We start from the raw sequence: 111382 nt of genomic DNA on the forward strand, positions 1-111382 counted from the left end.
CTTCAACACACCGGTGGGCTAAAGCAGTGAACTAATTGTCCTTTGTCAACGTGACACTTTTTTACTGATTGGCCGTGTCGGGTGGTGGAGGGTTACGACACATTTATAAATAACGCGATCTAAACCCAAAAACGTTGATTATGAGTGTGTAATATTGTACACGGATACTATACCTCTTATAACGCCGTTTTGCCAGGGTGATGAGATGTTAACTACCTCGCCTGGTATACAGGAGATCGTGGGTTCCATCCCGACCCTTTATATTCGGAGTTTCCATGTTCTCCCCGTGGTCACGTGGATTTTTTCCGGATCCGCAGGTTTTTCCCTCCACATATAGAAACATGCGTGTAGGGTATGTTATGGTTGCTATAAATATCTTCATGATAAGCCGCTTCGTTGAACTATAATTTGTGGCCAGGTTGCTTCTGAAAAATAGCTATATCTCAGTGGACCTTACCTGGTTAAATAAAACAGTTTTAATTATCAATCGTGACTTACATTAATTATTTCTGCCTTAATGTACACACCGTTACATTTTGACAAAGCGCACACAACGCACCTTTAGGGAAGCCATATATTTTATTTCAAATCATAGCTGCATTCGGCACCTACACAGGATAGTATGATAGTCAATTCATTTGTGAAAGAAAAAATTGCATGCAGACCAGATGTGTTAGAAGAAATGGCCAAACCCACAGTTTACCCAACGCCAAGTAACCAGTCGATGGACTTAACATTTGTGTAACCATGTGTAAGGACATTGCGTGGCCCAGTGGGCTTGGGGGATGGTCGTGGTGACGGGAGAAGGGTCACACGAGGTGACTTGTGCATAGCAACCGAACAAGGCTGGGAGCGGTCGAGAGGAGGGGCGTGGCCGAGGGGGGGGGGCACGCGGATAGGGATATACGGAAAAGGCGGAGAGGGGTTCGGGGCTGTTTGGGAAGTCGGGGTCCGGATCGTCGTCGCGGGGATCGTCATCGACATCGTTGTCATCGTCATCCTCTGCATCAACACCGGCGCGGACGACTACTCCGACGTCTTGCTATGTAGTTCACCAGCTATATAGAACGTCATGTAGCAGCTACGTCTCATCTGTTATGTCCGCCAGTGATACTGAATAAATACAACTGTTGGACGTCTCAGGGTGCTACATTACACATGTATAATGCTGAGTTGACAGAGGCGGGGGATTTAATCAACCTGCCACATTGCTGCCACTGCTGCGCAGGGAGATCGACGAATTAAACCATTGTCGTCTGGATTTTAAGTCCAGTGCGCTAACCATTACACAATGCTTTAGTCACATAAGCTAGAATAAATGATGTTGCCTCGCTAGACCACCTTTGTCCCGTGATTTATCTTAATTAGAACAAAGACATTTCTGAAACTGCACTGCATTCAATTTGTAATGCGAGCGTAAATGGGCTCGCTGGATGTGACGTGACAAGTGGGAGGAGTTAGGGTCACGTGGGGGAGAGGATTTAAGGACAGGAACCGGAAGGGTTCGAGGAGAGAGTCAAAGTAAAGACAGGGGAAGGCCACGCAGGGCAGGCGGAGGAAAGTGGCGCGACCGCCACGAGCTGGAGACTCGGCACCGTCGGCCAGCGGTGTCCGGGCACAGAGGCAACAGAGGACCAGCAGCGGGGCTGCATATCGGGCAGCAGCGGGGCTGCATATCGGGCAGCAGCGGGGCTGCATATCGGGCAGCAGTGGAGCTGCATATCGGGCAGCAGTGAGGCTGCATAACGAGTGGCAGTGGGACTGCATGGTGGAGCAGCGACGGGGCTGCAGGAGCAACGGGCAGCGGTGTGGCTGCCAAGCGGGAGGCAGAGGAGACACTGAGCGAGGACGCCATGTGGGCAAGGTTGTACGAACCGAGTAAAGGGCAACGGAGACAGACACGGTGCAAGAGTCCTTTTATTACAAATTCTACGGTGGCTACACCAGTGGTTCCTCACCTCTACACCTGTGGTCCTCCCCTTTAAAGCTCAAACAATATTAGTATTAATGATTTTGGGACTTAATCCTCCACGAGGCAGTTTGCACCAGGGACCTCTTGGCAAGCCTGTACATCTCAATGTCCTGTGAGTGCAACCCAGATTAAAACACTCGCACATTACACATGCGCAATATTACCATGTAATGGTTTGTTGGGTAATAAATGAAAAAAATACTCAGATTGTTCACTACTATGTTGTAAAATGATCATTTATATTTAATGTCAGAGTAGAAGACAATGAAAAATAAATTTTAACTAACTTATGGGATTAAATCAAACTTTAATTATAAGACAGTAGTCACAAGGTTAATGTTTCTTATCCGTTCCATAAAGGCTGTTAACCGAATTAACTGTTAATTGAATATGGAAATTACATGTTAAACGCATCAATTCGTTCCAAGACGATTGGAAGTTGATGTTAATAATTTCTTGCTTTTTTAAAGGATTACTTTCCTTCACTTTTCGTTTTGCGAATTAACTTTAGGGGTCATTGCAATCACTATTAATTCACTTATAAGTTGTAAAAACAAGTAAAAATCACTGGGTGTGCAAGGAAGCTGTTTACACCGCCATAACAGAAAACAATGTAAATAAAGCCAGTCGAGGTCTAAACGCTTATAAATGGGCATCGTTAATTGACTAAGGCATGCTCAGCCCATGTACGAGCGCTCAGATTGGCTGGAATTGGCACCCGCGTGCATCACGTAAATAAACTGTTAAGGAAAATGTTTACGTTAGTCGAAACCTATGGGAGGCGAAACGTTAACAAAAAAAACGTTAACCAATGTCATTGTTAACCGAGGAACTACTCTATGAACATCTGTAAAACAGTGTATGTATACTTTATGTAGTAGACGTTTTAATGTAAAAAAAAATATTATACTGCTTTATATTTGATTGAATATCATTATTAATCACAATGAATTGAACTTTGGATTGGATGTTCCTGCAAACTGGGCATTGCATTTTCAGCTTTGGAACTTGGCCTCGTGGCAATTTCGGAGATTTGCAACAAGATCTGTACAGATCCAAGTCATAAGAAGGTGTTGCATTTTTCACAACATTACATGTGTAGTGTGGTTAAATACGTGGCGCACACTGTAAGCCAAGGGCAACCGAGGACAAACAGGTTCGCGTGTGCAACATTAGGTTGCATGAGCAAACCGCCACCTAATTTAGAAGGAAAGCTGGTGCAAACCAGGTCAGCCCGGAGTTGCACGCTGACCCTGGAGGTGTTGCCAGGGAGATGTGCAATAAGGGGTGATTAATGGCCTGACAGGCGCCAGCCTGTCTGGCCCTAAAGAGACACAAGGGAGGAGCCGGTTAATTGGGAAGGGGATATAAGGACGGGCGTGAGAGCGGAGGAGAGTTCGTATTGCTGGGGACCAAAGGAGAAGACATCTGGCCGCTCAAGCCGGGAACGGACCTCAACCCTCACGAGTCACCGGGCAGGTGATGGTTGATCCCCCCGCCCAGGATGGACGAGTGAGTGGGTGCTGTGTGAGAAGCTGTGTGCAAGTCTCTGTGTGAGCGCCGATGTGTGCAAGCCTCTGTGTGAGCGTCGGTGTGTGCAAGCCTCTGTGTGAGGGCTGTTGTGTGCGGAGCCTTGAGTGCGAAGCTGCTGAGAGCGAGAGCTGCCGTATGCAGGTTAGCGAGGTGTAACGTAGATAGGGGAATTTGGTTAACAGAAGTGACCATATAGACAGAGATAGGAGTGCCTACAACTGGTACAAAAATAGGTTAATAAAGTGTAAGCAGGTGACCTGTTACCACGTGTCCGTCTTGAGTGATTCTACAAGACACTACACATGCAAAGACTGTAAAAGGACTTAGTTTTGTTTTACACTATGGTGAGTTGCGCATGCGCAACCCTAATTTATATGGGTATGGAGATAGATTGATAGTGAATGTGGAATCTAAGGTGGGAGGAAAGACAGAGTTGGGCCAGTAAAACTCAAAATGCTGCAAGAGAGATGTGAAGGAACGGAAAAGCATCCGGCTTGATGAACTCGCCTTCCTTGTCAAGGAAGTGATGGGGATTGAACTCGTGTGAATTTTCCCAGTCGTTTGCATATAGAACAGACATCAGGTTTATTATGACATGGATGCCCTTGGGAAAAAAATACCGTCGGAACTACACATCTTTACCTGTCGCGTGTATAACCGCAAGTGGTAAAATGTTACCAAAGCGTTGTATCTCATGAATAACGGCGTCCACATAATTCAAGCTGCGTTTGTCCTCCATACGTGGCAGTCGATCCGATCCCAGAACTCTGTCAATCTCCTCATGACATCGAGCTTGAATGTCAGGGTGCATCACCATGAAGAGGAGGCCCCAGCGTAAAGTGGTTGACGAAAATGTCTGATACTACATGGATGAGATTCTTCCCTGAAAAGCTGCTGTGGGAATTGTCCTCCAGATATATCTGAGCCAGATAGGAGTCAAGCAGGTCTCGAGAGTTGTGTTGATCTCTTGTGGCACGGTGCTCAGATACTAAATCTTGGATCAACTGATTAGTCTTTTCTTGAATATGGAATATTTTCTGCCATGGCCCAGGCAACTTTAGCAGAAATGGAATACATTACACAGTATTACCAGCGGCTCTGCTTGTAACTGCACGAGATGCTCAAGGAGGTGTGTAAGCTTTTGAAACTGCTCATTGTTATAATCATATCGGATCCCATTCAGGAGGGAGAAATTATGTTTCCCACTGCACTGTTTATATTACATTTAGGGTCAAACGCTGAGGTTTCGTGTTTGAAAGTCTCTATTAGGTACCTCGCTTCTATCAATATTTTGTCGACTATTGCCTTTCTGAAGCCAAAATTGCGAATGTTGACAAAGCAAATCTGCGCTGCTGCTTCCATGCGTCTCCATAAGGTGCTAATGTAATAGCAATGTTGTCACTGAGTTTAGTAAAAAAGAGAGTGATTGGTCGGTCAGCATACTCAGGACCTCGATTCACCAGGACCTCTTAGACTGCCTCTTAGCCACTCACCAATACAACAGGCGTACTCCCCAACATTATGGTATACGCTTCTCCATATGTTTGGGCCAATTCTTGCACGGCAATGTGGGCTATCTTGGAAATAAAGGCAGTGATGTTCCTCAGCAGCGATAATGGCTTAGGACCAGGAGGGAAGCCCACTGGGCAGATTGTTGCCCCCACCACTTGCAGGGCAGCCCATACAGTTAGAAAACCATACAGATTACGGCCAGGCTGATTAGCACTTGCCTCGCTATCAAGGATCTCCATTCTGTGGAAATTGCGACATTATCAGCCAGCTGCCCCATCTGTGTTGCAGGGCAGGCAGCAGAGTGAACACACAGCTCAATCAGTAGCGTGCACGAAAAGTTGTCTGCACACACAGACACACACGCATATACTGTTTTGTGCAGATACTACACTAAGCAGAATCACCTGAATATGGTAACGTTTTATCTGCCTAATTCCACCAGCGTTATCAAAAAGTGTTTGAGAACGACATTCAGATAGATAAATTTAACTTTAAATGAGCTGATATGTTTAAATAAAGTACTGCTTTGAAGCATATTGTGAAAAGTTTTTTATTTATTCAATAGTCATAACTTTTCTAACAATGTTATAACTTTTCTAACACTTACACAGGGTAATACAGTACGTGTAATGACCGAAATTAAGAGACACTCACCCCAAGCCAATGTGCAGCTAAACTGTAATTCAAAAAGTAAGCCAAGGCCTCCTATTGGCAGAAAGAGGCCTCCACGAAGATTGGTCGGGAGGCAGGGTTTGAAGAGATTGGAGGAAGGATTTAAACAGGAAAAGCTGCAAACATTGAGGGAAAGTTTGAGAAAAGGGTCTCAATAAAAGGGGATGTTTGAGGGAAGGGACGAGCTTCAAGAGCAAGAACAAAGCCCGGGCCTATAATAAAGAGGCTCCCAGTACACAGTCGTCGGTGTCATTTAAACTGGTGTCAAAAGTGGTGTTAGAATGTTGTGCCCAAGCCACAAGAATTCTACTAATAAGGAGACCACTCTACAGAACTTCCCGGGCAAGGAGGCCACGAAGACTAACCTCAAGGTTACGGGAGAGGCAATGATGGCATTGGTTGAGCAGGAGCTACAGCAACTACAGCAGTCAAAGAGCTTGCCTGCTCAGATGCCGCTGGTGACTGGTGACTAAAAGCGGCTGGAGAGGCGGATCGACCGCCTCACTGACGAAGTCTCCCAGCTAATAATGCAGTTCACTGGGAGACAGGAGATACCAGGAGTGACGGTCATGATGACGGGAGAGCCGGCGGGCGGAGCCATCAGGCCGACAGCTGCGGAGACTGGGGAGCAGGGAGCGTCTGAAGTGACAACCAAAACACCATCACCAGGGACGGGCCCGGTGGCGAGAGAGAGAGTGGCCAACCGACCTTGCTGGCTGGGGCCGGTGAAGGAGTTTGTGGTGGGCAGCAATTGGGGCGCTTTCATCCGCCAATTTGAGGCCACGTATCAAGCCCTGGACTGGTCTGAGACTGAAGCGCTGAAGGCCTTGCTGACGGCCTTAAATGATGAGGCCCTCACCATTTTCAAGGCGATACCAACAGAGTGGAGGACCACACTCCAAACAGCCTGTCGCGAGATGGCGGAGGCCTTCAACCCGCCATTAAATGCAAAGGAAGACATTTCAATAGCGCAGGCAGGAGGAAGCCGAGTCGCCCCTCTACCGCAGTGCCCTGATGCAGCTTAGCTAAGCAGCATATCCTCGCTTGGACGAGGCACCACAGTGGTGCTCCCTATAGTGGAGAGGAGGCATAGATCTCCTTGTGGGTGGCTCGGTGTCTCCTGGCTCAAGAGGAGATGAGCTGATGGACCTGGGTAGTGGCTCAGGTGGAGGAGAGCCCCGACCCTATCGGCTGCACCTCCTGCCAGGACTGCTGGGTGAGGAGTGCCGTCAGTGGGGTCAGAATCGCTGCAGTTGCCATTGAAGGTGGCAGGGGTCCACGAGAGGAGGTGGTGGCAGCGGTTCGCGGGTGGACCAGGCCCAGCAGGGCGATACCGCAATGACAGCGGGAATGGGAGCCAAGGGGGGAGACCGCGACTCCACAGCAGGGCCCATCTATCACCTGCCATCGCTGCGGTTGGCTTAGTAACATCTCATGGGGATGCAGAAACGACCCACTACCGGGAGCGTCGAAAACGTCCACTTGCCCATCGGCGGCCATGGCTCAACAACATTAGACATGTCGCGAAACCCCAGACACCCGGCTAGCTAACCCACCTCATTGATCTAGGGACTCACCGCCACTCACCACCTCCATCGCCACCCCAAATGTAATAGCTAATTCGACGACTGTCAGGGAAAATGAAGTCGTGAAATCCCCTAAAGAATGTCGGGATGTGCTCCTCCACCGGTAGCTCAGCGGGTCGTCGCTGCAGCCACGTGAATCTTGGTGGTGATAGGTTCAGTGGGAAGAGTGGAGGTCCACTCTTACAATCGTTTGTGTTCTGTAGATCCTCCGTTAACGTTACGGGTATGTATATGTTCTTTCCTTTTTTTCTCCCTTTCTGTTTGTGATAATACAGTATATTTTTTGGGTATGCTCCACGTTATTAGACCTTTGCTACTGTACCTCATGAGTTGCAGAGAGTACAGCGCAGCCAGCGATGCGCAGATGCACTGTTGTAGTGCATAGCAGTGCTCGCCTTATGAACCTAATTAGTTCCTGATACCCGTTCGTAAGTAGAATGGTTCATAACACAACAATGCACTGGCCATAGGGTCAGTGTTATGAAATGTCTTCCGGTTCAACAAAAAGGGAAGCATTGTTAACTCACAATTAAGAAGAAATATTGTACATTTGCATGTGTAAAGAAGCTCCTTAGCAGGTTAAATTTTCAAGAGGATAATCTTTATTTTACATTAACGTATTCACAGAGGTGAGAGTACGGCTATCTCAACTCGCAACGGTTATGATTATCTGTAGCCCCAGTATTTTCCATTAGATGAACTCGAACAGTCTTGCTCAATGTTTTCTATCTTGTAGATCTCGAACAGTTGGCTCCGATGGTTTCCACAATTTAGATCTTGAGTAGTCGGTCCCGATGTCGTCCACCTCCCGTCATCTCCAAGCAAGCGCCCCGAGCGTGGGTCTCGCTCCTCTTATACTTGCTCGGCCCCTGTCCCTTTCTAGCCTTGGTCTGCCCACAGTTTGTAACATTGTGACAGTACCTTCCGGCCACCTGTCTTTATGCATCTCCACTCGCCCTTCCAGTTGTTTTCAGCCATCTTCACTCACCATACTCGAACCTTGCCCTGTACAGTACCCTACACATGTGTCGTGACTAACACAGGGATGATAAGACTTGGAGGCACTTATTTATTAACAAGCATCATCGGGGTTAACACTCTTGTAGTGAGTCCAACTGAGTCGCAGACGTTATCTTGGGAGCAACACTATTTATTTCGCATTAACACGTAACACAACACAATCTACACTCGGGTCTCGAATACCCATCTAACCACCCTACGGCTTAACTAGACATGGTTCGCTATCCCGGTTTGGACCACAAGCTGGGTCCCGGGCCGCGTGGCTAGAGGCTTCTCCCTGACGTGGATCTTCCAGCACCAACACTTGAAGAACCCCGAGCTTCTCACGGAGCTCCAACTATATACTCCCGGGCTAGGCTGGTTCTGCCCCTAGCCCGCCCACCTTCCAGGCTTCTCAAGCTCCTTCTCGAATGTTCCCGAGAGCTCTTCGGGACCATGTGACCGCCCCTGGGCCCCCGTCCACCGGTGGCCCCCCTCCAGTATCGTCCGGTCGTGTGACAACAGATCAGCCAGAGTATCATGCCCCAGAGTAACCCTGACTGGCTGACGCGTGCTCTCTCACTGGTCGCGGTGCCTCCGCACTAAGCAGCGCTCACCCAACCACCGCGAGTGCTAGTACTGCAGCCCGCAACCCGGGCTGCCCACAATGACAACATTACCGGCCGTGACTTCGCAAGTGACAAGTACAGTCACTACACTCTTAATAATTAGTCCGTCCATTGTCGGCTACGCTATTCAGTCAGGACAGTTGCCTGACTAGCCGTGCCCCAAGATGGTGAAGACGGAGACGACGACGAGAAGAATGGTGAAGACGATGAGAAGAACGGTGACGAAGGACTTCAGCAGCATAACAGGGAACCCACTTCAACAACAACCCCGAGATCCCCTCCAGGGGCCCCTGTTATACTGTCAGCGTGGCCTCGCTCCGCCCCCGGCCACGCCCCCTGTATGGAACCTACTATCGGGTTCTTGGTGTGCCCCTTCTGTGACCTTTCCCCTACATCCCTCTCTCGTATATATCCTGGCCTGCTGACGTCAGGACTGCCATACGCCATGGATCCCCTTTTCTACCAGCAGCCAGTGCTATGCCACTACACATGTGTAGTGTAGTAGAACGACACTACTGTGTTGGCTCGTTATGGGGGCTGTAGGCGGGTGTCACGGAGGTTGTGTCAGGCCGTAACACTCTGTGTAAACCCAACAGGACACGTGACTGGATAAAGGGGGGCCAGGGGCCTCAGAGGGTCATGTGGTTGGGGGTTTGGGCCTTCCCGAAGGATTGGGAAGGGGGGCGTAGCCTGGGGAGAAGCCGGCCACGCCGGAGTGGTTATAAGCGGGGTGTAGACGTAGAGCTGGGCTGTTCTGCTGGGTCAACTCTGGGAATGAGGCCGCCATCCACGATCCTCGGTCTCCGGTCTCAGCTAGTGGACCAGACAGCGTGTTGAGCTGTCCTGGTCCATTAATGTAGTATCCCCATGTGTTAGCTAAGTTAGGAACGGTGGCTACCGCCCTATGTCATTATCCTGTTAATGTTAAGTGTTACCAGTTGTGTTAGCTAATAAATAGTGTTGCCTCCAAGGTTCCAGTGTGCGCCTGAATTTAACGCACTACACATGTAATACTGTGAAAAAAACTGTATCTATATATATGAAAGGGAAATTTGTGGATATGTGTGTGTCTGTTCGAAATGTTTAGCATACTTCCCAACATGCTACAAACTTGAAATTTGGCATGTGGGTATTTTCCATACTGTACACAATGTAAAACGTATAAAAATAGACTTTTGTATTGGGGGGGGGGGGGGGGGAGGGAATGACCGTGAGGTGTGTGGCATCAACCCGCAACACACCTGAGTTAAGCGGTTTGCAATGCTTACCCCTACCATATGGCTCTTCGCACGCCGTAGTTCTAGAGCTGTTAACAGCGTGCCGGGAGATTTTAGGTGGCGCTTCGCTCCTGGCCGATGAAGCCATTGGCTTCTCAGAGTTTCAATACATATCCGTGCGAAGAACGGGTACAACTGTTATCTTAAATATAAAACAGAAAATACATCTGTTTGTGTGAAGCAGCAAAAACTTTCGAACGCTGATCTCTGACGTCATGAAATTTGCACAGCTTATGCTGTCTGGAATTACTAAGTGAACGCGACTATTTTCAGCTCGCCACGTCATTGCCTTCCCGAGTTGCCAAAATCGACCTTATGTATATGTAATAAAGGTCGTGCAAGCGACTTCTGGAATCCGGTCTTTATTTGTCTTTCGTTCACAACACTCCCATCTTACTCCTTCAGGCTGCTGACAGACAGCGTGAGAGGGAGAGAGAGAGAGAGACACGCGCGGCCACGTGGCAGCCTGGACCCCGCTCCAGCGTGGCCTCACCCTCCGTTCGTTCCAGATCTGACCACGTGTTGTTCGTCTCCACCCTTTTAAATACCTGGGTCACGTGGTACCTTTCCACCAATCCTGGTTAACCTCTATGGAATCTTCTAGACTCCATCGTACGCTCCCAGGACCACGCCCCTGACTCGTCCCCCCATTGGCTGTGGCTAAAGCCAGCAGAACCAATCCTCTACTTACAGATGTCACCTTCCCATTACGTCAGGGCCACGCCCCTAGGCTTCTCCCCATTGGCTATGGGCCAGGACCGGCAGAGCCAATCATCGTAACGAGGTGTGATCCATCAGCAACCCGGGTATATCCTCACATTACATATAAGTGGGTGAAGGTTGAATTTACTTGAATGAAAAACATCCGATTTAGTAAAATTGATTTGTTTTGGATTTTTTCTTTCTTGCAAGCATACATTTTTTCAGGGTTTTTCAGTGAAATATAAGGGAATATTAAATTAATCCATAACAAAAATCCAAGTCCCGGGCGAAGCCGGGTAAAAAAAGCTAGTCATAAATAAAACACAAACTAAAGGAACATAAATATTTTAAACGCTTTTATTTTCACTTACTTTGAGGCCTGATGCTGGCTTGCTTGTAGGAAGTGGGAGAATGAGTCACTAAAATTGCACGAACAAATAGAAACAGACAAAATAGGTGTTACAAAATGTAACGTATCGACTTCAGACACGGACTGGAGGAGGGCTTCTCATTTATTTCTTGTTGACATACAGTTACGACTTTTAATGGCACGGTCACTAAAATGTATCTCTGACTGGCTATATAGCTGGCTGACTATACAGCAACATGGCAATATCTGACTATACAGCTGGTAGACTATATAGTGACTTATAACGATGTTCACTAAATAGTGAGACAGCTACACAGCGCCGACAATGGCAACGAGGAGACAGCAGCGACGACGATGACAATGAGGAGACAGCAGCAACGACGATGATGAAGATGACGAGGAGGACCCCGAATTCCTCACATGCCTGGAACCCCATTCCACTCTCCCTTATATCCCCTGAGCGTGGCCATACTCCGCCCCTGGCCACGCCCCTCTTCGCGAAGTCTCTCGCGGCTTCTGGGAGCTTCCCGATAGACCCCTTCTTTGACCCTTGGTCCAGTTCTTCTCCCTCTTGTGGTCACTCCCACGTACTTAAGCTGTGCTGTTATACCACCCGCGATTAGTCCGTACAGCCACCAGTCAGCGCACTTACGCTACACGTGATACTATGAAAAAAACTGTATTGTAAATAAAACACAAAATAAAGTAACATAAATATAAAAAAAACTGTTTTATTTTCATTTACCTTGAGTCCTGATACCTTGAGTCGCTATAATTGTGTAGAGGTGTTAGACACTCTATTCGGTAACCTGCGGGGCCACTATGTGTTAGAGGGGCAATGCAGTGTTACCGCTCTGGGACCAACGGCCGGGGTCAGTGAGAGGTGAGAGCGGATCGTAAACACGGATTCCCGCGAGACCAACGGCCAGGGGTCAGATGAAGTAAAAGGGAATTGAAAACGCGGATTGTAAAGAACCAATCAGAGGGTCCCACGAGGGATCGTGGGATTGGATAAGGACCGTTACAAACGGGTATAAAAGGGCGAGTGTGGGGAGCGCCCGCCAGTTCTCACACGAAGACAGAAGCCCGGCTGAAGAAGCTAGGACCCTGGACCAAGCCTTCCAGCTCTTGTAAGAGCTAAGGCTCAGTGTTCCAGTGGTCAAGGGGAGAATACGTCCTGGCAGGCAGGACCCTGGCTCCCCAGCCTTCCAGCTCTTGTAAGAGCTAAGGCTCTGCGCGACCAGTGGTCAAGGGACCTACCGAGCCAGCGGTGGGTCAAGCTAGCCTCCCCTAGGTCCCAGCCGGAGGATGCTAGGGTAGCGGATAGACTGGGAATAGATCCCGCCAGTTCGGAGGCTGTACCTCCCTAGGCTAGCAGTCAGAGCCGTGTGAAGGTCCCGCTAGGTACGGAGGCTGTACCTCCTCAGGCTACGGGTGAGGGAACCATATATCCCTCTGTGTGTGTATAGGGACTGTGTCGGAAGAAAGACAATAAACCAGTGTGTGCCTTAAGAAGTGTATTCATCTGTTATTACAACACTACAATTGCACACACAAATACAGATACACACCCCAATGACAACGATCCCCTGTATGGCCTTTCCAGGCTACTGGGGCAAGTGCTGTTAGCGGGCAGCGCCAATGAAGGCTGGCATAGCACACGAGGGGGTGATTGTCCAGCGCCACGCCCGGCTGCCTTTGTCTCTCCAGTGGCGATGTTTACACACCGCACCGGGTGTTCATTTAGGGCTGAGTCGACATAGGTAGTCTCAGGACCCGTTAAAATAATCTTCAGTGGTGTTGGCCATGAGCAAGAAGCAAACAAGGATCGACGCTTTTGTAGCGCAGACTGCTAACCGCTACACTACCGCTCCCCATACACTCACTTTCACACACACGCACAATGTGCGAGTGTGCACGCACACACTCCCAGCGCGAGGCTGACTCGTTACATCTTGAGGATCGCTCCACTGATCAAAACAGTTCCACAGTTCAGTTTGCAAGTGCGAGTTCTAGTTTTAAGTCAATGCTCTTATTTTATATTTTACTAGCGGTAAGTACCCGGCGTTGCCTGGGCAAAAAAGACAGACACACACATGAAGTGTCAAACGCCCGCTGACAGGAGGTCACGGGGCAGACCCAGGTGCCACGGGTCGACTGACTGAGATGACCAAGATGACTGGCTGATGCACCACCTGTGCCCCCTACTGTACCAACTTGCTGTGCTTTAGCCACCCGGCGCTCCGTTCGTTGTTGTGAGCGTCGCTCCTCCGCCCTCCCTTGTTGTTGTAGGGCGACTGCCTCCAACTGCCCAGTAGCATCCTTCACGAGCCTCTTCCACAGAGGCCGATCTTGACCGCTGGTACCAGTCATCGGCAAGTCCATTCAGCTCCACGTCCCCCTGTAGCACATCACTCCATCTCTTCTCTTGCCCGTGCCGCGCCCTTTTAGCCCCCTCGATATGGCCGAACAAAAGCTGTTTAGGCATGCGGTGGTTGGGCATGCTGGCTACATGACCCATCCAACGCAGCCTTGCCTGCCGGAGGAGCTTACCGATGGGACTTTGCCCAGATCTTTCAAGGATTTGTGAGCTCCTCACACATTCCAACCTGGTTAAACCCAGGATGGATCGTAGGCAGGCCAGCCTAAATGTTTCTAACCGGCGAAGATGCTCCATTAGGGGGGACCACGTTTCGCAAGCGTAGAGAAGAGAGGGAATGACTGTGGCCGAGAAGACCTGAGGCTTCGTGCAGAGCGACTGACCAGGTAGCTTCTACACAGCGTTACGCAACCGATGAAAATATATTGCCGCTCGACTGATTTGGAGTGAGACCTCTGCTGTTAAACTGGAGCCGGTCATAAGCACACTGCCCAGGTATGGGAAACTCTCCACTCTCTCCACAACTGCCCCATCACCGATTGGGAGTTGTGGGGGTGGAGTGTCCGATGGTACAAAATACCCAGGCAGGTGCTTCGTTTTGGTGCGGCTGATGGTAAGGCCCCACCTCTTAGTGGCACGCTCCAGTCTCAGCAGCAGCGTCTCCAACTCCTCCTCTTAATGAGCAGCTGTTACCAAATCATTGGCATACATAACGTGGTTAACCAATAGGGCGCCATCCCTTGATCGCACCCGGGCATCGATCAGCCTCCCATTGTATCTGTACCAAATGGAAATTCCCCCGGTACAGCTATTGAAGGCTTCACGAACTACGTGGTCAAAATAGATGTTAAATAATGTGGGAGCTAGAGGACATCCCTGTCGCACCCCAAGGTGTACAGGGAAAGTCTCTGACTCCCGGCCACGTAGTTTTACCCGGGCCCGCTCACCATCATGAAGGTCCTTAATGATCGTGAGCAGAGGGTCAGGGACTCCGAAAGCACGAAGAACAACCCAGAGCCCTGGCCTACTGATGGTGTCATAAGCCTTGACGAGGTCAATAAAGCAGAGATGTAGGTCTTGTTGGAAGTCGCTACACTTCTGCTGTAGCAGACGGACAGAAAATATGGCATTTGTGCAGGACCGCCCTTTCCTGTAACCGCTTTGGGGCTCCGCAAGCCTCTCCTCAGCGTGCCTAGCAAGGCAATGTTGAATAATCCTTGCCAGGACCTTTCCCGGCACACTGAGGAGTGAAATGCCCCTGTAGTTGTTACAGTCTGTGTAGTCCCCCTTCTTAAAGAGGGGGACCACCTTCTTAAAGAGGGGGACCACCAAGGCATCCTTGCAATCCTGCGGAACCCGTCCAGTGGTCCAGACTGTTGTTATTATGTCATATAGGGCAGTCTGTGCACAAACGCCACCCTCCCTCAGCATTTCGCTTGGGAGATCATCTCTGCCCGGTGCCTTTCCTGGTCTCAGACTCCGGATCGCCTTCAGCACTTCCTCAACAGATGGCACCTCAGCCAGCCACTCACAGGGGGTGACTTCTTCCAATATTTGAGGCACCGCAGCCTCAGCAGGGTCATCCCCACACACACAGACATTGACCCACACACACAAAGACATCGACTTACACACACATATGGACTCACACGGACATCGACTTTAGATACACACACATGGAGTTACACACGCAAATCGATGTACACACATACAGCGACTCACACACACACATACGTTGAATCTCGCACACACATCAACCTAAGCACACATATGGACTTTCACACACACATCGACTAAGAGACACACATGGACTTACACACACACATGGACCCACGCACACACATCAACTTACACACACACATGGACTCACACACACACATACATGGACCCACACACATTTTGGCCTACACACATACACAAATGGACGCACACACACAGACATGGACTTTAGATACACACACATGGAGTTACACACACATATGGACTCACACACACATACACATCGATGTACACACACACATCGACTGACACACATAGACACACAGTAACTTACACAGTCACATGGAGACATGCACACACATCAACTAACACACAAACATCGACTAACACACACACATCGACGTACACACACAGACATCTGGCGTTGCCCGGGAAAAAAAGACACAGACACACATCGACTTACACACACACATGGACCTTAACGCACACACATTAGGACTCAAACACACACACATCGACTGACACACACACATCGATTTACACAGCAATCCCTGATGATGCCACAGCTAGAGCAATTTTCTCTCATTTGCGAGCCTTAGCGAGGTGCAGTTAGAAAACAAAGGTCTTCTCAGTACTGGCAGGTGCATCAAGGAATAAAAAGGCTCGATTTGTAGTCTCAATGTCTTCCAAGATTTTCGTGGAGGCTTCTATTTGTGCATCCATCAGCTTTGGTAAAATTTCCTAAATACATTTTAGAAGCTGTAAAGCATAATAGCATATTTAACATAGGATCTCTTGAGCAAGGGCATGCAGGTTGTCCCTGTAGGGTGTTGGTAGTCCCATAGACGTGAGGTATTTTCCAGCAATGGAGTGCAGTTTGTCGTGAAGGAGGATGAGGGCCTGTTTGAAGATGACATGAGAAAAGTTGACGTCGAGGTTTGTATTTTGTCATTGAGCTCCATGGAGGATGTCCTCACTCATGCCCTCTTTGTATTTTTGCCAGTCCCATGGGGTTAGATGGCTGGTTCGTAAGTACAGGTGTTTCTTCAGTAGAGGACTGCCTGTAATATTGTTGCACCCATATATACGACTGGGTGGACACAATGGGGCTAAACTTACCCCACTTGTTACCACTGCTCGCTAGGAGATAGAAACTAATCAGGAGTTGTGAATTGCAAATCAAGTGTGTTAACCATTACACCATATAGAAGATGACAACCACAAAGAAATGCAACACATGGTTCTACATTTGTCTTTATTGTTAATATCGTATATGTGAAAAACAGGCAAATGGCTTATAATCATTGTTTACAATGTTACCAGTAATGAAAGAAAAGCGGTTTTAAAGTATAGTCTTATATACAGTGATAATCAGTGACAATTTAGAAAAACTGGCATTTCAAAATAATTCATTAGTATCATGCTGCAGAGATGACAACTCGTCAGGCCATTGGCCAAAGGGCCTCCCAATCTTTCAGGTATTGATAGCTAGTCACTGCTGGCTCAAAGCTGCCTGAGGAGCTGTGCATGTAGCCAATTTGATTGCCATTAAAGCAGAACTACAATATTTAATTCATATCTAAGTCATCCATGTTCACATGATATAATGAAAACACATTTTAAGACAGTTCCAGTTTCATTTATTTTGTGTAGCACTGTGAACAATTCGGCTCTTAAGTCGGGTGCAACCGCAACAAACTAAGTATGAACATAGAACATCTTAAAGCGACGACGTGCAACAGAAACATCCTGGATAAACCAGCAAATCTTCCAGAAAAAAAAACGTATTACAACGCTGTGTGCAAAAATCCCAGTGTGATACAAGTCAAACAATTGGAATAATAGTAATTTCATTCATTCAAAATAACGTTTTTGGGTTAGATCGCGTTATTTATAAATGTGTCGTAAGCCTCCACCACCCGACACGGCCAATCAGCAAAAAAGTGTCACGCTGGTAATTACATCCAGCATCATCGGGCAATTCGACAGAATGGTGAAGCCTTCACTTGGTCGCGAAAGCCTACGTGTTAAACTCATTCATTCAAGTTACGTATTTTTGGCGACATTTTTGGCAACTTTAAAATGTTAAAATCGTGATATCTGGTGACTTTGAGGTTTATCTTTGTTAGATCTGACAAAACTGGGTAAATTTGCCCTTGTTTTTCAGTCAAAAAGTAAAAGAGTATGCCTGCAATTGCTTGCTTACACCTCTACACTTGAGGGAGCTCCAGAGGGTATTTGGCCTACTCTTCCATGTGCTAAAAAAGGTGGGCCTAGTCACAGTTCACCCAAACACGCGTTACTAGCTGATCAACTTTATTGTCGTATAACCATTAATAATGCTGAGTGGACAGAGGCTGCACTACTTCCACTGCTGTGCCATGATATCAAATTGAACCATTGTTCTCTGGATTGCAAGTCCAGTGTGCTAATCATTACAAAATGCTTGAGTCATACAAGCCATGATCATTTCTGATACCTCACCCGAGGCCAGCTTTGTGCCATGATGTATCCTTATTGAGTACCAAGGAATTACTCGAACCTGCACTGCATGAAAAATGTACGGTGGCTGCACAAGTGGGTCCTCACCTCTAAACTAGTGGTCCTCAAATTTAAACATCAAACAATATTTATTTTAATGCCACCAAACTTGAACATAACCACTGTCAGCTTCGCAGGTGAGCAGTTGAATGATGACAGAATAATGGTTATGTTGTTCAATTCAGAGCTCACAATAGTAAGGTTACTTTAATCAGACGTGGATTCATATTTTTTGTATTATTGTATCATTAAAAGTGTGAGTACTGTGAGGTAATGTCTATGCTGATATATGGATATAGGGAGTGTAATGAATTTACGTAAGTATGTTGACAGAGACATTACTCCAGGAGCCGAGAGACTGGGATCAAACCTAAAATTAATATTAAAAACTACGACAGTTTAAGTATCCTTTATACTGTATAGTAGATGTATTAAAGTCTTAACATACGTATATTTATTGAAGCAAAGGATTATACTGCATATCATTAAATTTAAATTGACTGTTCCTGCAACTGGACATTACAATATTTAACTATGGACCTTGGTCTAATGAAAATTTCTAGGATTTGCAAAAAAAATACGTATAAAGCCAAGACAAAAGGTGTTTAGTTTTACACATGAAGACGTCTATAGGTCATAGTCTTGTCTTAGCTACGGTGAGTTGCGTATGCGTAGTCCTAATTTATAGGGGTGCGGCGATAGAGTGGTACTGAATTTGGCAGCTAAAGTGGGAGGAGAGACGGAGTTGGGCCAATAAAATTCAAAGTGCTGCAAGAGAGATGTGAAGAAAATGAAAAGCTCCATCTTGGCTAAACTTTCCCCCAAACAGACACGGGGACCAGCAGAGAATGGCAGGAAAGCATCCGACTGGATACACTGGCCATCTTTATCAAGGAAGTGATCAGGGTTAAACTTATTTGGTGTTTTCCAGTGGATGTCATCGTGAAGAACAGACATGAGGTTTACCATTACATGGGTTCCCTTTGGAAACAAGTAGTCGTGGAACTGCACATCTTTAGATGTAGCGTGCAAAACTCCAAGTGGAACAACGTTACCAAAGCGCTGGATCTCATGGATCACAGCATCCAAGTAGGGCAGGCTGCGTCTGTCCTTCATACATGGCAGTCGCTCGGATCCCACAACTCTGTCAATCTCCTCATGACATCGGGCTTGAATGTCGGGGTTCATCATCATGAAGAGGAGGCCCCAGCGTATTGTGTTGGAGGTCGTCTCCAGGCCAGCGATGAAAAGTTCTATCAATACCTGAATGAGGTTCTGGTCAGTAAAGCTGCTGTTGGGATTATCCTTCTCCTGATCCATCTGAGCTAGATATGAGTCAATCAGGTCCCTGGGGTTGTGTTGATCTCTTGTGGCACGGTGCTCAGATACTATATCATTGAGGAAGCATTGCAACTTTGTGCGAAAATGGAATACTTTCTGCCATGGCCCAGGCAACTTTAGCAAAAATGGGAATACATTACACAGTATTACCAGCGGCTCTGCTTGTAACTGCACGAGATTGTCAACTATGTGCGTAAGCTTTTGGAACTGCTCATCATTATAATCATATCGGATCCCATTCAGGAGGGAGCAAATTATGTTGCCCACAGCATTGTTTAAATTCAAGTGAGGGTCAAACGCTGAGGTTTCCTGTTTGAAAGTTTCTATTAGGTACGTGGCTTCTATCAATATTTTGTCAGCTATTGTTGCCTTTCCAAAGCCGAAATTGCGCAATGTTGACAAAGCAAATCTGCGCTGCTGCTTCCATGCGTCTCCATAGGGTGCTAATGCGATACCAATGTTGTTAGTGAGTTTAGTAAAAATGGGAGTTATTGGTCGGTCAGCAAACTCATGACCTCGATTCACCAGGACCTCTTTGACTGCCTGGTAGCCGCTCACCAACACAACAGGCGTACTCCCCAACATTATGGTACAGACTTCTCCATATTTTTTGGCCAATTCTTGCATGCCAATGTGGGGATTCTTGCAACTAAATGCAGTGATGTTCCCCAGCAACGGTAATGGTTTAGGACCAGGAGGGAAGCCCACTGGGCAGATTGTTGACCCCACTACTTGCAGGGCAGCCCGTACGGTTAGGAACACCATACAGATCAGGGCCAGGCTGATCAGCACTTGACTTGTTACCAAGGATTTCCATTCTGGCGAAGTTGCGACATCATCAGCCAGCTGCCCCATCTTGTCGTTCTGTGTTGTAGAGCAGTCAGCAGAGTGAACGCACAGCTCAAGTAGTAGAGTGCACTTAAAGTTGTCTGCACACACAGACACACATGCATAGCCTATTCATGAGGACACTACACTAAGCAGAATTACCTTTATATGGCAACGGTTTACTCGCCTAATTCTTCCAGCGTATTCAGACAAGTAGTAATTGGGGAATCCATTTAGATAGATATCATAACGTTAATTGAGCTGACATTGTTAATTAAAGTGTAGCTTGGAAGCATTATTTTTTTAAAGCAGTTGCTATATTCGATAATAAACTATACTATTTATAACAGTTAGTATTAAGCTTCAGTCAACAATGCTATTCTGATTTAGGCTAGTATATAAAAATGTTAATGCATTCATTTGTAATGGTTAATATGCAGGCAGACCTCACTCGAATCCGTAGGATGTTGATTCGTTATCGCGCTCTGCGTCCTGGAAAAAAAATATTGTTTTTACAAAAAATTAAATCAACATAAAGTGCTTACGAGTGAGAAAATGTACCTTCCCCCATTCCTCACTCGTACTCCCCCCCCCCCACAACAAATCAAACTATTTGTGGTCACGATTATATATGTTACAAATAAAAAATTTCCCCAACGTTATTACAGTTTATTTAGCCAGATGAGAACTCACGAGACCAGGATAGAGTCTCAGACTCCACCTAAAAGAATCCTCACCACATAAATGTAACTGAGGGCATCACTAAGACCCTAATTGGAAGCGGAGGAGCTCCAACCTCGTCTTAGCATTATTATTATTATTAGCTCTATTACCAATACCCCAATGAAGCCCTCATATTGCTTATATTAAAGAAATAAAAATGTCGGGAACGCATCTCCATATACACAATAGTAGAATGAACCCTTTTAGCGCTTCAGGAATGCCTCTTGAGTGTTAAACGAGGTCTGCCGATGATAAAAAAAAATCTCATTGGGTGTTCCTATGAAGTCATGACACTGATTTAAAGTAACTCAGAGATTCAGACATCTTAGATTATTAGTCAGAATTTCTAGAGATATTTTCCTGATCTTTGACGTAGTTTCAAATTCAATATTGTACCTGGTAAATATGGTTGTGATGGCTCTTCAGCCTACCAGTCGACTAAAACAACAATATTTGGTGCATTAAATGTTTATCCATGTAGCCGGCCTCTCCTGTCTACTGCCATGACAATATTAAAGAAATAACACTGTCGGGAACGAATCTCCATATATACAATAGTATAATGTATAATGAATATACAATTGTATAATCAACCTCCACCGTCGGCAATGTGGTGTTGCAGGGATTTTTGCTGCTGCATTAGCATCATTGCTGCATTGGCACTTGTGGACCGCCCATGCTCCTGGTTCTGTTGATAGCTGCATTGGCATTGTTGCTGCGCATTAGTGCACCGCCCATATTTCCGGTCCTGTTGATGCACTTGGGCTATGCCCATCCACAAACTCTTATAAACAGCTTGCCTTTAGAGGCTGACTCCTTTGCCTATGACGACCGCTTGTGTTGCGATGGAACCGTCGTGATATGTTTATTCACTTTATTTTTTTATTTATTGTAATTTTTTCTGTCTACGTGACTTTACCGAAAGAACCATAGAACATAGAATATAATGAACCCTATTTCAATTAGCTCTCACTGCCTATACGGTCAGTATTATAAAATGTGCTACGGCTCAACAAAAAATGTAAGCATTGTTAAACTCATAAACAAAAATAAATATTTACATTTGCATGTAATACTGTAATAAATAGTGTATAGTATATAAAACGTGAAATAACATGAAAAGAAAACAAACTCCGTTTTATTTTCACTTACCTTCAGTCGCGATCCTGGCTTGCTTGTCAGAAGGGACTTAATAAGTCACTACTTGCACACACACACAACAACGACAACGACCACCCGTATAACCTTAACAGACTCTTGGCGCAAGTGCTGTTAGCCAGTACCTATGAAGGCCGACACGACACATGAGGGGGTGGATGGCCAACACCGCACCCTGCTGCCTTTGTCTCCCTAGTGGCGTTGTTTACACATTGCACCAGGTACTCATTTAAGGTTGACTCGACCTCAGGGAGGCCCTGGACCGGTTCAGATAATCCTCACTGGTATTGGTCATGAGTGGGAATCGAACTCAGGTCGCTTGGTTCGTGCTCTAACCATTGCACGTCGATTATATTTTCTTTTTTAAACATATCTAATGAAAACCTGTTCGTAAGTGCGGATGCTCGTAAGTGGGGCATTCGTAAGTCAATTACTAATTGTATATGCACTAATTAACCTCAAATTTACCAAAACACAGCTATTAACTTTCCTACATATCATTAAATTAACGTGACTAAATAGATCTCCACCAAAAATGGCAAATTACATAATAGATGCTTAAAAACACACCCTGTATCTAGATCGACCAGCCCACATGCCACACAACACTGCTCAATCCCCGAGTAGATGGAGTTGATCAAAAATGTGAAATTCGAAATTCGTGATATTCAAAATGATAACAATCAAAAAACGTTAAATTCTTGTCAACATCAGAAATGGTAAAAATAAATGTTTAACTCATCCCGAAAATGTATCACATGTACACAAAAACCCTTGTAGCATCAGTGAGCTTGTGTACCGCTGTTCGCATTTAACCTCGATGATAATAAGTGGCCAGTTCGCTGTTGTGCGCCTCACTAACGTGACTTGACTCGACAATATCACCACTACGAGTTGACCACCCACTGCGCAGCTGCATTACATTTGACTGAATTTTCATTCCCGATTGGGAAAACTGTTTTTGGGTAACTTCTGGCCTGCAAGAGGTCGACAAAAGGTTCCGAGAAAGTAATTTATTTCCCATATAAATCACTTTGAACATAGCTTTAATCATACATTTTCTTAAACATACACACAAATATTTCCTTTTAGAATTACATGTAACTTGGATAGTTCTTACGTTTGAACATGGGCGATGCACGAGCATGACGAGGGGTAGAGTGATATTGACCAGTAGCTGCATTCGATAATTAGAAAATGTTTTACTAAGTTCGCCTACACACATACAATGTGTGAGAATTGGTACTACCGCTTTGAAAGAGATGCCGAATGCGTCTGGAGAGGTCCGTAAAAATGTCATTGTGTTATACATGTTTGTGTGGTGTGACCATCGTACAGTATATTCGTTCCACTTGTTTTAACATAGCACCATTTCCACCACACGTGTGTTAGGTTGAGTCGACATGGAGGCTGTCTGGCACAATTTATTGATACGAGGTAAGTTGCACGTGGAAAAATGCATGGGTGCTACAATTGTGACGCAATACAATAACAGCCAATCTACAAGCATATTGCAAATATGCGGAACATAAACACATGAACTGATAATTGCGTACTAACATTCATCAGGATCTGTTTAAAGTCACAATTTGCATGCATATTCCTGCGTCAATACCTCATCACTGCTCATGCATCTGATGTCTCCGCTTCTCGACAACGCCTCTCACGTCTGCCAGATCCAGCAACTTCTGCGCACCACAGTCCCAATAATTTGAAGGCACGTCCTCAAACTGTGAACATGGAGTAACAGACCACCCATTTTTATCTCCAGCAGCAGTACTCATGGTAAGTCAAATATTGACATTCCTCACATTCAGAGTGTGTGTCTGCTACCGTGATGCGGCTGACTGGTATGTGTGTATGTTATTAGCATTCTGGTGAGTGGTGGTACAGTGGAAAGTGCATTTCACCATGAATTTGGCAAACAGACTTTGATTCCCAGGCACGACTAAAATCAGCAGCAGATAATATCAGAACTCGGAATGGGTCTCTTCAGCCTCAAATGAACACACTGTAAAATGTGCAATCATCAGCACTCTAGAGACAAAGGCGGCCGAACATGTTGCTGGCAACATCACCTCCTCGTGAGCCATGCTGGCCTTAATAGTAACTTGCTAATAGCGATTATTCATACGCCTATTTAGAAACTAGCCCTCAGAAACACGTGTTTCATTAACATTTCATCAGGCTCCATAGTCTTCAATGCAGTCTCCAACCTTTATTAATTATATCTCTCCTGGCCTATATGTTTTTTTACAGCAGTGTTATTGACGAGTGTGTTGGACATATTCTATAGGTAATGATTAAGCATTCACATGAGCAGATATCCCAGGTATGTACATACAGTTATCCGATTTTGGGTAACGTGCAAACTCAACCAAAACTACTTTTAGGATTAAATAAATTATGATTTAATTGGGAGGGAGGTGTATGGATGGAAGGGGATGGACGGCCACGTCCGAAGGGCTTGCGTTCTGCTTGCTATATTTGTAGTGCTGATCTTTACGCGGACAACTTCTTCCTTTTCTGTTGTCACTTTATTTTTTTTATCAAACTCAGCACATTTTACCACCATTCTCCGCTCGCTTGCCGCGCTCCGCCGGCCTCGCTCGCTCCGTTCCTCCCTCTCTCTCTCCGTCTCTCCCGACTTTCCTCTCTGCTTCTCCGTCCCACTCCAGCCGTCGTTCTCTCTCTCTCTCTCGGCTTCTCCGTCCCACTACGACTGTCTCTCTCGTTCCCGTTCTACTGCTAGCCTATCCGTCCTCTCATCACCTCTTCTTCCCCTGCTCCATCGCTACCCTATTCTACCTCTCATATCTTCCTCGTCTCTGTCTCTACTGATACCCTATACTTCTTCTTCTACTCCGCTGCTACCCTATACTTCTTCTTCTACTCCACTGCTACCCTTTACTTCTTCTTCTACTCCACTGCTACTCTATACTTCTTCTCGTATCTTCTTTTTCTGCTCCGACCATCTCCGTCCAGCTCCCAGCACAACTCCCCGTCTCACTCGAACACTCCCGTATTTATCCCTGTCCCTATTAATTTCCAATGAATTAACTGGCGTCCCTCCAACGCCCCGCACCCCCGGCCCCCGCCACCACCTGTCCCCATTCCCAGACTTAAAGGCGCCACCTTGCCCCTGACAACAACTGGCCAATCACTGCCATGCATCCATAATTGCCTAACGGCCCGTCTCCGTCTCACCCGTTGTCCCCCAGCAACACCAGCATGTCCCGATACGACCCCACTGTTCCCAACCCGCACGTGTTTATAATTACCCCCCTTGGCGCGTGTTAAACCACTCCATATTTATAATAGTTTGTGTTGTTAAGCTTTGTTTGTAACCTTTTTATCACTGGCCCTTCCCTTCTTCTTAGGTTTTTTTTTTCGGTAAAGTCACGTAGAAAGTAAAATAAAATAAAAACAAAAATCACGACGTTTCGGAGGCAACACAAGTCTCCGTCATCAGGTGGGACCGTCACAGCCAGATTAGCTGTATCAAGTGAGGCAATGATTCAAGATGTAATCCCTTAAAAGCGAGTTGAGGGGGGAGGGAGAGGGAGGGGGGGAGCTCATCAGACTATGGTAGCCAATGAAAGGAACGTATCGGGAGGGAGGGGGGGCGAGGCCAAAAGGGTGGGTGATGGACGTGGAAGCGCTTGTGCGCAAGCGGCCAATTACTGCACACGCCAACACAATGGAGCGATTGTGCGCAAGCGGCCAGCCACTGCACCCGCCAACACAATGGGCAGAGAGGAGGAGGGGAGGTCTAATACACATGATAGACAAAAGAACGAAAATGATGATGGGTACAAACTTAGGGGGAGCTCATCAGACTATGGTAGCCAATGACCACATTAATTAAAAAAAAAATTTTACTAATAAATATACCCTGCTAAAAAAATTGTCATAGAACAATAAAAATGTGGCTTGTAAACCAAATGTTACATATATATTAAATGTCAATACTGTTGTAATAAACGACTTCCACGACGACTCTGGACTGGTGTCTTTATTTAATAGAATGTCTGCACAGTTACGCGCTCTCTCTCTCTGGGTAGTTCTCTCACTCCCTCGTCCGCTGCTGCGGTACGTCTCCCTCTCTCTCTCCGTCCACGACGCTGGCTGGCGGCGTGCCTGGAGAAGAGACGGCTTCGCTGGAGGTTCGCCACGTGGTCGTTGGCGAGGAGAGGTAGAGTGGCGATGCAGTCCGGACCCGAGGCTTCCCACACCGACCACGAGTCCTCTCCTGCCTCCATTTATGTCCCCTGGCGCTCTCTCATTACATCACCCCCCCCCCCCCCCCGTGATGAATAAACCTAGCCGTCCCGGCTAAGAATGAATTTGGACAGACGAGTAATAGAGAGACGCAATAAAAGACCCCACGGCAACGACAAGGATGTGTAAAAATACAAAGCAACATGAACTGTACGAGCCGGCATTAAAATGCAAATAACAAAGCGAAGACAAATGGGAACATCAGCAAAATCGAGGCGTTTTAGAACGGGTCCGCGACGCCAGACCCTCCGCGGTAGCCATATCTCGCTTCGCGTCGATTATCGCAGATCACTTCAATCGGGATTACCACGGTAATTCCGATTGTAGGCATGCATTTAAATAATGTATTATTTGATGATTTGCTTCCACACAGCACTAAGATGGTAGCTACCTGAACGGTTAAAGTTATTTTGATTTCTTTCAATTTCGATAGATTCTCTAATTCGTCTTGGCCAGTAGTAGCTAGTTTAGCACAAAACTTCAACGTTATCGAAATCAATTGAGTGTCCTTGTTGGCACGCGTGTTCTGCTACTGCTGACAGTTGAATTTGGGAGAATGTAACATTCATCTGATGTTCTTTTAGTCTCATGCTAATCATTCGCCGTTTGCCCAACATTACATTTACCACACGTGCAGTTAATCCTGTACACACCTTCTGTTGATAGCTTCGGTAATACATCTTTTGTACCAGATATTAGGCTCAAAAGAAAGCTGTCTCTGGTGTGGACCAATCAGTTTCTAAGACAATGCATATATGATCAGAGTATGTTTTTTGTTTGCATTCTGACCACAAGTATTGTGTTTAATGCAAACATGATTCCTTGTATAATGGTTCGACAGAGGCGCACACACTCGTGTGGAAGCAACACTTATTTATTTAACACAACTCCAACACAACTGCAACACACCCAACACATAAGGTGGTGCCCACCTTCCTAATCTCGCTAACACTCGGGTACTACTTGGCGTGGCCAAGCTAGGAAGGCTTCTGCTTGGCCACGATGACTGGAGGCTTCTTTCTTCAGATTGTTCATGAGGCGTCTTCATCCCAGGCACGAACAGCCGAGCTCTCTGTGCTGAGCCGGCTTATAAGCGCCTCGGCGTGGCCGGCCACACCCTGGCCACGCTCCCCTTATCGGACCCTCGAGAAGGCTCCACTCCCCGACCACGTGACCCCCAGGGCCCCTGGCCCCCACCTGGATCCGGTCACGTGTCCAGCCAGGGTCACTCAGAGTGCCACGGCCTGACACGACCCCCGTGGCACTCGTCAACAGCCTCCATACCGACCAGGCTGTGACGTCACGCATACAGACCAAACATAGCAGTGATGTCATGTGTGTACAGACCCAAGATAGCAGGCACGTCATGTGTGTGCTGACCCGACACGGTAGTGACGTCATATGTCACTCCACTTGTAAAAGGTTTCAATTTGGTGTTTTAACATCTTTACACCTGTTTTGTTGCCATAAAAAAGGGGAAAACTTATTCACATATTTTGGTACTTGCAAAGGAGGTCCCATAATGTACGGTATTTTGATAGTTTTAATTACTTGGGCAGTTTCAATGCTCTTGTTATTTGATTTGGTTTTGGTATTCAATGCCCTGTTGATTTGTGCATAATTGTAACCGTTCATTTGCAGCACTTCTTTAACATGTTGAATTTCACTTCTCAGACTGTCACCATCTGACACTTTCTTAGCTCGATGAATGAGCGTCTTGATAAGAGCAGATTTCTGTGCGGGGTAATGGCGTGACTGCATTAAGATAGGCGTCAGTATGCGTTTTCTTTCAGTAAACACTGTGTGTTATTTTTCCATTTCGACCCTGTCCGAGCAGAATATCCAGAAATGGTAGAGTTTTATCAGCTTCCACTTACATGGTGAACTGGATGGATGGGTTTTGCGAGTTGAGATGATTTAGAAATGCGTTCAGTGTATCTTTGCCGTGCAGCCAGACCACAAATGTGTCATCCACATATCTAAACCAAGCAGATGGTTTTAGTGTGCTTGAAGCAATTGCTTTTGTTTCAAAATCTTCTATGTACAAATTCGCTATCACAGGATACAAAGGAGAGCCCATTGCTGCTCCTTTTGTTTATAGAAGTCACCTTGCCACAAGCAGTAGGTGTTCTTTAGACAGTGTTCAGCTCGTCTTGGGATATCTTTGGCTAAACCGTTGTTCGTTAGCAGTGTCGAGTAATTTAATTGACTCGTTGACCGGAACCCTCGTGAACAGAGAGGTCACATCAAAACATACGAGAATATCATTAGGATTATGCTTAATATCTTTAATCATATTTACGAGTTTCGATTTAAAGCTTTCGTGACTGCAGGGATTCATCTTCTTGGTTCTTTCGGTAAAGTCACGTAGAAGGGAAGTAATAAAATAATAAAAATAAAACATAATAAAATCAAATAATTCGCACGACGTTTCGGCTACAACGCAAGCAGCCGTCTTCAGGTGAAGAATGAGACTGCCAAGCTAGGAGCTTATATATGAGCTGAGTTGGAGGTGGAAGAAGAAGAGAGCCTTAACAAAAGAATGTGCATATCAAGAGGAATTTAGCATATTCATGGCAAATGCGTAGGAGGTGGGCGGGGGGGGTTTCAAAGTCATATTATGCCCATGCATTATGCAGGATCAGCAGTCACGAAAGCTTTAAATCGAAATTTAACCGCCTCTACTGGGAGGGTTTCCACATAACTTTGAGATCCTTCAACAAGCTCCGGGATAAGAAGGCTCAGCTAATCGAGTCTCTCACCTTTCTGAAGAGATGCCGCGACTCTAAGGTAATACCAAACGCATTTACACTAACATCTGCTGCTGTAACTTCTTCTAATGCGAAACGAATTCTGTCTAGTACTAGCTTATCAGAGAAAAGCAGACTTTCGCGCACCGAACTAGATCAGTTAGACTAGACACTCTACAAATCACACTTATCTTTGAGTGCAACAATGTCCACATCGGATTGGGAACATGTAGATAAAATGGCTGCCTCTTCGGCTGTCGCTATGTCGACTAAATGTAAGAACAACTTGATTTCCAAATTCAACCGCCTCTCAAACAAGAAACCGGACCCACACATTGAAAAGCTAGATGTTAACAAAGTCGTAATTAATCGCAGTAACAGTTCTATCTCTGAAGGTCTGAAATCCGTTCTAGCTAAAGGACTAAACTTTGCAGTCACACCTAGACACATACCAGTTAATGATATCATTGCTAGAGTAGATGTATCTCTCAAGGGCCTGAGTCACATCGCTGCAGACGTAGCAAGATCTGAAATCTCTGCAACCCTCAAAAACGCTAAGATGCCAGCTAGTAACATCAGTAAAGATGAGCGTTTTGAATTAGCTCAATTAAAAAAGAGGGATGACATTGTCATCCTCTCAGCCGACAAAGGCAATGCCACTGTCATCATGGACAAAACAGAATACAACACCAATATCCAAGAACTACTCAACGATGGCAGCTATACAAAAATAAAAAGAGACCCCACCAACAGCCTCGTCACCAAAACCAACAAAATCATTTCTGCTTCAACCGCATTAATTGATCAGACCAAACAGTTCTCGTTGAAACCTTCTGCAGCCAGGCCACCAAGATTGTACGGCTTGCCAAAGATACATAAAGAAGATACACCTCTTCGTCCCATTGTCTCTACTATCAACTCCCCCACTTACAAACTGGCTCGTTTTTTGTCTGAAATCCTACGGCCTTTCACTGGAAAAACCACCTCTGCGGTACAAAACTCTACTGACCTGGTATCGACAATCAAGGGGATTTCCCTGTCCCCAGACGACCTGCTTGTCAGTTTTGATGTGGTTTCCTTGTTCACCAAGGTTCCTGTGCCTGACACCATCGCAATCATTGAAGACTTGGTTCATCAAGGACTGAATACTGGGGTACCCCCCCTGGTGAGACACTGCTTAACCAATACATACTTCACCTGGAATGGAACCTTCTACAAGCAAACTGAGGGCACCCCAATGGGCTCCCCCCTATCTCCGGTTGTAGCCAACATTTTCATGGAGAAATTTGAGACTGACGCCATCCAGACTGCCACTCTACACCCGACCTGATGGAAGAGGTACGTAGATGACACTTTTGTCATCTGGCCACATGGCCGGCCTGCTCTAGACCAATTTCTCGACCACATCAATTCCATACACCCAGCCATCAGATTCACCATGGAAGTCGAAAAAGATGGCAAGCTACCCTTTTTGGATGTCCTAATTAAAAGGAGACCTGATGGTTCAATGAGCCATTCTGTCTACAGGAAAGTCACCCATACGGATGCCTACCTAAAACCGGATTCCCACCACCATCCATCCCAGAAGAACTCCCTCATCAAGACTCTATACCATAGAGCCCAATATATCTCCGACCAGGAACACATTGCCAGTGAACTCAAACAAGTACGCCAAGCTCTTAAGGCTAATGGTTACTCCGACTACACAATCCGCAAGGCCATCACTCCAACCGTCAAGAAGGATCCTGCTGAGGAGCCTTTCAAAACCATCATCTTACCCTACATTGCTGGGGTCACAAAAAAAATCTCCAAAATCCTGATTAAACACAAGATTCAGGTACGATTCAACACAGTACATAAAATCCGTGATCTGGTTCCGTCTGTAAAAGACGTGGTTCCAGACATACAGTACCCTGGCGTCTACAAACTAAGTTGCCTCTGTGGTAGCAGTTACATTGCAGAAACCAAACGACATGTCTCGGACCGCATCCGTGAACATAAAGCAGACCTGAAACACGGTAGGTCAAACACCTCAGCCGTGGCAGATCACTGTTACAATTCAGTGGGCTCACATGACATTTACTTCTCCAAGACAGAGGTTCTCTGCAAGCCATCTGGCTACCATGAGAGATTCGTTCATGAGGCGATCCACATATACAAACACAGAGACAATTTCATCCGAGAAGATGGATTCTGGCTCAGCAATCATTGGAAGGACGTAATAAACCACTTCGGATCTTAACTGATTGTTGTTCACGTTTATGATGACTTTCAGACCGCAGTCCACTCACTGGCATTAACTGTGTATCTTGTGTTCTCCACAGGGAATGCATTATTTGCTCTGCTGCGGATCTCCTGCCACCGTTTTCCCATTCACATGTTTCATTGCTTCTACATACTATTAACATGCCCTCCCTTTGTTAATGCTACCCCCCTCCCTTTGGTGCTGCTGATCCTGCACAATGCATGGGCATAATATGACTTTGAAACCCCCCTGCCCACCTCCTACGCATTTCCCATGAATATGCTAAATCCCTCTTGATATGCACATTCTTTTGTTAAGGCTCTCTTCTTCTTCCACCTCCAACTCAGCTTATATATAAGCTCCTAGCTTGGCAGTATCTCATTCTTCACCTGAAGACGGCTGCTTGCGTTGTAGCCGAAACGTCGTGAGAATTATTTGATTTTATTATGTTTTATTTTTATTATTTTATTACTTCCCTTCTACGTGACTTTACCGAAAGAACCAAGAAGACATATTTACGAGATGTTCAGAGTTTTGATGAACGAATAGGTCCTACCGATGTAGGGCTGTATTTGTTTTGTTATGTATTGTGCTAATTTGTTCGTGGCAAAGCCTATTGTACTAACTATGGGTCTTAATGGGACATCAGGTTTGTGATTTTTTGGTAGCCTATAAAGCCTTGGTTGTTTTGATGCCCTTGATTTGATCATGTATTGCTCTTCTTTTCGAATTGATGACTTGACAATGATTGCCGTTGTTTTACGTTCCAAGGTGCTGGTTGGGTCTCGTTTAATTTTAAGGTAGGTACCTTCATCGAGTAAATCTTTAATTTTATTATCATAGTCCTCATGGGGCATCACAACAGTTGATCGGCCCTTATCAGCAGCAAGAATTTGTATATCTTTTATTGCTCTCAATTCTCTTAAGGCTTTTGCTTCACTGAAGTGAATTTTTTTTGTTTTTGGCTCTTTGCTGTTCTCAATAATTTTGGCAACCTCGTGCCTAGTCACCTCAGCTTGATTATGAGAGAGATGTCTAACTGCTGATTCCACTTCAGCAATGATCTCATCGCCAGTAATTACAACTAGCTTCATAAGGCGACAGCCAGATTTGTGGAGAAGTCCACCTATTTCGTTCCTTAAATAGACGCGTAGATGTGTTGACCACTCTTCTGCGCTCTTGCACAATGCGGGGGGGGGGGGGGGGATTACTGAGGCAACGTACATTATGCATGTGCATTATGCGAGCCCTTTGAACGTGTCCTTCCTGTCTATTGTGTTTATTAAAATAGCCGTACAAACGATAATCCCTGTTGAAGTACGCGGCCTTTTGTCGGCATGCATTTACATAATGTATAATTTGATGATTCGCTTCCACGCAGCACTAAGACGGTAGCTATCTGATAAAGCTAGTTGTAATTATTGGCGAAACGTCGTACTCAGTTTGTAAATGTTGTGGCTTGGCAATCCAACACACCAGTGTGCTGTACTAGTGACGAATTGGCATATTCTGTTTACGTGACAACCCTTACTAGTTGGTGGTGGCGGGTTTTAACGACATAATTATTTATTTACGCGATCTAACCCAAAAACCTCTATTATGGATTATGTAGGTATGTTGAACTTCTTTCGCACCGTATGTAACCAACCGTGCACGGATGTTTGTAAAAAGCCCATGCCCTTGGGTCCAGGTTGTTGAGGGTAAACACCATCTGAGCCTGTTGCTTAACCTGGCCTTGTGTTGGCGAGGGCCTTGTTTGCCGCCACCCCAAAAAACCGTGTCGACCGGGGGGAGGAGGGCTGGCTGTCTGATAGTGCATGGTCTAGTTCTTTGTGGACTTTTCACCTGATGTTTACGTCCGTTGGCTCTTTGGATATGTCAGCCAGTTGTGGGGCGACTGCATCTGGGTTTACTTGTAAATCATTAAATAGTTTATCAATTGTGCTGTTTGAGTTGGCAGACTATCTAAAATTTGATAACTGTGTATACGCATACCTGACAATTGAATTAATGCAAACTGGCGTAGTGGTCAGCATATATACCAGTTTAATTCCGTGTTCATTATTATCTTCTATTTAGTTTCTCCTATACAGAACACTGCTGCTATGTTTAGTCATAGGCATATTTGCATATTTACGTGATTGATTAAACCATGCAAGAGCTCAATGAGGTTAAAAATACCACGAATGGAAGGGAAATACCGATTTAAACAGGTGCAAGATAATTGCTAAAACGCAATAAAATAGAAAACATTATGCATTCAAATCATAATGTGTTCAACTTATATTATCATTATGATGTCCAGACATCATTACTGACCAATTTGAATGATCCGCGGTGTAGGTTTGTCGTTTGTGAGTGTGCGGTGTGTGGAGAATAGTGTCAGGTGAGCAGTAAGCATCTGGTGAGTGTCAGGGTCTGGCGAGTGGTGAATGTCATGTGAGTGGTGAGTGCTGGGTGAGCATGAGCTTTAAGTGTCAGTTGAGTGGTGAGTGTAAGACCGAGGCATCCACTAACACGAGCAATGCAGGTTTAAAAATATAAAGTCTAAATCACTGGATGCATATGAAAACACATAAGCATGGGTATTTGGAAGCCTCTGACACTGCATTAATCAATTATTAAACTCTTCTGTCCTACCACTTGAGGTGTGCATTCACTATGAGGCCTGCCGAACAATAAAGGAGAAATATGGGGTTGCTAAATAATGCTTTTGCTAATTTCACTAGAATGGTATTTACACTATTTTTTGATTCCAAATGGTAATAATAATAATAATTCAAATTATAACGAGCGCACATTTGCAGACGTAGTGGCCGCAACTCAGAGGCGCGGAGCCAAGCTCAGAGTCACTCGAAAGCATGATTGTAGAGGTGAGTTTTTAAGTCTCTCTTGAAGGAGGCGATTGAGGTGATGCTGCGAATGTGCAAAGGGATATCGTTCCAGACTGTTGGGGCTGCCACCGAGAAGCGGCACATAGACATGACCATCCTGGTACCAATGTAAGGATACACCTGATATTTGTCCTGTAATGCAACATCAAAACGAGTTCAACCCTTATCACTTCCTTGATAAGGGTGGCCAGTTTATGAAGAGATGCTTTTCTGACATTATCTGCTGGTCCCTGTGTCTGTTTTATGGGAAAGTTGAGCACTTTGAGGTTTACTGGCCCAACTCCGTCTCTCCACCCACCTTAGTGCCCCAATTCAGTACCACTCTTTCTCCGCACCCATATAAATTAGAGCTGCGCAGCTCACTCAAGTGTAAAACAAGACTCTGACCCATAGCAGTGTTCACGTGGAAATCATGTTGTGTAACATAAAACATTATATGTTGTCTTGGGTTTGTGCAGGCCTTGTAAATCATGTAAATTGCCATTAGACCAAGGCAGTGGCGGCTCCTGCAAAATCTCTCAGGGGGGGCAAATGTCTGGATGATTGATAAGGATAAGGTCCACCCATGCAATGGATAAATTAACAGCTTAAGCATGTAAAGGCAGCTTCACTTCTTTAATATTAATGAAAAATAAAGTGACTCTTACAATACATCTTGTTTGTTTCTATACTCACTATTAAAACAAACCACTCAAGTTTATTTTATTAAAGATTCCACTAGGTAGCGACAAATTATATTGTTGGATGAAACGTGCTTACGTATGATGACGTAAGCACGTATGATGACGTAAGCACGTTAGGGCGAGCCCTCCCGGAAGCCATAGAGAATGCATTGCAGCGCCCCCGTTCGAAAAAAAACATCTTTGAATGTAAGTCTATGGGACCACTCTGGGCGATTCTCAGCTGGAGGGAAATCGCCCAAAAAGAGGCGGTACTCCACAGAACGTAGCATGACGCTGATTGGACTATATCCAGAGGCACAGTGACGGCTAGCGTGACTCTGTGGTTGAATGACATTGGTGGTGCGTCGCCCAATCGCCCTAATGAAGAAACCGGCCCTGGACCAAGGTCCAAATAAGAAATTAGCAGGAATGACCAATCCAAATGTAAATGCATCGTGATTACATGAATAAAAATGTTAAATTGTTCGTTAATGTAATCTAAAAGTATCATTATCAGGTGCAATAAATCTGCTCAGGCATGTAGACCTTCCTAAACTGTCATCTCTCGCGCTCATGTAATGTAAAAAAAAAACTACCGAGTACATGCGCACAAGCTGATTTTGTCACTTCATCACCTCTGTGGATGTCCACATAGATGGTTCCATTCCATAGCTGACCATCATATCTTATAACGACATATCCTGCCCAAGCGCACTTACATTTTGAAACAAGAAACTCAACACGTTCATCAATAGCACTGCTTTAAAATGAAAACATATATATGTAATAAAAGACGATGTTTCAGGCAATGACCCATCTTCATAGCACATAATCAATCCAAAGATGGAGTAGATTGGAGACTTTTTATTTTATTTTGCACCAATGCCCACGTAGTATCTCCTAAACAGGACCCTGCGGGGTGGGCTGGTAGGAATAATACTTAGTACCGGTACAGGGATATCGACTGGGTATAGAGGAGTTAAAGAAAAAAATACTGTATTCTAGTGTTTAAAGTTTCGCCGTGAGGCGCCGGAAGCGACGGCCATCTTGTTTATTTCACAGATCGCAGGGGGAGCGGGCGGCCATCTTGTCAGACAGGGTCATGCCAAGTGTTTGCAGTAGGGGGCGATGTTGATACACGGACGGACGGACAGACGGACGATATAATCTATTGGTGGTCTGGTCCACTTCGTTCCTACCAGTATAATGTTAAAACATATTAACAGTCATGAATGTCCTTAACTGGTGTATGTTTTCTGAGTCATGTATTACTTTTGCTGTCTCCCAATGTAACTTTAATTCCCAACATAATAAAGGTAATAATGTATTTACTAACCATTTATAGCCCTTCATCATTTCACTGCTGGATGAAAGCCTACCTAAATGGCTTCGGTTATGGTTGTTGCTTGACCATATTTCACCACTTTGGTCAGGACATGTTGGTAGAGTAACCCATTACCATTTTAAACATCACTCGCTACGAATAAAAATCATGTTATGGATCAGCTGGGGGATTGATCAGTGTGTATGTGGGCTGATATGGTGTCTCTTGTAGAGATACGGATACTATCCAGATCAGTTTTGAATAAAGTGTTCCCATCACATGACTCACTCATGTTCTCACTTCATAACGTTTTCCAGTCATCTCGACCAGCCATGTGGTATGGGAGGAGACAAGAACACAGTGCAACTTAACATCAATCATCCCCAGTTGCTTTTTAACAGATTGTTATTTCGTTACGATCATGGCAGGAGACAGGACGGGCCAGCTATGTGTACAAATGTAGTGTAATAGCGCCGTCTGTTGTCCAGCAACGGCAACTGCGGTGGAAGATCAGTACACACGCCGATGAGCAGGGCGCATGAATTAGGGCAAAGGTCATAGAAGACCCCATCTGGAAGCCCCTGGAACCCGCTAGTGGCGCGGCCTGGCTCCGCCCTGGCCGCGCCAGTTAGCATAAAAGCAGCGGAGTGCGGGAGCTCGTGACTACCGGTTCTTGGGAAGTGGACTCGTCTCGTCATCGCTGTCGTCTTCGCCACCTTCGTCGCTGCCGTCTTCGCTAAATATTGCGTTGGCGGATCTTTGTTGGCGGTCTCGGTCGGCGCTGTCGGACTTACACGGTCAGGGTTATGATAAGGCTAGGCTAGACGACTTGGAAGAACGTGAGGGCGAACCTGTGAACCTGAAGGTGTTGAATAAAGAAGGTGCCTCCTCAAGAACCTTGTCTCCCGCTCCGCTGACACCACACATACATTTAACGCACCCAATATTAGTGTTTCAGTCCACTGGTAGGCTGAACAGCCATCACAACCGTATTTGCCAGATATGATATTGCATTGCAAACTACGTCAAACATCAGGACAAGATCTCTAGAAATTTCGAATAATAATCCAAGATGCCTGAATCTCTGAGTCACTTTAAATAGGTGCCATGACCTCATAGCAACACCAAATGAAATTTAAACTATACAGGCAGACCGCGATTTGCGCTCAAGTTGCATTCTTAAAGTGAGCTCTAATTGAATCAGCGCTGAAAGGGTTCATTCTACCATTGTAAATATGTAGATATGTTCCTGACAGAAATATTTGTTTCAAATGAGGGCTTCATTGGGGTATTGGTAATAACGCTAAAAATACAGATGTTAAACATTTCACTAAACGAATTAGAATGTCAGTGCCCTGAGACTCTATCCTGGTCTCGTAAGTTTTCATCTGGCTAAACGAACTGTAATAACATTGGTAAAAAACACTTTAAAAAAAATGTATCGTGACCACGAATCGGGGGGGGGGGGGGTCAAATATAATTCGATTACGTCACTCTCATTAGCTGAACGAAGAATGGGCGAAGGTATGTTTTCTCACATGTAAGCGCTTTATGTTTTTATTTTTATTTTTTTAAATAAATCAATCAATCTCCAGGAAAAAGAGCGCTGTAATGAATCAGCTGAGGAACATCACTGCCTTTAGTTGCAAGAATCCGCAGATTGCCATGCAAGAATTGGCCAAAAAAATAAGAAGTGTGTACTATAATGTTGGGGAGTACGCCTGTTGTATTGGTGAGCGGCTACCAGGCGGTCAAAGAAGTGCTGGTGAATCGAGGTCATCAATTTGCTGACCGACCAATAACTCCCCCTTTTACTAAACTCACTCACAAAGTTGGTATTTCATTAGCACCCTACGCAAACACATGGAAGCAGCAGCGCAGCTTTGCTTTGCCAACATTGTGTCATTTTGGCTTCGGGAAGGCAACAATAGCTGACAAAATCTTGACGGAAGCAAGGTACCAAATGGAGACTTTCAGACCGGAAACATCAGCGTTTGATCCTCACTTTAATTGAAACAAGGCAGTGGGCGACGTCATTTGCTCGCTCCTGAATAGGATCCGTTGTGATTATAGCGATGAGTGTTTCAGACCTCTCAAACACCTCCTGGTGCATGCAGGTCATGCAATTACAAACCGGACCACTGGCAACATTGTGCGATGTATTCCCATTTCTGCTAAAGTTTTCTTGAGCCATGGCACAAAGTAATCCATATTCACGCAAAGGCTAAACACGTGATCGACGATATAGTATCTGAGCACCATGCCACAAGAGAGCAATACAACTCTAGAGGCCTGATTGACTCCTATCTGGCTCAGATAGCTATGGAGGACAATCCCTATAGCATATTTTTAGAGAACACTCACCCTAATAGTGTCAGAGCTTTTCACTGATGAAATGGGGACCACGTCCACCACTTCATGCTGGGACCTCCTTTTCATGCTGATGCACCCTGACATTCAAACCCGATGTTATGAGATTGAGAGAGTTGTGGAATCAGAGCAACCGCCAAGTATGGAAGACAGACGCGGCTTGCCTTATGTGGACGCCATGATCCATGAGATACAACGCTTTGGTAACATTTGCCCACATGGGATCATACACACTAGAAGATGTGCAGTTCCGACAGTACTTTTTTCCATGTAATAATAAACCTAACGTCTGCTCTGTATGATGAAAACCACTGGGAAAATTCACCAATAATTCCACCCTTGAAATGTAATGAACGTCTCACCTTCACTTAAAACATAACTTCGATTCGGCGTTGGTAGCAGTCATTAGGCGGTCGTAAATACAAGTTTTGGTCGTTACTGTGGAGGTCTTACTGTGGAGGTCTTAAGGTCGGTCGGAAAAGCGGGGGGGTCACAAGTCGAGCCGTCGTTGAGTCGGGGTCACCTGTAATGACGTTATCCCGAGCAACTGCGGCCATGCCCACGGCATTGCGATTTCACACCCGTATGTCGTCATTGTAATTTTATTAAATTTTCTCTTACGAACTGACAAATGTTATCGACATCTGTCGCATTCAGTCTCCAAGTAGTTGTTTGCTGATTGGATCAATAGGCTTGTCAGCAAAGTAGTGCACCATTACGTTTTTGTGTATTTTTATGCTCACCAACACCGTGGATAAAAGTCCTTTGTTATTGCGAGATGCAAGCCACCCACTTTGATTCAGCACGTCAAATTGTATTCAATTCCGGGATGAAAACTATTAATTTCCTACTTTAGACTGCGAATAAAAGTGTGTGCATTGAAAAACTTGTTTTGTTTTTACCAATTGTTTTTATTATGACTTTGTGGTGGGTGGGTAGGTGGGTGTGGTGGTGGGGGTGTCTTGGGAGTGGGTGCTGCGTGTTGCACTCGTCCCTTCCCTTCTTCAATGCAGTCCATGGACCTTTTCACCCGAGCCATCGTTGCACGCCCTTTGATCTCGTCGTCTCTCCTCCTCCTGCTGCTGCTCGCACGTTTTTCTGGCCTCGCGTCAGCTAAGGGGCCGTCCATAAATGACGTCACGCACCTAGGGGGAGGGGGATCAGACATTTGTGACGATGTGTGACGATGGGGGGGGGGTTGAGAAATGTGACGTCACGTGGAAATGCGCAACTTTAAATAAATATAGACAACACGTTCTACTTAATAAAATACTTTTTAATAAATGTTTTCTCCTACAACATCAGAGTGCAGCGCCACATTCAATATGCACTACAGTGACAATAGTTTAAAGCGATTTGAAGCATGTTTTTAAAAAATTGGGGGGGGGGGGGCAGAGCTTTGTGACGTTATTTGAGGGGGGGTGGTCTGGCTTTTTGTGACGCCGTGTGACGAAGGGGGGGGGGTCAAAAATCGTTCAAAATCGCGTGACGTCATTTATGGACGGCCCCTAAGGCTTTGCCATCGTGCGGGGCTCGCGAGAGCGAGACGGGGAACTGTAAAGCCTCTCGCTCTCTCCCGTCGCGGAGGAAGCGATAACGTGAGCACTGCACAGGTAAGCGATACTTGTGTTTATACAAAAAAATAAAAAGTAAGTTCCGCTGTTGCAAATGTTAACGGTACTAAAACACTGACACGTCGAGCCCAGCTGCTGGCTTGTAACATGCAACCAACGGCACAAGCGTGGTACAGCCCCCTCTTGCCCATAACATAGTCAATTCATCTCAGGATTAAGCGCACATTCTCTGCATTCATCCAGAAAGATGTTACAGTCCATGTATCGGTTGTGCGTTGGTTGTGCGGTCGTGGTGGACTAACGCCGTGGTTAGCGCGCTGCGCTTCTACGATGGGGCCTGCCTGCAAGTTAATGAGCCGGTGTAATTATCGTGTACAAGTTTACACGGTGGGTGGGGGGGTCAACGACGTTGGCAGTTTCGATTTAAAGCTTTCGTGACTGCAGGGATTCATCTTCTTGGTTCTTTCGGTAAAGTCACGTAGAAGGGAAATAATAAAATAATAAAAATAAAACGTCGTGAGAATTCTTTTATTATGTTTTATTTTTATTACTTCATTATTTCCCTTCTACGTGACTTTACCGAAAGAACCAAGAAGATGACGTTGGCAGTGTGTGCGCGCGTGGACATTGGAGCCTTGCGGAGGCAGGGAGATGGGTTCACGCAGGGGACCGAGAAGAGAAGTCACAGAGACGTGCCAAACTGAATCGAATACACGGACAGAGAGAGAGAAACTTGCAGTCGTCAGGAGACCTTGAAACAAGCGCAGCGTGGAGACGGACGAGACAGGGAGATTAAACGAGCCGCAAATACTGCGCAGTGACAGAGATATACAACAGCATGGATAGATTCCCATACGCGGAGACAACACGGTCTGCTACGTACGGTGCGGAATGAGTTTCTGCCGTCGAGAACAAAGGATAAGATGCAGTAAATACAGGCAGCCAGAGAGACAAGAACGAGAAAACGTGCATGCACAGAGAGACATGGTGAGGCTTAGAAGCGGACACGTATACAGGTCACAAGAGAGAGTGACAGAGATGTGGACCAACTCGGGAAGAGAGAGAGAGAGTCGCAGAGAGGGACAGGAAGAGAGACCCGCCATTCAAAGTTTAAACAACGGACGCGTTTGTTTTATCCACCCCTCCGCACTGCCTCTGTTAAAAAAAATAAACAAATGTATTATCGATCTTGATTTGAAGTTTTCGTGACTGCAGAAATCCATACTCTTTTTGGTTCGTTCGGTAAAGTCGCGTAGGTACAATATAAATAAATCACGACGATTCGGGCGCAACACAAGCGTCCATCATTTAAAACAGTCTGCCTCAGCAGCAGACCATGCTTTCCCACCTGATGATGGACGCTTGTGTTGCGCCCGGAACGTCGTGATTTATTTGATATTATACCTACGCGACTTTACCGAAAGAACCAAAGAGTTTGTATTATGGGTGCCTCTGTTCACCCAACGACGCCAGGGGGAGCCGTGGCTACGCACGCCCGTAATCCAGCCCTGTGGAGGGCGAGGATTGGTGGATCGCACAAATGTTGCGAAACCCACTTCCAGTGAGCGAACCGAGGTCACCCTAACCCCTGTGGGTCACCGGGAAAAGGCAGTGCAGCAATTTGACGAATCTCCGTCGGTTTCCATCTGTCCGGGGATAGTGTTTGCTCCCTCGCGCCATGTGGGGTTTCTCCGGGTGCTCCGGTTTCCTTCCCTCGCGTATAATTGTTTTCTTTGCTGAAAACATCTTAAGATTAAAAAAAAAATACCCAATGTAGCAGGACCCTCCATGAAAAAGTACGACTTAGTGTGGCTTCCTGAAGAAATAAGTAACTCGTATAAATAGATGCACCAGTTAGCCAATCCGCAGGTCACGTCTGGTGGGGTACAGTGTGGGTACTGCCACTTCTCTCAGGCCAGCATGATAAGTAGACCAAAATATCGCCAAGAGATACCCTTTTCACAACAATGGCGTGAGCAAGCAATTGGATATACAGTACCTTTTAACCTTTAATGTTTGTGAAATTGCCAACACGTTGACTTTGGGATCCGCATGCATTTTGCCAACATTTTCAGGAAAGGGATATGTTGTCACCAACACATGAATCGAAAGTGTCCTGTATGCGACAACGAGGACCATTAAACCCCGGACTGCGGCACTGATCCTGACAACCCCTGTGCCTGTCTTGCCAAATTTTCCCACGCCATTACTAAACAAAGGAGAGCCTCCGTCAGAGGGAGCTCAAGAGAGCTTCTCTTCCACGCCGGTCAGACGTCTTTTGGAAGAGGTAGGAATAACTAGACACTATAACTCGCGCACGCGACCTTTTGACTGTGGTGTAAATATGTTTACTGCTGGGTAAACAAAGAGGGGGGGGGGGAGTTAATAAACGTGGCTATTGTTTCAACTGCCGTGTCCGGCCATTTCAATTAGAATCGAGCAGGGCCGCCCTCTGGTTTGCAAAGCCACTTGTGCTAACGATTGCAAACACGGAAGCATCCTGCCACGCAAGAGCCATTGTTTAAGATAATCAAAACTTTTCATTTTGCCAGGGAAGACCCACTCAGTTGTATAGCTGTTTTTCACAAGCGACCTGACCACAAATGATATCTCAACGAAGTGACTTATTGTTTGGAAATTTAAAGCAGCCAAATACTGTCCGATAAACGCATGTTTCTAAATGTGGAGGGAAAAAAAACAGAAGAACCTGGAGAAAAATCCACACGATCACGGGGAGAGAGACATTCAAACTCCCAAATATACAGGCGTCAGGGTCGGGATCAAACCCACGACCTCCTGCATACCAGGCAAGGTAGTTAACATCTCGCTGAAAGTAAGTATACCGCGACACGGTGGCGAGATGTTATGTTCCACACTGCCTCCTGTTCCTCTACCTTGCTTTCAAAGCACAACTCACGAATTGGGCCCTGGGGAAGACATTTGTGAGGAAGATGTAGGATATGAATAAAGTACTCTACAGTGGCACACATCCAGGGTGTGAAAAACATGAAAAAACGATTAAACCCGCAATTATCAAAACTCGAGAATATATTTGCGATTTTGTCTTAATTGTACACTAGAGCATTGTTGTGTACTCTATTGGCATTGAGCTCCTGAACATGTTGCCATACACACGAATATATTTAATACTGGTAGGAAACTCCTGGTTACACCAGCCCACAGGGGATTATTGTGTCCGTCTGTCCGTCGTGCAGGGAGGGGCTGGGTGGGGAGGGAGGGGCTGGGTGGGGTGGCTGTTTAAAGTGCAATTAGATGAAAAAAACATTCCTGCGGAGGGAGCTGGTAGGAACGTTGCGTTGCTCGGTCAATGGCCAGGGTCAACGGCTGCGTGGTGTATTCCGCAAATATGCCCGACTGTGAGGGCTGGCACAAGCCGGCGTGAGTAGGTTAAACATTGAATTTTATAAGGGCACCACGGGGTGACCAGCCCCTCCCCACCCAGCCCCACCCTCCCCACCCAGGCCCTCCCCACCCTCCCCACCCAGCCCCTCCCCACCCTCCCCTCCCCACCCAGCCCCTCCCTCCCCACCCAGCCCCTCCCTACACGACGGACGGACGGACACAATAATCCCCTATGGGCTGGTGGAACCAGTGGGTTCCTACCAGTTTAACCTGCTTCGTAAATTGGGTTACATTAGGTGATTGAGCTTTGGTTGGCCTTGCAAGCCTGCAGAGGACCAAAGACTTGCACACAACGGCTATCATGCCCACAACAACAACTTGCTGCAGATAACAAGCCATATATGTGCGTGTGTGGACTCTACCCAGTGAAGCAATAGTGTACTCATAAACAGAATGTGCGATACAGTTCAGTTCTAATAGATTTGTGTGTCAGATTGTGTGAGTAAAATGAGTGTCGTACACCATCCTCCACCAAATACAGCGAATTAGTAAATCTGTCATGCAAACTAACGTGCCAATTTTTTGCTGCTTCAGTCATAAATTGGCACGTTTGTTTGCTGCTTTAAATACCAAAGCCAAGGCCAACAGACGAAACAACAATCTCCGAAAAGTTCACATTCAATATGGGGAGCACATCCATCCACTCTACGCACCACCACCTTAGCACTTTGTTTATCTGTGGCTGAATATGCATGCTTCACCCACAGTAAACATGTCGACACCGCCCTAAATTATATGTGCAGAATCGTAACAGTTTGCCTGAGAGCCATCACTGTGTTTCCTGCCTATATGCACTATCCGGCATTGCGCCCCTAACATCAGGAGGAGAGTAGCAGCAGGTGACCACGACCGGCAAGTCCTAGAGTGAGACACCCGCCATCCGCTACATGGCCATCAGCCAGTACACCGTCGTCTCTCATCGAGGAACAACTTCTTGTGCTCCACTGTACCACTGACCACATCTGCCAGAACTTCCCTCTGAAAAAAATAATGGGAAAAATCAAGCGACAAAGGAGCTCGCATCTGGCTCCAATTGCAAATTGCTCACATGGCGAAGCCTAAACAGACTGAGAGTGGGTTTCGGCAGATGCAACTCTCATGGAATCATGGATGTGCTTGTCAGGAGAAGCAAATCATGGATCATCTTCTGAGATGCCCTGCAGCATCACAATGATGTTGGTTGTAACTATAAGAAAAAAGTGATATTAAATTATTAAATGTTTTCGATTTCTCTCCAAAATATTGGTGCGCTGAAGCATTAATACATTGGCACCTGTGTTAACATGACAGCTTTATTGTTTGTATTGGGTGGAGTAGGGTGTATGACATGGATTTTACATGCACAATCTGACCCAAACATCAATAATGAATCATAACATTGGTAAGGAAAGCTTATGTGTTATATTTACAATTCAATTAATATTGTTGTACGTTATTGTTTACCCCATTATTGATTAATCTATATTGAGTCCAAATGTGTAGCCTTTTTATTAAGTTCTGACGTTTCCTGTAGTTAATTGTCATTAGATGTTACAGCTACCATTTCAGCATATCTGATGATGATGAATGGATATTAAATATATTCTTATACTCACGTTTCATGCATCAAATTGCACGTGTAAAATAATAGTTTATGCAAATTATGTTACATTTAGGCTAATGGTTTGAACAAAACAAAAAATTTGAACAAATATAAAACATCACAAGCGACAGGGCACAAGTTTGACAAAATTGTTTTATTGAACCAATTCCCAACTCTGCAACACTTTCTGTCAACTAACTTTCAAAATAAGGGCCTCCTTATGCCGTTAAGCTCATGAGGGTTACTTGACCATACTTCAGTGCTGGTCATCGCAGGTTGGTGAAGACAGGGAGCATAGACATTGGAGTATAATATAGTACACCAATTACTTTTTGCTGCGCTGCCCTCTGCAGACAACCTAGCCTTGCATCAGCCTATAAGATAATGTTATATGCTGATGGTGATCACCCATCCAAACACTCTCCAGACTTAAACCTGTTATGATTCCAAGATCTGACGAAATCAGACACATTCCGGTTGATTTATGTCAGTTAAAATTGACAACCAGGCTTAAACTGTGAAAATCTCTCACCTGATAATTGTTTTTTTACCCTTTTATCTGGCAACAAAACTGACACCTATTTTACAAGGAGTCATGTTTGCATTGACCACAATACCTGCGGTCGGAATGCAAACAAAAAACACAACTCTGATAATGTATGCACTGTCCTTTAAATTGATTGGTCCACACCCGAGACAGTTTTTCTTAGAGCCTAGTCTCACATTGTGTTGGACCAGATGAAGCCAAAAGGCGCACAACTCAAAGCCAATGCACCATCAGAGTATGAGAGCTCGGGGTAAGCATTTACACTCTCACCTGCTTATATCATGGGTGGCTGCCTGGATTTAAACCCAGGATCTTAGATATGTGCCATCATCTTCAGAGTGGATGTTAAAGATTCCCCGACATTCAAAACGAGTAGGCAATTGTATGCCAGCCTCATGGTCCAACATATAATAATTGGGGCACCACTCCACCTTAATCTGTGACCTTTCAGTGAATTCTTTGTTTGTTTTCCCCCACAACTTGGCTGTGAGTTTTGCAACAAAAAATTCCGTGCCAAAATCATTGCCTTGGTCATAAGTGCTGCTGCTGATTAGGATGTCCATGAGATAAATGTACAGTATTGCCTCGTTATTCACGAACTTACTGCCCGCGATTTTGGCTGTCCGCGAATCACATCTGGAACTCGATACGACTGCATCGAGAGAGAGCAGGAAAGCAAGTGACGAGAAAAAGTGACGAGAGAGAAAGTGATGAAAGATAAACTGATGAGAGATGAAGTGACGAGAGATAAAGCTATGAGATGAAGAGATGTGTTATTATGATAATGTTCATATATTTAATAGATTATTTATGTATTTTTTTAAGGTAATCCATTAAAAAGCATTTCGTAGGCCAATATCATTATCCGCAAAAAATAGATTTTCACGCAAATCTCCAGAACGTATATCCCTCGAGAATAACGAGGGCAATTCTGCATACACTTGTGGTGTGTGTGCCTGCGTGTGAGTCAGACGTTGCAGGCTTTATAGGATGGCGCTTTCCTCGTTGCCGTCGAGCAGCTGGTTGGTGACGTTCCGGGACCCGCGGGAAATATGGGACCTGCACCCGACATTGCTCATCAATGAGGTCACCGTCTTTTTGGTGGCGGCAGCGAGCGCTGTGCATGCAATCCGCAAGGGCGGGCGGTGAGGTTTGCGCACTCAACTCCGGAATAATTGATAAGAATAATGTAATTTGTAACATGCATCATATTTCACAGTCGTAGATGACCGGAGCCCGGTGAAACTGGTGGGCCTTTAAGTGTGTCTTCAAAGCAAGTGTAGATTAAATCTTGAAAATGTTTATCCATTGAGGTTATCATGAAGGCAATATGTTCTTTTGTGAATGGAGATGTTGGTACGTTGTTCTTATCCAATTAAGTTATTTGCGAGTAATTGTTCAGGTTTGCAACAATCAGACCGTGATGCCAACACACATGGCCTATTGTTTTTCAAATCTGGGTTGGAACAAGCCGGAACACCGTAGTGGGATTGAAAAGTTTCACTCGACTGCATTCCAGAAGAAACGAGGAACAAGTGTGGCGGCAAAACCATATGTTATTCTGAAGGGTGTGCTTCTGTGTGCGTGTGAAGGTGGCGGTACATGTGGGTGGGTATAATTCTGCATGGCCTCATCGTCGAGTCCATCAGCTACCTCCTGCCAAACATCGACAACTTCTGGCATGCGCAGAGTTCCACAATGCTCCTAGGTATCTCGTACAGTCCGCAACGTAAAGCCAGCAGCATCAACCTCCACAACCCACATCCCATCGTTGGACCAACAATAGGCTAATGATGGTCCAACAGTTCCAACCACATGGCAACGTTGGGCCAACATTGGCCCAATAGCATGTTTATGGCAATACCGCCTCTGTCTTCTAACACTCTCAGTATATATGGTGTAATACAAGGTGATCCATATGAAGATACTCCACTGATGTCTAATAACCCTATTGCTCACGGAATAATTTCTCATTTCAGGCAGTCTTTGACTTACGAACACTCGACTTACGAACATCGGCACTTACGAACGAGCTTCCATAAGATTTTTTTTTTAACCATCTGACTAGCGAACTCACACTTGCGAACCTAACCATGGAACTATTTTGTTTGCATGCATATGTGTGTATGTGCGTGAAAGTGATTGTGTGTTTATGAAAGTGAGTGTGATATGGACACAGTCCCATCGGCGAGCTCCTCCTGCAGGCATAGCCTGCATTGGCTGGGGCATGTAGCCCGCATGCCCAGTCACTGCATGTCAAAACAACTCTTTTTTTACTGAATAGAGGGGGATAAACGGGCATAGCACAGGCTAGAGAAGAGGATATGGAGCTGAGTGGACCTGCCGATAACTCGTATGAGCGATGTCAAGATCGGCTTCTGTGGAGGAGGCTCATGAAGGCTCCTGGCAGGTTTGAGGCAGTTGCCCTCCAACAACAGCAGAGGGCGGAGGAGCCTCCTGCCAGCAAGCCTTCGACACTTCACGTGGCCTCGATTCGCGCATTGCCTGGCACAAACATTGGAGACGTCACTGCCACTTTGTGGCGAATGACGGTTGTTGTTTTGCGCATATGCGTGCGTGTGTGTGCGTGCGTGCGCATGCCCGTGTGTGGTTAGCAGTAGTACAATGTTTGGCGTCCTGTGCTACGAACCCGTTAATCTGAGTAAATCTTTGCTCACGACCAATACTAGTAACGATTCACTGAATGGGTCCTGAGCCTCCCCTAGGTCGACTCAGCCTCAAATGAGTACATTATGCGGTGTGTAAACATTGCCACTAAACATCGAGTCTAGGCGGCTGGACGTGGTGCTGGCCACCCACCCCCCTCGTGTGCCGTGCCGGCCTTCATAGGTGCTCGCTAACAGCACTTGCCCCAAGGTTATATGGGGAATCGTTGTTGTGTGTGCATGCGTGCACATACCCCCGTGTGTGCGTGTACAATTGTGGGGACTCATTTACACCCCCTTCTAACAAGTAAGCCAGCCAGCATCAGGACTCAAGGTAAGTGAAAATAAAACGTGTTTTTTTCATGTTACTTTATTTTGGTTTATTTAATAGACAATATCACAGCATTACATATAAATGTTCAATAAGTATTCTTATTTATGAGTTTAACAATGCTTCCGTTTTTTGTTGAACTGTAACACATTTTATAACACTGACCGTATTGGCATTTCAATACAGGACATTTTTGATTTCCGACTTGCGAAAGATTCGACTTATGGACGGCTGTCAGGAACAGAACCCGTTCATAAGTTGAGAACTGGCTGTACATTTTTCCATAATGCTGCTAAGCTGGCTTGGAAATAGGGATTATTGACATAAGTCACTACCACAAGAGTACACCTATCCATAATAATTATATTATTTTTAAAGAAACAAATTTCAGACATTCTGTGTCATGTATTTATAACGTATAGGCTTGATTACTGTAACACATTAATAGTCTCCCAACTAATACAGAATATAGCCGCCAGATTTCTTTTTTACTAATAATGACCAGTGGGAGCACATTTCTCCTGCGTTCAGAGATTATACTGGTTGCCGGTCTACTTGCGGATCATATTTAATATCCTGCTTTTAACAGGTATAAAATAAAATAAATTACGACGTTTTGGGCGCAACACAAGCGTCAATCATCAGGCGTATACCTACGTGACTTTACCGAAATAACCAAAGAGCATGGATTCCTGCAGTCAGGAAATCTTCAAATCAAGATATAAGGTCCTGTTTATCACTCTGATCTTTTGGAGAGATATGTAGCTACCAGATGTCTTAGTTCCAGTGCACAGAGTCTTGTGGCTTAGGAGGGCGCTCATTCCGTTGTCTGGCTCCTAGGTGGTGGAACGACCTCCCCATTGACATAAGGGAAGATGGTAGTCTGTGCACATTTAAACGGTTGCTGAAGACTCATCTCTTCAGTCTGTCACAAATCCCTATGGGTTGATCTGTCTCTCAGCTTGACACCACTATATGACGGGTCAGTTTATGGGGCCTGTTTACTCGCTTGCGGAGTTGGTTGATAATCAGTTTTCTTTTGCGTTGTGTAATATACATTTTTATTGGTGTAATTTTATATACTTTTTAATGTGTTAAGTGGTCTGTGAACATTGTTTTATTGTGAAGGGTGCTATACTAAATAATGTTTGATTGATTGTTCCCCTTATAACTATAAGCCTAAGAACATGTTTAAATGTATTTTTTATAAGGATGGATATTCATGTTCATAGACATTTTCCCAACTTTTGAGGGGTATATTTTTCTGTTAGCTTTCTCCACTAAATGCTGTCTTGAGCCATCTCTAAACGCACTGAACTGTCCTGCATATCCTGGATCATGACTCAACTGATTTCTAGGCATTTGCCCTGGTGATTCCATATTTATCACCTTTATTCTGATGTAGTTTTCTTATCGTCTCACTCGTTGTCCTAGCATTCCGAGTTGACTTAATTTCAGCTTGTATGACCTGAGATAAGACAAGGCACTATAATGAGAGACTACAATTATTGTGGGATTTGTCTTCCAATAATATACTAGTTGCCCTTTTGATATACCTTGTGTCAGAGAAAGACCCTGGGACATTGTCGGAATCTATTTATGAATTCCCATAAATCTTTTTTTACGCACATTCAAGACATATGTTTTGATATGTTACATAGAATATATTCCGCATGGCAGTCAAACATTTCTTATATATTTCGACATGGGGTAATCTAAACAAAGTGAAAAATGAATTCGTGACTAATAGACTGCCAATTATCCTCAATTGGTGACCAAACAACTTACTAGGCTCGAGAATCCAGTTTAATTTCAGGTAGATCTAGTTCCATCCATTGGTTTTGGTGGTGCCAGCTCAGTGCCCTGACACATTATTAGCCCTTTGAACCACATTGTATAATAACTTGTTTGCGTTTTCTGTACTTTGTATTACATTTTGCAGTGTGCGTTTAACTGGAACTTAAAGTGGAATTCTGTGTGTGTTACGTGTTTTTATGCTTTGTTTGCAGGCCAGAGACTCCCAATGCACATCATAGTGCTCTACCCGATGATGATTTACCATGCGTACGTAGCCGTCAATCACATGGGTCTCCCGTGGTGGGCCGAGCCGTTCGCCGTGGCACTGGGAAATTTGCTCATAGACATACCCTTCGACATCATGGGTCAGTTTTTTTTCATACCAATCGTACTAACGGTGTCATACAAACCCATCGTGAATGCAAAAAAATGTGTTCCCCTAAATCATCTACTTCCCAACAATCCTTGTCTTCTAACCACGATCCCCTTCATACCCCCCGGCTAAACACTGATGTGAATTATACACATAAAACAGTGTATGTGAAAATCTAACTGTGTGTAAATGTTATATTCGGACTAAAAAAAATGTACGAGTCAGACAGTACAAGCGAGACAGAACATCATACGCAGAAATTTTTACTGGTAGGAACCTCCTGGTTACACCAGCCCACAGGGGATTATTGTGTCCGTCTGTCGTGCATCCAAAAATGGGAGGGGTGGGGCTGGGTGGAGTGGGGAAGGTGAGGAGGGTGGGGAGGGGCTGGGTGGGGAGTGGAGGGTGGGGCTGGGTGGGGGATGGGAGGGGTGGGGCCGGGTGGGGAGGGGAGGGGCTGGTCACCCCGTGGTGCCCTTATAAAACTCAACGTTTAACCTACTCACGCCGGCTTGTGCCCGCCCTCACAGTCGGCCATATTTGCGGAATACACCACGCCGCCGTTGACCCTGGCCATTGACCGAGCAACCCAACGTTCCTACCAGCTCCCTCCGCAGGAATGTGTTACTCTGAATCATAACAGACCATCACATTGTGGGGTAGTGATATGTTTGATGCCTATCAACAATTGTCCTAGGTTGGTTGATTGGGTCATTCGTGGGGTGAGACACGGGGTGATTCTCTCGAGTGGTTAACCTGCCCGGGTGAGTTACTGTATTGGTGAGCCACTGGGTGATTTCTGTCAGTGATTTACTTGTCCGGTCGATTCACTCTCTCCAAATGCAGGCATCAAGATGCTGTGGTGGACATGGCATGATACAGACCCCAATATATTTGACCGCCATTACTGGGTTCCGTGGACATCCTACATATTCCACATGACATTCTCCTTCAACTTCACGATGCTCACCAATGCCTCAAGGTATACACACACCCACATGATTGCACACACATTTACACATCATTATCGATATATTATTCTATTGTGCATATGCTCTTGCTCTATGTAACCCCATCACCCGCAGTGCATTCTGGCTCTATGTACCCACCTCACCCACCATACTCTCTGGCTCTGTGTACCCCCATCACCCAGCAAACTCTCTGGCTCTGTGTACCCACATCATCCCACTATACTCTCTGGCTCTGTGTACCCACATCATCCCACTATACTCTCTGGCTCTGTGCACCCCCATTAACCACCGTACTCTCTGGCTCTGTGTACCCCCATCACCCACTATACTCTCTGACTCTGTGTACCCCCATCACCCACCATACACTGGCTCTGTGTACCCCCATCACCCAGCATACTCTCTGGATCCGTGTACCCCCATCACCCAGCATACTCTCTGACTCTGTGTACCCCCATCACCCACCATACTCTCTGGCTCTGTGCACCCCCATCACCCACCATACTCTCTGGCTCTGTGTACCCCATCACCCACCATACTCTCTGGCTCTGTGCACCCCCATCACCCACCATACTCTCTGGCTCTGTGCACCCCCATCACCCACCATACTCTCTGGCTCTGTGTACCCCATCACCCACCATACTCTCTGGCTCTGTGTACCCCCATCACCCAGCAAACTCTCTGGCTCTGTGTACCCCCATCACCCACCATACTCTCTGGCTCTGTGCACCCCCATCACCCAGCAAACTCTCTGGCTCTGTGCACCCCCATCACCCACCATACTCTCTGGCTCTGTGTACCCCCATCACCCAGCAAACTCTCTGGCTCTGTGCACCCCCATCACCCAGCAAACTCTCTGGCTCTGTGTTACCCCCATCACCCACTAAACTCTCTGGCTCTGTGTACCCCCATCACCCAGCATACTCTCTTGCTCTGTGTACCCCCATCAGTGTGCCCCAATCACCCACACATACTCTGCCTTGCAGTTCAGTGTTATTTTGGAAATTTTTGATTCAGCTCATATTCGCCTATGCCAAAACTGTTGCTGATCTGATCCCTCCCCACCTCGTCACCTCTTCATTCCCCTAGGTGGCTGCTCACGGGCAGCTCCTCAAGAGACAAGGTTGGAGGTAGTTTTATCGCCGAGGTGCTGACGGTGCTCATCCCTGGTTTCCTGTCCTTCCCCGTGGCGGTGGCCACGCAGTTCACGTTGCTCTACCACGTACTGCACGACATCCTTGAGATCCACACAGAGAACCTGGTCTTCACTCTCATAGGTTTGTGAACACGGCCGGATTTGCAGAGGGGATGATTGGGCCCCCAATATATATATATATACAGGCAGTCCCCGGGTTATGGAAGGGTTTGGTTCCCGAGAACGATCTGCAACCCGAATTTCGGAAACTGAACAATTTCCCCCCAGAATCGAAATAAAATCCCATAGCCGGAGACAGTTGTGCCTCCCCTACGCGGCTACTAGGTTCGTTTTCTCTCAGTACCCTATCTCGCTGTCATTCGTTTTCTATCGCTACCTGTACAGTATCATTGTGCATACACTCTGCACCTCCTATGATTCTTTCATTTAATCGAATATCTACCCTAACACTACCCATAATTAAAATAATCGAACATATACCATATCCAATTGTTTATGAATATCACGAAATATTTTTATATTCATTGTTAACAGAAAGCAGTCACTACCGAATGTTCGTTTACCGTGCATTAGGCTAGGCTTAGACTTCTCTGATGGCTGTTGGCTGACACCATAAGGTCTCGACGTAATTGTGTTAAATAAAGTACGGGGCCGTCCATAAATGACGTCACGCACCTAGGGGGGCGGAGGGGGGTCAGACATTTGTGATGATGTGTGACGAGGGGGGGAGGGGGGAGTTTGAGAAATGTGACGTCACGTGAAAATGCACAACTTTAAATAAATATAGAATTGTTATAACGACACTAATTTTGATACATTTTCATTATTAACTATTTGCTTATTTAAATTTACTAAGGTCACCTTTTATTTATTCCATGAAGGAGCATTTTGTTTCTCCATGGGAGAATGGAGAAACATACATTTTGTAATTTTTGTTCAATGATTGCTATTAAACATTTAGATTCTAATGATTCTACCAGGGCTTTTCATTATGTGGAATGAATATGTGATTGTTATAATTGTACTCCCCATTTTACTTCGTTCTACTACAAAGTTTCAACTATTTGTTTAATAGTTACAATTACTTTAAATATTTTATAATTATAAGATAATTTCAATATAATATTCTGAACATCTGCAGTTTTAGTTAGACGTTGAATATTTTCAAGTGAATATTATGCTAAATTTCACCTTTCCAACACCTTTTAATACGTGTTTTCTCCTACAATAGAGTGCAGCGCCACATTAAATATGCACTACAATGACAATAGTTTAAAGTGATTTGAAGCATGTTTTATCTTCAAAATGGAAATATGGTTTTGGGGGGGGAGGGCAGAGCTTTGTGACGTCATATTTGAGGGGGGTCTGATTTTTTGTGACGTCGTGTGACGAGGGGGGGAGGGGGAGTAAAAAATCGGCCAAAATAGCGTGACGTCATTTATGGACGGCCCCTACGTACAGTAAATAAACTTCAAATGAAGAAAACTATAAATATAAACATTGGGAAAAAGATAGTTCTAAGCATAGAAAACGTGCAATTAAGTAATGCTACAAAAGGAAAATAATTACGTAACGCTACAAAAATTTCCATTTATCTTAATCCTTATGAAGCTCGGCTTCTGTGAAGGCGGCATTTTGACGGAGCGAGGCATAAGGTGGGGGGCTTACACCTCGCGGGAAAGGCGGGGCTTACACCTCGTATTTATCCGCAACCTCACCGCGCTGTACATTTTGCGCTTACGTAACCAACACAAGCATTTCCACGTATTGCATTTTTTTTACATAATTTATGGGAGCATTTCCATAAAGTCGGATTTCCGTAAGTCGGGTCTTCCGCAACCCGGGGACGTACTGTATATATGTTAAAATGCAAACCTGTAGTGCTGGAGCATAATTAAACAAACTAAATCCACCAGCCACAGCCTCCGAATCATCAAAAAAATAAAGCAATGACGTGTTAAAAACGATGTATTTTTAGGTAAAACACCTATTTACATGAGGGTTTCTCAAAAATGGATGTCATAGGAAGTGACATCACACCTGAGTTCACTTCCATGTTTTACTTGCCAAAAGTGCCACCACGTGACGTAGTTTTAGCGATTATTAAAATATTTAAAAGATCAATTACAATTATGATTTTACTGATGGTACTTCATGATAGAAAGTCAAACGCAATTATACATGTTTAAAGTTATCAAAATCACTAAATGTAGTCATGAACAATGTGATTTATTAAAGCTTTAAGTCAAGATTTAAACTATAATTAATAAATAAAAATATCCAAATATGAAGAAATATGCCAGCAAATCTGATCTATGAGAAAAATAAAGCTGAAAATTCATCCATCATGTGTATAAATTAGTTTTTGTTCATGCAGATACACTTAAAAAAATGTAGAGACGTTGGTGTATATATGCATCTATGTATGCATATGCTAATGAGTATGGGTGTAATAGAGTTGATTAATCAATTAATATAGATTTTTTTAAGCGCCCGATGCATACATTGAATTGTATGTGTAACAATTTCTATGTTACAAATTATGTTGACAAACTTTACGTGACCCTATCAGTCGCTAGAGGCTGATACTTTCGACAAATTAAAAAAAATACATGTTCTTGAATTGCAAACATGAATCATGACACTGTATCCAATTTAGGTGAATTAGCACATCCAGAGAGGATTATAGCAAAGGAGATGGAGTGATGAGATTGGCTCAAGTGCAGGTGGCGCGTGGATTGTTGTATCACAGTACCGTGAAGGATAGCAGCAACTTGGGGGAAGGCTTTATCCAGTCGTGGCTAAATCGTGGCTGATGATGTTTATGAGTGTGTGTTTACCCATGGGAAATGGAAACACAGTGTCAGCCCATTGCGTAAAAAAATCCTGCAACTTGAGTTAAATTCTGACTCATGGATGACAATAGTAGCAAGAGAGATTTTAACCGGTCCTAGGCCTCCCATAGATTTACTTAACTTTGAATAAGAATCTGTTGCAATGTATTAACATCAGCACTGGGCAGGCCAGGGTCGCCAGGCATGGATTTGGCCACATAACCCGTTTGTGTGATATTCACCAAAACCTTGCACTTCGTTGATTTGAGTATTTGCACCAAATTTATTGAGGTATAGTTCGCAGCCAATTGCGCCCCTGTGAGTTGATCATTCGCGGTTGGTGACGAGATTCCTGTATGCATCGTAACTGTACTGATCATGATGCCGCTGCTGCGGAAGAACACACGTGCCGGTCTTGCCTCCATCATGTCTCCCAAGTGGCTCATTGCGGGTCCCAGGTCACTTTCCCAGCGTCCAGTGAGACGGGGAGCTTCAGCCGTCCACGATTTACGTAGTGGTAGGAGTGTTACACTGTGTACATACATTTTTTTATTTCATGATTTGACTGTACCAGTTATTTCTAGATTGCAAGGGTCCATACTCTTTGGTTTCTTCGGTAAAGTCACGTACAGCATTTTTGCTGTGACGGTTCCACCTGAAGACGGAAGCTTGTGTTGCCTCCAAAACGTCGTGATTTAATTTATTTTCCTTTTTGTTACCTATATGACTTTACGGAAAAAACCAAAGAGTATGTACAAGTTATATTTCACACTCTAAAAAATGTTAATATTTTACATACAGATTCTTCCTGTTTCACGCTTGGGTTAATGTAGTGTCAGATAAAACAAGAGAAGGGGGTGTCGTATTTCGAATCGTGAACCGAACTCCAGTTTTCTCCTTTGCCTTTGACTTTACGGGTCCCGGATTTGCTGATTGTGGCTATTTTCAAGAACGTAACACCCGCGATGGGCAAGGATTTGGTGTACCAGTCCTAATTGGTGCTTGCTAACAGTATATCAAGCTAAACAAGGTATCTTTGCCATTTGTATGCCTACTACCCACTTTAATTATTCCATTTTGCGATTCACTTCAATTATGTGCACTAGGTGTCGCTGCCCCTATGTGTGTCTGTGTGCAGCTGTCTCCATGCTGATGGTAAGGGTCACTTGCTGACCGTGTTTGTGTAGCCTTTTACACGCTGATGTTGTGGGTCACTCACTAACCCTGTGTGTGAGTGTAGTGAATTATGTGCTTATTGTGTATCACCCACCACTAATCCCCTATGTGTAGAGATCTACTTTCTGACGGTAATGGTCACTCACTCATTCTATGTGGGTGTGTAGCAAATTTATGCTATTATTTATTTTCATGACTTTTTTACCTTTACTCAATGTTTTGACTCCGATGTTTTTATGGCTTGTTGTTGTAACTTGCTGACCCACCCCTACTGGATATATGTGAAAACGAGCTTCATAGCTCATCGGATTCCTCCAGTCTAAAGATTACGATATGTATGTTGAACTTCTTTCGCACCGTATGGAGCCAACCATGATAATCAGAGTTGCGCTGATGACGTGAGTCACTTACTTTTCCTGTGTGTAGCCTTCTTCGCGCTAATGGTGTGGGTCACTCACTGACCCCCGTGTGTGTGCGTGTCTGCCTGCCTGCCTGCAGCCATCTACGTGTTCATGGTGTGGATTGGTGAACGTCACGCAGACAGGGGGGCAGGGAGCAGAGCCGAGAGAGGGAATGGTGGGACCTGGCTGTTGGGCTGGCTGTCGCACGAGACTGCATGGGCCATGCTATTGCACTTCATTGTTTACACCTTGATGGTGCGATCCGTGAGCTCACACGCAAAATTCCACCTCCGATTTAAAGCTTTCGTGACTGCAGGGATTCATCTTCTTGGTTCTTTCGGTAAAGTCACGTAGAATGGAAATAATAAAATAATAAAAATAAAACATAATAAAATAATTCTCACGACGTTTCGGCCACAACGCAAGCAGCCGTCCTCAGGTGAGAGAAGACAGAGTCTGAACGTCACGCAGACAGGGGGGCAGGAAGCAGAGCCGAGAGAGGGAATGGTGGGACCTGAATTCAGACTCTGTCTTCTCGACAGACCTGTTCTTCACCTGAGGACGGCTGCTTGCGTTGTGGCCGAAACGTCGTGAGAATTATTTTATTACGTTTTATTTTTATTATTTTATTATTTCCATTCTACGTGACTTTACCGAAAGAACCAAGAAGAAAAATTCCACCTACCACCACAACCACAACGTATCCACTGCAGCGTGAAGGCCTCCGAAAGGCGTTGCTGCCTCTTAACGGTCCTGCGGTGTAACATCGCACCTGCACACGAGCTGATTTCATCTTTCCATCTCTGCAGCAGACGTTCCCTTCAGGCGTGTTCTCTCCTCTTCGCCTGTCACGCCATAGTTATTCTCACCCACCGGTCATCATCCCTTATCGTACCTTTACCTGTCCTGCCAAAGCCCACTTAATTTGTATTGACAGCCTGTGTGCATTCTCCAATCCATTTTCCTCTTTTCGACTCCCAAGCATGCGTCTCTCCACACTTCTTTGCATGTTTTTTCGTTATTGTTCCATATTCTTTGTTAGTGCCAACATTGCATAGTAGCGAGTAGTACAATGGCACGTTGCTTCACATGTATCAAGTTCAACTTGCCAAAAGCACCCTAACCTGCTCCCATCAGCCTATTTCATCATTTAGATTTCAGTCCACTTTCAATAACTGCCCGAGGTATAAACATTCTGCTGTGTTTTTCTTCTGTGCTCCTCCAAAAGACATAGTACGTGATTTGTTGCACGTACATTTCCGTTTTGATTTTATTCATCTTGAGTCCAACTTTGCATCCTTTAGGAACTTCTTCAAACATTGCCTGCAGTTCATTCCCATTGAACGTGTATAACGATTATGCCAACAGCAAATGTGGGATGGTTAATATTTAACCATCTTTTCCATGTTCTCGTGGTTGCGTGAATATTTCTCCGGTTTTCCCTCCACATTTAGAAACATGCGTTTAGAGCATTTGGCTGCTATACATTTCCACATGATAAGCCACTTCATTGAGCTATCATTTGGGGCCAGGATGCTTCTGAAAAAGAGCAATATAGCTCAATGGGCCGACCTGGTAAAATAAAAAGAGTTTAGTACTAATAGTTTTAACCAATTCATATTTATGCATTCATTTCTCGGACAGGAAAGTGCAGGTTGGGTAAGCGGGTATATGCTAAAGGCCTCACGTGGGATATTTGTGTTGTAGGCATACTTCGCGACTCCTCAAACGCAGCTGTCAATCGGGCTGCACGAGCCGCTGGGCCCATGCGATGCACCGGACGTCGTGGTCATGTCGCCGCTGGGACAGGCGCTCAGCAAGCGTGCCTACCTGTGCACCAGTGACTACGACGAGGACTACTTGAGGTGCAGACGACGCAGCCACACGGTGGAAGTTTGTGGGGTTTCCTACTCGCTAAAGGTTTCTACCGGTGGTTATTGCTTGGATTACAGATTGCATCCGTGAAGTTTGTCGGCCTTCCCGCCCCCCCCCCCTATTCATCACGGATAATTATATTAAATCAGCACATCTACTGCCTACTGATTCAGTACTGGGCCTACTACTGTTTGTGCACTGCTGTGTATTTAAAGATTCCATGAGAAGCAGCATACAAATTTGTCACTGTTGAAGGGAGGAAACCGCAGATTCAAAAATACTATGATTTTTGTATGAATTGCTGTTGGTGCCTCTTAAGTGTGACATGGCCTAGCAGGTAGCACATTCATCGTTTGTTTCATATATTCATGGTTCCAATTCAGTGGCTGCCCTGATTATTACTGCGGATGTAATAAGGATTATAACACACACAATTCAATGCACATAATGAGTGTAATAATATCAATCACTGAAATCATTGCATTGTTACACCCCTACTAATTGTATCTCTGCAATGTAGTGGCTGTCTGTTATTTGTTTATCTAATTCACATCGATGTATTCACAGTATGGATTGTAACTGGCTGCTCAAGTCACATAATCTGACCCGGCAGAGTGTGACAGCTCTCCCTGACAGCAATGGAATTACTCACTGGTAAGTGCAATCACAAACATAGTGATGCCCTCTTTATTCTTCTAGATTGTTTAGGGAAAGTGTTGTTCGGGAGCAACTACTAAGACCATCACAGCACACAAGCCAGTAGTGTGGGCAGGACCTCGCCTAGCCACCTTTGTCTCCCTGATGCTCATGTTTACAGATGACTGCGAGGTTTAAACTCGGTGTGGGCCTCTTGTAAGTCAACTGGCTCCGGAAGTAAGTACTTGCTCTGGTGGATATCAGCAAAGGGAAATCTAATAACCCATTTTCCTGGGGCACATTTGAGCCAAGGCAGAACCAAACTGTGATTCGCTATTCATATTCTTTGGGTCTTTCGGTAAAACCACGTAGATAGAAAAGAAAATCTAAATCACGACGTTTCGATCGCAACACAAGCAATCGTCTTCAGGTGAAAAAAAAAGATTTTAATCCGACTCGGGGCAAGCAGCAGATTTTATACATGTTGTGATACATTGTGTCAGTACACTTGCACCTACCACCGCATTGTCTACATGCGTCACGACTCGTTCATTGTGGGCGATATCAGCAGCACACCTTGGGTTCTGCAGTGGAAGAATAATAAAATGATATAAAACTATTTTTTTTTATTAAAGTATAAACGATTTTTTATTTTAGCAGGTAAGGCCCGCTTGAGCTATATAGCTCTTTTTCAGAAACGACCCGGCCACAAATGATAGCTCAACGAAGTGGTTTGTCACGTGGAAATGTATAGCAGTTAAGTGCTCAAAACGCGTGTTTCTAAATATGGAGGGAAAAACCAGAGGACCCGGAGAAAAATCCACGCGACCACAGGGAGAACGTGCAAACTTCAAATATACAGGCATCAGGGTCAGAATCAAACCCACGACCTGTAATATCCATAATGGAGGTTTTTGGGTTAGATCGCGTAAATATAAATGTGTCATTCAACACACCACCACAATACACGGCCAATTAGTAAGGTTTGTCACGTAAAGAAAACATGCCAATTCGTTACTAGTACAGCACACCGGTGTGTAAATCCACAACATCTACAATTCGAATATGACATTTCGCCAGTATTTACAACCAGCATCTTCAGGCGACATCCAGAGTTATGGAGAAATCCTCCTGTTTCGGTCTTAAATAGAGACATAAATGCGATGTCGTCAATTGTGTGAGAAGCCCCAGCGAAGACATCAGCTTTATCTGCTTGATTCGGAGTTTCTCCAATTTCCTTGTTTGAAGAAAAGTATCCTCCACATAGAGGTTAGTTTAACACGTAGGTTTTCGTGACCAATATCCATAATAGAGGTTTTTGGGTGAGATTGCGTAAATACTAGGCAAGGTAGTTAACATTTCGCCACCGTGACGCCCTAAACACAATGTGTTGCCTCCTGAGCTACACCGGGGCTGGCTCCGCATGGCCCTGGTGTGGCTCGTGTTTGTACATTGGAAAAGCGGTAAAAGATGTTTGGTAGAACCCGGTAGACCATCAACTTCTCTTTTGTGCCATGCCAGCCTTGTAAGATGCTTCTCTAGAGGTTGCCCGTGTTACTGCGTGAAGGGGAAAGTAAAGCTGCCGCTGGATGGTGAAGAGCTGTGGAGAAATGTGAGCTGGAAACAACTACGTCTCGGGCAGCGCTTCAGATAACTATGACACTGGGTCATTTACTCGCGAGCGATATATTAATTACGCATGACATTCGCGACTCGTGTGGTGTGGAGAGACACCCATCCTGCAGTGGATTGACAAAAAGGGTATACATGTGCATGCACTCATTATTTGTTTAGCGCATTATGTCGTTATGAAGAGCACTGCTAACAGGTACGATCCGTGTGTGTGTCATGCATCTTGAGCGATAGTGCAGTAGTTGGCACACTGCTCTATGAACCCGGTGACCCGAGTTATTTTCCCGCTCACGACCAACATCAGTGGTAAATATCTGAATCGGTCTTGGGCCTCCTCTAGATCGACTCAGCCTTAAATGAGTACCCTGGTGTTGTTGTGTGGTGCTGGCCCACACTATCCCTTCGTATACGCTCTACCGGTTTAATAGGTGCTCTCTTACAGCCCTTGCCTCAACAGTCTGTTAAGAGCTACGTGGGTGATCTTTGTCTTTTGTGCAATGTATGCAGGTACGCTGTGTGTGGGAAGCCATACCCTAACTCGTACGAGTACATTCACGCCGTGGGGATGCTGTGTGCCGTGGGGCTCGCGTTTTTCCACACGGCATTAACACCACGCCCGCAGCCTGGGCGATTGGCTAAACGCAAGAGCAACTAGTGGAGCACACAAAAAAACATGCGTACACAATTACAAATATATACACACACACACATGCAATTACTAACACGTACACTTGCTGCTGTGTTATTTACATGCGACTCGACGCGTTCATTACATACGACGTTGGTGGCACAGCTCAAGTTCTGCAATGGAAAATAATTTGGTGGATTCAGGGTCCAAATTTGCCAAATATGGCATGGCGTAGTAGTAGCACATTGCAAGCACGGAGCATTAGCAACACGCGCATATGCACAATTAAGAACATATGCACACAATTATTCACGTCCACACACATACACAATTCCCAACATGCACAAAGACAAAGATTCTCCATATACCCTTAACATACTTTTGGGGCAAGTTCTGCTAGTAGTAGCAGATTACACGCACGCAACATTAGCAACACACGCATATGCACAATTACGAGCATATGCACACAATTATTAACGTGCACACACATACACAATTACCAAAAAAGACAAAGATTCTCCATATACCCTTAACATACTTTTGGGGCAAGTTCTGCTAGTAGTAGCAGATTGCACGCACGCAACATTAGCAACACACGCATATGCACAATTACGAGCATATGCACACAATTATTAACGTGCACACACATACACAATTACTAAGAAAGACAAAGATTCTCCATATACCCTTAACATATTTTCGGGGCAAGTTCTGCTAGTGAGCACCTATGAAGACCAGCAAGGTAGACGAGGGGGTGGGTGTCTAACACCACGCCCGACCGCCTTTGTCTCCCCAGTGTCGATGTTTACAGACCGCACCAGGTACTCATTTGAGGCGACAGAAGGGGAGGTCCAGGATCGGTTCACATAATCGTCACTGGTGTTAGCCGTGAGCAGGAATCGAACTCGGGTCATCGGGTTCTTAGAGCAATACACTAACCGCTACACTTCCACTCCCCACAATTACACACACACACAATTACCAACACACACAAAACACACAAGAACATCTGATAAAGCATGGATGGACAGATATATACACATGCAAACAAATATTTGCAAGAACTCGCCCATAAGCTGGTTGGTGATTAAATCTTGATTTGAAGCTTTCGTGACTGCAGGAATCCATACTCTTTGGTTCTTTCGGTAAAGTCACGTATTTTATACCTACGTGACTTTACCGAAAGAACCAAAGAGTGATTCATAGCGTTCAAAGTGTCATGTAATTGTTTCTATTGACTTGAGGCAGCAGACCCACATGGCTTAATAGTGTTTAACAAGTGGGCACCTGCCTTTGCTAAAGTACAGGTTCGGCAGCTTCTAATATCAGCCATATATTTTCATATTAAATACACATGAATTAACAAATTTTTTTTATTTCGTAAAATGTTTGTGATGTTAGCAGCATTACTGTCATAATAAAAAAAAATTACTGTGAATCGGATTGTGATACAGAGTCGTGACAATTCATCAAATCCCGTAGGGGGGGGGGATGTTACGCCCGCACTGAATATAATCTAATAATAAGACCTTAAAGTTTTCACTGATGCACCGTTGTGATCTGATGACTTATAGCAAAATAGATAAGCAGACAATGTCTCCTTCATTTCCGCACCTCAGATTAGCACGGTTGGCTACGTACGATACAAAATAAGTTCAACATACATATCTCTCTCCACATGAAATAAAAAAAAATATCTTAAAACACAGCCCGTCCACCCAACGGCCTTCTGGGTGCATCCAATTTCAGCGGCATTGATGCAGTGCAAGCACATTCTGGACTTCTAGGTTGCGTTGTTGGATCATTCGACATTTTGTCGTGGTGAGCATGAGAGTGACATACCTGAGCAATGAGGACTTGTTGCAATTTGAAGACGAGCACTGTTCAGGCAGTGGCTAACGCACTGCTGCTCTGAGCGCAACGACCAAAAGTTCAATTCATCTGTACGGTACAGTTTTTAACATGCACGTGTGTTTGCTCTGCAAATTGCGCTTTTCTCTTACACGCATGTCACACCATTTATTAAATAAAACGACACCGAATGTCAGTACAATTAAGAATGCATTTTTACATTTTATTGGTTAGACACAAAGCACAAAATAGTTGAGCACCTCCGTGTTTATGTGATTGTCTGAAGCCATACAGAGTATCCTTAACCAGAGGTGGGACAAAGTCATTGTTATGCAAGTCCAAGTCGAGTCGCAAGTCATCAAATTCATGACTCGAGTCTGACTCGAGTCCAAGTCACATGACTCGAGTCCACATCTCATAGGTGGGACAAAGTCATTGTTATGCAAGTCCAAGTCGAGTCGCAAGTCATCAAATTCATGACTCGAGTCTGACTCGAGTCCAAGTCACATGACTCGAGTCCACACCTCTGTCCTGAACTCTCTGCTTAAACGATGTATTACGTTAGTAGCGCTACACACAGTAATGGCACTAGGCATAAATAAAGTAAATGATAAGTACTCTCTGGTTCTTTCGGTAAAGTCACGTAGATAGAAAAAATAATAAAAGGAAACACGACGTTTCGGTCGCAACACAAGCATCCGTCTTCAGGTGAGAAAATGATCTGAAGTCGTAGCTTTATATAGGCACGGGAAGGGGGGGGGGGAGGAGTTTTGTCGAGTCGTGGCTGTAGGAGATCACGGGGGAGAGGGGGTAGTTTGTGGCGTGCAGGGAAGGGTGGGGGCTGGCTTCCCCTAACGCTAAACGGATCTTGTTTAAGGCCAGCCTAGCCCTAATCTCGGAAAGAATAAAGCAGCTCTGATTTGAACTTGATAATACTTACAATCACATTTAGCATTAACAGACAAAATGTCCACATCTAATTGGGACCATGTGGATAACATGGCTGTTTCTTCTACTGCTTCAATGTCAACCAAAAGCAGAGTCAACCTGATTGCCAAATTCAACCACCTGTCAAAAGAGAAACCCGAACCACACTTGGAAAAGTTAGATGTTAACAAGATTGTTATCAATCACTGTAACAGCCCAATTTATGACAGCCTAAAATCGGTACTAGCCAAGGGGTTGAATTTCGCAGTCACCCCCAAACACATCTCAGTGGATGACATCATTGCCCAGGTCGACGTAGCCCTCAAAGGTCTGAGACACATCTCGGCAGACATTGCAAGATCTGAAATCGCTGCTATCCTCAAGAATGCTAAGAAACCCATTAGCAACATTAGCAAGGACGAACGTTTTGAACTCGCTCAATTAAAAAAGAGAGATGATATTGTCATCCTCTCAGCCGACAAGGGGAATGCCACTGTCATCATGGATAAAACCACATACAACAAGAAAATCCAAGACCTCAATAATGGCTGCTATACCAAAAATAACAGAGACCCTACCAATAATTCTAGATTTGAAGTTTTCGTGACTGCAAGGATCCATACTATTTGGGTTTTTTCGGTAAAGTCACGTATGTGAAAAGAAAACAGTAATTTTGCTGTAACGGTTCCACCTGAAGATGGAAGCTTGTGTTGCCTCCGAAACGTCGTGATTTAATTTATTTGTTTTCTTTTAACCTACGTGACTTTACTGAAAAAAACAAAGAGTATGGACCCTACCAATAGCTTGGCTACAAAAACCAACACAATCATCAATAATTCGACTTCCCTAATCGAACGCACCAGACAGCTCTCTCAAAAACCTTCAGCTGCTAGACCACCCAGATTTTAACTTCATCAGTTGCATAAAAAAACATTATCCAGGCAAGGTGTTTCTGATAGGAAATAACATGTATAATTAATCAGCCTATGGGACTTGGCATTGCTTTAAAAACGCAACTGTGCTTTAAACAATGCAAATAATCCTTTGAGACAGAGTTTAGTGGTCTGAATGAGCTCTTAATAAAAAAAATATTAATTCACAGCCCTCTGAAATACCACTGCTGGATAAATAACTCAAAATGCCATGTCAGTCCATGGGGGCTGTTTGATCATACTTCACGATGGGTTGACATATCCCTCGTCACTGATGTTACCTTTGACCAGGATACAAACCAAAGCCACTAGGTTCATAATACTGATAGGAACCTCCTGGTTACACCAGCCCACAGTGGATTATTGTGTCCGTCCGTCGTGCAGGGAGGGGCCTGGGTGGGGAGGGAGGGGCTGGGTGGGGAGGGGAGGGGCTGAGTGGGGAGGGTGGGGCTGGGTGGGGAGGGGCTGGGTGGGGAGAGTGGGGAGGGTTGGGTGGAGAGGGTGGGGCTGGGTGGGGGGTGGGAGGGGTGGGGCTGGGTGGGGAGGGCCTGGTCACCCCGCGGTGCCCTTATAAAACTCAACGTTTAACCTACTCACGCCGGCTTGTGCCCACCCTCACAGTCGGGCATATTTGCGGAATACACCACGCCGCCATTGAGCCTGGCCATTGACCGAGCAACCCAACGTTCCTACCAGCTCCCTCCGCATCAATGTGTTATAGTGCATGAACCACTACGCCACTGCTTCCCGTTAATGAGCTCTTGTAAATAAAGGTTATCTCATGAGTGGATATGAGACATTTTGTTTAAGAAGGCCTGCACCACAATTGAGTGAGTGTTCAAATCCTCGTGTGACTGGCTTTAGATGGGAGTTATCGAGTGATCATGCATACTGGCATCGCGGTAACATCATCACCCTCCTACTTTCGAATCACCCTGTGGTGATATCACGAGTGCTAGGCCAGAGCTCCTAAAAGTAACTTTAAAGTATTTTTTTGTCATACGAAGCGTCTTACTTTTTAGTCTGTCACAGCCTAGATGCGCAGTCGTAGCTACTCGATAATAAACGCCTGCGTTCTGGATCACGCAGTCCTCTTTAAAAACCTGCGTCGTCGTCGATATAATGAACGCCACGTGCATGCTGAATTAAGCTTTAAAAAAATCTGCAGCGTGCTGCTTTATAAGGTGAGTGTCGCTATATACCACCCTGTACCGTTTGCATGCTGGATTAAGGTTGGCGAGTTCAATGGCTTGTTAGTGTTAGTGTAACCTTTCATGTGCACGCTGGGCTAAGGTTTGTGAGCTCCATCGAGTATGACGTGGTCGTTCGTGTTATTCTAAAATTCCATATGCATGCTCTGTCAATGATGGTGGGTCATCTATATGTGTACGTGGTTGTGAATGTTGTAAGCCTGCGTGTGCATGCTGAGCAAGCCTCGTTCCTTCAACCACTGCATTTCCCACGCGTCTTGGAACATGAGTTACTGATGAAGACATTGTCCCCACCCCACCTTCCCCGCCAACCGGCGAGCTCGCTTCAGTCACCGCAACCGAGCCACGAGGTGAGGTTCATCACCTTGTCCAGGCGCCGAGAACTTGTCCACATGCGGAACACCTGCTGGCCCTTGATGAAGAACGTGAGATCTGCGGGGTGATTTGCACAGCCAGTGGTTAGATTCATGCCAGCTGTCGAGGCATCGCCTCGATATCCTCATCATAGGGGTGGATGCAATGCGAGGTCGCCAGCTAGCTCAGGGGACTTGTAGCACGAGACACTGAGTGGCACTACTGAGATTCTGGGTTTGAAATCCAGATAATTAAGGTAATCATAAAAGGCAAATGTGCAGCCATACAATACGTGCTCACACCACTTCTCGCGGAATGGCCTTCACGAAAAAGAGCCCCCTCCATTGGGTGTATTTGGCCTACTCTTCCACGCTGGTCAGACCTCTTGGAAGAGATAGGAGCAGGGGCGGTTTCTTCATTAGGGCGATTGGGCGACGCACCACCAATGTCATTCAACCACAGAGCTATGCTAGCCGTTACTGTGCCTCTTGATATAGTCCAATCAGCGTCATGTCACGTTTTGTGGAGTACCGCCTCTTTTTGGGCGATTTCACTCCGGCTGAGAATCGCCCCGAGTGGTCCCATAGACTTACATTCAAAGATGTTTTTTTATCGAACGGGGGGCGCTGTAATGCATTCTCTATGGCTTCCGGGAGGGCTCGCACTAACGTGCTTACGTCATCATACGTAAGCACGTTTCATCCAACAATATTATTTGTCGCCACCTAGTGGAATCTTTAATAAAAGAAACTTGAGTGGATTGTATTAAAAGTGAGTATAGAAACAAACAAGATGTATTGTAAGAGTCACTTTATTTTTCATTAATATTAAAGAAGTGAAGTTGCCTTTACATGCTTAAGCTGTTAATTTATCCTTTGCATGGGTGGACCTTATCCTTATAAATCATCCAGACATTTGCCCCCCCCTGAGAGATTTTGCAGGAGCCGCCACTGGATAGGAGTACCCAAAATGCACGCCACCACACGCAAGCTGCCGATCGACTGTGGCATCCCCATTGAATCTGTTGGGTGGACAAAGGCGTGGGGGATGTAAAGAAAGCTGCCCATTCTTTCAACTGCCACGCTGAGATTTCTAATCGAACCAGCGACCCCTGGCCTGTAAGTCCGATTAGCTCACCGTAACAACACGACAGCATCCTCCGACTCATATGATATGAAATAGCAGATGCAAGAAACAATAAAAAGGTATCATCCCCTCGGTTTTCTCTCGGCAGTAAGCCTGCAAATATATATATACCATCACCCACGCACTCCGCCACGATTCGTTCAATGAATTGTCTTGTTTCATTGTCATGGTTAAAATAAATTATTGTTTTCCTTGTTTGGAGAGAATCATCATGCAGTTGTCACAATTCTGGCAACTGCCTGATGATGCTGATTATAACTACCAGCGAAACCTTGAACCTAATTGTTCAATGTTGTGGATTGCTCTCCAACGTACTGGTGTGCTGAAGCAGTAATAACGCTGTATGGAAATTAACAGATACGTGCTTATTATTAGTTTGATGGTCATCGTTCTATTCACTGTTGTGACTTAATGCTTTAAGTTACTGTAATCGTATTACAAGAACTGGTAGTTGTAACTCTTATTTCTGTAAGTGCTGTTTTCAGCTTTTAATACTATTGTTGTGTTTGGCATAAATAATGTATTGTTTGCTCATTCCCACATTAAAATGGTCCTGTAACTGCCACCACTGCTGATGGTCGTGGCCTATGGTTGTCTTGTAACAGAGCTGGTTGGCTCAATGGGCCCGATCACCAGCTAAATAGAGTCTGAGTCTCTGAGATTCTATTTAACTCTATGACTCACTATGCAACTCTATGAGTCGGTATGTAACTCTATGGCTCTCTATGTAGCTATAGATCTCTGTGTAACTCTGTGGCTCTTTATGTAATGCTATATATATCTATGTAATGCTAGATCTCTATGTATCTCGATGCATCTCTATGTAACTCTATGGAAGTCAATGCACCTCCATACAACTCTATAGATCTGTATGTAAATCCTGCGGGCAAGGGAGTAGCTAAGCAAGCCCCTCTAATGCGATCTGATATCGCTGGAAACATCAGAGGGGAGTAAACTGCTTCTGGGCGTGTCGCGATATTTTGTTCGGTACCGTTTTTAGAGACTGCAGCGTCCAGGTCTGGTGGGATCCCCGGCCAGTCTTCATGCAGCTCCCTTGGAAACCCATCGTCCATGCGTTTGGTCACCTCGTTGTAGCTACACAAACGTAATGGGAATGAATATTTTTGTTTTACGTAGCGCCTATACACTACGGAGTCTGGGAGCGCTTTACATAAAATCTCGTTACAAAAAAGTACAACAATAATTGTAATGCCATGGCTCCTGATCCATTGTCGGATCACTTTTAAAGATGGACCCTGACCATCTTTCAAGATCCTGCATGGACTCCACTCTGCCTATTTCTCCCCCTAATCCGACGCTACTGTGATCCACGCACTCTCTGCTCCAGCAGCCCAAGGCGTTCTGTCAAAGTCCCAGGAAACTTTTGCTCAAAATCTAAAGGATGCCCAAAGCTTGGAGAAAATAAACCCGAGCAAAAAATAACTATTTTCAAAACATTTTGCTCTGACAGTAATATCCCGTCGATTCCCGTACTGAAAATGAAATACTTGTGAAGGCAAACGCATGTTTGGATGCATTATTTAATCTAAGCATATGAATGGTTTTTCATTACTTGTTACACCAATGATATGGAAAATATATTAACTGGACAGTTTATTTTATTTTTTGGAATAGTGCATTTCACACGTAACAAAAACTCAAAACATTTGTTGAATATAATACTGCCCTAACAAGGATAAATGTGCATACACCGCAGTGGCCCAGAGAGCAATCTAAGTGCACTCGTCCGCCCGCTAACCTCCAGTACTGCTGCCCTGTGAACAGGAGCGTGTGATCCCGTCCTGGCACCGCGGCGTCGACTTTCAAAGTCCCCGGTGGCAGCCCCAGGGAACGTAGATCCCGTGGGGACCCGGTGTCCATCTCGAAGCCCCTCATCGCCCACACGCGCTCACCTGGAGAGGAGACAATAGAGTTTCAGCGAAGGGGATCCAGCAGAGATGTGACGTAATGATTCACTCCTTCCACGGTTATATGCCTTGTCATGATTCGAAGTGACAATTATGTTGGCACCTTCGATTAGCACGATTGGCTTCTCAAACTCAAGTGGTAATCATCTGTGAAATCGATCGTGTTATTGGGGTAAGCAGATTATCGAGTGTAAGCTTGTGTGGGTATGTTTGTATGCATGTACGTATGGACGTGTGTGTGGGAAGTTAACTTATATGTGAATCTGTATCTAAAACGTAACCCTGAATGCACGCAATCTTGCTGCCATTCTTAAGTTAGGCAGGTTAGAGCCCAGCTAAGTTAGTGGATCGGAGACTACCTTGGAGTGCCAGGTGTTATAGGCTTGAGCTGCCAGTTGGCCAGGAGATGTCAGTACAACAATATACTTTATTTTTTAAGCTATCTGTATAGAGCTTTAAATGCTTTCCTCGCTTGTGTGTTTTTTTTTCTGGGTGCTCAGGTTTTCTGCCACATGAACCCACTCAGTGATGGCAGTGGCCAAACATCTCAATGTGGAACCTTCCTAAAAGAAAAAAAAGAGTTGAGACTAAGTGAGGCTTCCCTGATTAAATGAATGGCATTGATATTATTATTGTAAGTATACTCTCTGGTTCTTTCGGTAAAGTCACGTAGATAGAACAAATAATAAAAGAACACGACGTTTTTTCGCAACACAAGCGTCCGTCATCAGGTGAGAAAAAATGATCTGCTGTTGTGGCTTTATATAGGCACGGGAGGGGGGGGTTGTAGAGTCGTGGCTGCAGGAGTTCACGGGTGAGAGGGGGAGGATTTGTGGCGTGCAGGGACGGGCGGGGGCTGGATAAATTAGCATGTCCATGAGCTTGAGTCATGGCTGTAGGAGTTCACGGGGGGAGAGGAGGGAGGCTTTATTGTAATGATGTATGGCTCTTTTGGTCCATGTGTTCCGACAGGTCCATATCGCATGAGTTGACCTGAAGCCTCATTTGGCTTCTCCTTTCACATCCCAGTCACATATTTAGAAACACGTGCAATACCCGGCTTTATCCGCCAGGTGACACTCCACTCATTGTGATTGACAAAGTCATTTTTTTGTGCCAAGGTTATTTAAAATATAAGTCAAAGGTCATAGGTCACACATAACTCTCATCAATTTCATAGGTCTGTGGTGTCAATCAGCCAGAATGAGCCCTTACTCGACTGACTCTAGGAGTTATTACTGTTCATCATACAGTAAGATACAGTATGATAAGAAATGTTATGATATTTTCATCTCCTAAATTTGTAATTGTGTTTAAAAAAAAGTAATCATCTCGTTGTGGGGTATCGATCTACTTCCAGTACAAATCAAGATTTCTAAAAACGTCTTCATCTATAGTTCATGCAACATAAGCCTACCACAGGTCACCTCATTGTTGTCACTTTACAACAGGGGTGAGGAACGTCCGGCCCGCGGGCCGTATAAGGCCCGCGAAATCATTTTATCTGGCCCTGCCAAGGCAACTGCAGGCGGGACTCGAAATTCAAACCTGGAAAAGCAGTTGCGAGTAGCAACATCATCAATACCTGCTAACATCACACGCCTCACCATAGAGAAGCAGTTCCAGCCATCACATTAGGGGTGAGTTCATTAAATGTTTGACCAAATATAACAGGCTAATTTTTAAGTTGATAATTTTGTAAGGCCCGCGAATGATGTTATAAATATCCAAATGGCCCTTGGCAGAAAAAAGGTTCCCCGCCCCTGCTTTACAATCTATAATGCTTGGAACGCACATGCAGTCAAAAAACGGATGACGTCATATAAACACTATGCCGGTAATTTATCTAAAAACTTTCACGCACTCATTTAATTTGGACGAACAACATATTTCGACCTTTATTGCGGTGATATTTATTGTTATTTCATCGAATGTCAGGAAATATATATAGATATACATCAATGCAATAAATAAAGAATATACTGCAAAACGGTCGATATGATTATCATTGACTTCATATATTACAATCTGTGTACGCATGTTGAACATCTTTTGCATTGTACGTAGCCAACCGTCCTAATCGCAGGTCGAGCTCCAACTCTTCTCGGATTCGGAGGCCCAGTGGAGCTGTTGCATGAGCAACCAACAGTGATACTCCGCTAAGGAGGGCGAACTTTGGTGGGCTAAAAGAAGCAGGGACTACTCCAGCAACCCACCTAGTGCGGGCCCTGATCTATTGTAGTATCGCCATATTACGGCGACCCTTACTCGACTCTGCATGACGGAAATTGCTCCTCAAGGGCTGCGATTGAATGAAAAGGCTGACAGACAAAGAGTCCTTGCGCATGTCAGCACGTGTGGGCATCGTGCGTCCGTGCATGACTTACCCGAGAAGAACACGAGCGTGTGGTTCCGTGCGTTCGCGTACAAAGCGTCGATGTGATGTGGTGCTCCGGGCCAATGGGACGACACCAGACCAGGGAGTCCCGCTCCCGTCAGGGAGCTCGACACTCGCCAGAAATACCTGCGGGAGACGCACACAGTGTGTGGATGAAACATAGAGGGAGTGTGTGTGAGAGTGCGCATAACGTATGGGCGTAGAGCTGACCACACCACCTCCTTATAGGTGATATACTACACAATTGTTACGTAATTAGCTTTTCTCCCTGGTTAAGTGTCGAATGTGCGATTGTCATGAATTTCGTCAAGGAGCGTAAACCATCATAAAAACCCCGCTCATCCTCGCCAAGGACTTTTGGCTAACCATTTAACAAAGACATTGCATTGCACGCTTTCAGATGCATTTCTGCGGCCGTCTGAAATGCTCTTCCTTCTGAACATATTAGGAAGCCACTGGAGCTATGCACTTTTAAATCTAAATTGAAAACTAATTTGAGAGAGAGAGTATGGTATTCTTCACCTGAAGACGGCTGCTTGCGTTGTAGCCGAAACGTCGTGAGAATTATTTTATTGTTTTATTTTTATTATTTTATTACTTCCCTTCTACGTGACTTTACCGAAAGAACCAAGAAGAAGAGTATGGTATGTTCAGTGACCAACCAAATTACTGGTGGATGAACCCTAGACTTTAACCCTGTATCTTGGCAGGGCTGACTCAGTACTCTGGCCCACTCAGCCACCGAGCTACCTGTTTAACAAGTAGGCTTTCGCGACCAGTATTATTCATAATGAAGGTTTTTGGGTTAGAACGCGTTATTTATAAATGGGTTGCAACCCTCCACGTTATGTGGTAAGTGTTATATTGGACAGACGGGACGTAACATTAGCGTAAGACAAAAAATAACACCAAAGGAACATTACATTCTCCCAAACACAGCTGTCAGCGGTGGCAGAGCATGCTTGCCAACAAGGACATTCAATTGATTTTTGATAACGTTGAAGTGTTATGCGGAACTAATTATTACTGGCCAAGATTAGTTAGAGAATCAATTGAAATTGAGAAGAATTCAAATAATTATAATCGCTGTGATAGCTATAGACTCAGCGCGGGTCTGGAAGCGTATTATTAAGTAATACACGACACATATTGCATTTCCTTATAGGTGAGTCACATGCTAAGTGGCTGATTACTGATCTATTACATAATTGCATACACCCCCGCCTCTGATCTCGAATCCTGATGGGGTCCAACAATGATGACGTCATCCTGCACTATTTAAGACCGGAAGCAGGTGGATGGCGTCACTATTCTGGCAAATCGCCCGAAGATGCTGGATGTAATTTCCAGTGAAACGTCGTCCAACTCAAATTGTAAATGTTGTGGATCCACTCTTCAACACACCGTCGGGTGGTGGAGGGTTGCGACACATTTTATAAATAACGCGATCTCACCCAAAAACCTTTATTATGGACCCAGCTACCTCCGTCAACATCTGTACTTAGTTGCTCTGTTTTTCTTTCATCTTTTCTGCAACCACTTATTTGTTTGTTCATTACGTTTTTTGAGCCAGCCGGCCAGGATTGGGCAAAACATTGACCAATTTCTCACCCAGACAACTGGAGAGCTACAAACTAAGTGTTTCTGACATTAAAATTAACAATAACATATTTAAGAATCCTAGTCAAGAGACAAAACAACATTTATACTATTAAAAATAATAATTAAACTTTTTTTTCTAAAAAATTCATCAACGGTCCTCATGGTATGGGTGGTTTTCCAGCAGCAATTTGCCATGCAGAGCCAGAAGCAAACCAGCCTCTTAAGACATCGGTGCCAAGCAGAGCCAGGACAGGAGTGCAACAATTCTAGATTTCAAGTTTTCGTGACTGCAAGGATTCATACTCTTTGTTTTTTTCGGTAAAGTCACGTAGGTAAAAAATGTAAATAAATTAAATCGCGAAAGCACACCGCTTTACCGAAAACAAAGAGTAGGAGTGCAACAATGCGTTAGTCGCTACACGCGAATGCATGACACTGACTTCAGCAGCACGCCGTGGCTTCTACCCCGCGTAATTCGGTTGCGCCGCCGGATGAGAGATACGAGTGCCACACTCACTCGCCCTGGAAGATGTAGAGCTGCCGATGGATGAAGGAGGCGGCGTCCACACGCAGATTGCCGCCGCACAGGCGGGGCGCGCCAGCAAGCGAGTCCATGGGCAGTGGCGAGGAGTCTGTGCCGCCGCTGCTGCTGCTGCTGCAGCTCGCCGCGTCAGGGGTGTCACTGGCGGTCGTGGGTTCGTCGTGGTGGGTATGGTCAAGGAGTGCACCGTGAGGAGCATCGCGAGCTCTTTGGTCATGGACATCGCTGGCGATTTCGTGCGATCTGTCCGGGCGTGTGTTGTCGTCGTGAGGTGTGAAGTCGTGCTCCGAGAGTTGTCGTGGTGCCTCCAGGCTGCGGGGAAGGGGACCTGGAGGTTTGGGGAGGGAGGAACCACCAGAGAGGTAGAGGAAAAGAGGTGGTGAGGTATAGGGAAAGAGAGCACAAAACCCATAGGTGAGATAGAGAGATATCTAACGCCATACATTGTCAGATTTAGGATTTCAAGGATATTCGAGGAAGGTCAATGGGTATGGAAACAAGGAAGAGAAACCAAGCATGAGCGTTGATTTTGTAAAGCTTTCTCGCGTGTGCATGTTTCCCCGGTGGAATTTCACGAGCGTTGGCGATGTCGTGGTTTTCAAGGTGTACACTGAGATGACGTCACGCGTGGTGTGTGATGAATTTTGTTTGTTTTGTATGTATGTTGAACTTCTTTTGCAACGTATGTAGGCAACCGTGCTAATCGAAGGTGCGGTTTTCTATTGGACAAGCCCCTCATAGCGACACAATTTTACACTAAAATGTAATTTGCATTGGATCGTCTTTACGAAAGGTATTGTGTCCTTACCCTCACCGCTACAGAACGAATGCATGAACGGTTTCAACCTGAATTGGTGGAAAGCGTTGAAAATGGAGAAAACACATGGGGATACTTGGAAAAACTTGTTTGATATTGTAAACTTTATTTCACGTTATTAGATGATGAGTAAGGTACTGTATATGGATAAATGATAATTATGTACATGAACACATTGTTCCCAAAAATGTAACACATTTTACCAAAGCAGTATTGAAAATAACACACGTTACAGTAAAATATGAAAGTGGGAGGGTGGCGTAGTGGCTAACGCTTTGCGCTATGCACCTGATCCTGAGTTTGATTCCCAGCTATGGCTAACTTCAGTGGCAAGTGATATTTCAGCTGGTTCTGATAACGCCCCCCCCCCCCATCCATTTCATTAACCCGCAGCTACCAGCGTGGTGAAGTATGGTCAAACTAGCCCAGCCTCAGCACCCCCCCGCCCCCGACTAACACACCATAGGAAGGCGGCCTTCATTCACCAGTGGGTTGACATGTAAATGGTACAGGACATTATTTTAGTTTTATCTGCTGTTGCATGAGGGCCTCCCCATAGATACAATATGTAACCATACTTCACCACGCTAATCAGTGCGGGTTGGTGAACCCTAGATTTGAAGTTTTCGGTAAAGTCACGTAGATGAAAAAAAATTTAATTTAGTTATTTTAATTTTTTTATGATTAGTATTTATTTATTTTCATCTACGTTACTTTACCAAAAGAACCAAAGAGTAGGGTTGGTGAACATGAGAGGAGTACATAACGAGGGATTTTGTTGCACTGGCCTTGACAGCCCACATCCCTATTGCACCTGCCTCTGACACATGGTGGTGGTGGTTACTCAACTAAGCACTTCAATTCTATCAGGAATTGGGCAATGGCTTGGTATTGCTACGATTCAAGTGTTGCTAAATATAGACAGTAGCTGGTATTGGGCAATACCAAAATAGTCCTTTACATTTAAGCAATGCTTTGTCCCAACCATATGAAATAACATTGTCCCAGATGCATCAGCAATGCCAATGCGTTGTATTATATAAAAAGTACTTTAGGGAGCTACGTTGTCAGCGGGGGACAGGGCATCTATGTTACCCGCACTGACCAGCATGGTGAAGTATGGCCAAATAATGCCCATGACCCACACAGCAGAGGGAAGGTCCTCAACAAAGCAGTGAGTGGATTGGCAAAAAAAGGTTGTGTATGTACATACCTCTGGGATCACAATGCTAATTATGATACAAATTCTTGGCAATGTTGGTACAAACGGTTGTGAATAGGATAGCCTGAAGATATCTCCAAGCATTATTTCGTTGACTAATACGGCTGCTTGCGTTGTGGCCCAAACGTCGTGAGAATTATTTATTATTTTATTTGTATTATTTTATTATTTCCCTTCTACGTGACTTTACCGAAAGAACCAAGAAGATGAATCCCTGCAGTCACGAAAGCGTTAAATCGAAATTTAATATAAGAGGGTTTTACAGGGAGACGTTAATAATGCTACATGGTGTCACCAACAGACTTCTTCTCTAACCCACACCTGACCGATCAGAATAGGATCACACTAGAGGTCAGGGAGAGGACGAGGAGGAGAGATGTTGAGGATACCGTCACTATGGACGCTGTTTGTAGAATCACAGGATTGCACACGAGGGAGAAGAAGACAAACACAAGCAGGGTTCAATATGGTGACACAGTACAACATCAAGTACCACATTTCTATATATAAAAAAGGTGTAACTCTGTCTAGTAGTGCCTATGGATTCATTTAATTTCTTGAGTGGTTAAAATGAACAAACCATTCAGCTAAATAATACATACACAAGGGTCTGTTTCATTTCCATGAAATAAATAGCATGTAGAAAATGTCGTGTTTTTTAAGAAAATATTTTACCCGAATCTCTACCGAATGTATTTCTGTCTGATCTGTTCTGTTGTTTTTTAATAATATATCCTCCATTTCGATTGTATATCTAACGTAGCCTATCTGATGCATCTCCTAACTATTCTGTGGCCCACGTTATTCAATAAAGCGCTTAGTGCAAAAAGTTTGAATATGCCTGGACTAAGCCAATGGATCCTTAATTGCTTATCGAGCATGGGAGCATAGACACAGATATATGTGTGATCCTGGACTGTCCCTGGTTGTTCTCAGTGCCGGCAGGGCCTGGCTCTAAGTGGTTGGGAAAATGGGGCACATCGATCACCCTTACCTGTGCCATAGAGAGCCTTGATCCCTGCCTTATCGTCCTCGGAGAGGTAGGGGTGAAGCCGCACGTGGTACGAAGGATTCATGAGGGACCCACGCTCGTTTGAATGTTGCAGTCCAAGTGCATGGCCCAGTTCGTGGGCGGCCACCACACGGAGGTTGTAGCCTAAGGGGTTGGGAGACCAGAACGCGAAAGCTCATTATACACAACGGCAGGGTTCGTCAACTTGTCGCCCACGTGGCCAGATGTGACCCGCGACGACTCTTGGAGTGGCCCACTGAGTTATGGCCCGCTGACAGATAAAGGTACACAGATTTGGTGGTATAAACGATCAATAAGATATAGAGAGATGACAGAAATGTCGACAAGAGATGAAGATGATTGGGATGAAAGTGAGATAAACAATAGATGCTAGAAATCGAAACATGAGATATGTTTTTTTTATTTAAAGCTTTCGTGACTGCAGGGATTAATATTCTTGGTTCTTTCGGTAAAGTCACGTAGAAGGGAGATAATAAAATAATATAAATATGAAACTATAAAAATTCTCACGAAGTTTCGACTGCAACACAAGCAATGACGTTTCGACTGCAACACAAGCAATGATTGCTTGTGTTGCAGTCGAAACGTCGTGAGAATTTATTTATGTTATTTTATTATTTTATTATCTCCCTTCTACGTGACTTTACCGAAAGAACCAAGAATATGAAACAAGAGATATGTTGCCAAATTACATATGACGCCATGAAGCCACGTGACAACACACCATATAACTCCTCTAATTTGTGCCAATCTGGGTGTCGCTATTGGTGGATCTAATCTGTGATACCGATTATAAACTCCTCAAATCCATAGAACCTTTGCAGAATTTAGGAGTGATGTCTTCTTTGCCATTTGACCTGTCTGTAAATGTCTATATAAACTAGTTGTAATCCAACTGTGTTGACAAGCACAAATAAAACAAATATACTTTCACATACGTACGTAAAATAACACCGCCTTAAAAATTAATATAAAATGTGACGTTTTGGGCAATGGTCCTTCTTCATATTGCTTCCCAAAGAATTATAAGTATAATTGGTGCCATAATAGAAGATTATTACGGACAGGTGTCCCTTGTACTCTAGTGGTAGTGCCTTACAGCGAGCAATATTCCCGACTCAAAACCAATCGAGTTGCGTTCTCTAAACTCACAAGTGAGAAATTAAGCCCCGGGTGTTTTTATTATTATTATTACACGCTTGTATTATTTGTCATATCCTCAACAAATCTTGTAACTCAATTTTTACCCACTTCCCAATGTGCTATCGACTGCAAACTTGGTATATTTATGTCATACTGATGACAATACTATATTCTATCATAAAAAATTAAAAATATATATTTTTTAATAATCTTTTTTATATCTTATGTTTCGGCTTGGGTCTAATTGTCCAAACTCAATTCACGTTGGCTGTAAATCACCACGGTCCCTTACGCTATGGCAAGCTTCGGGGCCACTTCCTGGAGTCGTGGAGTTTTGCCATTACTCGTACGGTACATTTCATTAAAGCGTGTTAAAAAAAAGTATTTTGAAATATTACTTATTTGGGTTCTGATTATACGCCCAATCTTCCGAGGCCCCTATCGCAAGCAGACGTGAACAGCTTCAGCCAGACGCACCGATGAGGCCCACGCTCCACTGTTCTTCGTCATCAAAGTGCAAGTCTCCGCCGAGTCCAGGTGACGGCTCGTACGCGTGCGCGAGCACCCCGTGCGGTCCATCAAACGGGAACTCATCCCCATGATCTGCACAGAGGCAAACACAATTACTCCCGAGCGAGCATTTAGCAAAGAAATGAAACACATTTCTGCGGAGGGAGCTGGTAGGAACGTTGGGTTGCTCGGTCAATGGCCAGGGTCAACGGCGGCGTGGTGTATTCCGCAAATATGCCCGACTGTGAGGGCGGGCACAAGCCGGCGTGAGTAGGTTCAACGTTGAGTTTTATAAGGGCACCACGGGGTGACCAGCCCCTCCCCACCCAGCCCCACCCCTCCCACCCTCCACCCAGCCCCACCCTCCCCACCCAGCCCCTCCCCACCCAGCCCCTCCCCACCCTCCCCACCCAACCTCTCCCCACCCTCCCCTCCCCACTCAGCCCCACCCTCCCCACCCAGCCCCTCCCCACCCTCCCCTCCCCTACCCTCTCCACCCAGCCCCACCCCTCCCATTTTTGGATGCACGACGGACAGATGAACACAATAATCCCCTGTGGGCTGGTGGAACCAGGAGGTTCTTACCAGTATTAAATTATTAACTTTGTACGGAATTATTGACATCATATTATACCACAATGCCATTAACTACTTCGTAAAACGTTTTGCACTAATGTTAATGCATAGCGATTTACTTAGAACTTTAATGATGTATTATTATTTCCTACATGTATTTGTCAGAGAATGTTTTTTTTTTACAAAAGGAACCTTAATCACGATTCGATGATACTGTGCAAAACACGGACGACACGAAATCTAGATTTGAAGTTTTCGTGACTGCAGGGATGCATACTCTTTGGTTCTTTCGGTAAAGTCACGTAGGTAAAATATAAAATAAATTAAATCATGACGTTTCGATTGCAACACAAGCAACCATCATCAGGTGGGAAAACCTCAGCAAGAACATTTTTGGCAAGAAATTTTCTTGCCGTGGGTTTCGTAACTGATGATGGTGGTTACTTGTGTTGCAATCGAAACGTCGTCATTTAATTTATTTTATACCTACGTGACTTTACCGAAGGAACCAAAGAGTACGGACGACACGATTATTGTGGCACCTTAAATCGTAAGTTAAAATATCGTTGCACCTATGTATGTTGAACTTCTTTCGCACCGTAGCTAATCGTGCTAATCGGAGGTGCGGGGAAAGGACAACAAACTAAACACAAAAAGCAGTTCTAAAAATACATAGTTTTCAATTTAGCATCGCCATATCGCAGCAACCGAGTAAATACTGTAGCAGCAATGGGAAAACAAAGGCGGTTGGGCGTGGTGGTTCGTCACACCATCCTCCCGTGTGCCATTCCAGCCAGAATAACTTGATAATTGTCAACATCTCGGTCTGATCATCTTCACGTTGTGACCTCAGCCAGGCACCCTCTCTCTCCTTTCTCTGATATTCCTTTTCATATTCCCCTTCTTTCCCGATCATCTCCTCTGTCCCCTATTCCTCGTGAGCTCTATGCTTATGTCCCTTTTTTACAGCCTGTGAATACATCGAATCGTCTTCACCACTTTTACTAACGCCACTTGCTCCAACGGTCTATATGGCTACATGGTGGAGGGGTTAGGTGAATGAGCAAAAACCCGTTGGATTCTGCTCGTGGCGACGGGCGCTTGAGATGAATGGCGTGCAGATTGAGGCCGGACTCACAGCGCCGCTCGAAGGAGATCATGATGTCCGCCTCGCCCTCCCGCAGCATTTGGAAGGTGAGCGTCGACTCCGACCTCCACAAGTTGAACGCCTCCGCCACCGCGTCCTCGGCGCTCTGCTTGCTCATCCCCGACGGGTAGGTCACGAACCTGTCGCGTGGAGACAAACCCCTTGGCAAACGTGCACAGCCTTTGGGGCAAAACGGTGGCACGATGCGCGTGGGCCAACACGAGGCTCTTCAAACATTTCCACCACGGGACGGAGCAAACGAAGCAACCGCCAGGGACCGACAGATGACTCGGGGCACGTTAACAATTCATAGGCGGGACCTACAGCGTTAGGGCAGCGAGCCCAACCCCCCCCCCCCCCCCCGGTGGGTCTCTACATTCTGAGGGTGTAATCACTCCAGGTTTGTTATACGTTATTTGCTGGAGCCCCCCCCCCCCCGCTTCTTCGGAATCTACTTTGTAATATGGGTTCTTGAATAACATTTTTTTTTTTAAACGAATGAAAAAAAGTCATAGGTGGTGGGGTGGGGGGTGAGCAAAAGGGGGTAAAAATGTTTTTTTTTAAATCGACAGCCCGTATCGTCTTTTGCTGAGATCGGCAACCTCTGAAAGAGGAAGAGCCATTTTTTTTTTCCTTTGAACAAAATAGTTCGAGAGCCGCATCACACGCAGGGCTACTTGTACACAAACACAGCAGGTATACAGCAAAATGAGAAACAGATTCTGACTTAAATAAAAAAATAGGTGATAGAATAATCTGAGTCATTTTACTTTTTTTTACCTCCTCCCTGCCCCCTTAGTTATTGTTTCACATAACAGTTTGTACATTTTGTCGTCACCAAGACTTTCCATAGTGACCCATTCATTCCCTGCCATATTTAATCAGTTATCTTTGAGATAAATTATACTCTTTGGTTCTTTCGGTAAAGTCACGTAGGTATAAAATAAAAGAAATCACGACGTTTCGGGCGCAACACAAGCGTCCGTCATCAGGTGGGAAAGCATGGTCTGCTGCTGAGGCAGAATGTTTTAAAAGGTTTAAAATGGGTGTAGCTCAAGGGTCATAAAGAAGTGACCAGGGCTAGTGATGTTAAGGTGAGAAATTAGCTCCTCGACGAGGGCACGGAAGTGGCTATGTTAATGTGAGGGATTAGCATGATATTAATGTGAGAAATTAGAGGGCACGGAAGTGGCTATGTTAATGTGAGGGATTAGCATGATGTTAATGTGAGAAATTAGAGGGCACGGAAGTGGCTATGTTAATGTGAGGGATTAGCATGATGTTAATGTAATAAATTAGAGGGCACAGAAGTGGCTATGTTAATGTCAGAGATTAGCACCATTTTGATGTGAGAAATTATAGGGCACGGAAGTGGCTATGTTAATGTGAGGGATTAGCATGGTGTTAATGTGAAAAATTAGAGGGCACGGAAGTTAGTGTGAGAGATTAGCATGATGTTAATGTGAGAAATTAGAGGGCACGGAAGTGGCTACGTTAATGTGAGGGATTAGCATGATGTTAAGGTGAGAAATTAGCATGTAACCTTAAATTATGTTTAACATTGACGGTTTTTTTTTGCTTCTTAAAAATGGCTGCCCGCACGAGGCCAGCCAAAGTACTGCAAAGGGGGGAAGCCAAAGGGCCGCACCCTAGAGCCGAAGGTTTTGCCGACCCCTGGGGTCTATTGCGTGCGGGGCGCTCGAGTCTATAATGATACACGAAACGACTGCGGTTTCACAGGCGAGCGTTCGAATCCCCCCCCGCCTCGAATTATGCAACACTTCTTCTTTAGCCACCTCTTTGGCGAGAGCGCCTCTTCATTGAGCAACAGATGTTTTTTTTTTATCGGTAAAAATAGATACATCCCTTCATACTCTTACGGTTTTTTTCGGTACAGTCACGTAGGTAAAAAATACAATTAATAAAAGTAAAATGAAAATCACGACGTTTCGGAGGCAACACAAGCTTCCGTCTTCAGGTGGAACCGTCACAGCACGATTGCTGTATCAAGTGAAAGAAATTCAATCTCTTACTCACTCTTGGTGGAAGGATCTTCCGCTCGAGGGAGCTCTGCAGAGCCTCTCTATGGGGTATTTTTTAGCACGCCGTTTCACGCTGTCCAGACGAATTTGAAGAGATCGAAGTAGCCACGGGTTACCCCACCACACGCTACCTGCCGATCGATTGACTGTGACGTAACCATTTATACTGGCTGGGTGGACACAGGCATGACGGGGGAGAGGTGGGGGGGACTGCTGATCGTCAACTGTCGCGCCTGGAGATCGAACCACCGATCTCTGTGCTAATCGTTACATCACAGCAGCCATCCGTTGGCTAAGTCGAGTATGCTCAAGCAAATTGGTATCCACAGGGTATATATATATGTCAGGAGTAAGAGAATAATAGCAGTAATGATGCCCTTAATTTAACGAGCGAATCGTCACTGAGTGCTCAGACTCGGTGCACTGGGGAGTTTGGCCAGCTGGCGAGTGCTTGGCGTAGTGTGGGGAGGAAACCGTAGAACCCAGAGAAACCCACGCACATGGGAGGATAACATTGCAATGGTCTGCACAGACGGATTCAAGACTCGATGTTCTGTACTACCATCTCATCTGGCCACCTCGCAGCCGAAGCGGCACTCTTCTGACGTGGTCCTGCAAACACGAAGCGTCTCACCTGTAAGTCAGATCTGTCTTAAGCCATTTGTTTCTGGATGGGTATAAGGAGAACGAGTTGGGGTCGGGGACCCCGCAGTAGCCGGGCTGGCTCACGGTCAACTCCTCTACCACAAGGCTTGAGTCACCGGTCACAGGGCTGGGCTGAGTGTGGCTCTGCGATTCGTCCGAGGAGCCTTCGCTCCAGAGGTCCCCACTCCAAAGGTCTCTGCGATTGGCGTCTCCATCGTCAAAGCCGAAAGCATTGGAGAGCGACGTGGCCATCTCATGTTCGTCATCGCGCAGCTCGAGGTCAAGTTCTCCAAGCACCTGCATGCGGTGTGGGACATAGGGCATAAGACATCAATTTTTTTTTCTGCGAAAACCTTTACTGAGCCTCAAGACTCAATTCAGGAGAATCCCAGAGCGATAAATGATTAAATCGTCTTTACATTAAATATTAAACACTTTTTTCTCGTGATACTGCATTGGCAGTGACAAGTAAGCACAATGAACACGCCCCAAGGTGAGTGATCTGAAAGCATCACCTCTTGTGCGCGCCTCCACTCTTCCACACCTCTCCGCGTCTGGGTTTCATCCACAGACCTCGCCGGCGGCGGCCTCGCCTCCCCCTCGCCTCCCAGCTGCAGCAGGACCAGCGGCAGGAGCAGCAGCAGTCCCCGCTGCTGCTGCAGTAGCAGCAGCACGGAACGACACGTGTTTGGATGCATGCGGCTGAGACAGTGACCGCACGTAGTTGAACGTAAATGATGATTGACTGAGGCTCGATGAACGAAACACCTTATAATGCTCTGCCCCTCCCCCGCCACCACCTCGCCATGCCCCCCCAGCAAGCCTGAGTATTGCACAATATTGGCACCTGGGTGGCACATGTTTCTCACCTACAAAGTGACAGGCCACAATTTGTATGACACACACACAAATTATCAGGTTACCATGATATAATGTTTACACGATGCTTTACGATTTAAAATTTCTTAGTAAATCTTTTAAAAAGTATTTCACATTTTTTTTAAATATCGTTTTACGTTTGCTGTGCTGTTGGTAGGACTAGCGCTAAAGTCCCTGAAAGTTAATTCTAGATTTGAGGCTTTCGTGACTGCAAGGATTCATACTCTTTGGGTTTTTTTCGGTTTAGATCACGTAGGTAAAAAATGTAAAAAAAAGTTGTTTTCATTGATTTTATATAATTTTTACCTACGTAACTTTACTGAAAAAAACAAAGAGTATGAATCCTTGAAAGTTGTTTTGCAAATAAAATTCACGCAATATAAGCCTGCTGCCATACGCCGTTCTAATCATGACGACTTTACACAATCTGTAACGCTTATATCACACGTGTGTTGTCAATTACAAAATTAACAAATACTGGTGTGTCAACTACGAAAATGATTGCCTTATATAACTACCGAGCGGTCAATCGTTCCGAAAAAAAATTTCAAAGCAAGAATTATAATCACGAACACAGCCAGTCATTATTTACCACTTACATTTTTCGAGTTCGTAATTTCATCAATCTTTAGTCATGATTTTTTTTTTACATAAATCAATCACGGGCAACGATAATCACCGTAACAAAAACGATATTTGTGCGAAACGGACGACAATGTGGGTCCCGTGTTTATTTTGTGATAATGGAAGGCAAAGACGCAGCCGCGAGAAGTTACTTTCACCACCCACTGCTGGCGGAAAGGCGGGCAGCCACTCTCGTCTGCGAGGGTATTTGGCCTACTCTTCCACGCTGGTCGGACGTCTTAGAAGAGGTGAGAATGGCGACATTTGATTGTAAACCCATCACACGCGACCTCTGTCCATGGATTTATTACGGTTGTACTCATTTCAGTTGATTTAGAGTAACACATTCCTGCGGAGGGAGCTGGTAGGAACGTTGGGTTGCTCGGTCAATGGCCAGGGTCAACGGCGGCGTGGTGTATTCCGCAAATATGGCCGACTGTGAGGGCGGGCACAAGCCGGCGTGAGTAGGTTAAACTTTGAGTTTTATAAGGGCACCACGATGTGACCAGTCCCTCCCCACCCAGCCCCACCCTCCCACCCCCCACCCAGCCCCACCCTCCCCACCCAGGTCCTCCCCACCCTCCCCTCTCCACCCAGCCCCACCCTTCCCATTTTTGGATGCACGACGGACGGACGGACACAATAATCCCCTGTGGGCTGGTGTAACCAGGAGGTTCCTACCAGTATAATGTGCATAGGTATAATGTCAATGTTTAACTATTATGACCCTCCACTACCAGAGAGAATCAATCAAATCAAGTTGTGACGTGGGCAAATAAAGTATTCCCTATTGCGTTTTTAACCATTGCCATAACAACACGATCTAACAAAACAGTAATTATAAATACATATTGGTCGTGGAAGCTTAATAATTATTTGAAAAGCCGTGCAAGAATATCGAACCGACAACCTCTGGGTTGCAAATCGAGTGTGCTAACCGTGTTACACCATGGAAGCATCCCCGTGGAAAGCCATTGTACAGTGAGGGAAAAAAACTATTTGATCCCCTGCTGATTTTGTACGTTTGCCCACTGACAAAGAAATGATCAGTCTATACTTTTAATGGTAAGTTTATTTGAACAGTGAGAGACAGAATAACAACAAACAAATCCAGAAAAACGCATGTCAAAAATATTATAAATTGATTTGCATTTTAATGAGGGAAATAAGTATTTGACCCCCTCTCAATTAGAAAGATTTTTGGCTCCCAGGTGTCATTTATACAGGTAACGAGCTGAGATTAGAAGCACACTCTTCAAGGGAATGCTCCTAATCTCAGCTTGTTACCTGTATAAAAGACACCTGTTCACAGAAGCAATCAATCAATCAAATTCCAAACTCTCCACCGTGGCCAAGACCAAAGAGCTCTCCAAGGATGTCAGGGACAAGTTTGTAGACCTACAAAAGGCTGGAATGGGCTACAAGACCATCGCCAAGCAGCTTGGTGAGAAGGTGACAACAGTTGGTGCGATAATTCGCAAATGGAAGAAACACAAAAGAACTGTCAATCTCCCTCGGCCTGGGGCTCCATGCAAGATCTCACCTCGTGGAGTTGCAATGATCATGAGAACGGTGAGGAATCAGCCCAGAACTACACGGGAGGATCTTGTCAATGATCTCAAGGCAGCTGGGACCATAATCACCAAGAAAACAGTTGGTAACACACTACGCCATGAAGGACTGAAATCCTGCAGCGCCCGCAAGGTCCCCCTGCTCAAGAAAGCACATATACATGTCCGTCTGAAGTTTGCCAATGAACATCTGAATGATTCAGAGGACAACTGGGTGAAAGTTTTGTGGTCAGATGAGACCAAAATGGAGCTTTTTGCATCAACTCAACTCGCCGTGTTTGGAGGAGGAGGAATGCTGCCTATGACCCCAAGAACACCATCCCCACCGTCAAACATGGAGGTGGAAACATTATGCTTTGGGGGTGTTTTTCTGCTAAGGGAACAGGACAACTTTACCGCATCAAAGGGACGATGGACGGGGCCATGTATCGTCAAATATTGGGTGAGAACCTCCTTCCCTCAGCCAGGGCATTGAAAATGCGTCGTGGATGGGTATTCCAGCATGACAATGACCCAAAACACACGGCCAAGGCAACAAAGGAGTGGCTCAAGAAGAATCACATTAAGGTCCTGGAGTGGCCTAGCCAGTCTCCAGACTTTAATCCCATAGAAAATCTGTGGAGGGAGCTGAAGGTTCGAGTTGCCAAACGTCAGCCTCGAAACCTTAATGACTTGGAGAAGATCTGCAAAGAGGAGTGGGACAAAATCCCTCCTGAGATGTGTGCAAACCTAGTGGCCAACTACAAGAAACGTCTGACCTCTGTGATTGCCAACAAGAGTTTTGCCACCAAGTACTAAGTCATGTTTTGCAGAGGGGTCAAATACTTACTTCCCTCATTAAATTGCAAATCAATTTATAACATTTTTCACATGCGTTTTTCTGGATTTTTGTTGTTGTTATTCTGTCTCTCACTGTTCGAATAAACCTACCATTAAAATTATAGACTGATCATGTCTTTGTCAGTGGGCAAACGTACAAAATCAGCAGGGGATCAAATACTTTTTTCCCTCACTGTATCGTGCGATATTTGGTTTTATCGCGGCAAAGGCAAAGATCTCCCGTGTAGCCTTAACAGACTGTTGGGGGCAATTCCTATTAGCGAGCACCTATGAAGACCGGCACGGTACACGAGGGGGTGGGTGGCCAGCACCACGCCCAACCGCCGTTGTCTCCCAAGTAGCGATGTTTTTACACACCGCACCAGGTACCCATTGGAGGCTGAGTCGACCTAGGAGAGGCCCAGGACCGGTTCAAATAATCGTCACTAGGTATTGGCCGTGAGCGGAAATGGAACTCGTAGCGCAGCGCGCTAACCGCTACACGACCTCTCCCCATACCCCAATGTAAACACAACACGCACAAGGCGCGCGAACACCCAGCACTTGATTTTTTGTGTTTATTAGTTTGTTGTCCTTACCCCGCACCTCCGATTAGCGCAGTTGGCTACGTAGATTGCAAAAGGAGGTGAACATCCATACAATAACACTGCTTTAAAATGGAAACATAAAATGTGACGTTTCGGGCAAAGAGCCTTCTGATTATGTGGTCTCAAGAAGGATCTTTGTGCGCTTGACGGGATGCGCGTCAAGCCGCGCATGTGCAAGGTCCCCACGCGAACACGTGCCTGATCAAAACAAAACACGTGGTGGGTGTTTTTGAATTGCTGTTTTGTGAATCACCCATATGGGCAAATAAGTGGCGTTTAACTTGACATCTAACGCAATAACTCCATTGCACACAAAAATACACACACACGCACGTAGCTCAAAATGGTTACCAAATAAAACTTAATACTATTTAAATAATACGTCTTATTATAATGCACATCCCGGAGTCAATCGACTGCTCCTGTCAATGAAAAACATATTCTTTGGTTCTTTCGGTAAAAATAAAATTTAATTAAATGTAAAAAAATTTAAAGATGAAAAAACAACTAAATTTAGTTATATTTTATTATTCTTTTCACTTACGTGACTTTACCGAAACAACCAAAGAGTATGGATCCTTGCAGTCACGAAAACTTCGAATCTGGAAAAAACATATTCATAGAAACATGGAACGGGTATCACGGCTTCTTTTGAAATTCCTAGATTTGTGCTATCGGCGTTGAGGCTATGGCTCGTGTTGAGGCTGTGGTCGGTGTTGATTGTGAGTGGGTCAGTGTTGATTGAGGCTGTGGGTTGGTGTTGAAGCTGTGCGTTTGTATCGAAGCTGTTGATTAATCTCGCGGGTTCGTGTTAAGGCTGGATTTACGCTGAGGCTGTGGGTTTGTGTTGCGGCTGGAGGGTTTATGTTAGCATTGTTAAAGTGTAACCGGGAAACCGGTAACCATTTTCAGAATCCTTTACCGGTTCGGACACTCAAAAAACAGTAATATATAGCCTTTCCTAAACTGTTGGAGCAAGTGCGGTTAGCGAGCACTTTTAAAGGCCAGCACAGCACATGGTGGAAGGGGGGCAACACCACAACCGGCCGCCTTTGTCTTTCCAGTGCTGATGTTTAGACAACGCGTCTGGTACTCATTTTACGGCTGACTCGACCTAGAGGAGGCCCATAACTGGTGCAGTTATTCACCACTTTTGTTGGTCGTGAGGGGACATCTGACTCGGGTTGCCCCCTTGTTTGAACTACCATCGAGAGATGTATCATGGATGTGGTGTGCCGTGTGCGGACCTGGATAAATCCGACTGATACGATGCCATGAGTCACCCTGCAAACAATATATATGTAAATAGAACGTTTTTTAGCGAATGCATTTACATTTGACTTCCACACAGAGTACCAGATGCACGGCTTCCCAGGTGTAGTAGGCATAGTCGGGCTGTGAGGTGGCCATGAGTTGGTAGTACAGTTCTAAGTGTCACTCTATACTCTTTGGGTTTTTTTCGGTGAAGTCACGTAGGTAAAAAAATAAAATAGATTAAATCACGACGTTTCGGGCGCAACACAGGGGTCCTTCTTCAGGTGGGGACAACTTTCCTACGTGGCTTTACCGAAAAAACCAAAGAGTATGAATCCTTGCAGTCACGAAAACTTCAAATCGAGAATTGTCACTCTATTGTATGCGTGGGAATTATCCGAGTAGCCAAGTTTCTCAACGCATTAACTCGGTCATTGATGGCCAATATGCTGATAAAACCCAGGGTTCGATTGCTTAAACAAACGTTTTACGAAACTTTATTTCATAACGCCCACAGCCTTGTCGGGCTAGATTTTTTTTTATGAAGAGGCACGGACTTTTGTCCGTTTCAAATTTCGCGTATTATTATTTATTTTATGAAATTTATCAAATATACCAATGAAATACTCGACTGAAAAGGAGGCAAAACACGTTTCTGCTGGATAGGACTGTGTCTGTAAGATTGGGAAGGGCCCGGTTACTGAGACATTCAAATGATCCTGGAAAGTCCAGTGACCACGGGGGGAAGTCCTCCATGAACCCCCCTACCTATCGCCGCTCTGTCAACTCACTCTATTCCCTTCCTAGTCCCCCCCCTAACTCTTCCCTGTCATCTCATTCTACCTCCCTCCCCCCCACACACACACACTTTCCTACCTATCCCCTCTCAATTCACAACTCTCCCATCCACGCACTCTCTGCTTCAGCAACCAAGGCCTTCTATCGAAGCCCCCACTCAACTTTTGCTATGTGAAGGCTTCTCTAAATTCTCCTCTGCTGCCCTCACGATATGGAATTCCCTTCCCCTACCCGTCTGTGTGGTGAACTCCCTACCCTGTGAAAAAGAGCTTTATAGCTCATCGGATTCCTCCAGTATAAATACATATTCTCATTCTGAAGTCGAGGCTTAAGATGTTACATTTTTATCTGCCTATGACTGACTGCCTCTCCCGATAAAAAAAACATATAATATGGAGGCCATTGTTTCCATACAGCATCTTGAGATGTGATCGCATGTATACGCTATAAAAACATCGACATTTTATTGTATAAATCATATTTTATTCCAGGATATTATGTTTACCCAATCTATACACAAGAGTCGCGAGGAAACGATGTCCAATGCACCTCAATAGGCAAGTGGTAGGGAACCCTGCTGTATTGTCTTCACTATAATAAGATTTAGTTGTCGAGAAAATCCTCATTGAGTCTCCAGACTTCTTTTCCTGGCTCAAAACGCAGATATCATCATGGCCAAAGCCATTCATGTCACCATATCTCGGCAACAAATTCTACCCCTGCCAGATTCCGCAGATTCTGCTGCACAGTGGACACGTGACCTCCAATGTCTACATCATGAAAGAGGGGAGAGGCAAGAGAGGTAGAGCAGAGCTCGTGGAGGGGAGTAGAGAAGAGAGATGAGAGGGGAGGCAAGGGGTGGGTGTCCATGGAGGATCTTGAAGTAGACTGCGAGTGCGATCTTGCAACCGATCCGGGGGGATTGGGAGCACAGTGGAGCGATTAGAGCATTATTTGGGTGATGTGGCCTTGTTTACGAGTGCGGGTGAGAAGTCTGGCAGCCGCTTAGAATGGGATTATTTGGTGCGTATGTATAGTACATGTACTGCAAAAGCGATGATTGAATCTCGCAATAACGTGTCACCGCTGCCTGATTTCGCAACCTGTCCAAGAACCCCGTTGACTTCACGATGACGACATTGTTCTGTGTTTTTAAATCCATTTCTCAACGACGTCGCGTGCACGCGAGTTTGTTAACGGTGTGCTGGGTTGGCGTGCTCCTCTTATGCCGGCTGGCACGGCACACACACACGATGAGGGTGGTCGGGCTCGTTCCGATACTGTGTCGGCTGCACACAACCGGTACACGTGTATAACAAACAACAACAAAGTGCACAGAGAAAATAATTGGTGAACGTGCAAAGGCAAGGCAGTGGTGGGTCGCAAGCAGAGGTCGCAACCCGGTACCCGATACCCGTACCCTACCCGATACCCGGCTACCCGTACCCGGCCAGGTACGGGTACGGGTATCCGTTTGCGACCCTGGTGCGGCCGGGTGCGGGTACGGGTAAGGAATCAAACCCCGTTTGCGACCTCTGGTCACAAGGACTTGGAGCTGATGAATGCCCTGGCTTGATGAATAAAGTATTTACACGGGCAACTGCCTACATAGCCACTGGGTGAAGATGACATGTTAAAGAGTTTTGGTGTAATACCTTGTGGCTACATAAAAATGGTGAAAACACTCGCACACGAAGCGCTCTTATGAGGCGCCCTTATGAGCAATTGAATTCGTTAATTCTATATGAACATACAGCTTAATGGGCCATCCCAAGTTGCTGTCACCATGATGTTGATTCGGCGAAAAATAACCTGCAATATTAGCACCCTCGTGTATCCGTCTGTGGGGTCTGTCAGTCACAACTCTTAACTTGAGCAATTTTTCTCGTTCCAGTTAGGGCTCATATCTGGCCGACAGAAATCAAGGAACCATGAGCTATGTATGAAAATTAGTTAAGTATGAGCTATGGCATGTGTAACCTAGATCATGAAAAACGATGGACTAACATTTTCACCACACGAATCTCATGGTGGTTTAGAAATAGTTACATTCTCTTCCAATTTTTCATACGTTTTTTAATGTTAGGGTCGGGAATCTTACCTATAAACGTCACTTTTTGTCTGTTTGTCCGTCTGTCTGTCTGTCCGTCTGTCTGTCTGTCTGTCCGTCTGTGTACGCTCGCTTGGAGGGATTTGGCGCTCGGGCCGTGGGGTTTAGGAAGAAACATTTTTGCAGGTGGGCACGCCCCCGGCCCCGCGGTAAACTTAGGCATTTCCGATTTTTCGTCTCTAAACTTTAAATCGGACCGATTATCGATTTAGTGCGATTTCTCTTTATTTATTTATTATTGCCGACAGGCGCGGACCACGGCGGTTGCCCCTGGCAACGGGTAGCGACGCCTTCGCTGCGGGGTGGACGCTATTTTTAATTCCCGTTAAAAATATGCACACGCATTAACACGCGACGCTGAGGTAAAATCAACGGGTAGCGACGCCTTCGCTGCGGGGTGGACGCTATTTTTAATTCCCGTTAAAAATATGCACACGCATTAACACGCGACGCTGAGGTAAATTCATCAAGGTTTCACGTCCTCTTCACTCCCCCCCCCCACTCCAGTGTGCGCAATTACTATTATAGGGTCTGCAGATAATAAAATTATAGCGATTAGACAGTATTATTGTAGCGCGGGGGGGGGGGGGGAGGCGACCCCAATACCCAGCCTCAGCCGGCTGGGCAATCTAGGCGAGGCCGGAGGCTCTGCACGGTACTAGGCCTCGACACCACACACGTGTCAGGCGAGCACTTTGTGCCAGAGGTGTGGACTCGAGTCATGTGACTTGGACTCGAGTCAGACTCGAGTCATGAATTTGATGACTTGCGACTCGACTTGGACTTGCATAACAATGACTTTGTCCCACCTATGAGATGTGGACTCGAGTCATGTGACTTGGACTCGAGTCAGACTCGAGTCATGAATTTGATGACTTGCGACTCGACTTGGACTTGCATAACAATGACTTTGTCCCACCTCTGCTTTGTGCTATAAACTCTATATACCCAGCGTTGCCCGGGTGAAAAATACATTTAAAAACTTCTGAAAAATATAAAACATAACATTCCAATGAAAATACAACTGTGTAATTACTTTTAAACCCGACGCGCCAAGAATCGATTCTCTGAATCGCGCAAAGGAATCGATGGTTGTAGATTCATTTAGAATCGCCCTGTTCCCGTTTAAAATAAGTTGATTATAGAGTCGATATAAACTGCTACGAATGGGAAATATCCGGCATTGACCGGGGCAAAAATATAATTAAAAACTCCTGAAAACTTTCAAACAAAACATACCAATGCAAATAAAACTCTGTAATTACTTTTAAACCCGATGCGCCAAGAATCGATTCTCTGAATCGCGCAAAGGAATCGATGGTTGTCGATTCATTTAGAATAGCCCTGTTCCCTTTTTAACAAACTGCGTGTCCCAGACACACACATTCACACATTTTGCTTTTACATTTCACATACAAAACGTCAGCATGTACTGCTGTCATCAAAGGCAAAAATATATACACCCTCACCACTCTCCCTCACCACTCTCCCTCACTCACCCTCATCACTCACCACTTACTATCACTCACCACTCACACTCACCACTCACCATCACTCACCCTCACCGCTCACCCTCACCACTCACCCTTCTCCCTCAACACTCACGCTCACCCTCACCAATCATCCTCGCCCTCACCACCACCACTCATCCTCACCACTCACCCTCGCCACCACCACTCACCCTCAACACTCACCCTCACCACCACCACTCACCACCACTCACCCTCACCTCTCACTCACCCTCACCACTCACCCTCACCACTCTTCCTCACCACTCTTCCTCACTCCTCACCACTCACGCTCACCACTCACCCTCACCACTCACTAATCACCCTCACCACTCACCCTCACCACCACTACTCACCCTCACCACTCTCCCTCACCACTCACCCTCACCATTCACCCCTTTCCCTTACCACTCACGCTCACCACTCACCATCACCAACCATCCTCACCCTTACCACCACCACTCTCCCTCACCACTCTCCCTCACCACTCACCCTCACCTTAACCACTCACCCTCTCCACTCACCCTCAGCACTCACCACTCACCCTCACCTTCACCACTCACCCTCACCACTCACCACTCTCACAACTCACCCTCACCACTCACCCTCACCATTCACCACTCACCCTCACCACTCACCATCACTGTGGTGGTGGTACCTGCTATCATGACAGTAGTACAAGCTGACGTTTTGTATGTGTAATGTCAGAAATCTAAATTAGTGAACTGTTAAGCATACTTGGCGACACGTAAGCAAGTTTTTTTTTTAAACGGGAATAGGGTGAGTGGTGGTGGTGAGGGTGAGTGGTTAGGGTGAGTGGTGAAGGTGAGGGTGAGTGGTGATTGGTGATTGGTGACGGTGTGATTGGTGAGGATGAGTGGTGAGTGGTCAGGGTGAGGGTGAGTGGTGAGCGATGAGGTGAGTGAGGGTGAGTGGGCAGGGTGAGTAGTGAGGGTGAGTGGTGAGCGTCAGTGGTGAGCGTGACTGGTGAGGGTGAGTGGTGAGGGAGAGTGGTGAGGGAGAGTGGTGACGGTGAGTGGTGAGGGTGAATGGTGAGGGTGAGTGGTGAGGGTGAGTAGTGAGTGGGAGGGTGAGTGGTAAGTAGTGAGGGTCAGTGGCGATTGTTGAGGGTGTGATTGGTGAGGATGAGTGGTGAGTAGTGAGGGTGAATGGTGAGGGTGAGTGGTGAGGGTGAGTGGCAGTTGTGAGTGGTGATTAGTGAGGGGTGAGGGTGAGCGTGAGTGGTGAGGGTGAGCAGTGAGGGTAAGTGGTGATTGGTGAGGGTGTGATTGGTGAGGATGAGTGGTGAGTGGTGAGGGTGAGTGTGAGTGGTGAGCGGTGAGGGTGAGTGGTTGTTGTGAGGGTGAGTGGTGAGGGTGAGTGGTGAGGGTGAGTGGCAGTTGTGAGTGGTGATAGGTGAGCGGTGAGGGGTGAGTGGTGAGCGTGAGTGGTGAGGGTGAGAGGTGAGGGTGAGTGCTGAGTGGTGAGGGTGAGAGAGTGGTTAGTTTTAAGGGTGAGTGTTGAGGGTGAGTGGTGAGGTTGAGTGGTAAGGGTTAGTGGAGAGTGGTGAGTGGTGATTGGTCAGTGGTGATTGGTCAGGATGAATGGTGAGTAGTGAGGGTGAGGTTGAGTGGTGAAGTTGAGTGGTGAGGGTGAGTGGTGAGGGTGAGTGGTGGTTGTGACGGTGAGTGGTGAGTGGTGAGGGGTGAGTGGTGAGGGTGAGTGATGACGAAGAGTGGTGAGGTTGAGTGGTGAGTAGTAAGGGTGAGTGGTGATGGTGAGGGTTAGTGGTGAGGGTGAGTGGTGAGTGGTCAGTGGTGAGGGGTCAGGGTTAGTGGTGAGGGTGAGTGGTGATGGTGAGGGGTGAGTGGTGAGGGTGAGTGGTGAGTGGTGACGGTGAGTGGTGAGGGAGAGTGGTGAGAGAGAGGGGTTAGGGTGAGTGTTGAGGGTGAATGGTGAGGGTGAGTGGTCAGGGTGAGTGGTGAGGTTGAGTGGTGAGTAGTAAGGGTGAGTGGTGATGGTGAGTGTTAGTGGTGAGGGTGAGTGGTAAGGGTGAGTGGTGAGGGTTAGTGGTGAGGGTGAGTGGTCAGGGTGAGCGGTGAGGGTGAGTGGTTGTTGTGAGGGTGAGTGGCAGTTGTGAGTGGTGATGGGTGAGTGGTGAGTGGTGAGCGTGAGTGGTGAGGGTGAGTGGTGAGGGTGAGTGCTGAGGGTGAGTGGTGAGAGAGTCGTTAGTTTTGAGGGTGAGTGGTAAGGTTGAGTGGTGAGGGTTAGTGGAGAGTGGTGAGTGGTGATTGGTCAGTGGTGATTGGTCAGGATGAATGGTGAGTAGTGAGGGTGAGGTTGAGTGGTGAGGTTGAGTGGTGAGGGTGAGTGGTGAGGGTGAGTGGTGGTTGTGACGGTGAGTGGTGAGTGGTGAGTGGTGAGGGTGAGTGGTGAGGCTGAATGGTGAGGGTGAATGGTGAGAGTGAGTGGTGTGTGGTGAGGGAGAGTGGTGAGGGTGAGTGGTGATGGTGAGGGGTGAGTGGTGAGGGTGAGTGGTGAGGGGTGAGTGGTGAGGGGTGAGTGGTGAGGGGTGAGTGGTGAGGGTGAGTGGTGACGAAGAGTGGTAAGGTTGAGTGGTGAGTAGTAAGGGTGAGTGGTGATGGTGAGGGTTAGTGGTGAGGGTGAGTGGTAAGGGTGAGTGGTGAGGGTTAGTGGTGAGGGTGAGTGGTCAGGGTGAGTGGTGAGGGTGAGTGGTGAGGGTGAGGGGTGAGTGGTGAGGGTGAGTGGCAGTTGTGAGTGGTGATGGGTGAGTGGTGAGTGGTGAGCGTGAGTGGTGAGGGTGAGTGGTGAGGGTGAGTGCTGAGTGGTGAGGGTGAGTGGTGAGAGAGTCGTTACTTTTGAGGGTGAGTGGTGAGGGTGAGTGGTGAGGTTGAGTGGTGAGGGTTAGTGGAGAGTGGTGAGTGGTTATTGGTCAGTGGTGATTGGTCAGGATGAATGGTGAGTAGTGAGGGTGGGGTTGAGTGGTGAGGTTGAGTGGTGAGGGTGAGTGGTGAGGGTGAGTGGTGAGGGTGAATGGTGAGAGTGAGTGCTGAGTGGTGAGGGAGAGTAGTGAGGGTGAGTGGTGATGGTGAGTGGTGAGGGTGAGTGGTGAGGGTGAGGGGTGAGTGGTGAGGGGTGAGTGGTGAGGGTGAGTGATGACGAAGAGTGGTGAGGTTGAGTGGTGAGTAGTAAGGGTGAGTGGTGATGGTGAGGGTTAGTGGTGAGGGTGAGTGGTGAGTGGTCAGTGGTGAGGGGTCAGGGTTAGTGGTGAGGGTGAGTGGTGATGGTGAGAGGTGAGTGGTGAGTGGTGAGGGTGAGTGGTGAGTGGTGACAGTGAGTGGTGAGGGAGAGTGGTGAGGGAGAGAGGTTAGGGTGAGTGTTGAGGGTGAATGGTGAGGGTGAGTGGTGAGGTTGAGTGGTGAGGTTGAGTGGTGAGGTTAAGTGGTGAGGGTGGGGGGTGAGGGTGAGTGGGGAGGGTGAGTGCTGAGGGTGTGGTGAGAGTGAGTGGTGAGGGTGAGTGGTGAGGGTGAGTGGTTAGGATTTGTGATGATGGTGAGTGGTGAGGGTGAGTGGTGAGGGTGTGTGGTGAATAGTAAGGGTGAGTGGTGAGGGTAAGGGTGAGTGGTCAGTGGTGAGGTTGAGTGGTGAGTAGGAAGGGTGAGTGGTGAGGGTGAGTGGTGGGTGGTGAGGGTGAGTGGTGAGGTTGAGTGGTGAGTAGGAAGGGTGAATGGTGAGTGGGGAGGGTGAGTGGTCAGGGGTGAGGGTTAGTGGTTAGGTTGAGTGGTGAGTAGGAAGGTTGAGTGGGGAGGGTGAGTGGTCAGTGGTGAGGGGTCAGGGTTAGTGGTGATTGTGAGTGGTGAGGGTGAGTGGTGAGGGTGAGTGGTGAGGGTGAGTGGTGAGCGGTGAGGGTGAGTGGTGAAGGTGAGTGGTGATGGTGAGTATTGACGGTGAGTGGTGATGGTGAGTGGTGAGGGTGAGTGGTGATGGTGAGGGGTGAGTGGTGATGGTGAGTGGTGAGGGTGAGTGGTGATGGTGAGGGGTGAGTGGTGATGGTGAGTGGTGACGAAGAGTGGTAACGTTGAGTGGTGAGTAGTAAGGGTGAGTGGTGAGGGTTAGTGGTGAGGGTGAGTGGTGAGGGTTAGTGGTGAGGGTGAGTGGTTAGGGTTTATGGTGATGGTGAGTGGTGAGGATGAGTGGTGAGGGTGAGTGGTGAATGGTGAGTGGTGAGGGTAAGTGGTGATGGTGAGTAGTGAGGGTGAGTGGTTAGGGGTGAGTGGTGGGGATGAGTGGTGAGGGTGAGTGGTGAGGGTCAGTGGTGAAGGTGAGTGGTGAAGGTGAGTAGTAAGTAGTGAGGATGAGTTGGGAGTGGTGAAGGTGATTAGTGAGTAGTGAGGTTGAGTGGTGAGGGTGAGGGTGATTAGTGAGTAGTGAGGGTGAGTGGTGAGGGTGAAGGTGAGTGGGAGTGGTGAGGATGAGTGGTGAGGGTGAGTTGTGAGTGGTGAGTGGTGAAAGGTATTGTCAAAGCCCACCGGGCTTTGACAATACCTTAGTATCTGTGTATATATGTAAGGTTATTAAGAAATATATTTTTCACCCGGGCTACGCCGGGTACTTCTGCTAGTATGTATATAAATACTCATTAAATAAATACAAATTTAATACTGTACAAATCAGGATTATCTGGGTCTATATGTGAGTTGATGTATATCTATGTAAGTCGCTCTGTCAGTCGATGGATTATTACGTGAACATACACTAAGGCTAGTTGCGGAGGATTTAAAGCTTTGAAACTGCACGGAAATGTTATCGTTAATGTCGCCCACTTCACATAGATAAGAATTAATTTCGGTTAAGGACATTGCACATCCGGATGGCTATGTACGGCGCGAAAAAAGTTCAACTTACATACATAACTATCATTATATTTATCTCACCAACAATTTGTAATATTGTGCAATACAACTAATATCACAATAACATCCCTATCCACTCCACATGCCAAATAATTAGTCACGCATCTTGCTAGGGTCAGGTAAGAGACCTATGTGGGGTAAAAGGCCCTTTTTGTCCTGTTGCTCACTCCTAATGTGTCTGTTGAGCTGTTCCTTTGAGGGTCGCAGTCCACCTCAAATGTCAGCCGCCAACTGAAGTGCGCAATTTGCTGGAGTTTGCGCATCAAGATGGACAACGTGTCCAAAAAAGTGACACCCGTCTCCCTCGAACTAAGCTCTCAATCGCTAGGAGACCGGTCGCAGATGCGATGGTGACATTCCCGATGAAGTTTAACCGTCCGATGCCAAGAAGTCGTCTTTGGCATCGCATGTGGAAGGACTGCAGCTGATCTAAATCAGCTTGAAGCAATGTCCAGGCCTCTGCACCAAACAACAAAACTGACAAAGCACAGCACTGGCAGACTCTTAATTCGGTGTCCACACTTTACAATTTCTGGGACAAAACCCGGTCCAAACCGTTCATTATTCCCGAGGCCAAGCCGATCCAGGGCATGACATCAGGTCTACATCGTCCATCATTGGTCTGTGCAGATTCCAGGAAGACAAATGACCCCGCTGCCTCGACAGTGTTGCCGTCGATTATGCAGGGTGTTTCTGGAGGTCTGGAGCCCGAGTTCTGGACGTTTTTTTTTATACCATGAAACATTTATTCTCGCATTGTTGTCGAAATGTTGGAGGGCTGATGGTAATGTTTCAGGCTTCTCAACAAACAGAGCCGCATCATCGGCATAGTCGAGGGGAGTGAAGCGGTGCCAGCCAATTCTGACTCCAAGGTCGTGGGTCATGTTTTCAAAGATCCAGTCAATTGGCTGACAAGAAAATCACTGGTGCGAGGACACATTCCCGACGCACGGAAGACGTGGTCTCGAATTGTGGCGAAAGTCCGAACCCTACCCTTGCGCTTGTGCTTGCATGCAGATCGTTCACAAGGTTCCGCAGGAGGCAAGGAACCCCAATCCCTCTCAAGACAGATCAGAAAGTGGATTGAACCACAGAGTCAAAAGCCCCCTTCAAATTAATCTAAGCGACACGCAATGGGCGGCCGAACTCACAGTGCAGTTCCACAAGTAGGCAGAGTACAAGCACAGATTCCATCGTAGATTGACCAGCTGCAACTCCTGATGGTGTTTGGTCAGGAGTGGCTGCGGCATACCCAGACGTACACGCGCAAAACCCTTTCCTGATGCCGAACGTAGAGATACACAGTAGGTCTATAATTGCTGCATGCCGTACGGGATCCTTTCTCTTGTACATAGAAACGATTGAACTGTCTCTCCAATCAGCGGGTACCTTGCCGGACATCCAGACCTTGATGAAAAACTGATGTAACCCTCTGTGATAGGATGCAGAGCACCTTTCAACAGTTCTTGAGAAATACCATCCAGCCCAGCTGCTTCACCGTCTGTAAGCATCATGGTGGTGCGCTGAATTCCCACTGATGTAGGAGGGTCTGTGTTGGTTTCACAGTCCGAGTCGGCATTGCTTGCAGCTGCAGTGTCTGCAAATTATGGACAATGCTCGCATGGGTGACCATAATGCACGACTGGTGGAATAGGTTGCGGCGGGGCTACGTTGAGGGCGACAGAAGGCAGTGCGGCAAAATCAGTTGCAGTGTCCTTCTATGCTGCCACGTCTATCACCTCTGCCTGCACCAACCTGCGCCGAAAAGCGTGGCGAAGGACGGTCAAAACACATTCCTGCGGAGGGAGCTGGTAGGAACGTTGGGTTGCTCGGTCAATGGCCAGCGTCAACGGCAGCGTGGTGTATTCCGCAAATATTCCCGACAGTGAGGGCGGGTATAAGCCGGCGTGAGTAGGTTAAACGTTGAGTTTTATAAGGGCACCACGGGGTGACCAGCCCCTCCCCACCCAGCCCCACCCCTCCCACCCCCCCACCCAGCCCCACCCTCCCCACACAACCTCTCCCCACCCTCCCCACCCAGCCCCTCCCCACCCTCCCCACCCAGCCCCTCCCCACCCTTCCCACCCAGCCCCTCCCCACCCTCCCATCCCCACCCAGCCCCACCCTCCGCACCCAGCCCTTCCCCACCCAGCCCCTCCCTCCCCACCCAGCCCCACCCCACCCTCTCCATCCAGCCCCTCCCCACCCTCCCCACCAAACCCCTCCCCACCCCACCCTCCCCACCCAGCCCCTCCCCACCCTCCCCTCTCCACCCAGCCCCACCCCTCCCATTTTTGGAATCACGACGGACGGACACAATAATCTCCTGTGGGCTGGTGGAACCAGGAGGTTCCTACCAGTATAATCTCCCCATGACTCGCACAGCACGGGGAATGTTCTCATCCAGCAGTAGGTTGACAGAGGGCTGCACATGTCAACATGACTGTGTTAATAATTATATCCCGCACTGTATACAGGAGTTATAATTTTTGTTCTATACTTTCGAGTGAACCTGCGTTTGGGATGTTTAGCCACTCCCATTAATGAGTGTTTTGCATGCAGGAGGAAACGAGAATACTTGTAGAAAACCCCTACTCGCAAAATAGTGGATGACCACAACAAATCTGCGCATGTGGGTGACGAAAACAATCACCACGAACTACTGAAATTTCTTGCCCAACCCACAGTTCAGCGAAATCGGAGGGGAATTTACGTTTGCCACTTATCCTGCCTCCTGCGCGCTGGATTAACTGACTTGACGCGTGTCACCACACCCAGACAGCATTGGCAGACACAGCGAGAAGACATGCGGATGATAAATACATTGTAGAAGGGAGAGACGGACGAGGGAATACGCATTCGACAAAGTAATTCCCAGCGACACTTTAGAAGATGTGCATTGAAAATCAGTTTGGAGAAACAAAGGCACCCAAATATGAAATAAATCAACACAAATGTGCAGACCTTTGTCCATCCACTGCTGGATGAAAACTTCACGCCGTGCCAGTGATGGGAAGGGAGAAAGGCGCAGAGATTGACCAAAACTTCACCACGCCGATCAGTAGCAGGTTGGGGCAGGGGGAGTTAAGGACCGGTTTAGATATCATTCCCCACTGATGATAGTGGCTGTGGCTATGAATCAAACTCGCTGGGCTCAATAAGATGCTACACGGTCCATATTGTGGTTGCCGGACCACTGTAGAAACATGATTTTGCAATGCTTATGGAAGCAGTAGCAGGCACATTAACGACCATTGCTTCAGTATATAATAACAAAATTAATGGATTTGCACGTGGAAAAAAGGCACGCACTCAATACAATAAAACCCCTTCAAACAGTAGTAGCAGGATTGAATGGTTAAAAAAAATAGAATCTGGAATTCAAAAGCAACACGCCGATGTGTCGAAAGAGGAACGTTTAAATCAGTGCGCATTACTTGATATGACGTGGATCAAAAACGCGAACACTGACAAAGAACACACTGACAAAGGCTTGAAAGGTCATGTGCAAAAAGAAGCACGAAGAGAAGCATGGAATTAAACTGAGAGACAAAAAGAGAAGAGATGGATAGGTAGGACACATCGTAAAAAAGTGATTGATGGACGAGGCTGGTGACAGAATGGCAGCCATAGGAGAAAACACATCTGAGGAAGAGAATGACTTTCGCGATGATGGCGAAATGAAATCGGCTCGTGTGCAAGAGTGAGATGATGCAGATTATAGAACTGCAATGCGCAAGACCATGGCAGATGGAATTTGAGCGAGGAGGCATTCATCCAGCAGTGGATACTCAATTACTGATGATGATTAAAAAAAAGATAAAAGGCGAAGGCAAATTTTTGCTCACACCACTGCTGGTCGAAGGGATTCGATTGGAGGGAGTTGTAAAGATATCCTCTCGAGAATGTTTTGGTCTATTCTTCCACGGTGGGATTATACATAGTAATCATCGCCACCTACTGCCAATTGAGACTTTAAGCAATTTTATATCTACGTGACTTTACCGAAAGAACCAAAGAGTATGGCTTCCTCTAGTCACGAAAGCTTCAAATCAAGATTCAATAGATATTATGTTTCGATTTAAAGCTTTCGTGACTGCAGGGATTCATCTTCTTGGTTCTTTCGGTAAAGTCACGTAGAAGGGAAGTAATAAAAAAAAATATAATAATTCTCACGACGTTTCGGCCACAACGCAAGCAGCCGTCCTCAGGTGAAGACCAGGTCTGTCGGGGACCAGGTCTGTCGGGGAGACAGACCTGGTCTTCACCTGAGGACGGCTGCTTGCGTTGTGGCCGAAACGTCGTGAGAATTATTTTATTATGTTTTATTTTTATTATTTTATTACTTCCCTTCTACGTGACTTTACCGAAAGAACCAAGAAGAAATATTATGTTGTGGTGTAATTATTATAACATTGAACTTTAAGTTTGATTTTGTTTTTCCAGGTGAGAATTCAAGAGACCAAGATAGTCTCAATTGGCGTGACTTTACCGAAAGAATCAAAGAGTATAATATCTATTAATTACGTTAGTCACTACTATACATCGATGAAGTTGCGGATGGGCAATGAGAGGTGCGGCGATAATTCATGTCGCAATACCCAGGGAGGTCAGGATGTTGTAATTCCCGCATTGTGCAACTGGAATTAAAATTGTCTTGTAATACCGGTGTGGGTAAGCATTTCTTGTGGGGTGAGATCACCAGTCCTGGGCGAGGGTGTAAAGTGTGCCAGGCGTCCTACCGTGTTTAAAATCTGCCTTATGTTCAAAAACACGGTCTCGAGACATGTCGCTTAGTTTCCCCAATGTAACTACTGCCGCAGATACAGCGACATGTCTCGGACCGTGTTCGTGAACATAAGGCAGATTTGAAACACGGTAGGAGCAATACTTCTGCCGTGGCTGATCATTATTTTAATGCGGCTGGCTCACACGAAACTGATTTCTCTAAGACGATGGTTCTTTGCCAGCCTACTGGCTATCAACAAAGATTCGTTCATGAAACCATTCATATATATAGACACAGAGACAATTTCAACCGAGAGGAAGGTTATAGAATCGGGAATCATTGGAAAGATGTAATCAACCATTTTGGATCATGACTTGACTTGTATTTTCTTGTCAATCAACCTCCACCGTCAGCGATGTGGTGTGTAGCGCAGGGTGCAGGGATCTTTGCTGCTGCATTGGCATTCTGCTGCATTGGCATCGTTGCTGCATTGGCACTCGTAGACCGCCGATGCTCCGGATGCTGGTGATAGCTACATCGGCATTGTTATTGCATTGGCACTCGTGCACCACCCATACTCCTGGTGCTGTTGATACACTTGGGCTACACCCATCCCTAAACCTTTATAAACAGCTTGCCTCTAGAGGCTGACTCCTTTGCCTGGTGACGAAAGCTTGTGTTGCGATCGAAACGCCGTGATATTTTTATTCACTTTTTTTTATTTTTCTATCTATGTGACTTTACCAAAAGAACCATAGAATATGAATTCCTGCAGTCAAGAAAGTTTTAAGTCAAAATGTTCCCTCTTCAAATTCCCATTACACGGCTATCACTCATTCTCGTCATTTACTGTCATCAATTTCGCTTTGGCTAAATTCATGCATCACATATTCGCCCATTGCTTCCTCTCATCTATTTTATTCACCTCAGCTCCACCATTGCATTCATACGTAGCGTTCTTAATACAGGTAGGAACAACAGTTCCACACTGCCCACCAGGGATTATTTGTCTGTCGTGCATAGCCCCTCCCAAACATGTACGCTCCCGGATAGGTTGAAGTGCGTCACGTGACCGCGAGCTTTCTGTCGTGCACGAATGCGCTGTCCAACCAAGTTCCTACCTGCCCACTCCGAAGGAACGTGTTTCTCTGTAAAGCGTCTTGGTGAAGGCGCTATATACACTACGTTCAAACTAACATCCCGCCTTGTGCCACCGAGCTCTTTGTCAAGGTCTTTCGCCGTACCTCGTCGCATTTTTTCACTCCACTGACCTCGGCAAATACCGCCACGTCTTACGGAGTATATCTAACATCGGGGGCATCGTACCCAGAACCAGGACTTGCATTGGCTGAGGGGCGTTTTCCAATGTGACTGCACTGGCAATCATCTGGAAGTTGCACAAAGCAGCAGTTTCAGTTTGATTTATTTGGTATAGCCCTGTGAGCCATTCGGCTCTTGAATCGGGTGCAACCGCAACAAACAAAAACATGAACAAGAAAACATCTTAAAGTGACTATGTGACTATGTGCAAATAGAAAATCCAGGAAAAAACTGCAAAGTCTTCCAGAAAAAGCACCGTACACCAACGCTGTGTGCAAAAATCCCAGTGGGATGCAAGTCAAACAACAACAACCACAAGACAACTTAGATTATGGCCATCAGTGTAACTCCGTACCACAACGAACACACATGGCCAAACCAAAAAACTTTTCGAAATCACCAAAATAAAGCCATGAAAGCAATGTAACAGTGATATAGGTACTGTGACCGAAATTTTACAATAAACGACATAAACAATATGGACCACCAAACCCTGCAGCCATAGCTGGTTGCATGAGTCACTCCACAACAGCAGGAGCATCAGTCGGAGTATCAGCATCCAAGCACCATCATCTACCTTCAAGCAGCCGATTAAGTCTCACTTGTTCAGTCTCTCACCTTTTCAGGTTTTCGCCTGTTCAGACTGTCATATGAGGGACGTTGAGCTCTGGCAGCGTGCCCCTGAGTTCTCGATTGAACATTGCGTCCGATTCACGAAAAATATGCGCTCAAAAGTGTGTGTTATTATGTTAATCCACAACTGGATTAAAGCAATAATCTGCCTAGCACATGTACATTAACCTATTTCATTGCTCCATATGCTCGGTAGACGTCCTGTCTTTCGGGTGCCACTCCATGATTTGTCTTGATCACTTCGAGTGACACTTCTTGCCCAAGCCCACTTACTTTCCTTAAGTCAATGTGATTTCTTGAACTTGCATTTGCCCTCTGATCCATGTTTCACTTTCTGTCTCTCCGCATAATATCCCAAGCAATGTATGCACCTTTGCATGCTTCTTTGCGCACTGTACAGATTTTGTTCCATTTTCGTTATAAAATATCAGTGATGTAGTCAGACTACAATTATGGAATAATAGCTGTGCCGGTCTCCCTTGTAAAAACACATGCAAAAGCCCAATGGCCTCATGTGCAGTTAAGAGATTTAGTTGACTTTGTTGATTATTCTACTTCTTAGGAATAATCATGAATGGTGAAATAATTTGCACACTTTGCTTGCCATCCAGAGGTCACCGGCTCGATTTCCTGGCACGGCAGTTTACATAATGGGAACTTTTCTTAAATCTCCTTGCCACCTCCCTCCACACAGCAATGCGAATGACTACATCACAGTCAATCGGTCGCGGGTGGTAAAGTAAAGTGCGGATACTCCAACCTCTTAAAACACGTCTGGTCAGTATGGAAGAGTAGGAGAATGACCCTCTAGAGGAGCTCTCGAGGGCTGCCCCTGGTAGAGGCCATTTTGCCAGTGGTGGCGTGATCGAGAAAATGCATTTAAATAAGGCAATTGGTTAACTCAAGCTGGCGTGCACTCGCACTTTATACAACGCACACCCACTGTGATGGCGTTTACACATAGGGTCGTGGACATTGTTGCCATTTTAATACGTAGGCTTTCGCGACCAATATAATCCATAATACAGATTTTTTTTTGGGATTAGATCGCGTAAATATATAAATGTGTCGTTAAACTCGCCACCACCCGACATAGCCAATTAGTAAGGTTTGTCACGTAAATAGAACATGCCAATTGGTTACTAGTGTAGTGGCGTAACGTGCGGGGTTAGCAAAAGGGTGAGGTGAGGTGACACTGGAGTGGTGTGGCAGCAATTATGGGGTGAAGCATTGATTGAGCGGGTGCATTTGGGGACGAGCAGGTGTGTGTGTTGGGGCGCCGGAGAGGCGGGAGATGGAGGCGATAAGAGAGAGAGAGCAAGTGCCGGAGGCGCCGTAGAGGCGCCAGCTTAATGGGGGGTAAGTGAGGACCCCAAATGAGGAGGGACATATAAGGGAGTGTGCGGAGCAGCACGGGGAGTTGGTTGGTTGGTGCTCAAGGGATGAAGAACACAAGAGTCGGGGAGAAGACGCCTGGGACCTCGCCCTCCTCACCTTGTCCTCCCCAGCAGTGTTGGCTGATCCCCTGCTGGGGGCAGGGACGAGGGCGGAGGTGTGGGGGAAGGAGGACAGGATATCAGAGTATAGAGTAAGAGAGAGAGTGGGGGAGACAGAGTGGTTACCGCGCACGAGGTGTGTGGAGGTGAGTAGGGGGAAGTCGGGGAGTTCGGAACAAGAGTGTGTTTTAGTGTGAGGAGCATCAACACTGGATGCAAGGTAAATAAAGTGACACACGAGAAAAGTTAAGTGTCCGTGTGAGTACAACATTACACTAGTACAGCACACCGGTGTGTTGGAGAGCAAAGCAACAACATTTACAACATGAGTACGATGTTTCGCCAGTAATTACAACTAGCTTCATCAGGCGACAGCCAGAGCTGTGAAAAAATCCTTAAGCTTCGTTCCTTAAATAGAGGGGAAGATGTGATGACAACACTTGTGTGCTCTTCTTGCGCAAAGTGGGGGGGGGTTCATGAATGCATATAAATGACAATGTGTACTTTTGATTTGAAGCTTTCGTGACTGCAGGAATCCATACTCTTTGGTTCTTTTGGTAAAGTCACGTAGGTAGAAATAAAATAAAATAAATCACGTTTTGAACGCAACACAAGCGCCAGTCTTCTGTTGAAAATCGCGACAGCTGCGGTATTATAGTGTAAGGGTAATAAATAATACCCCATTAACACTACTTCGGCTGCCTTTGTTCTCAAAACGTATATGAACTCTTGCTGGCAACAGCTTCTCTTCACAAGGGAGCAGACATCGTGCTGCTCGCAGCAGACATCGCAGCTGTCGCGATTTGCACCTGAAGATGGGCGCTTGTGTTGCGTTCGAAACGTCGTGATTCATTTTATTTTATTTCTACCTATGTGACTTTACCGAAAGAACCAAAGAGTATGTGTGTTCTTCTTTTATATGTTCACACAATCTAACCCAAAAAACCTGTATTATGGCTTGTTGCCATTATGTTTTGAATACGCATTGATGTATGTGTAGTGGGTAAATAACTAGAGGAGAGTTATCTGATGCAACACGCTTGTATTTAAACAATAACTGCGTAACACAAAGGGGTAACGGCCCCTTACACCCGATATGCTAGGGAGGTAGCCCCTACAGACTAATACGCCTCTTACTGGCTAACGTACACCTCTCACGAATGAAGCTTGCGTCTTCACTGGTATAAGCTTAAGCCGACCCTAGCCAGGGGTACGGCTCTGCCCCTTAGGCTCTTCTCTTCAGTCTTCACTGGTTCGCTTGAGCCGGCCCTGGCCAGGGGTCCAGCTCTGCCCTTTGGGCTCTTCTCTTGAGGAGGCTTCTTCAATCTTCAGGCGAGAAACGACTGCCGGGACCGTTCAGAGGTCCGGCTTTTATACAGAGCCGTGGCCACACCTTCCTTCTCGAACCTTACAGCAGGACCTGGGGGCAGAGGTCGCAACAGGGTACCCGATACCCGTACCCTACCCGATACCCGGCTACCCGTACCCGGCCGGGTACGGGTACGGGTAGCCGTTTGCGACCCTGGTGCGGCCGGGTACGGGTACGGGTAGGCCGTGAGTCACTGATGAGTACCCGTTTGTCACTCATTTCGGGTAGGGTACGGGTAGTGAACGTTTGCGACCCTGGTGCGGCCGGGTACGGGTAAGGAATCAAAATCCGTTTGCGACCTCTGCCTGGGGGTGATGTCAACCCCCAGCCCCCCTCCTGGGGTCTGGACCTCTGGTCATGCTATTCCATAGGGGTTACCGTTGGGCCCTGTGGGCCATAGTCCCTTAACACTGGGGCTGAGGCCGTCTTCTGCCCCCTATTGGCACGTGTCCGATACCACCGGTTAACAGCATGGGAGATGCACAATAATACCACTACATCTGTAATGTTTCAATAATAGCGACGGCGTCACTGCGTGGCTTGAGTAGGTTTTGCAATGCTGAAGGAAAAACAAATGATAGATTTAACAGAGCTTAACACATTTTCACGGAAGAATCTAGTTAGAAGGTCTCTGGGTATATATGATGTTTATGTGTTGCCGATTGTGCATCGTTGTGATATGCAATTAGTACGTATGTTGAACTTCTTTCACACCTTGTGTAGCCAACCGTGCTAATCAGAGTTTGCTTGAATGACAAAATCGTAGTTTTCCCCTCTACTGGTATTGTGGGTTATTCTTATCCCCATGATATGTCCTGGTCAATTTTACCTTGGTGGTAGCAATCCTAGATGAGACTTCAGTCGTCCTGCCAATCAAATGCAATACAATATCGAGTCCGTTTGATATTCGTGCCATTCTGATAGCACGAGGTCATTAATAAAGTTTTGTTTACAGACGAGGATAATCCGCTGCAGTTTCGACGTTGCTATGTGGAGTTACCCAATCAGGCAATTTGCAAGTAATTTTCAAAGTTCGACTTTGACCACAGCAGGGTGACCCCAGGTTTTCGTAGCCACCTCACTTCTCAATGGAGTTGAGGCTTTTCTAAAGATCTATGTGGACCACCAAACCAAACCCCGCCAAAAAGGCATTGGACCACAGAAGCGTGCGCCACCACATGCAACCCTCACGAATGCGATGCATATCTGAGATGACCGATGTGCAAGTGTGGGCAACTGTGGATGAACACACGTAGAATTGCGTTACGACATGCGACAAGTCGTTACCAGGAAGACGAGGTACATACGCGCGTGTCACAGATGGAATGCTCACTGATTGGAGGGCATAGGACAGACGTAGGTGCTGTGGTGAAGGCTTGCTCATAAGTAACTATGTAATTGACAAATACAGTGGTAGCCCGGAGATCGAACTTAATTCGTTTCAGAAGGCCATTCGAACACCGATTTGTTCGAACACCGAATTAATTTTCCCCATAAGAATGAATGTAAATGACATTAATTGGTTCCAGACACAAGAAATCTCATTATAAAGCATTTTTACACGAAGTTTACAGTAATTACATGCATAAAATCATACAAAAAACAAGAAACAATAAATAAATTGAATAAATTAAATAAATGAACATTCAACTTCACTTTACCTGTAGTAGGAGAGTTGATGGCTTGAGTGGAAGGTGGTGAGGTGGTAAAACCTTTATCTGGGCAAGCGTCATGCACGCTGGCCATACACGTCTCAGCCGTACATGTTCTTTCAAGTCGCGATTGCCCGTTCGACCTCCGAATTTCGTTCGGTTTCCAGGGCAAAACATGTTCGGAAATGTCGTTCGAACACCGATTTGTTCGAGTTCTGGTGCGTTCGATCTCCGAGGTTCTATTGTAGGTGTATAATGAAGCACTAGATCATCGTTCGATATTCGTCGTTAATCTCACAATGTACATCAAAACACAACAATCTAATCTTTTTGCATATCTAGATTGTATTTACAGTGATAGGTTCCAAAACTCCTGCAGCAACTAGAACCCCAATTGACTTCAATTAAAAATGTGTTTTTCTTGAATAAAATTGGAACCCCGAATTGTGGTAAATCATAAGATTGCCAGGATGGAAAGTTGTGGGGAACAGTTCCCCACCACCACCTATTTTGGCTGAAAAACATTAATCCATGACACTTCCTTAAATATATATAGCGCATGCTGGAGAGAACTCCCATCGCCCGAAATGTGGTCTAGTTATTTTTTTAATTGTGCTTGTGCACCATTGCCAACGCATCAGCTTCGCCAAATGTCTTTGGCGATTCGCCTGTGATTGCATCAACTGTGCCCCCTAGGGTACGTAAGCACTGAAGTGCCAGTCAAATCTTGTTTTTCAGAACTGTTTTAAAATCATCCCTCGTTTACGGCAAAACAATATACGGAAATTCGCCATTTGAGCAACTTTTCAACAACTATATTTTCCGTATACGAAGGGAAAGTAGGATTCGATATCCATAATTTTTCGAGGAATTTTCATTAATGTATCTGTTCCATATAAACAGGGTGCTTAAAAAATGTTTTAACACTTTCATGGGACTGTCGTTTTTAATGAGAAACGGATACACTAACATAATAAATGTATGTT

General features: G+C 45.7%; 2 protein-coding genes, 1 long non-coding RNA gene and 2 pseudogenes across 11 annotated transcripts; 2 read left to right on the forward strand and 3 right to left on the reverse strand.

Annotated features, from left to right (window-relative positions):
• Nucleotides 1-940: 940 nt before the first annotated feature.
• LOC144737356 (uncharacterized) lies at nucleotides 941-16941 on the forward strand. Its single transcript, XR_013588946.1, has 2 exons — nucleotides 941-3451; nucleotides 10586-16941. It is a non-coding gene; the product is annotated as an uncharacterized LOC144737356 (long non-coding RNA).
• LOC144737344 (cytochrome P450 2D4-like) lies at nucleotides 1730-6604 on the reverse strand (annotated as a pseudogene).
• On the reverse strand, nucleotides 16588-23680 carry LOC144737184 (cytochrome P450 2C20 pseudogene; annotated as a pseudogene). Of its 6 annotated transcripts, none has more exons than XR_013588914.1 (4): nucleotides 23558-23680; nucleotides 21937-21987; nucleotides 20513-20553; nucleotides 16588-20162 (listed from the first exon to the last, which is right to left on the reverse strand). The product of XR_013588914.1 is annotated as a cytochrome P450 2C20 pseudogene, transcript variant X6 (transcript). The 6 variants fall into 6 exon arrangements; XR_013588907.1 differs by having other exon boundaries at nucleotides 20508-20553; XR_013588912.1 differs by having other exon boundaries at nucleotides 16588-20097; nucleotides 21937-21984; nucleotides 23558-23677.
• A 16276-nt stretch (nucleotides 23681-39956) lies between these two features.
• On the forward strand, nucleotides 39957-63505 carry LOC144737357 (uncharacterized). 3 transcript variants are annotated; one of them, XM_078620026.1, is made up of 10 exons: nucleotides 39957-40081; nucleotides 46566-46739; nucleotides 47187-47302; nucleotides 50601-50753; nucleotides 51608-51743; nucleotides 52819-53006; nucleotides 57394-57551; nucleotides 59004-59161; nucleotides 59739-59825; nucleotides 61947-63505. In XM_078620026.1, exons 2-10 carry the CDS (start codon nucleotides 46585-46587, stop codon nucleotides 62092-62094), a joined length of 1299 nt encoding a protein of 432 aa, XP_078476152.1. In that variant the 5' UTR covers nucleotides 39957-40081; nucleotides 46566-46584; the 3' UTR covers nucleotides 62095-63505. The 3 variants fall into 3 exon arrangements, with proteins under 3 accessions (XP_078476152.1, XP_078476157.1, XP_078476165.1); XM_078620031.1 differs by lacking the exon at nucleotides 47187-47302; XM_078620039.1 differs by lacking the exons at nucleotides 39957-40081; nucleotides 46566-46739; nucleotides 47187-47302 and adding an exon at nucleotides 49437-49573.
• A 3738-nt stretch (nucleotides 63506-67243) lies between these two features.
• LOC144737377 (stromelysin-2-like) lies at nucleotides 67244-84416 on the reverse strand. The gene is made up of 9 exons (XM_078620049.1): nucleotides 84082-84416; nucleotides 81397-81545; nucleotides 79650-79775; nucleotides 77991-78152; nucleotides 74934-75285; nucleotides 72804-72940; nucleotides 70248-70401; nucleotides 69480-69583; nucleotides 67244-67420 (listed from the first exon to the last, which is right to left on the reverse strand). The coding sequence occupies exons 1-9, from the start codon at nucleotides 84414-84416 to the stop codon at nucleotides 67314-67316; spliced, it is 1626 nt and encodes a 541-aa protein (XP_078476175.1). The 3' UTR covers nucleotides 67244-67313.
• Nucleotides 84417-111382: the final 26966 nt, after the last annotated feature.

Source organism: Lampetra planeri, chromosome 3 (assembly GCF_965212315.1).
Source record: "Lampetra planeri chromosome 3, kcLamPlan1.2.h2, whole genome shotgun sequence".
Taxonomy (NCBI): Eukaryota; Metazoa; Chordata; class Hyperoartia; order Petromyzontiformes; family Petromyzontidae; genus Lampetra; species Lampetra planeri.

Coding starts and splice junctions, on each gene's coding strand:
- LOC144737377 (XM_078620049.1), bottom strand. CDS start 84,416: ATGCCCTATGTCCCACACCGCATGCAGGTGCTTGGAGAACTTGACCTC. Junction 78,153..79,649: donor GTGGAGCGTGGGCCTCATCG/GTGCGTCTGGCT, acceptor CCAACCCCTTAG/GCTACAACCTCCGTGTGGTG. Junction 70,402..72,803: donor CACGCTCGTGTTCTTCTCGG/GTAAGTCATGCA, acceptor TCTCCTCTCCAG/GTGAGCGCGTGTGGGCGATG.
- LOC144737357 (XM_078620026.1), top strand. CDS start 46,585: ATGGCGCTTTCCTCGTTGCCGTCGAGCAGCTGGTTGGTGACGTTCCGG. Junction 59,162..59,738: donor TACGACGAGGACTACTTGAG/GTGCAGACGACG, acceptor ATGTATTCACAG/TATGGATTGTAACTGGCTGC. Junction 59,826..61,946: donor AGCAATGGAATTACTCACTG/GTAAGTGCAATC, acceptor CAATGTATGCAG/GTACGCTGTGTGTGGGAAGC.